Source organism: Sinohyriopsis cumingii, chromosome 4 (assembly GCF_028554795.1).
Source record: "Sinohyriopsis cumingii isolate HCF-2022 chromosome 4, ASM2855479v2, whole genome shotgun sequence".
Taxonomy (NCBI): Eukaryota; Metazoa; Mollusca; class Bivalvia; order Unionida; family Unionidae; genus Sinohyriopsis; species Sinohyriopsis cumingii.
In genome coordinates this window covers 89,276,373-89,398,872 of record NC_142964.1, presented here as the reverse complement: position 1 = coordinate 89,398,872, position 122,500 = coordinate 89,276,373, and the positions used below count along the sequence as shown (strand labels likewise).

The 122,500-nt window shown below is 36.4% G+C and overlaps 2 protein-coding genes across 2 annotated transcripts in view; one reads left to right on the top strand and one right to left on the bottom strand.

Moving 5' to 3' along the window:
* The window catches only part of LOC149801636 (solute carrier family 12 member 2-like), a 12,543-nt gene extending 707 nt beyond the window's left edge, over positions 1–11,836 (top strand). Inside the window, exons 2-4 of the mRNA XM_089955908.1 lie at positions 1–42; positions 474–541; positions 11,308–11,836. The exon at positions 1–42 is cut by the window's left edge and continues 70 nt beyond it. Of these exons, the coding sequence (XP_089812034.1) occupies positions 1–42; positions 474–541; positions 11,308–11,311 (114 nt within the window). The 3' untranslated portion in view covers positions 11,312–11,836. The remainder of the gene's footprint in view (positions 43–473; positions 542–11,307) is intronic.
* Positions 11,837–42,572: 30,736 nt separating this feature from the next.
* Positions 42,573–82,384, bottom strand: LOC149801635 (solute carrier family 12 member 1-like). The gene is made up of 23 exons (XM_089955905.1): positions 81,157–82,384; positions 76,334–76,474; positions 74,968–75,139; positions 73,472–73,611; positions 73,134–73,247; positions 71,952–72,063; positions 71,098–71,225; positions 70,451–70,699; positions 66,033–66,140; positions 65,252–65,375; positions 64,541–64,642; positions 63,531–63,686; positions 61,409–61,508; positions 53,083–53,198; positions 51,615–51,745; positions 50,317–50,423; positions 49,484–49,623; positions 48,260–48,589; positions 46,638–46,752; positions 46,194–46,280; positions 44,303–44,414; positions 43,858–43,925; positions 42,573–43,571 (listed from the first exon to the last, which is right to left on the bottom strand). The coding sequence occupies exons 1-23, from the start codon at positions 82,090–82,092 to the stop codon at positions 43,436–43,438; spliced, it is 3,924 nt and encodes a 1,307-aa protein (XP_089812031.1). The 5' UTR covers positions 82,093–82,384; the 3' UTR covers positions 42,573–43,435.
* Positions 82,385–122,500: the final 40,116 nt, after the last annotated feature.

The following is a 122,500-nucleotide window of genomic DNA, read 5'->3' as shown; positions in this document are numbered from 1 at the left end:
TGGAAGATAGCGGACGACGACCTTATATGCCATAAAGAGAGAGTACGTATTTTTTTAAAATTATTCAGTCGCATTGTGGGAGTGACGGTATTACATAACATTTCACCTGGAAGTGTTAAGCTTCTAAACGTATTGGTATGACGTATGATCCGCCATAAACCTAGGATATTTAACAAAATTAGAAGAAAGCCAATAGGAAACCCATTTCTAGGATTAATATTCGTTTTATTTTCTGCTTTGGAATTTTAATACTAACAAATTAGTATTATTAACTTAAATGTAAAACCAGATAGGTGGGTATGTTTCCAAATACCAGTATCGTATATATAACGTACGTGTCCCTCACACAACGCGTATTTTGTTCATTCATGTTTCCAAATACCAGTATCGTATGTATAACGTACGCGTCCCCTCACACAACGCGTATTTGGTTCATTCATGAATATTTCATCTGACCATTTACTTTTCTCTAGACCTACCGCAATTTGAGACTGAGAGAAGAGCTGAAAAGGTATTCTACAGAGGCATCGTTGATTGTTATGTAAGTATCAACACTCTGCCGTTAGAAAGTTTTCAATTTACGTTATGTATTGTATTAGGTAAAGAATATGTATTGTTCATTTCACTATCTTTTAATAGTATACTAAATTGTCGTCAAATACTTTGTATATAGTCAAATAAACAAATCAAAGGACTAAATAAATAACTGATATTCCTAAGATAATATTACGTTGTTGTGAAAGTTTGCTCTGTGTTTTAAACATCTTTGGTGAAACATTTTCAGTCCAATTTGAGTTTTATTGTCAAATGTTTTTATTAAGTCACTCCCAACCCCAAGAAAGGTGCAGTGTCCTGCTGGACTGTATATGGGATGGCTGGAAATGCTTACACGCGGAATGCCCCCAACACTCCTGCTTCGTGGAAACCAACAAAGTGTTTTGACTTACTACTCTTGACGATGTATGCATCCTATTTGTGTTGGAAATACCAATACCATTTTGATAAAACAGTTGCCAAGGAAATATAAAAACAAAGATTGTGAAATTTCGCTGAATTAATCATGATAAATTCAGACTTCGAAACGGAGCTGAGATCCATAAACTGTATTTAATGTTAATTTCTATAACTTTATAATCGTACATTTTCTTACTCGACCTAGCATGACGTCATACTTTAGGTGTCAGCCTCAAAGATCACATACACAATCGATGAATTCAATAACATATGCTTGGACAATCCTATTTTGTACTGCAAATGTAAAAACGTGATTATTCTTTGTATGCATTAGATCGTTACATAACTTAGCCAAGACATAATCGTAGCTTTATTTCCTTGTAAATTAAAATGGACACAAGTCATGCGAGTAAGTAATTAATTTATTATCCCATTGTGTAATTACCTTAATTAAGTCTATAAACTGTATGTATATAACAAGAATATTTCTGATATTAATTAAAGGGGCTTTAATTATTATTGCGACTCTATTGTCTTAAAATAAGTAATAGAAAAGAATGAAAAGCAACAAGCTTTGCAAAATTCAACAATAATTTATTTCTCTAGAATACAAAGTAAAAATTTTAAAACGGTACTTACGGCATCGTAAACTAAACCTCAAATAATCCTAGCATTACAGACACAAGTCATAAAGATTAAAGTTCTGAATAAAGTTTAGTAGAAATCTAAATTAAATACAACACTGAAGGTGTTGATGTGCCTGTGGTGGCCTCTGTAGTAGTTAAGTGCAAATAGTCATTTATTGGATCACAATAATACTATCCAAGAATGAAACGTTATTTGAAATTTTACTACGACTGCAAGTCCCTATTCCAAGATTGTTATATCTGAGCACTTTGCATTTCCAGAGAAGAGTCTCTTGAATTATTAAACTGAATTATTAAATTCCAGCCCAATTGAATTACTGCACACAGCAATAATACAGCTGATTATGCTAAGATCTTATCTTATAGCACGAATAATTAATTTCTAGGACCTCAGGTCACAATTAGAATTTTTTGTTTTAAGAAACTAATACCTAATGGAAAGTTTCCTCCAGGAAGATTTATAATGTTTACAACAAAATCTCAGTTATCATTGTAAGTCTATTACTAAAATTATAATCTAAAATGTAAACAACAGGTAGACCCGGCATTGACTGAGATAAACACGTTGCTTACAAAACTAATATCAAAGATTCAGGTATATATACGCAAACATTCGTATGTATGTCTCTATCTCTTACCTCCGAATGCAGGTATATTTCAGCCATCAACCTATTGGCCTATCCTTTATGGATCCAATCATTCAGTCATTAGTAAATAAAGACCCTCTCCCTCCTCTCTCTCTCTCTCTCTCTCTCTCTCTCTCTCTCCGTTAAGAACATATAATTGAAAGCCGTTTTGCCATGTTATGCTCTCAATCAAGCAATATCAATGAGTTCTTAAACAATGAATGAAATATTGGAAATTATAATGTGCCCTCTACGGTATTATTAACACTGCAGAAGGACGGGCATGCACAAGATTAAATAGCTATGAGGCCCCAAACAGTAAGGTCGACGGTCGAGGTGTATACAGTATAAAATAATAAGGTGAAAGGTATAGCAATTTAATAAATTATATCACGGTACTCAACAATTACAGGACAATTTGTCAACGCAAATTACACTGGACAACAAATTTTTACAAAAGTCATGTTACTGAAATAAAATTAGTCAATTCTTATCAATTTTTATGTGCTGAACACGAATATGACAGTCAAATTGCAAAATTGGCTCTAGTTTTTTTTGTAATCTGCAAGAAATTAATGTTTACATAACGAAATGCATTCCAATAGTAAAAGGTCAACTGTAATAGCCTACCTATAAAAAATCAAGTCATTGACTACATCTTAGATTTCTTCGCCTGTCTCTTGTACAGCTGTTCGGGAGCATCTCTGAGGAGTGTCCAGCAGTAGTCAGCCAGCATTGTAGTGGACCATTTTCCCTGGTATCTTTGTTCCATTGTTGCGATATCTTGATGAAAACGTTCGCCGTGTTCATCACTAACAATACCACAGTTGCTAGGAAAGAAATCCAAATGGGAATGAAGGAAGTGAATCTTTAGAGACATATTGCAGCCAAGTTTCTTGTACTTCATCAACATGTCTTCTACTAGTTCCTTATAGTTTTCTGCCCTAACATTTCCGAGGAAGTTTGTAGAAACTAGGCGAAAAGCATTCCATGCTTGTTTCGCGTCACCTTCCAGCAAGTTGTTGAACCGGTCATCTTTGAAAAGCTCTCGAATCTGAGGACCCACAAAAACTCCCTCTTTAATCTTTGCTTCGCTGAGTCGAGGGAATTTTTCATGCAGGTATCGGAATGCTGGCAAAGTCCGGTCAATGGCTTTCACGAAGTTCTTCATCAAACCTAGTTTGATGTGAAGGGGTGGTAGCAAGATTTTCTGAGCCTCAACCAGAGCTGGGTGTTGGATATTCTTCTCTCCAATGGCTACATTCTGCCTGTGAGTCCATTCCTTCCTCATGTAGTGCATTTCCCTTGCTCGGCTATCCCACTCGCATAAGAAACACATGTATTTTGTATATCCTTGCTGCAGTCCCATTAAAAGGGCAACTACCTTCAAATCACCACAGAGGTGCCAGCTGTACTTGTTATACTCAATGGAATTCAGTAGCTGCCTTAAGTTATCGTATGTCTCTTTCATGTGGACAGCATACGCTACTGGAATAGACGGAAGAATGTTTCCATTGTGCAAAAGCACAGCCTTGAGACTCAGTTTCGAAGAGTCCACAAATAGTCTCCATTCTTGTGGGTCATGAGTGATTTTTAAAGCATTCATGAGGCCCTCAATATCGGAACAGAATATCAGATTACTTTCCTTTCTGAAGAAAGGCTCCAATTGCTGGTGGCGCTTTCGATATGCAGTAATTGTGACATCTTCTTCTAGAAGATTCCATTGTTGGAGTCTTGATCCTAGCAATTCTGCCTTGTTCTTTGATAAGTCCAAATCACGAATCAGGTCATTTAGTTCTTCCTGTGTTATTCTGTGTGGGGTTGATGATGCACCACAGTGAAAATCTGGATCACTGCATGCTGATGGACCAGGAGAAGAACAGGTCAACTCACCTTTGTCTTCGTCAGATGAATCAAGAGAATATTCTGCTGGAGGTTCTGGAATAGGAAGTCCCTCACCATGTGGAACTGGTCTCAATGCAGACGGAATGTTTGGGTAGACTATTCTCGACTTCTTTCGCTTCGTTATTCCGCCGGAAAGAGGAGGAACCAAGCAGAAGTAACAGTCATTTAGGTGGTTGCTTGGCTCTCTCCACACCATTGGGACTGCAAACGGCATTGATGACCTTTTGCAATTCAACCACTGTGAAAGCTGTGTTGTACATGTAGCACAGCATATATGCGGAGCCCAAGGCTTGTCTTGGTCACCAACCTTGCATCCGAAGTAAAGATGATATGCCTTCTTCACTTGAGAATTGATACTTTTCTTCTGGTTGGCAAATGTCACTTCCCCACAAATATAGCAAAAATTGTCCGCGGTATTAACACACTTTCGAGGCATTACTGTTCTTTATTGTACGTAAATGGATACAATAATAAGTTTTATGTAACAGTAGCTTGAACTGTCTCGCACAACGTCTAAAATATTTTAAATGCTGAACCTATCTGATTGGGCTTTATATAGTACACTGCTTACGTCAGCTTCAGCAGCCGCCTGGCATTAGTATAATAGGCCTACACATGTATAGTACACTGCTGACGTCAACTTACTTCAGCAGCCGCATGGCATTAGTATTGCATTGCATCAGAAAATGATGCAATCAACTGTGGATGATGTGAGCATGATGGATTATGCAATGTTACATCATTATTCCGGATGTTGCTGCAGTCCTACTGGAGAAATTTACACAGTGAAACATAGAAAATGAGGTATATGAATATCTTCAAAACGAGAGCCAATACAAATTTTTCACGGTTATATTCGTGTTCGGCACACCAAAATACTACAGATTAGGGCCTTTTCAAGTCAGTAATGATTTCACTGTTGACCAGTGTTATTTCAATGACTACAAAGGCCTATTCGAATTGCCAGTTATTTCATCAAGTAAAATTAAAGGTGAGAATGTTTCCTTCCCGTGTCCCTTCTATGTTACTCTTGTATCCCGATTCGGTACTTCCGGTACCCTTGTTTCCTTTCTCCGGACATGCGCCTTCGAACTACTGCCTATTCTCCTGGCCCTGAGCCTTCTCACCACCCCGGCAAAGTTCTCTTTGAGTTAACCGCGACCATGGCTGTAACGCAATGGCTAAGTCACTGACAAGGTAGTTACTTTGTTTCAGAATCGGTCTAAAGTCGTAGTATTAAATTACACGTATTGATATTACCCAAAGTACTTTGATTTGCGAAGTCTATCAGAAGACGTTTGTAAACACGAGGCATGAATTGTTAGGAACTTTTCTCCCACAATCTGACAGAAATATATCTTCTTCAGCCACCATGAAATTTATCCGAGCATGTAGTTTTTGTTTACATGTGATTTAAAAGCGATCAAAGGTACATTTTCGGTCATACTATGATGATGTACTTTACTGTGTTGATTGTCTGGCCTGCTTAAATCAAATGTTAGGCCAAAATTCTTGAAAATATTTCGAAATTGTATTGACACGTTCGTTTCATCGTTAAGACGCTTAAACTGAAACAATGAAGAGCTGAGGAGTTTTGGAACTGATCCATTTTCAAGTTCTCAACATTTAGTAATTACCAACATACTCCTAAATATACACATAAATAGGGATTAATAGACTTTTAATATCATTAGTGGTATTATGTATATCTATTTCCAGAATAATTCTGTGGATTCCCATTTGTCGTGTGAAGTCATATGAATGTTGTTGTTGCTATGGGGTTTAACGCCATTTTTCAGCACACGACAGGCTATCATATGAATGTAGTTTGTTGATCGAAAATATATAGTGTATGTTTTCACATGGGGTCTATTGCGAACTACAGTCGCAATATACGATATATATAAGGAGAAAATTAAGCATTCAGTTTCATTCCGATTTCTGGAGTCATCCACACTTTTTGTGTTCCTGATTAAGTCTGCAGACCTATTTTATGTTGTACTTAGATATTTTTCGAGAGGATAAACATTTGTTTAGACTGTGCAGTGGTGATAGAAAATGTTTATTATTTGGACAATTTTTTTAATATCTGGAACTGTTACAAATTATTTTAAAAACTTCTGGACAACGCCATCTGAACAACATCACGGTTCTTGGAGGACTAATACATTTCCAGAATTTAAATTATATGGGACTTTTCATTCGTTTAGGACTTTCAAAGACTTTTATAAGGATAAATTTGGATTCACTTCATTATACTGTAAGTTCCTCTCACATTTTTCATTTATCATTTTAATGATTAAATTGTTTTTTAAGATGGTTTTGCTTCTTTTCTATTACTAAAATTTGTAACCATAGGGTCGTATCAGTGGTGTACTCAGTATGCAAACAACGCTTAAATTCCAAATGAACCGAAATTTTCATTTCTAGGTAAATTTTACGTACATAAAAATTATATATACGGTCTGCAATTTTTTGCATGTGAACAGAGTATATACCTGAATGCCAGTTGCATTTATGGTCTGACCTTCGTAATAATGGCTAAAGGACATAAATCCACATGCTGCGCCAAAAATTGACGTCACCGTAACATATACGTTATAAAAATGAAGCAAAAATTAACTTTGGAAAGAAACGTGAACTTTTGCGTTTTTAAAAAAAAAAAATAAAAAAAAAACATTCTTTATTCTTCTTAACGAAACATGTATGAGGGGTAAGGAAAGATCACATATAATTTATTCACAAGCAAATATAATGTTTCGTTAATGACATATTACGGCTGGATGGGTTGGACTTGTATATCATAAATAGTGCAGGGATTTAAAAGCGAATACTTGGAACCAAAGTTCTAAGAAAATAGTAAGCGGTTTCTTTAGGATCCTATAAAGGATTTTGGTGTAAATTTAAGTTAATTAACATGGCTAAATTATAAATACTGTATATTTGTGAAATTACTAAATTTTACTAAAATATACTATCTTCTGTCATTTTCCGAGGGATTGGCTTGACCGCCTGAATTACGCTGATGTGTTGTTAAACGTCATATATCTAAACTTAGGTTGTGTGCAGTGTAATGGCTTGTTTCAGTCATATGAGGTATATTTTTGTCATTTTGTACACACACAATCACAAACACATACACGCACAATATCAAAATATGGTAATTAATTAAAACTTGAAGGTAAACCGATTTTATGTTTCAAATAACTATGTACTGACTATATTTAAAACAAACATTAGAAATGATTCCCTTACAATTATATATAAAGTAAGACACTGATATTCAGACACTGGAAACACTTGTAAATGCTGTCACCGACTCAGGCCGAAGCGTAATAAATTGCCTTTCCTGCAGATATTTCAGCATACAGCATTTTCTACCACAACACTTGAAGTAAAAATAAGCTTTAGCACACCACATCATATGCAGTGAAAAGAAGACCTAGCCACCATATCATGTGCAGTGAAACTAAGCGTTAGCCCACCACATCATTTGCAGTGAAAATAAAAGCTAGCCACCATATCGTATGCAGTGAAACTAAGCGTTAGCCCACCACATCATTTGCAGTGAAAACAAGAGCTAGGCACCATATCATACGCAGTGAAACTAAACGTTAGCCCACCACATCATTTGCAATGAAAATAAGAGCTAGCCACCATGTCATATGCAGTGAAACTAAGCGTTAGCCCACCACATCATTTGCAGTGAAAATAAGAGCTAGCCACCATATCATATGCAGTGAAACTAAGCGTTAGCCCACCACATCATTTGCCTTGAAAATAAGCGCTAGCCTTAGATGAAGCTTATTAACTCACATTGTTTGCTCTGAAGGGACGCTATAGATATATAAAGATATGGCAAATATGCACAATTCAAAAGATTCCAAAAAAAATGTATCGAATAGTTATAATTGTAGTTACTTAGTTTATAACGTCATTTTCAGCACATTATAGGCTACATCGTACTCGGGAAATGGGAGCCAGTTGTCGTCTCAAAGGTCACGCCGAGGCATCCATAGCGGGCTGGAAATGGCACTCAGATTTTCAATTATCTAACTTTCTAGTGCTGGTTGGATATATTTATGCGTGCATTGCAATAGCTTAAACAAGGCTGTTAGTAGCTATTACCTTTTCACGGGTCTCACAACCTTAACTTCACCGTTATTTGACTCTGGGTAACAAATGACCACTTTTTCTGGCAATAGGTCTTCATAATCTCTTGGTCATTGTTATTGCTGTGAATGAAGTGGAAATATGTCCTGAACAATTATTAGAAAAGAGAGCAAATGTCGCATTAGATATATTGATATTTCCGTGTTACTATCCTTGCCTTATTCACTGTTAACCTCGCCGATTCTAATGCTCTCAGACGCTCCATCTTGTACGGCATCCACATATTCCACACGTTTGGATTAATATAGCAAATCTGTTGAAGATGCTTATGGACAAAATTAGACGTTCCATGTATTAGATATAGTGAATCTCTTTGAAGCACTTATTTTCCTTAATTAAACGGCTTTTGTCCATTATTAGTCACAGGTGAATAGCAATGCAGTGATAATTCGTGCCTTCATCAGTTTCGAAAATTTCTCTTAAAGCCTAATAATTCGCTAAGGGCAGTTTTTGAAGCAATACAATAGTTATCATATTCTGCAAAGGACACAACTCTCACCTGGCTCTCTTTCAAAGGACACAACTCTCACCTGGATCTCCTCCTCCGCTTTACATTAACTGTTATTGTTTGCACCTCTGGTGTCAAGTATTTAATCTGATTCATCCTTTATGATATCTTTCTCTACAGCATCTTCAAGCTAATCCCCAAAAACTTTACACTCCTCTCAATCATTCGCACCAGGGCCCTGTTTTGGCGGTATCTAGCGGTCACGCTGTATCCCAACGAGCAAGAAGTGTGACTAATGTTGTGCCCCTCTACGGTTAGTATTAATTGGCCCGCTCTGCAGCTTTCTGATCTTTAAGCTTTTGGGGCCTCTTACCGAGAATATATACATGAGAGTGAGAGCTATTATTTTATCGATATATTCTACGATTTATATAAATAATTTTGAAGATGGAAATCTAATTTCAATGGATATAATGACAACAATGCTATTGATTACAAAGTCGTCAGCGTGGAAACTGAATGCAGCGTTCACAGACTCACTGGTAAACAAATATCTTCTTTCGTTTAAATCAAACGAGAAATGGTAAGTACACATTGATTATATGCATCACTAAAAGGTAATTACACATTGATCATATGCATCACTAAAAGGTAATTACAAATTGATCATATGCATCACTGAAAGGTTATTACACATTGATCATATGCATGACTAAAAGGTAATTACACATTGATCATATGCATGACTAAAAGATAATTACACATTGATCATATGCATCACTGAAAGGTTATTACACATTGATCATATGCATCACTAAAAGGTAATTACACATTCATCATATGCATCACTGAAAGGTTATTACACATTGATCATATGCATCACTAAAAGGTAATTGCACATTGATCATATGCATCACTAAAAGGTAATTACACATTGATCATATGCATCACTAAACATATTAGCTCATATTAACAATCTAATATGTTTTAAAAACTAAACTTATGATAATTTTAGACAGGTTTTGTCCAAAATATGATCAATCCCTCTCATGCTGTTCATTGTAAACTGGACCAATCCCTCTCATATTGTTTATTGTAAACAGGACCAATTCCTCTCATACTGTTCATTGCAAACAGGACCATACCCTCTTATACTGTAAATTGTAAACAGGACCAATCCATCCCACATTGTTCATTGTAAATTAGACCAATCATTAACATACCGTTTATTATAAACAGGACGATCCCTCCCATACCTTTCATTGTAAACTGGACCACTCCCTCTCATACTGATCACTGTAAACAGGACCAATCACTCTCATATCTTTCATTGTAAACTGGACCACTCCCTCTCATACTGTTCACTGTAAAAAGGACCAATCCCTCTCATATTGTTTATTGTAAACAGGATCTTTTCCTCTCATAATGTTCATTGTAAACAGGACCAGTCCCTCTCATACTGTCAATTATAAACAGGACCAATCCCTTTCATATTGTTCATTGCAAACAGGACCAATTCCTCTCATATTGTGCGTTGTAAACAGGACCAATCCCTCTCATGCTGCTCATTGCAAACAGGACCAATTCCTCTTATATTATGCGTTGTAAACAGGACCAATCCCTCTCATGCTGTTCATTGTAAACTGGGCCAATCCCTCTCATATTGTTTATTGTAAACAGGACCAAGTCCTCTCATACTGTTTATTGTAAACAGGACCAATTCCTCTCATATTGTGCGTTGTAAACAGGACCAATCCCTCTCATGCTGTTCATTGTAACCTGGACCAATCCCTCTCATACTGTTTATTGTAAAACTATAGCTAGAGGAGTTGGTTCGCATCGGAAGCTGAAAGTCACTTCGATTACAGCGAACAGTTGAAACCTGTTTTTTTTTTTTTTAAGCTCAAGAATGCGCAATCCGTAACCATTCATGTGCTTATATTGCACCAAAAGACAACTCACTAAGGCATTGCACTCAAAGAGCATTCCTCACTAAGGCATTGCACTCAAAGAGCATTCCTCACTAAGGCATTGCACTCAAAGAGCATTCAGTTGCAACGTCAATAAATCCCTAAAGACGATTATGATAATCCTCAGGAAGATATTAGAAGAAATTCCGAAAATAGTGACGTATATATTTAGCAGTTTTATCTTTTAATTTCTTCTATTATTAGATTTTTAATAATTTTAGTTATATTATTTTGCAGTGGCTCCTTTTACAATTGTCGTAATCAAAGAAATTTTATTTCCTTATCAAACAACATGTTATCTATCCGTTAATCTACGCAGGCAACGTAGTTCATCTCTAAGGTTTAATTGTCGTAAAAAGAAAAGACAAGCTTTCCTTCCTGGAAACAGTAACTGATTTCTAAAACAACTGTATAAGCTATTTCGCAAAGGAATTATCGTCCATGAAACTCAATTGCATGTATTATTCATGCCAATAAATAAATGGGACTTGACATATATATATTTATCACATGAATCTTAAATTAAATGTCTTTTTTCTGAATTCATTAAAATTTTAAGATTTCATTTTATCCATATTTTTCAGATAAAGCTTTGTTCAAAGGTTTGGCCTTCGTCCTGCTTTTTTAAGGTCCGGTATCAACGAACCAGACACGTACTTTTGCACTCATGGGGACCGTGCATATTCATAGAGCATCCATGAGTTGCAGCTACATTAACAAAAAAATGATGAAATGAACTGTCGTGGTACAAATTTTCTGTAGTTCTCTTTCTGTTAGTGCGAAATACTTTGTACTCTGTTGTATCCATCTGTAAGACAACATAAATGTAGTAAGGTTCATTGTGTCATCTAAATGTTATTATAAAGAATTGGCAGTCTAGAATCTTCATTTCATTTACATCTAGTAGTTTCGATCTTCGCTAAACTAAACTATAGAAAATACTTGTATCGCTTATTTTTAATGATGTAGCAAAACTATTTATAACATTGTCTTGTTCTGTTTCATATCTATTCCACTGTTTTTCAAAATGAAAAGCAAGTTTATGACGACAAGAATTTTATCTGGAAAGTAATAGTTGTACAGTTGAATGATAATAAAAAACGCAGTTTGGAATTTACATGTAAATTTTTATTTTTAATTCATACGCAATGAAAAATCTGAGCTGTGTCTTTGTTACCACGAAATGTGCATAAACGATTGGCCTTAATCGAGATAATTACGAGATGTGCATAAACGATCGGCCTTAATCGAGATAATTACGAGATGTGCATAAACGATCGGCCTTAATCGAGATAATTACGAGATGTGCATAAACGATCGGCCTTAATCGAGATAATTACGAGATGTGCATAAAAGATGAGCCTCAAACGAGATGATTACGCGATGGGATAATACATTATTAAATTACTTGCATGACAAGTAAATGCATATCTTACAACCCAAAAATAGTTGAAGTACATTAATGTCTTGACTAAATTATGTACTGTCGTATACAAAATATAAAACACCTTCAGCAAGGTTTGTGAAGTATCTACATTTATAGCATTAACTGGGTTTTCTCTGCTACATGGGCATTCAAAGTAGTGAATTGAGGCTGTTTACGGACCATTGGAAAGTACATTACAGATCACCTTGAGTACCTTTACGGACAAGCCTTTACAGCACACCCTGGGCACGTTTACGGACGATATTTTTCAGACCCCTCCCCCCCCCCCCTCGGCACGTTTATGGACAATGGGAGTTTAACATTGGGAATATTGGGACTGTATACGGACAAGGGAAAATTAGGTTTAGTAGGAATGGAACAGGTAGATACATGTACATATATAACACATCAATCAATCACAACTGAACTATAAAATCGACGACAAAAATTTTAGGCAAGAGAAAACATTTTTGGAGGCAAACCTAAAATATAAAATACATTTAAAAATGTTTAGGCAAGAGAATAAATATCTTTTCGAGACAGTGGAGTGGCCCTGAAAAGGGCCTTTGGTGTTCGTTAACACCATTCCACTAACAAAAAGGGCATCGCATAGGTCTTTTTCTCTTCATCAAACTTCTTCTGACTTCTGGACCGTAGATGAGGACTTTCTTCAGATAGCCTTGTCTCTTCACATAGATTCTTATTTTACAAACGCTCGTATCGGTGATCAGGATGAATGTCCTTGATGATCTGAAATACATGGGTAAGTCCGTTCAGAACAGCATCGACTTTACGAGGGTAGAAGATTCAACGTTAGTCCACATCTTGTGACGAGAACAGGTGAAGGGAATGTAGTGAACTATTGTTATTTATCGTGGAAGATCGGATCGAAACGGATTGAGTTTGTTCACCAATTCCAATACGCGTTACAAAATTTAGGTCATAGTACGGAGTCTGTCTTCCAATCCGAAGAGAACTGCCTGTGACGTCACATTCCCTATATAGATGCGCTAGCGTCTGTGTGCAGTGAATCCGTGCAACAGAGTTTTCAAACACGACGGAAACGAAGAAGACGATGAATTGGGGATGCATCGGCCGTGGAGACGAGAAGCGATGGCATTGCAAGAATTTTTCCGGTACCAGCACCTTCGCCACCTTCTCCTTCTTTACCACACGTCGAGGATTTTAAATAGAGACAGAAACAAGAATTGGAGAACATTTTAAGCAGCAGAGAGAAGCAGAATACGCTTTTCTCCTTAAACAGCAACATACAGAAGAAGAAGCAAGAAGAGGCAAACGACAGGAAGAAGAAGAAGCAGCAGAGAAGAAACAAGGTCTAGGAAGGAGGACAGCGAAAACCAGACAGTGACGGTACTCTTAGACATTTTGTCAGAGTTAAGGAGTCTGAAAAAATTGTATCAGTCTTCTTTAATACGACCCCAGAGAAAAAGACGAACAGCCCAACCATGTTACTACACCTGAGATCACAGCCCTAGCCCTAGTGATTTCTACCAAATTATCATCGAGAGGAGTAAGTCCAAAAGTAGACCATGGCCGTGGCAAAGGCTTAAGGCAGGTAAAGCTGATTGCTTCCCGTTCCTGAGTTTGTTTCTCAATAGAACACACGCCCAACGGTCATTTTCAGGGCCACTCACCTCTCTGGAAAAGAAAAAGCATTATTTTGCCAAAATCAATTAGTACTCAAAATGCCGTTTTTGCCAATGATGTACGTGTGTGAGTCAGTGTGTGATTGTAGGTCCATATTCTAAAACATCAAAACCAAGAGACACTTAAGTTTTCTGTCTGGTCTATTGTGGTACAAATTTTATAATCTAATTCACAACACAAGACTTTAAAAACTGCATGGACTTATTCTGTGTCTTTGTTCACCTTCTCTGTTTTTTTTAAAAATATCTTCACTTTTACAGGTTTTTCCTCCTCTTCATCCTCACTTTCTCATCATCTTTTTTTCTTCTCTTTTTACCTTTCTGTACGTGTCTGGATTCTTCTTTCTGGGAGTGTACCTATTCTTCCTGTTCTAAACCCCTCTTCCTTTTCCTCCTGTTGTTTTTAGGGCAGACTGAAGACCAATGTCCTTTCTCTTGACAATGATAAAAGGTATCTTGACTTCTGTCTTGCTTTTTTGACGGTCTGGACACTCTGTAGCCCAATGCCCTTTCTTATTACAGATATAGCAAGTATCTTGACTTTTATCTCCAATTGAGAGGGAATAGTCCGTCGGCCTGTCTGAAGAAAACTTCCGTTTGACACATCGCAAAACTCTAATCAGAAGTTCGATCTGTGTGGGCTCTTCCATCTTTATGGTCGGTTTGAGAGTAAAATGAATACTGGGATTGAAGACATCGATCCTTTATATAGGAAAGACACTGGTTTGACATAGATATAGGGTCCCATGGCATTCAAAATGAAACGATCGCGTCATTTCGTGGAGAAAGGAGAAAAAAGTAATAGGCATAAACGTGATTTATCGACTCGCAGAGTAGTATGAAGTCTTGGCTCAAATTCATGGTAGCGAGTTTGAAGATGACATGATTGAGCCAGATTCTAGACCAGAGAGTCTACACCCAACCAAATTTCACCACCAGTAAACCCTGAAAAGTACTACCACATTCGAGAAACAGAAAAGTCGTTCTCTAGAAAATTTAGAACTACGGTTTACACGTACACGTTGAAGTTTAAAGATCACGTCCAACGTACCGTTGGTGAAAGCAGAAGGGATCATCACTGAGGTGTGGGATTCTTTATTAACCACACTGAAATGACAATGTGAAGCCAAAGAAGACGATCGCTTGAGACATTCCATTCTTCACGACAATTGAAGTACCCGTTTGGACCGAGTTTATCAAACCCGCAGAATTGACACCTTCCAAAGTCATTGACAAGATTCAATTTGCAACAATCCAACGACAAGTTTCACATCACTGAAGGAAAAGCGACACTGTTCTTGACCCACGTGTCTCTTCCTCATCGTTCCGGGCAAAAAAAAGGCGTTTTTGCTTCATGACCTTCGCAGCACCAAAAAGAGCCTTGTCCGAATTAACAACCTTCAAAACAAGATGTGTTTAGCTCGTATGCTGACAAGAACGACACGGTAAAATGGGAAAGAACTTGGCAAACGTTTCAAAACTCGAATCAAGTCAAACAACAAGAGAAGCATAACTCTTTTTACATTTAGCGGGGCCATCAAGAGACATTCCTGAAATGCAAATGTTTCAAGACGTCTTGCTCCACGCTACACCTTAAAAGTGCATCCTCAAGAAGTGCGTGGACCTCTATTGTTTCAAAGCAAAGATTTCAAAGACGGAAAATACATTCACGTCTACTACCACGATGAATATTTCGATGCCATTACCAGTATCGTTGCATTCCTGTGAAACAGTTATTACTGTGAGAAATGTGAATATGGCTATAAGAATCGAGAGCAACACAAGCATTGTGGATCGAAGAAAAAGAGTTTCAAACTCCACCAGATAAAAGTATGCAAGTTAACAACACCACCAGAGAAAGTATGCAAGTTAACAACACCACCTACATCCAGAATTGGATTGATTAAAAAGATGATGACCACCCCTTCTTCCGAGAAAATTTTCCACAAGTCGCGCCCGAGTGGAGGGCATCGATCACCAATGGCAAGCCGAATTCGCCGATGTCTCTCATTTGGTCACCTACAATTATGGCTGCAAATATTTGTCTTCTGTCATCGATGTTTTTTCCAAATTTGTCTGGGTTGTGCCATTCACTTCCAAATCGAGCAATGAGTTAGTGCGAGCCTTGAAGCTGTTGTTGAAACAAAGTGATCATCACCCTCTTCGATGACAAACCAACAAAAGCACCAAATGTCTGAACCAAGCGTTCCAAAAAGAGTTAAAGAAACGTGACATTCACGTTTTCACCACCGAGAATCCCGAAACCATAGCAGGATCGTGGAACGTTTTCAACGCACCTTGAAAGAACGGATGTGGAAATATTTTACGCATCAACACACTCTTAAATACATTGACGTCTTGCCGCACTTGGTCCAAGCGTACAGCCAATCTCACCATCGTTGCATTTGACGTGCCCCCAAAGAAGTGACTCCCGACAAGGAAGTGACCGTTTTTGACCACCTGTTTGTTATGTCCCCGACGGTGGCTGTAACCAAGAAAAGTTGAGTGTTGGTAGCAGGATACTGGGTACGCACTGGCAAAGCCAAACGCACTGTTTTCTTTCGTGTCACTGGATGAGTACGTGGCCATCATCCAGCCGTATATAAATTGGAAGGGATGAACGGGGAAGTGTTAAAAGAAACATTTTACTTGCCGCAGTTACAACGCGCGGACAAAAAAGAAGACGACGTGCAAGACATCGAAAGCATTCTAGGACGAAGAACCCCAAAAGTGGGGAAACGACGTGTCAAGAAGTCAATGAACGTTGGAAAGATTTTTGGATCGACGCTTCGCAAGTTATCGACTATAAAAAGATGTGGCCATCACGTCCTTCAACAAAACGAATGCTGCAACTACCACCGTGACCACTCAATCACTCAGTTCTTCAGTGTAAGATCTACAAAAGCAACCTTTGTGTGTGTGGTGGGGAAAACGTGTGCCTAAAACGCAAATCGTTTTTTTTTTCTGCCAGATCTTTGTGGTGCATTGTGTCATCGGTGCTGCCATTGGCAATTTGGGTTTGCAACAAGGAGACAAAAAATTGTGGACCATTTTACATAGCCGTTGCATCGGTTACCTTCTTCCCAATCCTTCCCTGAAATATTCATCTAAGGGAACAACGGGAGCCTTGTGTCCAACGTCAGTCAACCTCTCAGCAATCAACACACCAACCACAACAATCCCCTTTTAGTCAATCACCTCACTTCCAGTGACCTCTCGGACAACAGAACTCTTTAATTATGAATAGCAATGTCACGTTTGCTCAGCTCCGGCTCGTAAGTCATGTATAAACTAAGGTATTCTTACAAGCTATGGTTTGATATTATAACATTGCTGCAGGCTAGAGTTAATCTCTTACGCATGGTTACCGTGACCAGAGAGAAGATGCGAAATCTTGGATCGGCGCAGGCGTTCGACCGAGCGACTTCCCATCTATGTGTTACGGCTTTGTCCTAAGATCAAAGGAACACGCGAGGGAACAGGCCGTGTTCTAAATCCGTCCCCACGTGGACAGACAGCGAGAAGAACATTTTCAGCTACGTTTGATTGGATCAAATCAAAGCGACATCCAATCGGAATTGAGATAGAGGGTGTGGTAACAATTTCGATCCGAATTATAACTTCTAACTAGCAAGCAAAATATTTAGTCTCACCTAGGAAGATTGCTGAGCAATATAGCGTTACACCGAGAGCCACTCGTAATTTGGCGGTAAAACTGCTAAGGAAAGACAAAGCATCGTAAAAGTGAGTAAGGTATTTGCTTGATTTTTGCAAAATATTACGGCATTGTAATTGCAATTATGTGTAGTATGTATACTTAATTAATATGATCGTTTAGTACGTAGAATTACCTTGTAGTGTTTAATTTACATGCGTATTTGAGAAATGAGTTTGAATATTATGTAGAGATTTGTGTAGATTGTTAGCTTGTGGTCAGAATTAATTTTTTAATTCGCTATTAGGTTACTTCGTATAATCTATTGCATTCATTCATGTGATATGTTTCATTTAAACATATTTGAAGTGTAAATTTGGAAACTGGCTGAAGTGTGCAAGATTAAATATGGATGTATGGATATATCAGAGCATGGATATTTGAATATTTGTGTACTTTGTATGATTTGTAATGTAAAGCAATGCGTCTGATTGCTGTGATATTATTTAGTATAATGGGATTAGGAATATATACTGCTGTGATGCAATTTATTGATGTATGTATGAGAAGTAATTGATATCATACCTTTATTACGACTTTGTTTTACCACACAAGAACGTATGAGTATTTCGATGTGAATGAATGCGTGACCGGCGAAATTTAATAGCCATTATCTGACGATAGGCTGGGTGTAGTGTGAGATGAGAGGGCTGAGGGAAATATAGTACCGTACTTGTGTTTTGACAGGAAGCTTTTGGGGAGACAGAAATTTTGGTTCACTTAAGTCCGAGTCTCTTAGAGGGAGACGGAAATGAGACTAGCAGAGCAGTCTGAGTCGACAGGTTTCTTCGGGGGAGATTGTCGAGGAGGAGGAGGAGGAAAAGAAGTCGAGGAGGAGAAAGTGGAAAAGGATTACAGAGAAGTCTAGGAGGAGAAGGAATTTGGAGGAAATCGGGGGGAAGAGAAGGAATTGGAGGAATAGTAAAGAAAAATACACAGATGAGTCGAATACAATGACAGGTGAAAGCTATCTCACACTATTAATCAAATGATACAATAGGCTGTCACAGGGTCGAGCGGAAGGAGAGTACTTGGGAAATTTTAACTTTATCCAGTGACAGTTCCATGGAGGTGTTTCCCAAAACACATTGTGCTGTCTCACGTCCAAATTACCTCAGGCCATCCAATTAGATCATAAAGCCCATTGGGAAGTTGCTTTGGTGGAAATGATTTACCCTTCACAAATTCAAAACATTACTGAAACTCAAAACAATTTCCACGTCGAAATCCTGAAGGACCAAATGCAACAAGAAATTAATAAAATTGGGTTTTTAGGTGACACAAAATCAGCAAGCAATCCATTATTAAGTATATATACTGTGAAAATTTCGGCGACTATTATTTTAGCGGTGAACATTTGGGGGACACAATTGCTGACAGTTTTGAGGCAGCATTTGGCAATGCCCTGAATAGAGTCAAAACAAGTGTGAAGACTGAGTACCATAAAGTGGCTCGTCGCCTAATGATGAGATTTCAGGATAGCGAAACATTGTATATCAGGTTCAATTTTAGTTGGTTTGAAATTTTGTGTGGACATCCACACATGGTATCACAGAGTCTGAGCCCGAAGATCAACAGCAATGTGGATTTTTACAGGGCTTTTAGATCCCCTGTAGAACTGAACGAGGGACTCAATTTTATGTTTGTGTACTCCGATTCGGTGGAATATATGGTGGTGGGACACATCTCCGTTCAAAGTGGATTCTACCACGGACACTGCACTATTTGTCCGTCAGTAAGTCGTACTTCGACACTGTCAACATTGCTATAAATGAAGATCTGGGACAATATATTCCAATCGTTCAAGAGAAAGTTATGGTGAGAAAGAAAAAACATTTTCAAAAACGATTCTCTAACGAGTTGTAAGTCATGTATCCAGTGTACGGAGGAATCGCTCGACAGCGAAGACATGGTTTAGGAAGTATGTTGAAATCGGCCTTTCATTCATTGGTCCCCGTTTTGAAACCGATGGTGACATGAGGATGCACGCCTTGAAAGATGCCGCGTTGACGCACGGCTAAGGGTTTCTCTAAAATGTCATCGTCGACAAACAAAACCCTAAAAAGAAGCTTTCTTGAGAGCAGGCAAAAGTGTCCTGCTTCAAACTGGTAAAGAGATTTTGCGTCGGCGAGAAACTTCTATAAATACCCTGGACGCTGCTGAGTGACGCTTTCCTACTTCCCTGACGCCACAGCAAGGACAACGTAGAAAGGAACCACGAAGACACCCCTCCAGAGGACATTCCACTCATCAAGCTAGAAAGACTAAGAAAAGAAGAACTGCTCGACACATAGACGTTTCTGATTATAAAAAAATCAGAGGGAGAAAGAAAGAAAGAAAGAAAGAAAGAAAGAAAGAAAGAAAGAAAGAAAGAAAGAAAGAAAGAAAAAAGAAAGAAAGAAAGATAGATAGAAAGAAAGAAAGAAATGAAGGAAGGAAGAAAGAAAGAAAGAAAAAAGAAAGAAGCCCAAGTCCGAACTGGATCTGTTTACCATGCCGCCCGCCATGATGACGATTCAAGAATATCAGCGGGTCGAATTTCATAACATCTCCTCTTTGACGGCCTCAGCTCCTATCGAATTTGAAATCAAAGAACAGCCCGAAGATTAAATCGATCTGAACAGTAGTTACTCGTATTGAAAGTCGAATTCAACGATACGGATAGTAGCAATCTAGATGCCGATGACACAGTTGCTCCCGTCAACAATTTCATACATTCCATTTTCAGCGAATTGGATTTATACATCAATAACAAACTAGTCAGCAGCAGAATGGATACTTACCCTTAACAAACGTTCCTGGAGAATCTCTTGACGTACGGAAAAGAAGCCCAAAACACCTATCTGGATACCTGTGTCGTATGAAAGCCTGACACAGCGGGCAAGGTTGATGAGGTGGCAGATAAAGATTGCACCAATAAGGGATTCGACGCACGTGAAAAGAAAATTGCTTGAAGCCGCAGTTCAGAACTGACGGACCGCTTGCATTTGGACCTCTGGTTACAAGAAAAGTATTTGCTGAACGGCGTTAATGTTCGCCTGAGAACGAATCTCAGCAATACCGCTTTCAAATTGACGACTGGTCCTACACCGAGAAAGCCAGACTCTACGTCCGACGCGTGGAAGTGTTACTTGAATTGGGAAACAACATCAGTCAAACTTTGAACAGAACGACCTTTAAGTATCCGATACGATGCGTCGAAGTCAAAACCTTCACTATTGCTACTGGACTCCGATCCAAGATCGAAGTTCATCTGTTCCAAGGACAGTTACCAAAACGATTAATCGTTGGTATGATCAGCAATGCAGCCTTCAACGCAGCCCACAATCAAATTCATCCTGAGCTTCAGCACTGCGACGTGTCCAATATGGAATCAGTCGCGATGTAAGACTTTGTGTACCAGACCCATCGAACCTGCCAAGATGAGTTACTTGAGAAACGGAACCCAAAGACAAAGACGAAGATCATGTGGTGGTCATGTCCAGATGCCCAGAACAACAACAACAACAACAACATTTAGTTTCCTGTTTTGCCAATCAATTGGCAAAAACAAATTACGGAATTAATCAAGGAAAACTGCTATGGATGTCAAAAAGATCATTACAGTTAACTTCAACACGATAAATGTATGAAGCTGAGTCAAGAAGAAACATAGGACAAGTATCCCGACGCTTAGGGTCCCATCTCCAAAGAAGCATTGTTTCAGCAGTAGTATAAAGACATGCGTGATCATTCCTCTCCTCTGTTGATTGCTCTAGAGATCCATCACATCGAAGCTCTCTTGGTTCAGAGTGGGGACACGAAGCGAAGAAACGGTTACTTTTCTGAAAACATAAAATGGATACCAGTAAACTTTATTACCTTTTGAATAACAGTTCGACCACTGCTTCTTGGAATTTTGTGGTGTGTGCTAAAGATGAACTGCCTCATCGCAGACCTCAACACCATAAAGCTTATGTCATCAACACAGACGACGGTCATCTCCTAGGAACTGACTGGGTAGCCGTCTACTTCCTTAGATTAGGGTTGTGTGAAGTATTTTGATTCGTATGAATTACCACCTTTGAAAGACGACATCATCGGCTTTATGAGAAGAAATGCCCAGACGACACGATTCAATTATGCGAAATTACAAGGCACAGATTCCATGGTGTGTGGACAATATCCTGTGTGTTTTCTTCATCCATGCAGTCTTGGATATTCTTTAGAACATTTATTGACTTATTTTGATCGTAACTCTTCTATAAACGATGACAAAGTAGATCCATGGTTTTGAGACCTATATTTTGTCATTGGCTAGAAAACGTGGTGTACATCAATGGTCCGAAGACTTCAATCAGGGGTAATCTCACTTCACTTCACAACGTTGTCAAATTTGTCAAAAAAGTTTATTTGTTTGTTTTATTGTTAATTGTTGGTTGTTAGTTGTTTGAAGAAGAAGAAAAAATGTTGTACTTTGAAACATGTGTCTGTCGTTTGTTTTAAATTTTTATCATTATATATGCTCGTTGACTTCTCTCTATCACTCACCTTAAAATAAACTATCATAGCGTTCCAGCCAAACAACAATTGTATGGATGTTTTCTATCGCGTCTGCGCTTGAACCATATAAAGCGAGGCAGTCTCCAGTCTGACCATCCATTGTTGACTTGTCACCTATGCAGATGCCTTCTAATTTAGCTAAACTAAACGAAGCCTACGTGCATTTGTATCGTGTCAGGCAAAGTCTGAAGAGATAGAGAATATTAGAATACTGAAAGTGGCCAAAGACCTGATAAAAGAGATCTTCAGAGAGGAAATCAAGAAGTATAAAGAAGAATGGAGGGAGAAGTACAGACTCCAGAAGAAGAGAGTGCAGCAGCAACAGTAACAACAACAGCAAAAAACAGACAGACGTTTTGTCGACTACCGCGTGGACACGAAAGAGTTCTCCTTCTCTTTCCGAAGAAGCAGAGCCTATTCTGTGGGAAAGCCTGTCGCCAGACGGGGACGCAACCTTAGACGATAAAAGATTGCCAGAAAACCCGTCCACAAAAACAGCCTTTTTCAGGGCTACCCCAATACTATAAAAACAATGTTTTAGTTAAATTGCCAAAAATGATTGTATTTGTGTTTGTCTGTACTTTAACAAAATAGAAGTGTGTCTATAAGCCTTTCGTTTCTTTGTTTTATGTCCCCAAAAAAGAAGTGAGTTTATAAGCACTTTGTTTCCGTAGCTTGTCAAATAGTCTGTGTGTTTGTGTTTGTAGTTAATAATTGTATGTAAAACGTGAGTGCGTGATTCCTTTAGATTCGCAAGTTCCATTTTTGTATGATGGATAATGATATGAGTCTTGTACGTTTTGGCATCAGGAGAATGTTGTCCTTCACGTCTGCGCTCTACACATTTAAATCGAAAGCGTTTGTCAGTCTGCAGCTTCAGTGCACCTCGATAATGCCTGGCGCCTGTTACATGAGATGGCTATGGAGGCCAATACAGAAAATGCCAGGATAGAGGAGGAGGAAGGGGAGAAAATAAAAGAAAAGGAGAAGGAAAAGAAGAGAGGAATCCTGCCTCATGCGGAGACCTTTGTGTGATGTGAAGCCTGAGGGGATGACGCCTCCACAACTATTAGCAGCACCACCACAGCAACGTCAACCACAGCTACAGCCACAACCTCTTTTTTTACACCATTATATGCAATTATAATGTAAATGTATTTACTGGAATAGAGTTCAGTTCTGACTGATCTTTTTATTTTTCAAAGTAAACAACTAATAATAGAAGCTTTGTATCTAATGCTGACCTAGTTACTGACCTTGATTCAGAACCAGGAAGGGTTTTAGTAATCAACTTCTTTTGTTCTTTCTCAGAATAAGATTCATAAAAAGAAACCAAGGCCACTTCTGGAGTATGAAACAAATAGCATTTGTTTATTCTTAAAAACTTTTGGTTTGCCCAGAAAGAGGAACTCTTGACCTCCATCGGGGAATAAGGTTGCGTTGTAGTTAGATTTATTACTAGTGTTTTGATAAAGAGTTGTCATTAGTGCCTTAACACTTGAGACGTCCAGGTGTTCTACGTTATGTCCATTTGGGCTAATTATTGTTTTTTCTTCAAATTATTTTAAGGAAAATGTTTCCCTTCCCTGGAAATACTAGTGCTCAAAATTATTTCTTGGACATGGAAATTTATCAAAATTTATACAGAATTCAAACACTGAAATAATATTTACTGTGATTCAACAAGAGACTGTTGAAACTGCAGCACTTTACAGGTAACAACATACGTCATCGTCTTCCATTTTGCATTTCATCAGGATTCGAACTCATTTTCACTCAGGACTTTTTAATAATAAGACTTCTATTTTTTTTTAATTTTTTGGATTAATTTTAAATTTGATTTGTAAAACCGTAAGTTTTTGTTCTCATTTTTACCTTGGTTTTAGAGAAATAAATAAATTGTTAAATTTTACAAAGCTAGTTGTCTTCACTTGTTTCTTGTTACTTTCTATAAGATCCTTAACACGTAACAAGAAAATTGGGCGCTTGTCCTTGGGATATATGAATTTTGGCTAAAATTTGTCAAAATACTTGGTTTTTTGCAATTTAAATTCGCATAGGTTTTGAAATTTTTTTAAATCCCATGTATTATTTCACATTTTAGAAACCTTTAGTGCAATCAACATGCTTTTTATAATCTTTTTTTAAATCCTACCCAGGATCAGTTGGAATGTTTGAAAAAGTTGAATTGATTCAACTTGCCATAAAACATGATCTTTATGAGGTAGAAGCTTCTTTAACGAAGCAAGAAATACTAAAATATTTTTGTCCAGTATTTTGTGGAAACGAATGTTTTGGATAAAAGTGTTTTGGTTTCGACCAGTAAGTCTGTATCGGACTCCGACATAAAAGTAAAGGAATTAAAATTAAAATACAAGATGGAATTATAGTTAAGAAATCTGGAACTTCAGAAACATAAAGAAGAAAAACAAATGCAGTTGCAATTGGAGAAAGGGAAAGAACAAATGCTATTGGAGAAAGAGCAGAAACTGATGCAAATGCAGTTACAAAAAGAGCAAATGCATATGCACTTATATAAGGAAGAAAGAGATAGAAAGATAAATGCAGTTACAAAAATAACAAATGTATTCACAGAAAGAAGAGAAACAAATGCAGTTACAGAAAGAAGAGAAACAAATGCAATTACAATAGAAGGAAGAGAAGCGAGAGACAGATGCAAATGGAAAGAGAGAACGAAGAGAGGTAATATCAATTCAGAATAAAATAAACAGAGCTGGCAAGTGAAATACACGTTCCCACTTCACATACGAGTTCAGGTTTTGATGTCGCCAAGAATATTTGCTTAGTCTTCCATTTTAGAGGAAAAGAAGTAGACTAATATTTTCCTCAATTTGAACAAATTGCTGAACATCTGAAGTGGTCAAGGGAGCATTGGACTCTATTATTGCAATGTGTATTTACGGGTAAAACTAGTGATATTTACAATTCACTGTTAATACAGCAAATTGCTGACTATGATCTGGTTAAGGAATACTTCTTAAAAGCGTATGAATTGGTCCCTGGGGCTTATCGGCAAGCATTAAGGAACTATAAAAAAAATGGACAAACTCATGTCGAATTTGCAAGAGAAGAAGAGCAGTTATTTGATAAGTGGTACTTACCCAAGAAATGTGTTCAAGATAATGAAAATCTCAGACAACTTGTATCAATTGCAGAGTTCAAGAACTGTGTCTATAGTGACATTAAGACTTGTCTTGATGAGCATAAGATCGAAAATGCTGCTCGTACTGCTGACAACAATTTCTAGCTCATAAAGTTTCCTTCGTAAATAAGACTTCCTCTCAGCAGTCTTCTAGTAGAAAAGTGTTTCAGCATAATACAAGCCCTTAGAAATTTCAATCTAGCACAACTTTAAGAAATCAAGCCTCCGATAAGCTTGATCAATATTCCTTGTCTCTTCCTACGTGTACCTGTTCCAAGAATAAAGGACTTGGTATTTCTGATTGCTACAAATTGAAAAATAGGCATCAGATTCAAGAAAGACCTATTCCAAATGCTCTTCTTTCTAAGAGGTCAAGGTCACGGTCATGTATTGAAAGCAATACCTTCGTTGGGTCTAATATCCACAGTCTGATTGTATTATGGATAATAATGAACCATTCATGTTGAAGGGTTCTATATCACTCCTGGGTGATTCTGCCAACCATATCCCTATTAAACTTTTAAGAGACACAGGAGATAATGAGAGTGTTCTTATTCAGGGAGTAGAGTGCGGCTTTATTAATGTTTCTCTCCATTGTGTAAATTTGTTATCAGATTTAGTCTTATGATCCGAAACAGTCGGAATTGTGTTTGCTTTACCCATTGAGGGCATCATTTATTACTAGGCAACGACCTAGCTGGAGATAAGGTTCTGGTTGATCCACTTGTAACTGACAAGCTTTGTTTCGATCAGAAAGTCGACATATTGAAAAAGAATTCCCTCATGTATACCCAGCTGGTGCAGTTACTAGAGATATGGCAAAGAAATATCTTGAGAATGTTGTCGATCAGGAATATTTTCCATTAACCGACACACGTATTGATGAGGTCACTTTCACTCCTTGTTTGGATCAGTCAGAAGGTACTGATCTCAGTGATCCTTGTTTAACTACTCATTCTCTTTATTCTAATCAGGGTGATGAACAACAATCACTTGTCGTCGAACAGGATAAAGATCCTGAGATCTCCTAGTTGTTTCAAAGGTAGTCTCTCGAGTCGAGGAAGACAAGTTGTGTGATCTCATTCAACGGTGGACGCGCATGTGGCTCCTGAGTCCAAATTCCGATGCACACAGGCGGTTGCAGGTGGGGCATGGGACACCGGTGGTTGGTGGTATTTGTGATACAGTTCTGTGACGTCTCTCCCGAGTTGCAGCAAGACGCTGGCAGCGGTCATCCTCAAAGGTGGAACAGGCTTTTCTGGTCAGCGCTCGCCAATGGCTTCTGTCTAATGCAGCGAGCTCGAGCTGGAGGGGTTGGAGGTCTGTCCATTTTATGTTCATCTTGAGGTTGTCTTTGTACCTCTTATGAGGGCGGCCTTGGTTTCGGTTTCCCTGGGCTTGCTCGCCATAGAACAACTGCTTTGGGATTCTGCTTTGATCCATGCGGATGACATGTCCAGTCCAACGAAGCTGGGCCTGGGTTAGTTTGGCTTCGATGCTTGTTGTGTTGGCTCTGTCAAGGACTTCCTGGTTGGCGATTCGGTCCTGCCACTTGATCCGTATAATGGATCTCAGGGAGCGCTGGTGGAATTGTTCCAACTGACTGATATGTCTTCGGTAGAGTGTCCACGTTTCACAGCCATACAAGAGAGACGTGAGGACAACTGCATTGTACACTTTCATCTTTGTTGACAGGCGTATGTCCTTGTGCTGCAAAACCTTGGTTCGAAGTCGTCCGAGTGCTTGACTGGCTTTTTGGATCCTGGCAGTGATTTCTTTGTCCAGGGAGCCGTCACTAGATATTGTGCTGCCAAGGTATTTGAATCTGTCCACATTCTTCAGCTGCGTGTCGCCAATGGTGATACAGGGTTGTGAGGGGACAGTGGTTGGGGCGGGCTGGAAGAGGACGTCTGTCTTTCCTAGGCTGATTGTGAGTCCAAATAAGTTGGAGGTTTCAGAGAATCTGTCCATGATTGCCTGTAGGTGAGTCTCTTCATGGGCCATGAGGGCACAGTCATCAGCAAAGAGTGCTTCAATGATGAGTCTTTCTAGCGTCTTTGTTTTTGCAGCTAGGCGACGGAGATCAAACACTGATCCATCCAGACGATGCCTAATGTAGATGCCAATGTCAAGGTCACGGATGGCATGGAACAGTACCTGTGCGAAGAAGAGGTTGAAGAGTATCGGAGCAAGTACACAGCCCTGTTTGACACCATTTGATATAAGGGAATTTCTCAGAGGGTTCACCGTCTGAGGGAATCTCTCCAGTTATGTCAACGTGGAGGAGCCGAATGAGGTTGGTAAACTTCTGAGGACAACCAAGTTTCTTGAGTACTACCCACAGTGCATCTCTGTTGACTGTATAAAAGCCTTTGTCAGGTCCACGAAGACAGCATACAGATTCATGTTCTGCTCAAGGCACTTCTCTTGGACTTGTCTCACTGCGAAGATCATGTCAACGGTGCTGCGGTCTGGGCGAAAACCACACTGAGATTCGGGGAGGTTATCTTCTGACACTGCCGCAATAAGCCTGTTGAGGATGATGCGAGCAAGTATTTTGCCAGCTATGGACAGCAGGGACATGCCTCTGTAGTTACTGCAGTCTAAACGTGTGCCTTTATTTTTATAGACGGTCATGATTGATGCGTCCCTGAGGTCGTTTGGCATCTCTTCTTCCGTCCAGATGCTGATTAGCACATCGTGGAATGCCTCCAGAGTCTGTTCACTAAGAGCCTTGTACACCTCCGCTGGGATACCATCCTTTCCAGGTTCCCTGCCACAGTTAATTTGTTTAATGGCCCTCCTTAAGTCCTCTATCGTTGGTGGAATATCTAGTTGGTCGTGCGTTGGCTGCTGGGGTATTTGGTCAAGAACAGATTGGCTGACCGATGAGGGCATGTTTAGGAGCTGACTAAAGTGTTCTTTCCATCTTTTCTTAATGCCATTCTTGTCCTTTATTAGTGTAATGCCATCTGTAGCGAGCAAGGGCTCAGAGCTGGACTTTGCGTGGCTGAAGATTGACCTGATGGCGTTATAGAACTCTTTGGAGTTAGTGTCAGCATAGCTTTGCACTTCATCAGCTTTCTTTTCCCACCAATGGTCATGCATCTTGCGGATTTCCCTCTGGGCCTCAGCTTGATAGAATTTGAAGCGGTCTTTTCTGTTGATGGAGTTTGTGTCATTCTGCCAGTCCATGAATGCTTTGTTCTTTCTGGCAAGCAGATCTTCAATGGCGTCGTTGTTCTCGTCGAACCAGTCTTGATGGATTCGCTTCTTTGGGCCCAGGATCGTCATAGCTGTTTCTCTTATCGTGTCCCTGAGCTTGTTCTATTTTTCGGAGGCATTTCCACATATCGGTCCGTTTGTTGACAGCTTGTCATCTAGTCTTTTCTGGAAATTGAGCATGGTTGAAGGCTGCTGAAGTTTGACAATGTTGAAGGTTGTGCTCACAAGTTTAGGACGTCTTAGGTGATGAGGGGCAATGTGCAGCTGTAGGGTAGTTTGGACAAGTCTGTGGTCTGTCCAGCATTCTGCTCCTCGCATGGCCTTGGTGATGAGGAGATCCTTGGCATCACGCTGGCGGACTATTACATGGTCGATTAAGTGCCATTGGCGAGATCTGGGGTGCATCCAGGTGTTCTTGTGTTTGTTCGCCATTCTGAACATTGAGTTTGTGATTAGGAGGTTAAATTCTGCGCATTTGCTGAGTAGGAGCAGGCCGTTGTTGTTCATTCTGCTGACACCGTGTTTGCCAAGCACACCTTTCCATCGACCATACTCACAGCCAACACGGGCGTTGAAGTCCCCCAGTAGTATGATCTTGTCGTCAGTTGGAACTGAGCTAAGTACAGAGCTGAGGTCGGTATAGAACTGTTCGATGGCTTCTGCTGGACTCGATAGGTAGGGGCGGAGGCACTGATGATTGTTGCATGGCGTTTGTAGCTGATAGGTATTCGCAATTTCATTAGCCTCTCATCGATACCAACAGGCATTTCCGGAAGCTGCTTCAGAAGACATGATTTGATAGCCAGGCCGACTCCATGGATCCTGTCCTCATTTTGGGCTTTTCCTTTCCAGAGGAATGTGTAGCCGCTTGCTAGCTCAGTAAGAGAACCCTCCTCTGCGAACCTGGTTTCACTCAAGGCTGCAATGTCGATATTGTAGCGTGAAAGCTCCTTAGCAACTAGAGCTGTTCTCCTGTGTGGTCTTGCTACGTTCTCTTTGTCCATGAGAGTACGGATGTTCCATGCTCCAACAATAAGTTTTTTTCTTTGATTATTTCGACCGCGGATATGGATGATCTTGCCAGCCGCGGCATGCTGGCCATATATTTTAGGGCAAGCTTTTTTTAGGCCACCGTTTCTAGGCCTCTCCCTATTCAGGGTGAGCAACGCCGTCCTGAAAAGGTCTGCTTAGTCGCCCCTGGATGCTGCCGAACTGTTCTGCTGCCCTGGGTGCAGAGCAAAACGACCACTTGTCCAAGGACCGCCTACGTGCAGGTCTCTGACTACAACTCCCAGTGGCCATCTCCACCTGTTGCGTCGCCAGTCGCCCATCGCCGTAGAACTTTGGTAGGTGCAGGTAAGGAACAATGAGTGTGATGATGAGGATGAATGATGGGTGCACAACATAACCTGTGCGTGAAGGAGATTAAAGTGTTTCAAAGGACAATTAATAAAACACCTAAATCCACTGAAGTACCAGTCTGTAATTTCATTAAAAATGGAATTGTTATGAGAAAATGGAGACCTCCCGAGGTACCAGCTGGTGAAGAGTGGTCAGTGAACTATCAAACTGTAGTTCCAAAATCGTACAGACAGGAAATTCCTAGTCTGGTCCATGAAACTCCTTTGACTGGTCATTTAGGCATTAATAAGACTTATCAAAAGATCTTTATCACTTCTACTGGCCAAAAAATTAAAGGCGATGTTTGTAAATACTGCAGATCTTGTCATACTTGTCAAATGGTAGGAAAACCCAATCAGAAGATACCTAAGGCTCATCTGCAACCTATTCATGCATTTGACGTACCATTTAGCCGAATTATGGTAGACTGTGTTGGTCCCTTACATAAGACCAAGTCAGGTAACCAATACACGTTGACCACAATGTGTGCGTCGGCAAGATTTTCAGCGGCAATTCCTTTGAGGAATATTAAATCTTAAAAAATTGTAAAAGCTTTGATAAAGCTTTTAACAGAATTTGGCCTTCCCAAGGCATTCCAATCTAATCAGGGAACAAATTTTATGTCTGGAATTTTTCAGCAAGTTATGTATGAATTAGACACTGAACAATTCAAATCTTCAAATATATGATTCGGTCATATTGTGTTGATACAGGTAAAGATTGGAATGAAGGCTTTCATTTAGTTTTGCTTGCTTTTAGGAAATTAGTTTAAAAAATCTCTACGATTCAGTCCCTTTGAACTTTTTCTGGACACACTGTGCGTGGACTATTGTAGTTGTTATAAGAGAAACTTCTTTCTAATGAAGATAACGAAACCCTTCTTCTTGATTATGTTTCCAGTTTTAAGTATACGTTGTCAATGGTTTGTGAGGTTGCATGAACTAATATGCACTCTACTCAGTTAAATATGAAAGTAAGATATGATACAAATGTAAAGTAAAGGACTTTTTGTCCTGGCGATGCAGTTCTGGCTCTCTTGCCGATACCACAAAATCCTCTTCAGACCAAGTAGTATGGGTCCTACACAGTTGACAAGAAAGTAAATTGTCAAAATTATATCATAAATACCCCTGGGAGGCAAAAACAAAAACAACTTTGCCACATACATATGTATTTAGAGAGATACCCGGGATAAATATGCGATTAATTTAGTTTTACCAGTCTCACTCAGTGAAGATTTAAGCGAAGGGATGCAATCGGACTCTACTGATTTTGGTGTAACAAATCATCTGAATTCAGAAATTATGAATGATCTGGACCAGGAAAGTTCACGTTTGCAACAACAAGAAAGGAATGAACTTAAACAGTTATTACTTGAATATGGGCACTTATTTCCAGATGTTCCTACAAGAAAAAGCAAAATTTTCCATGACGGTGAAATCGTAAATTCCACACATGTGAAACAACACCCGTATATAATGAACCCTCTCAAACAGGAATACTTGAAAAAAGAAATTCAGTATTTACTGGAGAATGATTTCATAGAGCCCAGTAAAAGTGACTGGAGTTCACCATACATACTTGTTCCAAAACCAGATCAAACTTTCCTTATGTGCACTGATTATACAAAGGTGAACAGTGTGACTAAAACATTTCCATTACCAAGAAACGATCACTGCATTGATAAGATCGAAAATGGCAAGTATGTCACCAAATTTGACCTTCAGAAAGGATTTTGGCAAATTCCACTGACGGAAAGAACAAAGAAAATTTAGGCATTCGTGACTCCAGATGGACCTTATCAATATAAAGTGATGCCGTTTGAGATGAAAGGTTCGCCAAGTACTTTTCAACGTATAAAGAATATGATTACCTCTGGTCTAGATAATTGTGATGATGACATCATCTACAACTACACCTGGAAAGAACATTTAGCAACAATTCGGAAATTCTTTGGCAGACTCGCTGATGCAAGTTTGACAATTAATTTATCCAAAAAAAGTTCTTTCGTGCTTGTGTAAAATTTCTAGGCATTTGAAAACTCTTTCCAACGATTGATTTTTAAAATAACTTACGTGAACGACTTTGGTTTCTTCGACAGGTCAGATATAATAGTCTGTTGAGAATATTGTATTCTAAATTTAGCCAGTACGGTGGCCACTCTGAAATTATATACTATTAAACTAATACTGTACGTATCCTATAACATTTAACTGTGAGAAAATATGTAATACAGATTTTGTATACTTTATTTGGTGGGGCTACCTGGCTCATAATTCGACCGGAGTTTTATTACCAGCAAGTGTGATAGTACTGTATTATCCTTGCTTGCCTAATTGTATGAGTTACAACTTAAGATGCATGGTTCATTTTAAATATCATATCTCAAGCTGATATTACCGTGAGAAATCTGCTAATTCACTTTGTCGCAAACTTTAGGTAGCCAACGTATGTGAGCATAAAATATACTCATGAAAATACTGAGTTTTTCATCCACTCGATGAAATATATCCGTTATTTACTCGTTTCATTCAAATATCCTCTATATACATATGCCCGTGGCTTGAATAGTACACGGTGTTATATGTATTTTCAGCTGATCGAAGTCATCGTGGTACCAGCTGTAGAGTTGACTATATAAATTGACCATAGCTGTAAAGCTGAACCATAGCAACCGTAGTGCTGAGTGAACAGTGTTGTTGGTTGAGTAACAGGTGATCAACACATTTTATACTATTTGATTCTTAATTCTTTTCGTCGTGTGAAATTACTGTGAATGATTCACCTTTGTCCTAGTACTGTGCAAAGTCATTTATTTGCATTTATGTTTGTTGCATAATTAGGTTCGTGTGGACTGTGTTGATCTGTCCAATATTTGGATCTTCTACAACGCACGTATTAATCATAATTCTTTTCTCATTCAAGTAATTCATCAATAAACATTGTATTTGTATAACCGTCAAAAGTGTTCTGTAATAAATCCAAAAACCCACCCGGTTATCTTGTTACACACATCTCTATGGCATTTGATATTCTCCTGATGGTTGAGAACAAAACGTTCAGCCCTTAAATTACGCAGTAAGAACTCATAACTTTTTTATTCTAATAATTCATTTGCATAGGTTTTAAATATTCTTAATGTGCTTCAGTTCAATGAAGATCATCCATAGTTGTGACTTGGTGGATAATCTAAATGTTTGTATGAAATACCAATTAGAGAACGCTCAATGATACAAACTATATCCAGCCAAACTCGATCCCCGATACCTTCGCTGGTGTATATACCCCTGTCTCTCTGCTTCCTTTTCGTCAACTAACTCGTCCCCCAAAGGGGTTGAATGTGACACTGTTTGGACTGCTCGGTCAGGGAACTGAAAATAGGATCCGAACATTCGAGAAGATACTCAAACGACATTATTAATGGTACTATGGTGAATTATACTTGCCAATGCTTGATACATTCGTACGATGAATATTTACACTCGTTATTGATAATCACTGGATCTTCTTTATAAAGCAATCATTCGGATGTTTTCATTCCGAATTCTTTTGCAGTACGATTGCAGGGGCATGGGCATATGAAAAGGCAGCAAAGATGGAGCATATCTATTCCAGCATTTAGTAGACCGATGAGCTACAAACATTGCCTGGCATAAATCTATTCAAAGCTGTAAATCGGTTTTGTGAGATCAACAATTCGTGCAATGGACTTGGCATGGATTCGACGTAGATTGAGATAATACCATTCGTCCCTCTTTGCTGAGATATGTGCCTGCTGGACTGTCTCTCTATCGTAAACTTTCGGTTTAGAGAGATATCCCAACCTCGGCATGATGGCATTTTCTTTTCCAAAATAAAACTCTTCTCATGATCTGATCGAACATCCGTTATAAAAATGTTTGAGGCCAGCGGAAACGAATTTCGAAGATCATCATACAACCTGAATCATCCATTTATTTGTTCCAATAAGGTCGATCGCAAGCTGAAACAAGTGAACAAGTCAGGAACCTACAGGTACATTGTTCTCAAGACGGGATAGAAAGTGATTGCCTGATTTGTGTCCTGAACTCTCGGGCTTGTCTTACCGCCAAGAGTTCGACTGTTGACGAAAAGTTTGTTGCTGATAGCGGTTATACCTCTTTTCCATTTTCAACGATCTTCATTCTTTTGAGGCTAAGACGAACGTGAGTATAATCAAGAACCGGGGACAATGTGAACTTAAGATGCATTTCTTGACCAGGCTGCATGGATACTTCTTTAGTAAGACTGCCGAACAGCAATATTAAGCTGAAAGATAATGATCATAGACGTACAGAATGTGGAATGGCCCAAGTGAAGAGAACGCAAAAAAGACATCTCGTTTCACCAGATCAAAGTTACACGAAGAAGTGCTTTGGTCACGGTGTGGTGCCCTGCTCAAATGAGTACCCGTACATGATCATTTTTCATCAGACGCAAGATCAAGCAAAGATGGTGTTGCTGATAAATTTAGAATCAGCGTAGAAGACGTTTCAAAACACAACAGTCAGCGGGGTGACCATTCTCGCATTCTTCTCGAAACTCAGGATCTATCAATCTGACAGGAGTTCAAGTGAATACGATACCAGCGGGTAGTAAAGGAATCAGGGAATTTGGTTCTCTGAGATAAAGTGTTTCCGAAATAGATTTCTTGTATTGTTCTTGGAAGCTAAACTCTGTTCTCCACATATCAGGGTCTGATGAATGAATTGATTAAGGTTTACATCACACTCATTCGGCGGAGGGAATGACCTCTTCAGTAGACCTGTTAAATCTGTATTTAATATGTCAAGTGAAGGGGGACAGATGTATGATCGGCTATTGGTGTATTGCCCTACAGATAAATCACAAACATTGAACACATCAACTCGACTTGATTGTCAAACGGATGACCAGAAAAACGTTTGCGAGGCCGGGATTGGCGGCATAACAAGTGGCTTGACAGTCATGCTGTCTAGTCGAATGGACTGGTTCCCGCCGCATGCGGCATAGCAACTTTTTTGCAGTGTGATGCGACCGTGATGATCTTCCAACTTCAGTCTACGACCCTTTAAAGTGTATGGCTCACAGAAAGATTCTTACATTCAAATTGATTAATTTTACTTATTTTGTTACAGTGCATAGGTCTAGCAAGATGTTTTGAAATTGTTTCCAATATCATTATCTTTCCTCATTTGTTTCATGGCGCATATTTATATTTTTGGCTGGAGTTGTTTATTTCATGATAACTTTGGCAAGGTTTCTGCTTTTATCTATTTTGATATGTACGTTAACTCTCCACTGTATATCCATGATTGTGTTGAGGCGCCGTTATCCCAACATACATACATACATACATACATACATACATACATACATACATACATACATACATACATATTTGTATTTCTGTTTTGTAAAATTGCTTTTTGGCTAATTGCAAATAAAAATTTGCCTTGCAAACCTTTATACTGCACACTTACGATTAGTAAATGAAGAAAAAGGTAAGCGAACGAGAGAGAGTTAAAGATATCCTTATAATTCCTTTCTTGTCCTTTCCGCTTTTAAAAGCCCATATATTTGCAATGCCTTCCGTTTAAAAAAGAATATTCGTGTATATGTCCAGATGTGAAAATAAATATTGTATTCTTGTAATTACCCAGTCATGATTGAAATCACATTACTGGCATCGTCTTGATAGTAAACATTTTTAAACTACTACTTTCATGTTTGATGAGGAACCAGTTGTGGCGAGAAAGGAACTGGTGGAGTCTTAAGACTGTTTTTAAGGTGTTAAAAATTCTTGTTCTGTTTCCATTGTATTTCTAAAGTGTTGTTTAAATATTTAATTTTATTCTTAATTGTTTTGTCTCTTGTATGGCAGTCTTTACATTGTATGCATAGTACCGACTGTTGTGCGCGGTCTTCTATTTGGGTTTGTACGACTAATCATATGGGAAATGACTCTAATCAATTGTTAAAACTTGTGACCCCTAACTATCTTCAGGACAGGACAGGGACATGCAGTCACGTGCATACGGACAGTGACAGAGTATCAGGATAGCACATAAATACTGAACAATTATAATGTGCTAAAGTTATAAATGTATCACATGCTATAGGATTTATAACCCATTCTTACATATAACTGTTGGGTATTGCAATCAAATATTGCTAACGCATCTGACACTTAATTTGATTCGTGCTCCTTCTCTTTTTTTTTTTTTTTGGGGGGGGGGAGCACCAGACTGATGCCCCTTCCCCCATATTTTCAAAAAATAAATAAAAGGAGTTTTATGTGTGTATGTTGCCCCCGAAGGTATGTATGTCTGTCTTATTTTAACAAAAGAATTTCGATCAAAAATTTAGTTAACTACTAAAAATTTTGTCGGGGTATTATTTTTTTCCCTAGAGTTATCTAAAGGGTTGTTCGTCCGATTGTGGGCTTTTGTCCCGAGTGTCGGAGTTCCTTCCCTCTTTTTTGTGATCTGTGCCAACGATCTCCCGTGTGTGCTATATGTGTTTTGCTATATACTGTGTGTATGCTATATATTTAGATGTAGGGACGGCAGTCTCAGTCAAATTATATCCCAGCTGTTTTATCATTTTAAAAAATTTGACTTATAAATTGTCCAAAATTTTGGATGATTTACTATTTTTTTATTTAAATTTTTGAATTTTGTAGAGAAAACGGTTATTTCAAGGTTTATAAAAGAAAAAGAACCTGATGTTTCACATGCGTGATCATAGTGTATCGTTTTCTCTTTGTATCTTAATTGCTGAGAAGGCTAATCCCGAGTAAGGAGCCGCATTTTCTTTATTCGTTTATGTATCCCTTATCTGCGTGTCTTTAGTCGCCACATTTATCATTAAAGATATAAAAGTTCCAAATGGGTTTTATTCTTGGGTTAGTCCCTAAAAGTTAGTGAGGGTAACTGTTGGTTACTTTACCAAATTTATAGTTGTTCTGTTTGTCCATTTCCAAACATGTGGGATTTTCTGACGCTCTTCCGAACGCCTTTTCACGTCGCGTAGCGCCATGTGACATAGCCCTTAGGCGTCTGTGCGTCAAACTTCTCCCACATGGAGGTTCCCTGTATCCCTTATTTAGAAAAGAGTGCAAAGGACACAATACTGTATCGGTGCTTTATTAGTATTATTTTGTGCAAACAGTTACTTAGTATTGCTTTGTTGGTTAGATTTTATTGTTTTCTCTAAATAGTCTGCAATAGTTTGGTTTTGTATATTGGTACTGTGGGGTGAGAGATGAAGGCCGGGCTCCAGCCCGTATTTGACGCTACTCGCCCCTAGTTGGACGATATACCGAAGCCCCTCCCGCATCTCCCCTCTCCCTGGCCAAGACACACAACCTTGAAAAGTAGACTTATTGTTAAAGAGAGGATTCTTAATACGGAGTAGATAAAAGAACAAAAAAACACCGTTATTTAATTATTTTTACTACTTGACCACAAGATAACATAGTAGTTACAATGTAGTCAATTATTTTAAAACCACTTTATTTTCAAAATTTACATCTAGATATAAAATATTATTTCTGAAATACTTGTACTTTTTTTTACATATTTCCAGAATTAGCAATATCCTATTTTTTTTTAATTATTTTTTGTCGCATTAGGCGATCGTATGGAGTTTTGTGAAATTGTCAACTTTACATGAATGGCATTTCGGTATTGTTCTGATGACACGACGTCTGACAGCTTCTTCGCCTGTAAGCCAGGCGTTGTGCAGATGTTTAAAAATTATGCTTTGAATTTGGACAGGTCTTATTTTCTCCCAATTTGTCCAAGTTTTTTTCCCAGTTTACCCCTCAGTTATCTTGTTCTACTCTATATCTTATTCTTTTCGTTACATCCTCTCTTATGCCCCTTCTCTGACCTATGGCCTGGACCAGATCCTTACAAAAATCATTGCTCCTGTCTAACTAAAGACTATAAGATTCAAACAAACTACATGGAGCCTTTTGTTCACCAACTTTGACCTGCAGTAACTGAACAAGGTAAGTATGTTTAGGAAGGGCAGTGTCCTAACAGGACAATGAATGCGGCGAGCCCATGGCTTTGGCCTAATTCATTTTACCTGCCTACAGGTACAACAGCCGGAGGGAAGACTAGACATCTCTGCGTGCGTGTGTGTGTGTGTGTGTGTGTGTTTGTTTGTGTATATATATATATATATATATATATATATATATATATATATATATATATATATATATATATATATATATATATATATATATATATATATATATATATATATATATATATATATAAAGAACATTCAATCCATTCATTATTTTCTAGCAATAAATATGACTCTGGGATATCTTTTGTATTTTATTATTCTGTTTTTATGGCAATCCCATTAGTCATTTATATACAAATCACCATTGCTTTTTCTTTCATAAAGGACACAATTTCTCGGTCTGTAAGTCTAAAAACTGCGTGGCGGTAGGAAATAACGGTGGCCTTCAGCTTGGACAGTCTATTAAGTTGACTAACAACATTATAAATATCTTACAGGTAATTTCCTTTTTGTCTTGACACATCGTGCATCAATTACCACGTGAACCTTTATTATCTTTGGCTTATTGCAATAATAATACATACATCAAGTGTCATGTGTTATTTAGTGTCAAGAAAATTAAAAGCATGAATTGGTTTCTGAATATGGGGTTTGAACCTCTGCATTGGTATATCAGGACTATCACTCCCATGTACATTTTCTGAGCCTTGGGGTACATTCATGAGCGTTTTATTCACAAATTTAGTGTGCACCATTAGGTCATTATCTCTGATTCTCAGTACATGTATTGGTCCCGAAAGTAATCCGTTTGGGTTAAATTAATACTTACTGTGCAGCTCGAGAAAATGTGATCCTTTAGGTAAATCGTATCAACCTGAACTTAGAGGAAACTCGACGTAAAATGACCTGATTATCACTTCAGTTTCTTAATAAATAATGAAGGAAAAAAGAAATATTCTTATGCAATTTTATTAATCACAATAGCAGTAATGTGATCGAAATTTTAAAAAAAAAACATTTCGAACAGGATGTGGAACCATTCTACAAGCAGAGATTTACGACCTGCCGTAAATCGGCCTCGCACGTGTTTTGTGTGATTTCAGTAAATGTATCATGCTGAGAAATATTCACTTTATAACATACCCATTCAATGGACGTATAATCTTCAAATTGCACAAATTTGATGAAATTTTTAAATACCTATACAGTTAATATTTTATGCTCGCTTAATGAAGGGTTAATATTGCCCATACGTCCCTATGTAATGACCCTTGCATGGGGATATATCTTCATCTAAGAGCAGCGCAATAAAATCCACACCAAGTTATATACTGTATAATGCCTGAAACGACCTATATAACAAATTTGCCAAAGTGCGAAAAAAGGATGTACGGACGAATGGAAATTAATAACTGCCACAAACCAAACCAAACCATGCTCAAATAATTGATGCAGGCGATCGGTCAGCATCACGTGTCGTTGATGTTTTCCTTTGTATTCGAAGTAGGATTCTGATTAGAGTCTAAATAAGAATTTGAAATGTATTCATAGAGAACCTATGATATAATGCCTGAAAACACCTATACAAATTTTTTTAATCAAAGTTTGAAAACGGATATACGGACGAATGGACAAAATAAATGCCGTCGTAGGGCATGACAAGAAATACGGTTAAATATATAAAACGTGGCATTTGCATTTCTGCATGCATAATACTTGTCCATCCGAAAAATGTGGTAACTGTCAGTATACAGAACGAAATTTGTCTGATTATTTCACCTCGTGCATTCACACAAAAGCATATAACACTCGGTAGTACAATTATCATTCAATCAGCTTGTGCTGATACCTTAGTATAGATCCTACACAAATGAAACTTTGAAATGGCTAGTTCAACAATCAAGATTTGATTCAAGTATTCAAGACATGCATGAAGAACCAATATCACCATTAAACTTGACATAAATATTTAAAGCCTCGTTCGCGCCAACATTATATTCGTTCTGTGAGGCTCCTTTTTGCGTTCCTTGTTTTATTATTGTTGTTGTTATTATTATTATTATTATTATTATTATTATTATTATTATTATTATTATTATTATTATTTCTATTTATATTATTATTTTACCCTCAAGCAAATAGGTAAATTTGTATGATCCTTGTATTTTATCAATTGAAAACATGACAAAAAAACTCATAATCTGTTTTAATCATTATATCTTAAAATGTTCTTTTCATGAAATCACATTACAATTTTCGTTCATATAAAAATCAATTTATCATAAATGGCAGTCTTTTTATATATTGAGATGTGAAAGCAAACATACGTATCCACTTCCGTATCACATAATCTCTCCCTCTCCCTCCCCCCCCCCCCCCTCTCTCTCTCTCTCTCTCTCTCTCTTTGCGTGCGTTAAGAACAACAATTAGAAATAGCCCTGGTTCGGGACCCTCTTCATTTTATATCTTGTGCATACTATTACTAAATAGTTTTCTGTACTATTCATCGCAAGATCCAACAGCCAACAGATCATACCACGTAATGATCTCAGTGAAGATTAATCAATTTGGAAATGTAGTTTTTAAACAATGAACGAAACATTAGAAACATCTCGTTTTTCAGACAATATGAATTGTTTCTTTACGAAATTTAAAAAAAAAGACTTGTTAAAGCTTAGCGTTTTTCTTTCTTGTGATTGAAAAACATACAAAGGTACATTGTCGGTCATAAGATGATATTGTACATAATGGTGTTGATTGTTTGGCTTGTTTCATGAAAGGATAAACTAAGCTCTTGAAACTAATTCGAAAATTGATTTGCATATGCATTTCATCCTAAACTAGGTAAAGAGGAGAAAATGAAGGATTGGTGAATTTTGGAACTGATCCATTTGCAAGTTCTTCACAAAGACTTTTTACAAACATGGTAGTCATTACACACACTAATATGCAGTATGAAACTGTTAATAGGATTCGTGGTATACCCAGTATGCACACCCTGCTGAAATCCCACGTGAACCAAAATGTTCCTTTCTAAATAACTTTACGTACATCAAAGAAATATAAATACGGTATCTAATTTTTCGCCACGTGTATCAAGCTTAATTTTTTGTACTAGTTCTTAAATGTCTGACCTTCCTAATCGTCGCTATGTGACGTGAATCCCTGTGCTGAGCCAAACCTTGCGCAATAAAAAAGAAGGAAAATGTACCGCTGGAAAGAGATGTGCACTAATGCATTCTGAGAAAATGTTCTTCCTGTTATAATTTTCTATTGTAGGAAACGGCAAATAAATAATTCAATAAATAAAAACTAAAGAATGTCTGAACAACCTCTGGATTGATGCTTTCGTTTTATTTTCTGCTAATGTTTCATGCCAGGCATTGACTTAATGGATTTTCAAATCAAACTACGTCTGATTATTCTTTGGAGTGAATTACCAAAACTAATGTTTCACTCTGGTCGATAGACATGGATACAATTTTGACAATATAATTTGATCGGCCGTTCTGACGTATACTAAGTATTCTGGATAGTATGTCAACCTGTCACGTGGAAGAACCATGTTCAAATCCTAAAAGTTGCTGATTATCTTTCTTCAATTTGTTTTTCTATATGTCGAACTTTTTACTTTGAATTAAGGGGAATTATATTACTACTGATACTATCTGTGGGAATATGCGTAAAACAGAGCAGAACATAAACATTAAAGTTCTCATATATATATATATATATATATATATATATATATATATATATATATATATATATATATATATATATATATAAAATATATATATATATATATATATATATATATATATATATATATATATATATATATATATATATATATATATATATATATATATATATATATAATTAGGGACGTTCTTACGGCTAGATGGGTTATAAGTACATATCTTAAGGAAAGCAGGATTTAAAAGTAAATTCTTCGAACGAAATTTCTTACAAATTGGTATCCAGTTTCTTTGTGATCCTACAGATGATTCTGATGTAAATTTCAGTCAATTAATATGTGCGCACGGATATAGATCGTTCTTTAACCCTACGCTCAAGCAAGGCTTCTTCTCGATCTAAGATTTTTTACCGAGTTCCAAGTTAAAGTATTTCCAGGGCAAACGTTGTGGATTTGCCGAGATACTTCATACGAACTTGAAATTGGTCTTCAAATGTTCATTAAATGTCGCTTTCAATGTTCTTTCTGTTTCCCAAATATAGTGGTGGCACTGACTTTCTCCCTATCCTTCACAAAAAACCGACGCTGAACAGGGATGGTAGCCGTTACAACCATCCGCACATCTGGGACAATCTGTTAACATCGCTCACAAATTTCATCGACAGCCAGTGGAGATAAAATCAGTCTGCTGATGAAGTCCTTAGTGTGAGGACGAAAGCCTCAGGTTAGCTTTGTCTGTACTGTTTGTGTATGTGATTAAACAGTTATATTGTCAAATATGATTAATAATACTACACAGTTCAGTTATCACCAATTAATGATATCTCAAAATATGTATGACATTATCTTGCTCTGTTTCATATCTCTTCACCTGTTTTTCAAAATGCAAAAACAAGTTTTTGACGATAATTGTTTTATCTGGAAAGAGGTATTCGTATTGTTGAACGAGAAAAACAAAACAACAGCATTTTTGATTATACATATAAATGCATCTTTTTAATATAAAAGCCATCAAAACTCTAAGCTGTATCTTTGTTACGTAATGAACAAAACACACGAGCCTACATCGAGATTAATACAAGATGTACATAAATGACGAGCCTTCGTCGAGATTATCTCGAAATGTATTTTTTTAAAAATGAGCTTTCATTGAGATTATCTCAAAATGTACAAAACAAGACAAGCCTTCGTTGAGATTATTTCGAAATGTACAAAAAAAGACGAGCCTTCATCGAGATTATTACAAGGTGTATATAAATGACGAGCTTTCGTCGATATTATAACGAAATGTACAAGAAATACGAGCCCTCACTGAGATTATTAAAAGGTGAACATAAAAGACGGGACTTCGTCTAGATTATCTCGAAATGTATATAAAAGACCAGCCTTCGGCGAGATTATCACAATATGTACAAAGAATATAAGCCTTCATCGAGATTATTTAAAGATTTACATAAAAAACGAGCTTGATCGAAATAATTACACTACGGAGTGATAAATGATTATTTGCTTGTATCACAAGTACATTTCTGTCCTGACTAAATTATGTTCTGATCTTGTATATAAAACACCTTCAACAAAGATAATGCAAAATTTATATTTATAGCGTAAAATCGGTTTACTGTGCAACACGGGCATGCATTCATCCATTGTTTATAATTTTATACTAGTAAGAGTAAGCAATTAAAATTACTTTAAAACGATAGAAATTTAGATGAAATACAATTTGTAGATTTCAAATACGTTAGAAGCTAATTCATCTTGGTTAATCGAACAAATATTGCGTAATCTCTGTTTTGATAGTCAGGCACAAATAGGACGCATACATCGTCAAGAGTAGTAAGTCAAAACACTTTGTTGGTTTCCACGAAGCAGGAGTGTTGGTGGCATTCCGCGTGTAAGCATTTCCAGCCAGCCCATGTACAGCCCAGCAGGACACTGCACCTTTCTTGGGGTTGGGAGTGACCTAATAAAACATTTGACGATAAAACTCAAAGTTCAAAGTGGATTGAAAATGTTTCACCAAAACTGTTTAATACGTAGAGAACACATTTGCTATATGGTAACATAATCTTAGGAATTAACAATGTTATTTAATCCTTTAGATTAGGTCAGTTCAATATCCGAGGAGCATTTAATAACTATTAAGCACACTTTAAAAAGATGATGAAATAAATATACATTTTGAGTTACATATTATAATATAAGATGTAAACTGAAAAGCTTCTGAAGGGCAGAGTCTTGATACTTACATAACAATCAACGATGCCTCTGTAGAATACCTTTTCAGCTCTTCTCTCAGCCTCAAAGTGCGGTAGATCTAGAGAAAATAAAAGTTCAGATGCAAAATTAATGAACAAACAAGAAACCAAATGGTGTGTTTGACGCGTATATTATGTATTGAACTGGTATTTAGAGTTTAATGTTCGTATTTGCTTTTCCATTAAAATTTAATTATTATATACTGATCTGAAACCATATAGTAAAATATAATTCAAAACCAGACGTTAAAACAAATAGTCATCCTAGAAATAGTTTTCCGATTTACTTCATTGGATTTTTCGTTTAATATCCTGGGTTTAATAAGGCTCGAACGTTAAGCCAATTCCTTTTGAAGCTTAACGCTTCCAGATCAAATGGTAGGTAATATACCATTGCTCCGACAATGCAAGTGAATAATGTATAAAGAATACGTACTCTCTCCTTATGATAAAGAAGGTCAGCGTCCGATATCTTCCACATGAATTCGTCATGAAATTCTTCTTGCCGTAGTCGCCACTTGTGTATAAGACCTTCGAAATCCTTATACCTACCAATATGAGAACACTACAGTCTCAGAATATGGTATTATTATATGCCCATTTTTTGTCTCCGTTAACGTTACATTGACAGAAGTGTGCAGTATTTATAATACTGCATGGGTTCATACTGCACGACACGTTTTGCTAAAGATAGTACCTTCTATTATAAAATACTTTGTAGACGAAGAATGTACGCTCATGTAGCAGATAATTTAGCTTTTGATTTATTAGAGTTGGTTCTCGATGAACTAAACAAAATGTTTTGTCCATTTAAATTTAGAGATGATAAAGCCAATGATGTTGACGAGTTCACTGAATCATAAAACAACATTTCGAACAAGCAAATGAATGAACGTGATATTCATATATGAACGTGAGGGATGCAGAAAATGGAAATACCAATTCAATCATTTAAACAGTTATTTGGTAGAAATATTCATAACTTTTCGAACATAGAATGTCTCCGACTACGACCAGTGTTATCGCACATCTATCAGATATGAATCATTTTACTAGTCAGTCAAAACACTACTGGAGGTTTTGGTAGGAAACTAAGAGAATCAAAGACAATAAGCCATGACGACGAAGAAGTCTTATTTTGTTGGCAGGCTAAACGGCTAAACGGACTGCCACACACCAGATGCTTGCATTTCCCCGTTTAACTACTGTGATGCAATATTAGGCAAGCGAAAGAAGCCATACAGGTCATTGATGTGGCCCCTCCAACAATGAGCAAGCAAGTGACAGGGCATAAACGTACGTCTTCTTTAGCTGGTAATAAGAATGGTAATAAATATACTTAAATTTGTTTAACCTGAATTCCACAGAATGCACTAAAAAAAGAATTCGTAATTTATCCCTCATTATGATTCCAAAACAATCAATAACAGAACAGAAACACAGGTGCACTTGATTCAACTGTTCAAATCACATGTACATAATACGGAATTGACCAATTAGAACCAGTCCATCACAAACAGACAAGCAGAATTGAGTTGGAGAAACAGAAAAACAAAATTAATTTATTCCAGACCAACTCGAAAAGTTGTTACAATGCGCATTCATTCATAATATGACTCTTAATTTAATTTTTAAGTAGACTAAAACGAGAATATTTAAAACTAATTTCGAGTGCGCGACGAAGTTAAAAGGTCGCTGGGCGGTACTGTGTGGGAAATAATATAGTTGCTGTGTTTTGATGAATCTTCACATGTGAATCTATTTTGGAATACGGCATAAATTCGCTTACTTATAATGAATTTGTATAATGCAATACGAAATCGGATTTTTGGACCGATACTTCACGACCTTGGGAGAGTTACTCAGAAACATTCAGTTGTACGTTCCCATATAAATGCAGTAACCTATTGATTATTACTGTTATAATATAAATCATGCTACTGAAATATTGTAATATTACTTGAACGATATGCATTCAACTATTAAATTGATGGTGCCGAAGGTACTCATGTCCTTTTCTAAAAGAGTTTTAGCAATTCTTTCAAGCCATAATTTGTTTTAGATCAAAAACGTCATTAATATTGTCGAATTGCATGAAATTGGTTATACCTTCAGCTAGATTCATCTTCAAGTAAATTCCAGAAAAATCGTGAATCTCTTGCAATGATTTATTCAATGCGATTCTCCAAAATACATACCTTGGAGAAAGCAACCTGTCGCGAAATGAAAGCAATGTAGAATAAGCCTCACGACAATTTGAATTTCTAGGTAATAATAAAACAAATCTGAAAAATATTTCCAACTATTTGCAGATTATGATAACTTACGTGGACAACTGTGGTTTCTTGGACAGGTCAGATATAATAGTCAGTTGAGAATATTCTATTCTAAATTTACTCAGCAAGCTGGCCATTCTGAAATTATATACGATTAAGCTAGTATTGTACATAATATTTTGCTATGAGAAAATATGCAATACAGATTTTGTACACTTCATGTGGTGGGACTCTCGTATCTACCTGACTCATAAAGCTCTCAAATTTTTAGTCTTTTATTATTTTTGAAAGAGTTACACCAAAAGATTTACCGTTAATTTTAAATATCAAATCCAGCCATACATTAAAGCCATGTATACTTCCCATAATATTATATATTTACATTGAAAATGCAGGGATCGAAGATGAGTCCAGTATGTTTAACATCTTCACAAATCTTAAATATTAAATACATTGCTTGATTTAAAATAGCTAAACACCCTTTATCATCGTTACCTCGTTTCATCTTCTGAAACATTCTCTTTCTTGGTGCCGATACCAAATACTCTAAGTCTGCAATTTTTCCACCTCTTCCTCTGGGACAAGATATATGGAATCAAAAGGGTCAAACCTGAAAGAAAGACAAATAAATTAGCAAAGTATGTAAACGATAGGTTCTACAATACTTGCCTGCATCGCAATCATATTACCAAAGGCTGATCTCCAATATGTATGTAATTTACCTCGCTTTTGGTTGGGCCTGGGTTTAAATTTTCAGTGTGGCAAGATGCAAGATGACTGTTGGAAACTTCAATGCCATTGTGATTTTATGAAACTCGAGTCCACTTAGAGTTAGGAGATTAGAATATCCTATACCTTTCTAACATAATGATAGAATGAGGAAACTATTATATTTGAGGATTTATGGACACCACATCACCTACAGTATGAAAGTTTATAATTTCGCTTCATCGATTAGACCACTCCTTCGTCAATAAAGCAAACTAACTTAATAATAAATAACATTAAAGATAGGTTTCCTGTTGCAGAATTTGTACTTTTGGACTAAATCTCGTATCTTGCCCAGAAACATATGGAAGATTCTGATAATTCCTTAATTTCCCTATTCTACCTCAAAATAGTGATCACTAATTCATCTTACGTCTTGAAAAACACGAGAATTTACACAGTTCCTTGTCTCTGACTTCCAAACACGTCATATTGTTTTGCGTGACATTGACCTTTGATCAGCTCCTTCATTGGGTTTAATATATACTTTGTTGATTGATACTATATATATGAATATGCTTTACGCTGTTTTTCCTTGCTGCTGAAAAGATACAAACCTTGTATTAAAGTCTTCACATCAAACGTATCTGGCTATGACTGGGTTTTAGATGCACGAAACAAACAATATAATTGATGCCAATAGCGATCAAACAATATAATTGATGCCAATAGCGATCAAACAATATAATTGATGCCAATAGCGATCAAAATTGTCAAAAGAACAGCTGTCATTGTGGAAAAGGCATCGAGACTTAGGAAAATAATGATAAATTTATTTTAAACGTTACCTCGCTATGAATTCGGTCCCTGACTTCACACTGTGATGTTGTGCACACTTTGAGGTATGTTGTTTTTATTGATAACTATTCACCAAACATCGATTATGATTTAAAAGTTGTCTGGTGGGCGTACTGATGTTTCAAGATCATATTGTTCCTTACGATGCCAATAATCACTGATACGGGCATATGATTTGATAACGCAACATACCTACTAATAATGATGTATGAGTGGATAAAGTTTCATTAAGGCCAGTCGTGCAAATCAAGACAACAAACTGGTGTATCTGTATTTAAGCTAGTGTTTTGCAAGGCATAATTTTCTGGATTTTTGCATCGTGACAAACTACACGGTGGTTCTAAATAGGAATATGTATGTATTCTTCTTCCTTTCTCCTTTCTCCTTTCTTTTCTTCTTGTTGTTGAACATTGTATAGATCATAACGTGTTCAGGTTTAAAACTATTCATACCTGTGTACAAACCGATATAAGGTAATACCATCTTAAAGTTATATTTTTAAATATGTAAACTCCAATTTCATCCTCAATAATACAGTAATAAAACCTTACCTCCATCATCGTACAACCACCAAACATCAATGGTTCCATACTGCGTTTTTCTGAAGCGTCTGATGTTATCGTCCGAGATATCGATAGACGGTGTATCCGATCGTATGGTGAAAGATATCTTTGATTTATTTTTTCTGATAAAATTGGTCTCCTTTTCTCCATCTTCCACTTCAAATGCTTCATTTGTCACGCCTTCTTGAATAATTTTCAATTTCTGTGATTTAACATTGCCATTATGTGACGATGAATTGGAAGAAAAGGACTCTGTATTCGTCGACATTTCCTTTTCCATTGCGTTTATATCCTCTGGATCGTTATCCAGGGCGTCGACTGAAATTAGAATGGCAAGTTTTAGAGGAATAGACATTAGATGGCCCTGAAAGGTGTTGGATGCTAATCCTGCACAAATAATCATTATTGTGAGCGATAGTTGTTTCTTTGGTCTATATTTCTGTTTTCTTTTTGTTTGTTTGCTTTGTGTGTGGGGTTGTCTTTCTTTCTTTCTTTGTTTTGTTGGGGGTGTGCTTTTATATTGGTTTATATTTTCGTTTTCACTCTCAGCACAAGTCATCAACCAAACGCAAAGCAAATACTGGAGATTTCGTGGTAAACGATGGAATGATTTTGTCAACAGAATGGATAAAAATGGCTGTTAAAGACATATGCATGCTAAACAGACGTGACTTTCATGGTACATTTTATTGACTGTTTGATAAATATGCTTGATATTTAGAGACCATTTCATTATAGGCAATACAAACTGTGGAAAACGTTGCTGAACATTTAATTTTGTTTGCGGATTTTTTGTTGTTGCATGTTTCTGTTGAAAACATAGACGGTCATCCAGACATTTTTGCGTATTATTATTATTATTATTATTACTGGTAGTTGTACAAGCAAAGCCCACAAACATTTTCTATATTGGTAACAACATTTGTCATTGGGAGCAGAATCCTCCGCGTCTGATTTATACATTTTGTCCACCTGATTGTCTGGTATTTCTGTTTGCAACCACCAATAACACTGACTATGAATCACATTTCAGCAAAATCTAAGAATGAAAACATAGGGTCAAAATATCACTCCGGATACGAACTTCTCGGGAAATATACTAATTTTAAGATCGAAGGTTAGGTGCAAACAAAAATGGCTCAATATTGTTGATAACATGTTATCTGAGATAACAGATGATACATATTGCAGTTCAATATAAATGAAACGTACTGGTATTGTTTGAATGTCCTTCTTCGTCCGATTCATACATTTTATCCATCACATCTGAGAGGCCATCAGGGACTTCCTTACGGTCGCACCCGCCAGGGATACTCAAAATACCAACCCCAAAATTCAGGTCAAATGCATCTCTGCAAAACAATGTTTTGGACTCAAAAGTTGTATTATGATAGGTCAAATGAATAGGAAAGTTCTACGAAAAATGTAAAGTGTGATCGGTCACGCGCGGTATATTGTGAAATAAGAGTCGCAATATTAGGTGTGTATAAGTAGAGAGCTGGACAATCAGATTCATTGTGATTTTTTAAGTGATCCTCACTTCTAGTGTTCCTGTTGTACGTCTGCAGGTGTGTTTGATATTGTACTCAAATATTATTCGACAGGTTAAACATTTGTTTGGACTGCTCAGGGGAAATAGAAGTGTTCAATATTTGGACTATAATATTATTTTGGAACTGTTGTGAATTATTCGAACTAGTTCTGGACGACGCCATCTTAAAACCATCACGATTCGTGGCGGACCAGTGCATTTCCGGTTTTGATATGTATAATTAAAAAAACACAAAATGGAAAAACGTGAGCGAAAAACATCCGGATCAATATATAATTGTTTAAGTACAAATATTTATATCAATGCTCCTTCTGAGGTTTAATATGAAATATTCCAGGTTGTTTTCAGATAGGAGGAAAACCCGAGTTGTGAAAAATTAATGAATCGTCATGAAAGTAACCTCTATATGTCTTTTATTAGTAATAGTTCAGTAACGACAGATGATATTAATACTGCTTGTGCACTACTCTGGTATCATAATTATATAACTTACTGTATCACATGATAGTAGTCATAGACTTTCCTTGGGTCCGCCGTCTGCCAGTCGGATTTAAAGCCAAGTATAATCGTGTTGGGACGCAACTTGCCAAGACCGAATGCCTAAAATAGACGGGGACACTCATAATGAAATCGGACGCATCAAAAAGACATTAGTAATTCATTAATTGGAAAACGAATAAATACTAGCGATTACGTCACAATTTGATGACTACTGATGTAGCCTACACTAAGCGTTTCACTTTTAAACACCACATATGTATCAAACAGACAATTACTATAACCATGCCGCTACATTATGTTCCTCCTATTTGTGTTAACAACTTTTACTACGAAACATATTAAGTATGTGAGTTTTGTTTGTTTGCTTTTTTTCTTATTGAAAATATAAAGAAATCAAAGATGCCTTTATTGATACTAAAACAAGAGTCCGTGTATTTTATTATATTATTTTTTCTTTGTGAATATTTTAATTCTAATAAACGAACATAAATCACAATTTCATCTGACAATCAATCCTTTGAATACATTATTATCGTGTTGTAAAAGTCCAAAATTATTGAGCTGGCATCATTCAAAATACTCTTTAGACATATCCACAAAATGGGTTTAATTCATTTATACGTGTTCTTATCATCATCACAAACACACATAAAAACCCAAATCAATGCATTTGACCTTAAAATCAATGTCAGAGTGCAGACTATGAACCTATTTTTTAAACAAAAATACCATATCTTTTCGATATTCATTTGTATAACCCATTGTGTTCAAAAGCTCAATTAAGTAACAACTAACACAATCAATGTCCTTTTACTTGACACCAAGGTTAAACTTGTCTGGGTTTCTGACTTGTTCACCGTGGCACAGACGTTTTGGGTGTCAGATCTGCATCATGTTCATTCAGGACTAATTACATATGGCAAGGACTGTTGTAGTGGGAACCATAATACAATGCCTCCATTCCTTGAAGAGGTACAGTAAACAAGATTTTTCAGATGGCCACTACAGCTGCTGTGATGGAGGTCAGATCGGCGCAATTATCATTTAGGACCTGTTGTATACTGGTATGGAGTTTTAGTGAAAAAATATATGTCGATGCAAACATCGAACAGGACGATTAACTATAGGAAGATCTGTAAGATGGCCGTCAAGGTAATTAGGTGGGTATACAAACAATTAAACCCTCTTTACATGAGTTAAAATAAATTCAAGTTCAAAACAGAGTTGCCTTCTGTTTCATGACAAGTGGGTTGCATAAAAGACACTATTTATCGATAGCTCTGGCTTTACCTGAAGAAACACCTGAACACCGAGTCTGAATGTTGGAGCCGCCACACTATTATAGAAGGCCTTCACCTTGCAAGACTTAAACCAGCGGTATGCAGCTGTAGACCTGAGATGCTTCACGTGCTCGGACATATCTCCCTACAAATTAAACATGGTCATATTCAGCATCAAGGACACGTAATTTACAAATCGAAACATTTCATATTTATTCAGTATGCACTGAATAAATGCACTGAATAAATGTAGAATTTTGTAAATATTGCATTCCTTTCAAACGATGGCGTCTCACAAACACGATATACTTCAATGGTGGTTCCCTGATTTCTTATAAAAATGATATGGCGAATAACAATCCTTTCACGTGCACTAGATTTAGTAAAGAGTAGATTGTGTCGTGGCTTGATAACGACATATGCATCAAACTGACAACGAATGATACAAAATAGTTTTAGCTAGCCTAAGCGTTTGATACTCTCATTGGATCTTTGCTTTTAGAGACAACAACAAAAGGAGACAAGACAAACAATAAAATATAACAAATTGCTTGATTATATGCGTAATGGAAGTATTGTTTGAACAGGTTAGATAAGGTGTCTGATCGGTTTAAACTCCAATATATTTTACAATTGGAGCATGTTAAAGTTTACTTTGCCATATAGTGATGCGAAAATCTACAGTTCTCCTCAGAAAATGTCGATTTTTGAGAGACAATTGTAAAGATCATGATGGTAAATTCCGATATGACCAGTGTACAGATTCATAAGGCGAAATGTTTCATATACTCTGATGTCCTAAATGTGTAATACCCTAGAAGTGATATAAAAAAATAAACAATGGAAACAATAAAAATTACTAATTGCAATATCAGAACTTTTCTTTTTTCAAATAAAATAGTCAAATATTGATAAAAATGATTAACTTTGTCCAAAGTGATTTTTTCGTGTTCCATCTCACCCATATTGTTAATAAATAATGTTTCAGTACACCATCAAATGTGTATTAAGCCACCCTAATACTTACTTTGTACGGTGATGTAAAGTACGTACTTCAATTAACGTAAGTGTTGGCCTGCCAGTATAAACACTTTCTCAGGAAGTGCTGAGACTTGAATAATACAGGGAACGTTGTTTTTAACAAAGTTTGCATTACAACTCTTAAGTCACTATCTTGGGATACATGTTGGTTCATGGGGATGGCGTGGGAAAACACGAATCGAGATGAATGTGTTAAAATGGCTTAAATTCCACAGGTATTTACAATAGTAAGTCATAGTATCTGCTCTATTGTTTTGTACTTCATTTCCTTCATATAGAATTTAGCAAAGATTTTCAAGAATGTATTAAATTCCATGAATAACAAAATTACGCTAATAATATCAGTTTAACAAAACAAACATCACGTTATTCACAGTTGATGTAAATGACATAGATAATCCATAGAGACATGTTTACAACACGAGATTAATTTTCACTTGCCTCAAATATATGGCCGCATGCAAGCAGACTTTGGCGTTTGGTAATAGCTGAACAGAAGTCCACTAGGTCAACTCGAGTGCTGGGAAATCCCGTTAGAACCAGTATCTGAGGCCTAAAAGAATTTGTGCGCTATATTTAATTGATACAAGTGTTCGATATACACCGACGTTCGGGAAAAAGATACCAGAATAACAGACACTGAAGTACATTAAAGATAAAATAGGAAGGTATTCAAATACATATCCGTGTATTTTAATGAAATCATTTTCTAATTGACTGAGACATTAAAAAACAATTTCGGTTTGAGTTTATTGATTCTGAAGAGTCCACAGCTGCAAATATCTGGGAAAACAATAGATCCTAATACACAGAGTATGGAAAAGAGAATGGAAACGTGAAATCTAGCAGAAACGTCATCCTTGATTATAAATGTGCGGCTAAATTCATATACGAACAATGTGTATGATTATGTAATAATTTTAAAACAGATTGATAGGCAGACAACAATCTTAGAGATACATACATGCCTGATTGCAGACGAAGGCATCAATACGTAACTGTTTTAGTCAGGCCATCCATTTTGATGTCATTCCACGTACTATGAAACCATCCACGCACAAGTCACCGATAGGATTATAATATTCACTAGTTGATGATACAGAACCAAGCGTGACCGGTTATATGTATGAACATCGCTTTTAGATGCTAATTAGCCGTGAAAATGTGTGCATGGACATTAAAACACAAAAATAAAAATATACATGGATATCACAATGTAATAAATTTAAACATTAAGCAAGGTAAATAGCATAAACGGCGACAGACATAGCAGTGGCAAAGTGTCTCTTTTGCCTTTTTTAACCTATTTGGGTCCCTGATACACGTCACAGCTTCTTCCACCCCACCCCCGACATTTTCGGCAATCAATATAATATGTGCATTCCATTGATGATCAGCACTTACAACCCACACATGTGACCTGTTGTGGAGTCGTAGAGTATATGGCGTATATCAGTGGCAAACATGCCCCAAAATTACGAAATCGGGCAACTTACTACTACTTTGCTGTAATATTTGCAAGTTTGAGGCGTTTATTTAACGTTTTCTCCATATTTTCTATTTTTCTGTTTCATTGGATGTAACATCGTCACAAATATATCATAGCTCAGCATCGGTGTGGTTCTTGTTCGAGGGTCTTAAGGCTATTAATTATAAGATGTAAATCATTTTAATTGATATCATATTATTTTACCTCAAGGCAATATTTGAAAGAATTCCATAACTGATATAATTTGATTGAGCTTATTCCATGTCGTTCTTGGAATTCTCTTGCAGAAACGGAACCATGCAGGTGCTGTATTTCCTTAATTGTGTCCAGCAGAAGGTCAACATGTTTTTGTTTTTGTGGCATTTATAAAATCCTTTTTTATTTTTAAAAGCAGATTACTCGACTTGTCCTTTTTGTCAACCCGAGCCGTTTCTTATTTGTGCTCGTAACTGTCTGTGATTTTCCATTTCCGCCAGAACTGTTTTAAATTCAGCCGTATTGATTATTTATCATCGATTCAGGTTGAATACAATTTACCAATCGTATTGAGACTGCTCTGTACTGCTGCGAACAATTCTGAATAGACACGTAGTCGTGAATACATTCGCATATAAAACTTTTTAGCACCACCATAGACACAGGTTACTATAGATATTACCCCGACAATAATTCTGATTGGTGCAACAACATTGCTTGTTGTTACTATGATTTCAGTCACGCTAAGACCAAATTTCCTTTCCGCAGCTAGACCACAAATAGCATCTAAAGCCAAACGGGCGCGCTTGTATTTTACGATTAGCACGGTCCTCTTGGTAATTTCGCAGCTGATGTTCTGCTTCGTTCATTCTTTTCACGTTGGTAAGACTGAGGGTTCATTATAGTTATTATATTAATAATGCAATCGTGTATTTCAGTTTTACGAAAGACAGACCTTGTCCGGTCACATCATAACACGCAGGTCGATAAGCACACGCACGTCTAGCCAATTCGCCATTTTTGCTGGTACAATTTTCATAGAAAACCTCTGCCTCCAGAATACTTAAGTCTCCGACGATTGAGGGTTCTGGTGATTCGACACCCTTTTCATTGAAAACACACCGATTACGCCAGCACTCTTTTACATCTAACGATCGCCCTTGCCCGGTAAATGTTACCCGAGTGCGTCCTTGTTTAGTAACAGCTGATATCTTTCATTTCTCAGTTGAGTAAATGTTGGTTTAAAATATTCGCTGATAAACGTTATTGGGGAGGATACATCGGTGAATGCCACTACATTGTAGAACCAATCCCGGAGAGATATTGCATCTGGTGCTGCAGTCAACGCTTCGACGCTTTCACCTGCTTATATTATAACACCTATGAGACCTCTAGTTGGCATTGATACATCAGGGTGGTTCCAACTACCAATTTCTATCTGGTGCTTAACATGGTTATATTTTTAGCGTATACGAAGGTATAGTAACACCATTCTGACGCAGATATTCGTCAGCGAGTAGAATAAAAGAATCGTCAATTTAAGCATCCGCTGATAATAGGTCCAGCACTCCGTCGGTAAATTCCATAACCACAACACCGTGATCAGAGTCCATCACGTATATACAATGATAAAATCTAATCTTAAACACAATCGCTAAAGACGGTTAAATAACCGTATGGATAGATGTACATTGCTGCAAACGAATTTCATCTTCAGCTATCAACGATATAGCTGTCGAATATATATATAAAAGATTTTTGAAGACCGGTGTCGGATTTGTATTGAAATTATTACTCGTGGACGAGATCGTTTATTTACAATTGATGTTATCTTGCTCCATCCGCTATAATAACCAGATAACAAAAATACGATCCAGACCCAACTGCTGTAAACATGTTCAATTTAGATTTATTAAAACCATTTACAGTATCTAATACAATTTGACCAATTTTTATTTTACTACCATCAGTTATTTCCTCTTCTTTGCTGGTCAACAGTTTGAAGTTTGTTTCAAAGGAAGTTACCAGGAGCGGTGATGCGGGCACGCTGGCGATTTGATTAATATTATATTTTCTTGTTGCAATATTTCCTGTATTGACACAATCTTTGATAAGCGCAACCGACACACTCCTATCGCTGCTTCTACCGTTTTCAGCGACCTCAGCCAGGTTCTTTGTGACAGCGACTTTCAAATGACAATATGTTGAATGCCCACCTTAGACATTTCAAGTTTGCAGTATTATCTTAAAAAAGAACAAGCTCGCTTGGGTCAGCGTCTACAACACGACTACTAAACAAATCAGCTCAGATACACATCAGCAACATGTTGTTGAGTTCAGTAATGTTGGTAAGTGTTAATATACATTCTGTATAATATTATACGTACTTTAATATGAAATCACTAAGCGCGTGCGGGATTGTTGATTGCTCGAGTGTACACAGCGCTTCAAAAACAAGATGACCGCATATGAATCTATAAACCGAGTTTGTACTGGTATAGTCGTATAAAACAGCGGTAAACGACTCTGTCGTCCAGGTGCATCGTGTCTGATTAAACCATGAATAGCTTCAACTTGTGGGAAAAATCTATACGAGTCAAAATACACATGATGTTGAGGTGTTGCCACACAAGCAACTGTCCTGTAGGTAAATCTAGGTTGACCATAACGGTTTCATGTGTGCGTGCACCATCGATGCAAGTTTGTTTCTCATAAAGACACCACACAAATGTTTAATTGATTATGATATCACGGGTAGATCAAGATTGGTGATCGAAGACCTCTGCCCGATGGTATTCGACGACTTTTCCCTGCTAACTGAAGGTATTTTCTTTTTATATGAACATGAGAGGCTCTGCTAGACGCTATGCGTCCACCACTGCCTTTTAAGTACCATCACTGATGCAGTTCTGATAGTTCTTAGCGCCACATCTTTTGCTATCGCTGTGTCGTTGCTGCCAGCAACGCTGAAATCGTTGCAAGGAATGGAAATATTCCACCGGTCTTTTGGATTTGTCACATCTGACTTTGATAATATTCATGCCAATGAGGAATTATTTTGTTTCGCCGCGTTATGCTGAACGAGTTGTGTTTCTATCAACTAGACAAAGACATTGCCGGTTAATTTTACCAGAGAAGTTTTCGTGTAACCCCACAATTGTTTTTATTGCGTTTTTATTTTTCTCAACTATTTTTCATTAAAACCGACCTTCACTTCGTGATATGACGTTACTATTTTAATATTAACATGTTTAATTTAAGTATCAATATTCGCCGATATTTTGCACAGGTGAATTAGTCACCCTCATTCGGCAACAAGCACCCTCCAAGAATAGAGTCTTGTCAGAAATTACCACAGCATAGCATCGATTATTAACACCGCCATCGGTAACCGCACCTGCATGAAAATACATATTAACAACGGAGAGCCTGAACAACTCCAATGTTCCAATGAAAAGTAATAAATCGGATACAACGTACAAAAATCTTGCTGAGAAATTAGTAAACCAGTATCGATGTTTTTATGTCGATCCATATACGACAACATAATGTGATATGCACGTGCAATATGAGCAGTAGGTTCTGCTTAGACATGACGAATTTCTTCAGAAGTTTCCGTATGACCGTCTAAACCACAATAGCAGTTTAATGGGTGCCGTCTGTGTACAAACAACGGCAGTGGTGAAGTGGCTTCAGACTATACAAACGATAACAAGCGAAATGTTGTACTCAGTGAAGGGAATAACACGGCCATCTTCAAAGTCAGTGTTGACAACTCAACTTTACCAGCAGCACCTCCAATGCGCCAAATCTCAGTGTTGGAATTGTTACGAATTAAGATGACCGTGTGTTTAGCCCCAGATGTAACCATGCAAACATCTCTGCAAAGCCCAAATATATCATTGTTCAGAGTGGCCTTATTCCTGGGATCCGTATCCTCCTGGATATACGGTGCCATCCAAGCGTGCTGCCGAAATTCAAACACTTGATGGATTTTGGTTACACGCATACCCAATCACAGATACAGCTGAGGTTTCGCACGTGCAGTGCACATTACGTTTCGTCCTAACACTTGTTACTAGTTGGGTGCATTCAGTGTATTTGTGTCCAAATTCTTCACCGATCTGATACGGGGACAATATTGTACCCGGAACCCATAGCGTATCTAATACCAGTGAATAAACAATGTGTTCATCATGTAAATGTTCGACATATTCTACATCAGTTTCAAAGAAGTCTCCGTGGTCATTGTTGATGCAAACGTGTTTTTTCGGTCCACGTGCGCAGGATTGATCCACTGAACCCACTCATTAAGCTATTCTGATCTAGATACGTCATGTAATTATTAGAGGCAGCGGGGTCATACATTTCCACGTTTGGGTTGTTAGCACAAGCGTATATCTGACTTGACATTGATATTTTGCCGCGAAGTGAGCACTCTATGATGCTGGTCAATGTCAGTGAGCAATACCCACTCAATTTTGCTTTAGATAACAACGTATCCCAACCCATACCCGGTAACGACAAGTAATGCACCGAATCGAGCTTGTACACGTGCATGGCAGTGTCACGAAATTTCTCAAACACATCAGCGAACAATAAGACATCGGTGCGCAGATACAGATCGTTATAATCACCGAAGTTATTGCATTCAAATGCTACCCAAACTTTGCTTCCGTGATCGTAATCTTTTCCTGAAATGCCATGGCTAGACATCGCTGAATAAAACTTTTCCATCGGTAGCAACTAAGTTTCAGCAAGACCATGTCACTCATGTACTCGAATGTATACGCAAATTTTCTCGTTAACAGGTCTGTGTTGGTTGGACAATATCGACGAGTGATTGTGAAGTTTTCCGCCGTAATTTGCTCTCTATCTTGTCTACGGATGAATTCATAAACTGTAATGAAGCGATAAACTGCAGTTGACCAAACTTAAACGTCATATATTTCTCCATGTTCTTGGGGATCACACTTATGTGTGAATCTGATGTCGTGACTACTGTTTTCATTATTAGATTAACATCATAACTAAGCGCGTTCTGAAGTAACACGGCGATTTTTGTTTTGTTTGGGTAAATTCTCAACTGCAAATTGCATGATTTTTATGCGGCACTCCTGAACGCGCCCGTGATGTGACAGTGATCAATAACTTTGGTATCAGTGAAAGTAGAAACTTATTCACAGGTCCAGCATATATAATTATGACTGCTCGTGATAAGAGCTGTTGACGAATCCATTTTTGCAATTTTAAGAAACACCTAACTATTAATGCGCAAGCGCTATGGGCACGATAAAGGACTGGTTGCACTGTTTATCCATCACAACTAACTCGAAAATAACAGAACCAGCATGAGTTTTGTTCAGCGATTTGTACTGTTTGCTCTATATTGGAAGCAACTGTGTCTTTGAAAGAACAACTGGACGCATTCACGTCTGCCACTGAATGGTTCGAACATTCAAAATCAGCGTACATGATATAAAAGACTTTAATCTTTCGTGCACTGCAGTACATTTCACAATGTTTTTACAAGGTCCTGGCATTATTGTACGCTACGGTTTTTCACTAATACCACCAAAGTAAATGTAGGCGAGCTGGTGATGGATATTAAATCCATTTATGCAACGTCGTCTACATTGATATTCCTTACGAGTTTACTTGCTGTGTCGGTTAGGTATCCATACATAGTGCTATACCGATTCTGATTCCTTCATTTCACTCAACAAAGTGGGGATAATGCAAGAGGATAAAAGCCTTTGTGGTACGTAAACATAATTTTTTTTAAAATATGAGTGTATTAAGTGTTTCAAATTTGTTCAATGTGGCATTGTAAAATGCACGGGAAATTTTCGATATCACCAAAGGTAAGTCTACCTAGGTTTTGCTGCTATTTTCGAGACATGTCTTGATTATCACTAGCCTGATATAACGCCGATAAAATTGCTGATTCAAAACAACGATTGTCAAAATTCTTTACATGTATCACTGTCTTTGGCGACACCCACCATGGTGTTGCTATGTACGGGGATCAACAAATAGGTCTATAATTAAGAAGTCCGTCAGTGACTTGTTTTAGATTTTCTATTTTCCCAGGATCAAAACCTGCAATCGCTTCAGTCATATTTATTATTTCGTTCATTTCTTTTTTTCTGTTTTGTCTGTCTGTCTGTGCAGCCAAGGGTGATTTTGTTGTCGGTTTATTTTTACACGCCTGATAGTAATCACGAACTGATCAACAGGGCGGGCAAAGTTTATTATGTGACCTGACTCCGATAGCACTTTTAAGACATGGCCGTGCACCTGGAACATGACGTTACACCAGCGTATGTGTTTTACAGTATTCGTAATAACATGTTCTGAGACAGAGTTCGTATTTTCCAAGGCAGACAGCTTTGTACTTATTACGTCCCAATGTCATGTAGATTTATATGCATATACGCATGCGTTTCTGTAATTTTTGGAAATGCTGCTACAGTTCAGATGTATCTATATCTTCGATGACCCTTCTCTGTTTTTTTCATCTCTATCTCAGCACCAGGTAGCCCACTGATTTCAAGACTAAGCGGAGAGAGAGCCTTACAGAGTGCATTAAGAAACTTTATGGTAACTCAAACGTTTTGAATCAAGCTTTCTCAGATAAAATATTTCCTTATTTTCTTCACCACCAAGACCATTTGTAAAAGCGAATAAAATAAATTCTATTACCAAACTGAGCTCAAATTACCCATCACGACAAAATACTGCACCAACTCGAGATGGGCCAGACTCTGTCCGTTGAAATCCAAAAACATAAAATTTCTTTAATCGTTTCGGTTTCGTTGCTTTTATTAATAGTATCTATCAATTGCTGTCTTCTATTCTGTGCCTTTATAATGCGGTTCGTATATCCACTGAAGAGTAATGAATTCAGATGCCATACCTATATTAATGCCGAAAAGCATTTGTTTAATTCATTTCTTCTTGGATATTCTCATCCTCACAGTTAAAACAAGTCTCAATAAAATCATCTGAAATTTCAATCGCTTCAGACACAGTGGGCGATTAATCCTTCTTTCGCTACTCTACTTTTCCTGCAAACTTTTCTGCAAATTCTTTTTATTTTTATTATCTTCATAGGCCTGAATTAGTTTATTTCCTTCAATTTGTAAGGTCATATATATATATATATATATATATATATATATATATATATATATATATATATATATATATATATATATATATATATATATATATATATATATATATATATATATATATATATATGTAATAGCAAATCAAGAGAGAGGATTGTTTACCTGAAGTTTTTAACATGCTCCGCCACATTTACCAGTTTCAAAGTTGATTTGAGAGCTTCGTTGTATGCATGGGCTTGTGTAGACGATCCCCAGTTTACGTCTGCAATACAAACATCATACAGGGTATAAGATACAATTACATTCAGTCCAAGGAATTTATGAACAAATTCATTAGTTGACAAGTGGAATTTCATTCTACATTTGTTAGAAAAGATCATATATTTCATAATGTTTTATTATCCTCTTCATATTTTTATGGAAAGAGAAGTCGTTTTATTTAGGGGTTCTAATGTATATGGAATCATTGCATTTATTGCTCTTTTGGGGTGTCCATAATGAAAATTATGTACAATAAAATGGCATTAATTTCAAAATTTTATTGGATTATAAGAAATGTTGTTTAATGAAGTCTGCTGAATGTATATTAAATTGTACAGTAGATTCACGTCAAGGCAGTCAGTTGACGTTATTAGTATTGAGTGTAACTCAGAAGAGTATTGGATGTAAGCGGTTATTCGCCACTTTTTACGTTATCTTGAATTCAGTTATGCTCTGTTCTAAATATGGTTTTTATATGGTTCCGTTCATTGCAGTCAATATTCTTAATTTTGTTTCCTTTGACGACGCTACAGCTTACAGTTGCTTTACCCTTATTTTAGATACACATCTTGTTATATGAATCAACTCAGCAGTAACGGCTTGGCAAATGTACAGTAATAATCTGTTTTGCTTCCGAAGATGCTTTTCAAACTTTTAAAGACAACATCGGCAAAATCATAATACCAACGCGATGTCTGGTTTAAGTTATTAATTAATGAAACAAGATTGCCACCAGAATAAAATAGATTATCACCAGCATGAATCTTGAGGTAAATGAATCCAGCAGCAACCTCCATATTATGAATACGGTACAATTACTGTGTCAATCTTACAGCAACCTCTATATTATGAATACGGTACAATTACTGTGTCAGTCCCACAGCAAACTCTATATTATGAATGCAGTACAATTACTGTGTCAATCCCACAGCAACCTCTATATTATAAATATATTACAATTACTGTGTCAATCCCACAGCAACCTCTATATTATAAATACAGTACAATTACTGTGTCAATCCCACAGCAACCTCTATATCACGAATAAAGTACAATTACTGTGTCAGTCCCAAATCATCCACTTCTGCCATTATTAAATTCCCAATGACAACATAAACACGTAATCTATTTTTTAAATTGTATCTGATTCATATCGATAAGAGTGACATTTTAATGAAGTTCCATTTACATTTACTATCTTTCGTAGGTGTCCTAACAATTTTAATTGTTTTCTTTTAAATTGTTTTTAATTTAAATTTTAATTGTTATAGATACATATTTAAGCAGCACATAAATCTAGAGCGGAACCTAGAATCTGAAATTGTAGTAAATTGTAGCAAGTATCAAAATAAAGTGATACTATCTGAGTCAAATGAGATAATTTTATTACATGCAAAAAGTGTGTCAAATCAAACCCATTGCACTAAACAACTCTCTAGAGTAAATTAAATCTACCTTTTCGAGTAAGACTGGTAATTATGGAGTTCATCTGCATCCGTTTTACTGGAGCAGAGATGAAAGCATGCGGATAGTACAGTGTATGGTAAAGCAACATTTAGTAGTTCCCAAGAATAATTTATGAATGACTGTTCTCGTGACAAAGGGGTGTACATGGTCTTAATATCGAATTCATCAAGGCTTTATTCTCTTAATTCTTCCATAAATTGTGTTCCATTATTTGGAAATAGGTATAACGAACGATTATCATTAGTATAATTTTTAGGAGTGTAAACAAATAGAAGATAAATTATACATGTTTCAACAGATACAATATTCAACAGTTACCTTCTTGTAATTTTAATTTCCCAACCTTTTATCATAGCAAAGACGACAGATGACTACGATCATGAGTTGGAAAAGAAAATAGAATAAGCTTTCACAATTATCTAACATATGTAGTCCTGTTTCAAATGATGAGACACTCATACCAATTTTATCGCATTTATGGGGTTTTTTATGTTAGTTTAATGAAACCATATCTCATCATTTTACAGTGAACTTATATTTAAGGTTTGCATAGTACCTGGTTTCTTGTATTTGATATAAATATACAGGGCAGCGACGATGACAAATGTTACCAGAGCTGCCCACCAGTTGCACAGAAACATGAAGGCAAGACACAGGAGTGCTCCTAGAAGGCTTGTCCACTTGTTGTAATATCGGAAAGCGGGGCGAAAACCTGTGCGTTAGAGTACACAATATATGGCTGATTATCTGAAAGTACTGGAGAGAGAAAGTTGAGAGTGCGTGTGATCGGAGATACAACTTTTAATTCAAGAATGATATAAGGAAAACTATATTTAGATAGTACAGATTAACGGATTTCTGATACAGATATCCCGAATGTACATCACAGCGATTTTTTCTCGTGGAAAAATAAGGAAACGCAAACTTCACAGATCGCATACTTTGTTTATTTCTGACATATTTGGCCTCTATAAATGCAAAATAGATCCCAAAACAATGTACGATTTTTCGCACCCTTTCGTAAGCAATTCTATGTTGTTTTGTTTTTGGGTTTGGTTTTCTTTTTTTTTAAATTTTCAACATCTGTCTTATTTTGGTGAAAGGGAATGTTATAAAGACATGTTGATGTAAATATTTGGATCAAAGTCTGAATCAAAAAATATAAGCCTCACACCAACTTTCATGCTGGTTGCAAACAACGTACGGAATTAAGATGTTTAGATTTAACAGAATTGATTAAGCCCTATTCAACTTTGCGAAAACGAACCGGAAGCCCTCTTACCTTGGTTACTTGAAAGGTCCTACAATTGGTCTGCATGATTTAATTTCTCTCCGAGAAGCAACAGCAAGCCACGTGCGAGATGTGATGGTTTAGATAACTATGTCTAAATTGAGACACACGTCGTGTCCTTTGGTTGATAAATTTACAGGACACAAGTTAATTTAACCACTAATGAGATACCAGTACTGAGAAAAGGTAAAGAGAGTAGCAAAAATTTAGATGGCAAGTGTTCATTGCTCAACTGATATGTAGACATTAAAAATAAATTCAGCAAGACAACATACCTGGTGTATTCGCGATGGAGGCATTGAAGCATGAATAATTTACAAGTGCATAGGACATCAGGAAGAAATTGGAAATAATTGGTGCTATTGTATCCAATGAGCCTAGAAAGAAAGATATATATATACTTACATAAATGTATGAAAGGTCATTCTAAATTCAAGTTTACATGCCTACCATTTAAGAGAATCGATAATAAATTATATGTGCCATTGTTGTTTCAGTCCATTGCGAATTTATGTGTATAGTGTTTTAAGTGATACACGTGCTTTCTGTCTTTGAGGATAGTAATTGTAAATGTACAATACATGTACAAAACAATTAAATTTCTTTCGATAAAGACAGATTATTGGCTGACAATACGGGAAAGCAATTTATAGAACAAGTTAACATGATTATGAAAACTATGATGTTAATATATTAAACTTCAAACACTGCTCTTGTAGACCTTTCCAGCTGATCCTAAACGCACAAATTCAAAAGTGCATTCAAGAAAATTGTTGGTCTTTTTCTCTACGTACTAAATTCACTTCCAATTTAAAAAGTAGATACAATAATATTATTGAAGTCAAACGATATGAAGATTTACCGTTGAGACAGAGAACAACTGCAATATTAAAGTGAATTACCAATCTTGGATGGTAAACCGCCATTCTCTGTATAAGTCACATGGGAATAGAAATTGGACGCATAGATGTACGCGGAGTGCTTACCCATGCTTATGGCAGCTAGACTAATTCCGAATGCAAGAATATACCCTCTTCGTGGCTCCCCACCTGGACCGTATCCCTTCGCAAAGTATTTAATGCATGGGAAGAGTTCGTCCTTTCCTAAAGCCTGCACATATTTAGTATAAAATTTGAGTAAAAGTGTAGTTCAACATTTGCAAAAATGTAAAATAAGTTTTCTGACAGCTTTTTTTTATAAATTTTTTTTTACTTCTAAACGCATTCAAAGTATATTTGATTGTCGCTAAATTAACCTTTGCCATTAAGTTTCAATTGGATTTGGACTTCAGACCATTATATTAATCAAAAGATATCCCTTGCTGGCGGACTTAGGGTTCATTTTATACATTCATATTTATTTGATGTACATGAATATTACGTGTAAACGTAGTCAAACACACAAAAAATGAATATTTTTACATGCTTTAATTTATGATTAACGTACACAAGCGTACTTGGCTGTACAACTATTAAAATATAATTAATCATGTTGGGGTTGGCCCTAATTTATATAAATCAGCGAAATAAACTCTAGAATCCGGCGCTTACTAAAGAACGGAGGATTGCATAATCCATATTTCCAAATAATCTGATCGCTGGATACCACTCCTTCGATACCAAATTCACTCAAGAAAATCCCCAATAAAAGATGTGGATTTTCCTCTGAAAATTTGTATGCAATGTTGTTCTTAGGAAAATAGAGTCTCTTTGAAATATTAATATTATTAATGCATGGGATGAAATTTAGGGATAAATATTTAGTCACCTGAAACACTTTTGGGGCGCTCACCATACTTGCTAGTGCGGACGACAACGTGGCTGAGAAAATCCCGGCAAGAATGAGTGGCCTGAATGGTGATACAAGTCCAACAATCTGAAAGATGAACATTTTAGATTGTTTGAAATATTAAAAATGTTCTATAAAGACTTTTCCATTTCTAATCAATTTTATTTAGAATGTAAAAGATTTTAAACTTTTTAAACTCATCAGTTATTACAGTGTGGGGAAAACAATCCATGATGATACTATTCATTGTGATACCGTGATTAGCTGTGAACAATAAAATCTTATTTAGTCTGACAGCCCAAGTTTTGCATGTCAAAGATTGGACGGTGACCTTATTGACCATGTTCACGGGTATAAGATGGGTCGGTGAGCCTATTGAATATGTTCATTTGTGTAATATAGGACGGTGAGACTGTTGATTATGTTCATTTGTGTAAGATAGGACGGTGAGACTGTTGATTATGTTCATTTGTGTAAGATAGGACGGTGACCTTATTGATTATGTCCATGTGCGTAGGATAGGACAGTGATTAGGGGTGAAACAATTCATCGATATATAATGATACTTTTGCTGAAACGATACACATATCGATACAAGAGACGGAGAATCGATACAAAACGATACTTACCTTATACGTGCTATTTTAGTCTTCAGCAGTCATGAATAATTATTATTAGTTGCTTTGTTATTCTGTAAACTTATAATCCATCTGAAACAGCATTTGCAGTCACAGGCACTCATGTTTATTAGTAAAAACAAAAAAGATTATTTGAGAATACCCACTCGCCGTCTACAAAGTGACATGGTTCGAAATCTCCCCCCTCCCATTTCATGCTAATTATCATAACCCAGAAGTATGTTCAGCATATACTGTACGTTCCAGACATGTTTCACATGTATAATGACGTACCTTACTCATCATTTAATAACCACTTTCACGTGAAGTTTCTACTTTGAATTGTATCTTAACTCTTTTGGTCAATTTGAAAGCTACGCTACCGTGTGTTTTTGTGGTTAATGCTTGTTCCGTTCAATGTTAAGTAAAAACCAACAATCAGAAATCAGTGTAACTTATTCTCTGCGTGACAAACAGAAAGTATTGGAAGAGCAACATAGATTTCGCGAGAAAGACATTATATATGTCAAGTACTTAAGCGGAGATGTTGTCAGGGTGTGCCACTGCAACATTTGTACGAATTCGCGCACTAGGGGACCAATGAAAAGCGATAACATTCGTGAATTCGTTGAAAGTCCCACATATGCAAATGTGCTCGGCGAAATATACCAAAAAAAATTCTTCCTGTCGAGACATCTGTTTTTCGGGTAGCAACTGTTCCATATCTGGGTTCATCAAGCACGACAAGAATGATTGTGAAACTAAATTTGATTGGAACAACGTGCCCGTGAATAAAAATTATGGCGTAGTTGGAACCATTCATGAAGAAAGTTTTACAAATGCATGTTTAAAATACGGGCTACCTAGAGAATCCCAAAATGCCTGATTCCCTGCCTGAGTCATTACGATTTTGTTCGGCAAATACTTTCTGATGATAGTGATGATGACAATAAGTTTTAAAGTTATGAAGTATATCGGATTTGTTGGAGCTGGGAAAATGTTAATGGAGACACTAGTGAGTGATTTTTAGTCCGAAATGGTATTAAATACGAGTCAGATGTACATGCTGGATGGATAAAAAAAATAGATGCTATGACCCTTTCAGTGGTGTTTCGAAACTAAATATACAAAGGGCAGAGTACTGACCATAATTAAAATACAGACAATTTAAAAGTACAATGCAATTTTCATTTTTTTAAATTAATAACATTCGCCCTGCGGATCATATGCTACAAAACCATATACATGTATCTATATCAGGGTGAAGATAAATTGGATAAAATAAGGGTTAAAAAATTAAATCAAGAAGTAATGGTATTTATTTTAATTCCTCTGTCTGCACAAACATTGATGGATTAAATACCGTTATACAGCATTATGGAAAAGATAAGAAATTTGGCATAGTAGTCAGTAAACTACTGATTTAACAAATAAAGTTTGTGTTAGTGAAAAACCCTATTTTGAAGCAGATTTATCGAAAGATAACGATCTCTGGAAAATTGTACATAACAGTCACAAAGATCAGTTATCCAACATATTCAAGCTGAACAAGCTAGCTATGTAGGTACTACAGCTATAAGAAAGTGGAGCAGGAAGAGAGACAGATATTGAAGTTTAGATAAATATTAACCTATGAACATTTTCCCTGCCATTCTTTACACCGCTCCGGTTGCCTAGTGGTTAGAGCGTCCGCCTCGGATGATGAGGTCGTGGGTTCGATCCCCGGCCTAGTCATACCAAAGATTTATAAAAATGGTATTAACAGCTGCCTCGCTTGGCGCTACGTCTGCGGCATGATGCCCCAGTGCTAGACATCACTACAAACTGCCACACTGAAGACATCGTAGCGATATGACGGAAAAATTGTTAAAGCTACTTTAAAAATCCAAATCACACACACATCTTCCCTCCTTTTTTCTTGGATAAAGAGGGAGGTTTCCTTTAAGATAAAATCCATGTCATTAACTCTCCTCAAACTGTACATGAGAAACAAATTTAGAATCTGTCTCTTTCATGCAGAGATATTTAACCAGTGACTAGTTTTCCTTCTTCACTAACAAATACAAATACCTATGGCTGCAGTAGTCTTTTGCATCATTTTGTTGTATTCAACATTATTCCCGTTCCCGGATTTGTTCTAGATGAGATTTTCTTTGCACGAGGAAATTCTATTATTTCTTCTGTTTTTGAAGATAATACCGTAATGTTTTCCAAGTGTAACTGATACACTAAACTGGTAGTGTTTTCAAATCATTCATGTTGTACAAAGGGAGTTAAATGGAACCACCATCAAATGGCCTAAAACGGTGGATAAAACTCACTGCAACCAACAGGTAGTCTGTTTGAAAGTATTGATATCTTCTCATCAGTGAGAATTTCATATAAATATATAAGTATATGTCTATCTGTAGTCTGCATACTGGAAATAGGACCAGAATATCAACATGCATGAATGGGCACCAACTACCTTCCAAAGATAGAAAGACCATTAAGTTCCTATGTGTATCGACATATACAGTATCGCAGGCTGCGCATCGTGAATCGTATCGATACGTGGCACAGGTGTATCGTTTCACCTCTAACGGTGACCCTATTGATTATGTGCACGTGTGTAAGATGAGACCGTGACCATATTGATGATGTTCATGTGTGTCAGTATTTATGATTTTAAACGTCAACTTTAATTCTATTTTACAATTTTTGTTTTGTACTCTTCACGGACACTTATGCATGAAATATATGGCGTTTGTGTGTGTTTATATGTGTGTTGTTTGTATGTGTGTGATTATATGTTTGTTGTTTGTATGTGTGCATTTATATGTGTGTTGTTTGTATGTGTGTGTGTGTGTGTGTGTGTGTGTGTGTTTATGTGTTGATTGTACGTGTTTTTATGTGTTGTTTGTATATTTGTGTTTAGATGTGTGTTGTTTATACGTGTGTTTATATGTGTGTTGTTTGTACGTGTGTGATTGTGTTGTTTGTACGTGTGTGTTTATATGTGCGTTGTTTGTAAGTGTGTGTTTATATGAGTGTTGTTTGTACGTGTTTGTTTTTATATGTGTTGTTTGTATGTGTGTGGTTTGTACGTATGTGTTTATATGAATGTTGTTTGTACATGTGTGTTTTTGTGTTGTTTGTATGTGTGCGTGTTAATATGTGTTTTTATACATGTGTGTTTATATGTGTATTGTTTGTATGTGTGTGTTTATATGTGTGTTGTTTTTATTTTCTTGACTTCTTTATTCTTTTTGTTTACTACTTTGTTCTTCGTTCTTTTTTTGGTTTGGTTTGTTTTGCTTGTTTAGGGTGGGATCTTTAGGATTGGGGGTAAGGTTGATGAATTTATATACTGATGATTGTCAGTGGAATGAGATTTTTTAATTTCAATACGATTTGTTTATTTACACTATGTCCGTTCGATTCATGAGCAGTGTGACGGGATTTTTTATAGTTATATATTCCTGTGCCCGAGTAGACTAAAACTGTTTTACAAAACTGGAGAGTAGCAATCCGCAATAAAATCGTAATCAGGACGCGAGAGAGAGAGAGAGAGAGAGAGAGAAGAAGAAGAAGAAGAAGAAGAAGAAGAAGAAGAAAAATGAAATCGTTTCGTTAAAGTAACCAAAATTAAAACATTAAGTGTAGCTTATAAAACTAAAAATCTCCAAAAAATAACAATTGTTCAGAATAATGTTAAATGCATATTGTTATGTTATAAACACCTGTATCTGTTTGGTAGCCGTCATAATCATTATTGTCATTTCAAATGAAGACACTCACCCCGTTGTCATGCAGAGTACCGTATTTGCAAGTTCCATTCAAATGAGTGCAGTTTGTGACAATGGCAATATCTGGATTCAGCTGCACTGTCGTCAAGTTTCCAGCCACCAATTCAGTCACGGTTGCTGCTGCTGGTCCTATCGCCTCCCTGAGCAAGCACCCTCCGGAAGTCCAAATGATAGCCAGGTAAACCAATGACGTTATGAGAATGGCCAGAAATGTGCCTTTTGGAATTGCTTTCTGTGGATCCTGTGGGGAAAAGGGTTGGGTAAAGGATAATGTACAGATAAACAATAACTACGCATTTCCCATCGACAGAGTTATTGCGGTCTTTGAAGATATGGTACAAAACATTTTATAAACTAATAAAGTATATAATGAACTTTAAAGTTTTGCCATTAATTTCTAAATTTATAATGAAAAGAAAATCATCTAAAATCTCTGATAATATGTATTCGTTCTATTCTGACCTTCGAAGATATATTATCGTGGAGATCCTTCTGGAAATGGCTATCTGTAATCATTGTGCATTTTAGATTATTCCTAGTTAAAGTCAAATCTTTCTGGGGTCTTCGAAGTTTTAATGCTATTTATAAGGTATAAAGTGGAAAAAGAAAATAAGTGTCGGCAAAACTAATCTACTTCACCTTCAGATCTCCAGATATGTTTGCACCGGCCAGGATGCCAGTTGCCGATGGAAAGTAGATTGCAAATACCGAGAAAAAACTATTTCCTTCCGTAAATTCTGGGCTAAAGTTAGTCGTAAATGTTTGTCCTATAAAAAGAAAAAAAAAATGTGTTACTCCCCAACAAAAGTATTTAGACTGAAAAAATGCAAGTATGCTCCCATTCCTGATGTTACATATCATATTGATAAATGTATGCTTTGAGCATGTATATGATCCGTAGTTCTTCATTCAATTCGTCAAACAATTTGCTTCATTGCCACACAAAAAAAGAATTCACCAAAACTGACTGCAATGGAACGTGCAATCTGTATTAAATAAACATCAAACTGAACGTTTTCAAACTGAGGCTTTTCTGACTTGAATAAATGAATACCAGAAGGAAGCATTGTAGCTGGATATTCCTACGAGAATAACGTTATCCACTTTAATGTATTGCTCGTGAAACTTAACGTCTTCTGGTAACTTTGAAATCACGGCTTATGAGGTACACCATTCCAACACCAAATATAAGATTGTATTCATTTTTAAAGCTATGTAGACAGACAAACGATCAAATGTCCTTCATCATCTTAATGTAACCTACCAAGAACAGCTCCAGAATTTTACTTTCTTTCCACGGTTCGATTCTAGTTTAGTGCTTTGGATTTAATATACATCACCAGTATAATAGCTCTGAAAATATCTGATGTTATTAATGAAAAGAGTTAGGTCTAGGAACCCACTGACCTTCTCAAAAAACTTATTTGTATCAACTATAGCTCAGTTGAGAACGTTTATAACAATAAGGGGGAAAAAACGTATAGTATTCTCACCGTTGTACCCCACCACACCCTTCCATTTTTTCTCACTTGATGGCGGTAGGAATGTGCCGACAAAGTAGTTGACAAGTGCTGCCGTCAGTATTACCAGCAACATAAGTTGAGCCTAGAATAAAGATGTATGTAGTACAACAAGACAGGTACATAGATGCATGGGAACAAACAGACAGACATATTGGCAGACAGACAAAAAGTTGAAGTTCATTCGTCCATTTTATGTATTCGGCTTGCTTAAAGATTACATGTCTTTCATTGGTCGCATTAATACAAACTACTCGCTCATTTGTATTCACGTAACTATCACCAGCATGGTGTACAAGGTAGAACAAATTATATATTTGATACTATGGCATTGTACAACCTAGATTTATCTCAACCTGCCAAATAGATTGCCCCATACTACTTTTGATCTCGACATCCTATTGGAGAAGAAGAAAAAAAAAATTATTTACTTGTTCGTTTAGTACTGTAAAACTCTCTACGTTGAGGCGATGAAAATTCATTGCGAGACTGATGTGGTAATCTTCTCTCGACCTCTGACAGAACGGGTCCCACTTTTAAAAAGCACATTAAGTTGCAGATTTCTGGTCATATGACATGCCGGTTAACTCACTTTAACTTTGAGGATTAAATGCGAGAAACGATTCGTCCCGAAAGGGGACTTCAGCATCAGATGATTCAGTGTTGTTTAAGTGAGGATACATTTTAAGACAACAAGATGTGTCCTAGTGGTTAGAGCGTCCACCTCGGATGCAGGAGGTTGTGGGTTCGATCCCCGGCCGAGTCATACCAAAGACTTACAAAAATAGTACTAACAGCTGCCTCGCTTGGCGCTCAGCATTAAGAGGTTAGTGTTAGGACTGGTCGGCCTGGTGTCAGGATAATGTGACTGTGTGGGACATCATGCTACATGTCTGTGGCATGATGCCCCAGTGCCATACATCACTATAAACTGCTACACTGCAGACATCGTAACGATATGACTGAAAAATTGTTAAAGCTACGTTAAAAATCCAAATCACACACACACACACACATGTTTTGAATACAGATTTTAAACAAATATTTATTACATATGTAATATATTGTGAAATAATAATAAGAAGAAGAAGAAGAAGAAGGAATCCTAATTAATAAGGGCTACAGGTTGTAAAATTGTAACAGAAAAACAATTACCTTGGCCTCCCAGTCCAGTCCAATCATAACAATTGCAAGCAACAGGACACACGTCATGGCTCCAATAATCCTCACTTCGTGTAGCAAGTCTCCTGTCACGAACGTATCGTGCTCCTAAAGTGACGGTAAAATTGAATAAGCAGAATTTGAAACATGGGGTGAGGGCATTTTCAAATGGGAATAAGTTTTTGTGAATGTTTTAATTGCAATCGTAACCCAAACGCAGTATCAATATTGCATTAGGTAGCTTCATTAGCAAGAGACAATTATGAAATCATATGAAAATATCGAATCCAGCGTATAATATAGCCTTAGATGTTGATAAAATGTGATCGTACCCACATAAGGTCTCTAACAGTCTCCGCGAAACCAACAATGTGCATGGCTGCACCGAGGGCACTCGCCAAGGAGAAGACGACTCCTATCGCAGCGCCGAACTCCGGACCAAGACTTCGGGATATCATGTAATAAACCCCTCCTGTAATAAAAAATCACACTATGCACAAAAGGCATTGGAACTTCTTTTAATTACAAAGTGTCCTAAAATGATAACGGAAGAAGAAGAGAAAATTTTATAGAAAGCAAATTGATTAACTTGTAATTCGGCAATAATTGTTTTTCCGGAACTGTTTGCTTCCTAGCCATCACATCATCCACCAAAATGTCTCCCTCATGTTTTCATTTGTTATTTTTCATGCATTTTATTCATCTTTTGAAATATGAAATGTTACAAAAGTAAGATCGCAATCGGCCAACTGCGGGATTTAATCAACAAGCCTAAATATCCCCTTTAGCTACACAGATATGCAAATGGGCTGGAAACTGATACTAATATCATGAAATGTTATAAACATTTCTTTTAAATATTAGCATTAAAATGCGGCTTTGCGATATGGTTTATTTAAATTCTACCATAGCAAAACGACCATTCCGATTCAGATGACCTGAAAAGACAAATAGATTTTCATTGTAACGTAAGCATCGTGCCAGTTTGTGAAGGAAAAGCAATACCTCGTAAATGGAGAGTAAGTCTTTGACTAATTGCTATCAGCACTCAGAGCATATCCCTATTCCTTATACTTATACATGGGCAGATATTAATGGAAACATTCCTCTGTCAGTACAGGTGTTTTATTGTGGGATTATCTCTGACAAAATTATTGATTTTAGCTATCCGAAATGAGATCGAACGTTTTTATTTCTTTCTAATTATCTAATGCTTGTGCAACCATTTTGACATGCGTGTCAGGTTTTGAAGATCAGCGAATTAAAATGACTGTAAGTGTTATAAAAGATGCAAACAAATGATTGCATGGCATGGTAAAGTAGAACAAGTAAGTATGGTGACCTTACAATATGTCAGTCAGAGATTAGGAACTTTTATCAAGTCTATCTTAAAAAAGGTGCATAAATGAATCAAAGTTTAAGTGTTATAGGCATTATTTTAAAGCTTTTAATAAATGAAGGTAGGCACCTCAGTATTTACATTCAATACCCCCAAGCTCCTCACATTACTTTGAATACATTTTCCTTATAAAACTAATAACTTAGGAAATTCGAAGTACAATGTTTATCCGATAAAAGACAACTCTATTGTCACAAAACAAACTTAGCTATTATGCATGTATTTATATTTGTTTTTAATTTCAGTTTTATTTTTTAAAAATTTCTATATTTTCATAAAAGTCTGACATTCTTGAATAAACAATATCGCCTCGCTGCGTGTTATGTCCTTGTAAAGGGCACTCATCTCTGTTTTTCTAACACGATATAACCATCAAAACGTTCATGTGCCGTGAAGTACCAAGCACAGATTCAATCTTTCCTAACTGACCTCCTTTCACCTCCCCGTTGGTGCAGATGGCAGACATGGACATGGTGGTGATGGTTGTGACGAGAGATGACATGAGGACGATCACAGTGGCCAACCCCACACCCGCCTGTCCGGCAATCCATGTCAGTCTCAGAAACAACATCACACCAAATATGTTCAGCAGACATCGTATCTGCAGATTTTAAACGAGAATAAAGCATAAGTAGTCTTTGAAATTGTGTTTTTCAACTCTAGTTATATTATGCAACTCTGAATCATACATCCTAAACTCGACATCTGGACGGGAAATGTGTGTGTGTGTGTGTGTGTGTGTGTGTGTGTGTGTGTGTGTGTGTGCGTGCGTGCGTGCGTGCGTGTGTGTGTGTGTGTGTGTGTGTGCGTGCGTGCGTGCGTGCGTGTGTGTGTGTGTGCGTGCGTGCGTGCGCGCGTGTGTGTGTGTGTGTGTGTGTGTGTGTGTGTGTGTGTGCGTGTGTGTGACAATTTTTCAGTGATATCGCTACGGTGTCTGCAGTGTGACAGTTTATAGTGATGTCTAGCACTGGGGCATCATACTGCAGACATGTAGCATGATGTGCCACACAGTCACATTATCCTGACACCAGGCCGACCAGTCCTAACACTAACCTCTTAATGCTGAGCGCCATGCGAGGCAGCTGTTAGTACCATTTTTGTAAGTCTTTGATATGACTCGGCCGGGGATCGAACCCACGAACTCCCGCATCCGAGGCGGAGCGGTCTCTTGTTGTGATAAAGAAGGACATTTCCAGTTGTTTGGTCAAGGGCGACCTTTCGGCTGGGTAGTAACAACGTTAAAAGAATGGAACCGTTTCATCAGCTGCGACATTTCATCCGCATCTGTTAACTTAGCTTAGTATACAGTTCAATTCAGGGAATATTATTCAAGGTGGTGAAAATTTCGGGTAAGAACATATTCTTTATCTACCCTGGATTTCCTCGCCTGATTCTAAAATGGCTCGTACTTTAAAAAAAAAGCAATTTTATTTTAATATCAAACTCTGCTTAGTATATATGGAGTATTTGACAGCAAAAAGAGTATTTATTATATTACGATTGTTAATTTTGAAATATCCTCGTTATAACGTTTACTCTAACATGTTCCAATTATGCCATGTAGATGTATCCTTCACATTACATTACGTGTAGCTCAGGGATCAGATCATGTTCTCCTGATGTCTGGCAACACGTTTCTCAGCCCTATAAATTACATCGGATGAACATATGACATTTATTTGTGTAACGTGTTTTAGTTCTATCAACATCGTCCATAATATCTACACAGGTGTATTCTTATGACGTAGTGGATAATTTAAATGTTTATATGAACATCAAGTTAGACAATACTCACTAATACACCCTGTATCCAGCCAAACTTGACCGCTGATACCGTCGCTGGTTTATGTACCGCTGCCTCTGCTTCCTTTTCGTCAACTAACTCATCCACAATGACGTTGAATGTGACACTAGTTTGACTGCTTGGTTCAGGGAACTGAAAACATGATCAGAGTCTTCTAAAAGTTAAACGTCGATTGAACCATCGTGCATGCTCCTTGCGAATGCTTGAAAAATTCGTACGATAAATATTTACCCGTTATGTGATTTTTATTCGAATATTTTTATACCGAGTTGCTTTGCAATAAGATGGCTAGGGGATATGGAAAGGCGAAAACTATGGAACAGATTCACTTCAGCATTGAGTAGACCGAGGAGCTGCAAACATTCCCTGCATTAATGAACTTCCAGTTAGAAATTGACTGTTTTTCTTCACAATTCATACAATGGACTTAGGATGGAGTCGACGTAGATTCAGATAGGTCGAATCGTCAATACCCAAATGAATGAAATGCTCGGATGAAGAAAGATTTCACTTCTCCCTGCTCACTCACTCGAAAGCCTAGCTGGGACCGAAAGGAGAAAAATTCGCTATATTCCGACTAGAATGACGCTTACCATATATTTATGGATGATATCGATAAAACAACCTCAATCATCCATTTATTTACACAAATAAGATCCATCGCACCCTAACGCAAATGAACTAGTCAGACTCATACAAGCACATTGTCAGCAAGATCAAGAAGCGAAGACGATGTTACTAATAAATTCAGCATCAGTGTAGAAATCGTTGGAAAACAAAACGAGAGAGAGAGAGAGATTTGGATTTTTAACGTAACTTTAAAAAATTTCCGTCATATCGCTACGATGTCTGCAGTGTGACAGTTTATAGTGATGTCTAGCAGACATGTAGCATGATGTCCCACACAGTCACATTATCCTGACACCAGGCCGACCAGTCCTAACACTAACCTCTTAATGCTGAGCGCCAAGCGAGGCAGCTGTTAGTACCATTTTTGTAAGTCATGACTCGGCCGGGGCTCAAACCCACGACCTTCCGCATCCGAAGCGAATATGAATAGGTGAGACAAAAAATATTTATTTGTCTATATAAATAGCAAGCCTTGTCCTGTCATTTATTGTAGTTTTGCCATACTGACATCTTGTAAACTTATCTCTTACAACGTAATGATTTTATAACACCTGCACAATGTTATGATAACTATAAACTAAGATAAGACTCGCCACACTAATAGTAATGGATGAAGAAAAGACTCGTCACACTAATCGTAATGAATGAAGAAAAGACTCGTCACACTAATCGTAATGAATGGAAATAAGACTAGTCGCACTAATCAAAATGAATAAAGATAAGACTCGTCACACTAATCGCAATGAATGAAGATAACAATCGTCACACTTATCGTAATGAATAAAAATAAGACTCGTCACACTAATCAATATGAATGAAGAAAAGGGTCGTCACACTAATCGATATGAATTAAGACGCGTCACACTAATCATAATGAATAAAGGTCAGACTAGTCGCACTAATCGAAATGAATGAAGATAAGACTCGTCACACTAATCGCAATGAAGATAACACTATTCACACTTATCGTACTGAGTAAAGATAAGACTTGTCGCACTAAAAATCGTGATGAATGAAGATAAGACTCGTCACAGAATCGAAATGAATGAAGATAAGACTCGTCACACTAATCGCAATGAATGAAGATAACAATCGTCACACTTATCGTAATGAATGAAGATAAGACTTGTCGCACTATTCGAAATGAATGAAGATAAGACTCGTCACACTAATCGAAATGAACGAAGATAAGACTCGTCACACTAATCGAAATGAATGAAGATAAGACTCGTCACACTTATCGTAATGAATAAAGATATGACTCGTCACACTTATCGTAATGAATAAAGATAAGACTAGTCACACTAATCGAAATGAATGAAGATAAGACTCGTCACACTAATCGCAATGAAGATAACACTATTCACACTTATCGTAATGAATAACAATAAGACTTGTCGCACTAATCGTGATGAATGAAGATAAGACTCGTCACAGAATCGAAATGAATAAAGATAAGACTCGTCACACTAATCGCAATGAATGAAGTTAAGACTCTTCACACTAATCGCAATGAATGAAGATAACAATCGTCACACTTATCGTAATGAATGAAGATAAGACTCGTCACACTAATCGTAATGAATGAAGATAAGACTCATCACACTAATCAAAATGAATGAAGATAAGACTCGTCACACTTATCGTAATGAATAAAGATAAGACTCGTCACACTAATCGTAATGAATGAAGATAACAATCGTCACACTTATCGTAATGAATGAAGATAAGACTCGTCACACTAATCGTAATGAATGAAGATAAGACTCATCACACTAATTAGCAAATAAAGCAAAAGCGCATGCCAATATACCCCCTGTCAACGTGTCTGTAATTGTTTATTTTGATGTGCCTTAGTCATTCCTTTAGTTTCAAATATATTATGATAAATGATCGTTTTCATGTGCCTAATATAATTTAAATTTACCGGTTTATCAATGATACCTATATAGAATGATTTTGTCCGTCCTATGGAGGATACGAGTTAATGTGGTGTAAAGATCGTAAAACTACATTCATTCACTCGGGTAGCTTTGTATAAATTGTTTATTTAATTCACTCGGGTAGCTTTGTATAAATTGTTTATTTAATTTGTTTTCCTCTTCTGTCGAATTGTCTACTTGCCGTTTATACCGCCAGCAACTTCCTCGAACTTTCGCCTGATTTGTATATCGAAAATCCTAATTTTGTGAATATATCCTTGTATGTAGTAGTTCATGTCTTCCATTAACACACGATATGAAAGATTCCTGGTATCGGATCGGAAAGTTTCAGAAATATTATCAGGAATAATTTCCAGTGAATCTGTTATTAATGCTGATGAATTCGCCATTTTGGTGATAACTTGCGAGTCAGAGGAAAGGTAACTAAGTGTGCGGAACTTAACGTGGAGATCAGAACCGTTCATTATTGTGCGAAATTTGTAAATGGAAAATGTTATAGACACACATGAAAATTATCGCATCCTACTTTTATATATATTTCTCATTCATAGTTGTTAAGTATTACAATCAAATATTACGACCGAAACGAACAAAGGACATGAAGTCAATGCCCACCCCCCACCCCTTCTCTGTTCCACGGTCTGGATCAGATCTTAATAAAACCATTTGCTCTTTCGTAACTAAAAACAAAAAAATAGCTGACACAAACAACATGCAGCGTTTTGTAGACCCAGACTGATGGGCTGTAGCTGATCAAATTAACTGGTGTTCAGACAGAGTAGAGTCTTCTAAGACGATGAACGCAGCGCGTTATTGGCTTTCTTCCAATAATATGGATGATCAATTTCCGCTGTCTAACCGCGTGACAGGATACTGACGTAACAGAATGGAATGGAAAAATTTTATTTAGTTCATTTGAGTTATTATTGTTTGTTTTTTCATTATTATTATTGCTACGGACCATACGAATGCTTATATCCTTCATCTCTCTCTTTTATTTCCTTTGGTCGGGATGTCTGTAAATGTTATCATCATTCATAGGCTCATGAGACACACGCTATCATCCTCTACGCTAGTTTATTTTCGAATTTTAGTTAGTATCTTGCTACGGTGGTACAAAGAGAGAGAGAGAGAGAGAGAGAAAGAGAGAGAGAGATGGAGGGAGAGAGGGGGAGGGAGGAAGAGAATGTTAAAACTGATATGTTGACAGACCAACCAAAAGAGAGACTTACAATCAGGTTTTTTGTTATTTATCATCCATTCCTATGTTTTTATTTTGGTCGATTAGTCTGCTGCCTAACAAACACAGTAAGAGACAAAGAGGTGGGAGCGACTTTTGGATATTTGAGTATTTAAAACATATCATTTTTAGAACCTTATTATAGCCTTGGAGAAAAAAAAAACAACCCACAAATAAATGTATTTAACAGATTACAGCATGTGTGAGCCTACTAAAACAGGCCATGACAACTACGTATTATTGATACTATGAACACTGTAGATAAATTACATGTAACGTATACAAATACCGTTACGACCTAAGTTCTTGTAGGCTACCTAGTTTAAGTTCAGCCTCTACGGTTTCATTAAGTCAAGTCTCCCCCTCTCTCTCTCTCTCTCTCTCTCTCTCTCTCTCTCTGCACGGATTTGCACGTATTTTGTCCGTTGCACATGAGAGAGAAGGCTTGGATGAAATTTTTTTCTCGGTATTTTCTTTTGTCGTTAATGATTAACCAAAGAAAATGCATCAATGATCTAGACTAGAAGCGACAGCCTACTGTTGAAGCAACGTTATTATATGTGCGTATTAATTCGCCATGGGAAGATCATAATTAGATATACGAACAGTATTCGTATATTAAATTGCTTTATAACAACATTTTAAAAGCTATGCTTTTTTTAATGTGTGTGCATATATGAGAGAGAATGACAAGAATACAGTCGGACAGGTTAGAGAGTTGTAAATCGTTCCAAGCAGAAGTCTAACCTGTACCAGCACACTTACTCGACCATTCGACTATCGTCAGTGGCAGTACTCTTCGTATTTCCCCAACACACTATGCTTGAATATCTAATTTAACGATAGGTCAAAAGGACAGATAATTCTTGTCGGGTTTATTGGTTTTCCTTGGAATAACTGTAATATAGTAGAAAATGATTATTATCATGAAACAGAGAGGGAGACTGATTGATTGATTGATTGATTGATTGATTGATTGATTGATTGATTGATATACTCACAATCTCCTTCTCCCGAAGTTGGTAGAGTGTTGGTCGCTGCCTGATATCCTCCACAAAATTACCAGCAAGGTCTCTATAATGATCAGCATGCGGCAGCGCTTCATGCATATCATTGAACGTCATGTCTGACTCGGGGATGCTGCCTTCACTTGTCAAGGAGAATACCGAAATCTTGTGACCCCTAGACGATGGAGCCAGATACATTGCATCAAGGGATGACTTTCGGCTACCCGGATTGAAATAGTACCCATACGATCCGGTGGAGATTTTTCTTGGTGCGGAGCAGTCCTGAATAATGAAATAAGGCTGCACCAGTATTGGTTGATCAGGATGGGATTCGTTCATGAAGGGTACCTTTTTACTTCGATATTCAATCGGTCGGTTTTCCTGCTCCGCGTTTGATTTCTCGATAATACTACAATTCTGGTCCAATATTTTAGAAACTTCTCTTTGCTTGGAATAATCTATGCTGCTCGGAAAACCAAAATTTGTTTCTCGGGATATTTCGGCTTCCTGTTTAATACTGTCAATACAAAACAATTCTACTGACACATTGTTTATATCGGGCTTTATCTCTGATTTGACCTTTTCATTGTTGTTATCCTTTTCTGTCTCGGTCACATGAATGGATGATAATCCTGTTGGGGAGATTTCAGGCAACTGTTGATCTGTTACACCAACCCTTCTCTGCATTGCACGCTTATCAATCGCTGAGATACATATTTTTCTGTCTGAAACAGGCGAAGCATCAGTGCTTAAACTGGATGGATGAGACCCGTCAGATTCTGGGCTGTTTTCTTCAATGCCCACCCCTGAATCTCCCTCAGAGCTTTCTGGCTGATTAATGATTACTGGTGGTTCCATTTTGTTTTCGAAATCTTTGTACAATAGCTCACGGCTGCTCGTTCCGTTAGTTGATCGACTCTTGGCATCCATACTTTTGATATTCTAGGAGCTGAATTTTATAACGTGCATTTAATTATATACGTTGTTTTCTACTATTTTCATCTGGAAACGCACGTCAGTTTCATGTTACTTATCCCGTTGCTAAAGAAGCGCCGTCAAGGTCCCTCGAGCAAAATAATAACAAAAATACTGGTGGATATGAAAACTTATATGTATTTATAAAAGTAAATTGGCGTCATTAACCTACATTAGGTGTTCCTCATTTTATGAATTTACAAACTCCAATAAAAGAACAGAAAAGACTTTAGTCTGGCAGACACAAACTAAGAAATGTGAACAACCTGAAGATAATAAGCTTGTTGTTGGGCGAGAGGGGGAGGAGCCACATTAGGCACGTGCCGTTTAATTTGCTGGTATTTATGTTACCTTTGATTTATTCAGTTCTTGGATGATCAGGTCCACTCTGTGTTCACGGTCGCCTGACGTTTTGATTGACAATGTTTACAGTAGTCTTTTGGAAGAAATGGTAACATCTGTAATTTGGTTATAGTGACTTGACAGATGAGCATCCCAAAGAATAAATTAACCGTAGTATCTTGAGTCATACTGTTTCCGGAGATAAGTAATTTATTCAGACAGATGACGTACTGTCTTTTATTCTCTATTAATATACAATAAAGTCATTGTGCCCAAAATACAATTTGTCGTTAGAATTGTCAAACTGCGCTAAATAAGCCCGCATATACTTTTTGCTCAAGGATTGACACTTTATTGTCAAGTTACATTCTGACCAGTACGTATTTTGACGTATATATCAATTAAGAAATAAAAAATGACTGCGGCCAATATTTTAAAAAGTCGTAACTTTCCGTTGTAGGTTAATGCACTTTAAATGTTCAATCAAATGTGTCAAGTATATTTTTTCGTTGCTAGGTTATCCGTGATCGAGCACTAGGGCAGAACTCGCGGCTGCAAAATAGAGATACCGTAGTACGTTAATGAATGAGATGGTATAAGACAACATCGCCGAGTGGTCTAAAGTGATTTTCTTTACAGAGCACTAGTGTATCTCACTTCTGTCCACGTGAATTCGAGTCGCTACTCGATCAACGTGTTGTCTACATTATTAGCACTGGTTGGATATATTTATGTTTATATTTCACTAGTTTAAAGAAAGTTTACAATTGCCGGGACAATATTTCACATTCTTCACGACAGTGACTTCACCCTTCCTTGTCTCTTGGTAGCTAATAGCTAGTATTTTCCATCCATCTGCCCTCATAGAATCAACCCCCTATTCGTGCAATATGAACTCAGGCAGTCTTAATACTACTGGAAATAAAGTGAAAACAAAATGGAGACAAAATATGGAAGTCTCATCAAGGAAACGTTTACCCGATTGCGAATCATATGAAGCTGTTTAGTGCTACCCTAATATTAACTCTTTCATGAAGTACGTAACATAGTCACGTGACCGGTCCTGTTGAATCTTGCGAGAATTGTAATGTTGACTCCGTACGAAAAGAAAAGGCAAAGTGATCAAAACCAATCAATTTCCTGCTCTCCAACAGATTAAAATAATAATAATTTTATTTCACATTAAGATAACAGAAATGTGTCACTCAGCTCATCTCGCGGACCTTGACGTTAAATTTGTCACCACCTTTCATAACTTCCACATATTTTGCCACCCATCACAGTTGTGCTGTAACTTTATCCATGTCAATCATCAACGCCCTAATTGATCAGTACTCAATGGGAATTTTTTCGTCTTATTAGTTGCAGTAGCTTGCGTATAGTTGGATAAAACGTACTTGTCCATTGGACTCTTCATTGGGATAGATATTAGGGCCTAGTCCACTCTCAAATGGACATTAATGTGGCGTGTATGCATCTAGCTTGAAAGGTCGCAAGGAATTATCCCAAGATCCGCCACACCGTTCCGGCGGCCTAATAGTTAGAGCGTCCACCTTGGGTTCGAACCCTGGACGAGTCATACCAAAGACTTATAAAAAAGATGGTACTAACAGCTGCCTCTCTATGAGCTCAGCATTAAGAGGTCTTATGTTACGTGGTTAGGCTCTAATAAACATTATATAAAAAAAAGAGTGAAAACAACAAGCTTTGAAAAATTTAAAAAATAATTTTGTTCCATGGAACAACTATAAAAAATGGAAAAAATAAGAATTTATGGATTTTAGAATCAAATCTAAAACTAATCCACAAATAATCAACGAATTAAATTTTAGAAGTAACGAAATGTTCTAATGAATTCAAGTTCTAGTCTCGACGAAAAATCAAAAATGGAAGGCGATGACGTGTACTGTAATCAGTATAGAGCTTATGTTCAGTCCTTTGTGAACTACAGAAAACAATATTCCGGCGTTTGAATTCCGAATAAAATTTAAATAAATGTCTTTGTCCAAGAATTCTGTATGAGCACTCAAATATTTCCAGGAAAAAGAGTTAATTTTCTAGAATCCAAATAATTCGAATAAAAATGTATAATGTAAATCCCAAACTGGTCACAAACACACACTTTCCAGTGTAAGGAAAAAGCACCGACTAAGACATATCTCTATAAACAAAGGTTATACAGTAATCTGAAACGCAAAACAGATTCCCAGTTGAGGGTCAACTCTCCAGAATTTTCGAGAAGTATTTACATCTAAAAGCACGTAGTCCCAGTATAACCTTGACAAAAACGATTCATTTTACTCTAAGAATAAGATAAAAATAAAAAGTTATTTACTTGTCTCAGTGATTTCTCAATTAAGGCCGGGAACTAGGTCAGCATAACATACAAATTCGGTGTTTACGACTAACTCTATGGTCAAACTAGTTTCTGGAAAATATCAAATTCCTAGTAAACAAAATTACATTATTTTGACATAAAATGAAATTAAAAGTATTTTTGTTTTTAAAACTTACAAACAATTAAATTAAATAAAATATAAATTAAATCAATATACGTAACAGAGGTTAGTGTTAGGACTGGTCGACCTTGTGTCAGGATAATGTGACTGGGTGGGACATCGTGCAACATGTCACACACCCAAGATCAGCCAGCATTGACAATCTAGTGCATACCTCTGTGCCACTGTTCCCTCGTCAAACTATTCTTCATTATCTATAATAATGTAAGGACAAAAAGACAGTTGATTCTTGTCGATTTCAGTAGTTTTCTTAGTAGTAACAGCAATAGAGAAGAAAAATGTTTATTATCATGAAGACAAACATAGAGGAAGATTGATTGAATGAATGGTACACTCACAATCTCCTTCTCCCGAAGTTGGTAGAGTGTTGGTCTATGCCTGATATCCTCGTCAAAAATACCAGCTAGGTCTCTGTAATTATTGGCACGTAACAAGGCTTCTACCGTATCACTGAACGTTCTATCTGACTCAGTGATGCTACTCTTCACTTGTCAAGGAGAATACCGAAATCTTGTGACCCCAAGACGGTGGATACGTTGCATCAAGGGATGATTTCCGGCTACCCAGATTGAAATAGTTCCCGTAAGATCCTGTAAAGATTTTTGTTGGTGCGCAACAGTCCTGAAAAATGAAATAAGGCTGCACCAGTATTGGTTGATCAGGGTAGGATTCGTTCAGGAAGGGTACCCTTTTACTTCGATATTCAATCGGTCGATTATCCTGCTCTACTTCTAATCCCTCGATCATGCAACTATTCTGACTCAATATTTTAGAAACTTCTCTTTCTCCAGTATTATCTATATTTGCTCTGTAACCAAACTTCCTTCTCTGATCATTTAAGTTTCTTTTTGAATACAACCAATAAAGAAACAATTCTACTAACACATTTTTTATGCCAGGCTTTATTCCTGCTTTATTCTTTTCCAGGTTGTTATCCGTGTTAATCACGGCCATCTGAGTAGATGGTAATTCCCTTGGTAATATTTCAACCCAACCCTTCTATCAATTACATGATTTTCAATGGCTGAGATAAATACCTGGAATCTACCTTAGAGACTTTTGAATGAATAATGATTACTGGGGGTCCCCTTTGATTTTGCAATTCTTTTTTGCAAATCACGGCTGGTCGCTCCATTAGTTTATTGTATATTCGCATCCATAGTTCTGATATTATTGCAGCTGAATTATCGAAAGTACAGCTAATTTCATATGTTTTTCTACTATTTTTATCGTTGACATACATATGCAAACCATAGGCGACACTCGCACCAGTTTTATGTTTCTTACGCCATTGTTAAAGAAGTGTGCTCAATGTCCCTTGATCAACATAATAATAGATTTACTTATTGATTTGAAAACGTTTTCAATATTTATGGGAGTAAATTGACGTCAATTGCCTACGCTATTTGCTTTTTGTTTTTTTTTATGAATCTGCGACCACGAATATAAAACAGAAAAGTCTTTAATCTGGTAAACAAGAACTAAAATATGCCAACGATAATAAACTCACTGTTATGCAGGAGAGTGAAGAGTCATATAATGTTCTTCTCGTATATTTTGCTAGTATTTATGCTTTCCTTGTGGACTTCAGTCATTGGATGCACATATAAAATCAGTGTTCACGGTCGTTTGGAGTGTGGCTGACATCGTTTACAGTAATCCTTAGCAAGAACTGGTAAAACTGGCAAATTTGTTATATTAATCTGACAGGTGTGCATCCGAAACAATAAATCAACCTTACCTTTGGAATATTAATGGATAGGTTTTCCAGACGTAAATAATTATTTCAAGCGGATGACGTAATCTTTGTTTATTTTGTTTTTAAATGTATAATAAAGTTAATGTTTTCAAGATATGCTTTCTTGATACTTAGCACATGGAACTAAATAAGCCCGCATTATCTGCACACACAAAACTGATTTTGTGGGGTTTTTTTAAACTCAAGGACTGATGTTAAATTTGAACAGTACATATTTGACGACTATTATCTATTAAGAAATCAATCACCAGTGCTGCTAACATTTTAATCAGTGGTAAATTTGTACGTTAATGCATGGCTTAGGCCCTTCAAATGATCTATTATTTGTGTCCAATATATTTGTTTTAATAAGGAATCCGTTATCGACCACGAGGGCAGAATAGGTGTCTGCACAACACCGAAAAGGGATAGTATCTTAATGAATGAAGTGGTATTTCGAGAGCATCACCTGGTGGTCTTAGGTGATCGCCTTTACAATGCATCTCACCTCTGTCCAAGTGAATTCGAGTCTCGGCTTGTCCTACTTCCTACTGTGATAACGTTTCCCAGTAGCTTTCCGTGGGTCAACGTTTCTTTCCGGGGTTTTCCTTGGTTCTTCCTCCAGCAAATATACTGCCGCCATATATAAGCTTATCATGTGCTATTTAATGGAATTAAACACCACAAAATAAACCAAACAAATCTCGAATAATTGATCAGCGTCATCTAGAATCAAAGTTTTCATTTTTTATTCATAGTGGATACTAGATATATGTATTCGTGGTTAATTGAACTGTAAATGAAATGACGTAAACGAACTATTTAACCACAGTGTTTAAAAGGGTGCACTGCGCAACGAACACGAATGACTGATGTCGTGGTCGTCAGATATAACAAGCAATATGGTTAAAGATATTAAAAGCAGCACCTGCATTTTCGTACGCATCATCCTAATTGTCCGGTAGCACCTGCATTTTCGTACACATCATCCTAATTGTCCGGTAGCACCTGAATGTTTGAACGCATCATCCTAATTGTCCGGTAGCACCTGCATTTTCGTATGCATCGTCCTAATTGTCCGGTAGCACCTGCAATTTTTAACGCATCATCCTATTTGTCCGGTAGCACCTGAATGTTCGAACGCATCATCCTAATTGTCCGGTAGCAGCTGCGTTTTCGTATGCATCATCCTAATTTTCCGGTAGCACCTGCATTTTGTATGCATCATCCTAATTGTCCGGTAGAACCTGAATGTTCGAACGCATCATCCTAATTGTCCGGTAGCAGATGCGATTTCGTATGCATCATCCTAATTGTCCGGTAGCACCTGCATTTTCGTATGCATCATCCTAATTGTCCGGTAGCACCTGCATTTTCGTACGCATCATCCTAATTGTCCGATAGAGTATGTAAGAGTCAGTCTTCAGATCGAATGGAGACTTCAGCGTATTTGATATCGTCCTGGATCGAGAATCGACAAATCGTTCCCCTTTTCTCATCTCTGGCAGACAGTTTTCTCAAAATATTTTTCACTATTCTTCGTCGCGAAATCCAACATATCATTGTATGCCACGATCTCAGTCAAGCATTATCAGTAAGGACATGAAAGTTTTAAACAATTAAAGAAATATTGGAAAGATCTCTTTTTTCAGCCACCATGAAATTTTTTCAAGTATTAATTGTTTTCTTTCGAAATTAAAATAAAGAGCTGTGTAATGCATATTTAATTTGCATTGTTTATTAATGTTTTCTCCACCATTGTGTATTTAATTGTATTTTTGATTTTACCTTGTCCAAAAGTAAGTTAACTTTGAACCTGGTACACAAATAATTTACAGCTAATATTTTCTCTGTGAGAGTGGGTTTAATGTTAGTATCATTACCAACAGAAGTAACATATTTATTAGGGTCTCAGTCATGGTTATTGGAATTCTCTCATAAAAATACTCAGCCTACATCATGTTTATCACATTCTGTATTATAATTTTAGTAACACAACCTTTCTAGAATTGAAGTTTCCATTAAATGAAAGTTTTGCTTTAGAAAATTATATTAGTGACCTAGGTCAAGTAGAGGGTTTTATAATCATGTTTATATAGAAATTACTCGTTCATGCTGTAATATCATGAAAAAGAGTTATTTCTGGTGTTCGTCATTTTGATTTGGGCTGGAATTATTTATTCAAAATATTATTCTCTGGAATTACATAGTGCTCAATCATATTCTTGGACAGAAATATTAAGTTGGAATTATAGTGAATTCAGTCAAGGGTATATTGGATTATATTACTGTGATTAATTGGAAGACTGTTAGCACATCATCACAGTTCGGGTCATTAGTAAATTGGTACATTCGAGACTACATGCCACTACAGGAACGACAACAACTTCAGCGCAGGATTTTATTTGAAATACCACTAAAGTTTATACAGAACTATATTTATTAGGGCTTGTGTTAGAAATTGTATGACTATTCTGGATTTAATTCGCGCTACCACAAGTTCATTTTATTTTATTTTTTCACTTTGTATCCTAGGGAAATACATTATTTGTTGAATTTTGCCAAACTTGTTGGTTTTCTCTCTTTTCTATTACTTTGTTTAAGACCACAGAATCATAGTAAAGCTTTTTCATTCCTGTGATGGAAAACATACAAATCCCTCAAATGTGTGTGAAAATGGGCTTTGGGTCTAAATTGCAAAATCCGTGAAAGCCACGGTAGAATCAAGCGCTTAATGAATAATGGAATGGTCGGATTCGTCAAATCAATATCATTGTTGCTTTTCACTAGCAAGATACAAAACAAATTCAGAAAATCCACACTAAAAGTTGTGAGGTTTCTATAAAATCTGTATTGTTTATAATTGTATTTAATGCTGATTTTATAAAAAGAAAGTCATTTTGAATTTTTTTTAAGTTTGAAGATGACATTCACAACTAAATGTTCAGTCACCTGAAACACGTTTCGTGCACCCACAATACTTACAACTGCGGACGAAAACGTGGTGAGAAAATCATGGCAATAATGAGCGGCTCAAAGATCGATGAAGTGCAACAATCTGGAACATTTACATTCTATCTTGTTTACAAAATCCTAAATTTTTCAGAAATCGTTTCCGTCTTCAAGAATTTTATTATAACATACCAAATATTAAAGAGAATTGTTCAACTCATCAGTCACTAGAGTGTGGGGAATCAACCCATGATAAAAGAAACTTTTGAGATGCCTGCATTGGACAAGAGCGGTTATCCGTTTCTGTCTTGCCCTGTGTTTTGCGCATATGTGAAAGGACTGTAACCCTAGTATATTTGTATCTGTCAGTATTTATGCTTATGGGGTAAAAATGCAAGTCGATTCAACGATTTTTTTGTAAACTTTGCAAACACTTATGCACAAAATAGGACCTGCATCACGACGTACGTGGTCGGTGTCACTATTTTACTTAGAGACCCGTGTGTCCGATAGTACATTTTATTACTGTTTCATTGTTTTTCTTCTTCAGGTTGTTTAACATATATACCGGATATAGTACGTGAAATGATATATCTTCTATTTATTTTTATGGGTTTAACACGAATTTTCAGCACATGATAAACTAGACATGACGTTCAGTATATCTGGTGAGGAAGAACATGGGAAATCCAAGAGAAGAACCAACGACCCCGGCCCCCGGGATCTACTCGCAAGTGTTCAGACATACCCAGATAGCCAAGACTCGAACAAACGTGAATAGTGGTGAGTTGTCCGATCTAAAAAGACCATTCGGCCAACCGTGGCCCCGTCTTCTAATCTGAACACAATATTTACATTTCTCAGCTGCAGTAACATTGTTACTTCTTTGCCGATGAATACTAAACAGTAAATTACATTCATAAGCCGTGCAAGAGGACTAATGAACGCTAAACTATACATTACATTCATGAGTAGTACGACAGTACTAATGAATGTTAAACTGTAAATTACACTCATAAGCAGTACGACATGACTGATGAATGCTAAACTGTAAATTACACTCATAAGCAATACGACAGGATTAATGAAAATTAACTGTAAATTACCTTCACGAACTGTACGACATGACAGATGAATGCTAAGCTGTGTATTGCATTCATAGGCAATACGACAAGACTAATGATGCTAAACTGTGAATTACATTCATGAGCAGGACGATATGACTGTTGAATGCTAAGCTGTAAATTAAATTCATAAGCAATACTACATGAGTAATGAATGCTAAACTATAAATTACACTCATAAGCAATACGGCAGGACTAATAAATACTAACTGTAAATTACATTCATGAGCAGTACGACATAACTGATGAATACTAAACTTTAAATTACATTCATAAGCAGTACGACATGATTGATGAATGCTAAACTGTAAATTACATTCATAACCAATACAATATGACTAATGAATTCAAACTGTAAATTACATTCATAAACAGTACGATATGACTAATGAATGCAAACTGTAAATTACATTCATAAACAGTACGATATGACTGATGAATGCTAAATGTAAATTACATCCATAAGCAGTACGTGATGACTGATCAATTATTACTGTAAATTACATTCATAAGCAGTACGATATGACTGATGAATGCTGACTGTAAATTACATTCATAAGCAATACGACAGGACTAATGAATGCTAACTGTAAATTAAATTCATGAACAGTAGCACATGACTAATGAATGCTAACTGTAAATTACATTCATAAGCAGTACGACATGACTGATCAATTATTACTGTAAATTACATTCATAACCAATACAATATGACTAATGAATTCAAACTGTAAATTACATTCATAACCAATACAATATGACTAATGAATTCAAACTGTAAATTACATTCATAAGCAATACGACATGACTGATGAATGCTAAACTGTAAATTACATTCATAAACAGTACGATATGACTGATGAATGCTAAATGTAAATTACATCCATAAGCAGTACGTGATGACTGATCAATTATTACTGTAAATTACATTCATAAGCAGTACGATATGACTGATGAATGCTAACTGTAAATTACATTCATAAGCAATACGACAGGACTAATGAATGCTAACTGTAAATTAAATTCATGAACAGTAGCACATGACTAATGAATGCTAACTGTAAATTACATTCATAAGCAGTACGACATGACTGATCAATTATTACTGTAAATTACATTCATAAGCAATACGACAGGACTAATGAATTCTAAACTGTAAATTACCTTCACGAACTGTGCGACATGACAGATGAATGCTTAACTGTGCATTACATTCATAGGCAATACGACAAGACTAATGATGCTAAATTGTAAATTACATTCATGAGCAGTACGACATGATTGATCAATTATTAATGTAAATTACATTCATTAGCAATACGATATGACTGATCAATTATTACTGTAAATTACATTCATAAACAATACGACAGGACTAATGAATTCTAAACTGTAAATTACATTTCTAAGCAGTACGACAAGACTGATGAATCCTAACTGTAAATTAAATTAATGGGCAGTCCGACATGACTGAGGAATGATAAACTGTAAATTACATTAATGAACATTTCGACAGGACTAATCAATTCTAACTGTAAATTATATTCATGAACAGTACGGCAGGACTAATAAGTGCTAAACTACATTCATGAACAGTAGAACAGGACTTGTACAGTCCTAAATTCTAGTATATAAACACGGGGGCGGGGGGGGGACAAATTAAAGAGTAGGTATCAACAAACGTGCATCTTACATACACATTAGTGAAAACAAATAACGAAAGCCTATCAACAAAACAATCAAGTTTGAAGCTGTCAATAGCGTTTATACAACTCCGACAACCAAAACCTTCGGTGTCTTAACCTCTTGTCATGGTAATGTTTGCCGGAAGTTGTATTTGCTATTTCTTAGACGTTATACTCACTGCAATTGAAGACGTTCGCCCCGTTGGCATGCAGAATACCGTATTCGCAAGCTCCATTCAAATTTGTGGGGTTAGCTGCACTTTCGTCAAGTTTCAACTCACAAAATCTTTCACAGTTGCTGCTGGTAATATCCACCCTCTCTAGCACGCACCCTCAAATGTCCAAATTAAACCAACGTAAACCGATGGTGAGAATTCCAGAAATGTGCCTTTTGAATTTGCTTTTTGTTGAAAATAGAGCAAACGATAGCAACGGATGAAGAGCAGGTAATCGATAACTATGTGTTTCCCAGTAAAAAAAAATAGTTAGTGTAGATAAGGCGCAAAACAGTAGACTTTTCACATTTTACAATAAAGTATTAAATAAAAAACTGTTGTCATAAATAGGTCAATTTATCAACAAAATTATCTTTAGTTATCTTATCACTTGCAAACGTATGAACTGAACCTTCAAAACTGACAATCACCGAGAAACTGCCAGAGCTGGCTACCTATGAAATAAATCATTTTAATTCTAGAAATTTATTCCTGATTGAAGTCACATCTTTCGAGGATTCGCAAGTTTTCGTTATTGCTAATTATAATGAAGCAATGAAAAGAATTAGTATTGACAATAACTTCGTACTTTATCTTCAGATCTCCTGATATGTTAACGCCGGCATAAATGCCTCTTGGCGCCAGAAAGAAAATAGCAAACAACAATTCTCCTTTATGAATTTGGGCCAAACTTATCCGTAAATATATTTTCTATTACGACTCTATGGTTTTAAAATAATTAATGGAAAAGAGTGAGAAGCAACAAGCTTTGTACAAATCAACAAATAATTTATTTCTCTAGAAGATAAAGTGAAAATGTAAACAAAAGAATCACGGTAATCGGATTAAATCCCAAAAAATCACAGAACTAAAGAAACAAATCCTAATGATTAAAGTTTTGAATAAAATTTTGTGGAAATCTAAATTAAATCCAGTGCTCAATGTGTTGACGTGCTTATAGTGGCCCGCGTAGTGGTGATATGTCAGCAGCCTTTTGTTGAATCACACTAATACAATCCAAGAATATATCATTATTTGAAACTTAATTTTAAATGCAGGTGTCTTTTTTCCAAGAATATTATTTTTATGAGCACGTTGTATCACCAGTGAATAAATTATTTAAATATATAAAATTCCAACCCAAATGAACAACTGGACAAAACAATAATACAATTGATTCTGCTAAGTTCTTAAAGCACGAAGGAACAATTTATACAAAGAGATTGTAAAGAAAATGAGTCAGCTAAAGGAATAATTTCGTAATCAACATCATTCTCAAGAGTTCTTATGCCATAGATTTACTAATTGCACAAGCAGGGTATAAATGAGGGACTTCAGTTTCAACAGCATCGGCCTTCAGATCCAAACAAGGCTTGTCAGATATAATTAGATTAACCACAACCTTACCTCCAGCTACGTCATTGACTAGTAATAAACGAATGGGTAAAGAAGTCACTGTTCCGACTCTCACGGATCCTGAGACAAAGTCCGATGACAAATTTACACAATGGAAAGGAATGTTAACAAAGTTGCACTCTACTCCCTGAATAATAACAATTTCACTAGAAGAAGGCTTCTCAGAAAAAGGCAATATAGCTGATAATAAAAGACTCAGAGAAGTTCTTTGTGTCCCTTAATACTTTATTAGGGAAAGGCCTGGCAGAATAACCAACAAATGATATTTTAAAAAAATTTGGTCATGAACGGTTCATAGTTCTCTATAATAAGAACGTAATGGGATGCTGCACGAGCAGTACGATCTAATGTTTCGACTTTTTGCTAATCAAGGTAGGTCTTGATGTTGTATCAATGCGATTCTTGAACACTTCAACCAAAATGAGCTCTGAGATTATCGCAATCTTGGTCATCCTTCTTGTCAAAGCAACACCTATTAAATAGTCGTTCTTTTTTTCTTGCAAATTTTACATGGGTGTGTACAGTTTATTTTCTACACTTCCTGAACCTGTGTAGATATGCTTCTGCAACCAGATCATAACCCTTCAAGATACATTTTTTAACTACATCATAGTTAGCACTTTGTTGTAACGAAAGTGATGTGTAGACTACACGAGCTTTGCAAAAGTACACTTTTCAATAATAAACCCCAGTGCTCTATTGGCCATTTCAAATTTTCAGCACTTTTCTCAAAATGAACAATATATTGATTTACTATTGTTTTTAAAGAGGGTCCTAACCTAATATGTCTGGAGCTATCAAAATCTGAATTTGTGTGTAAAGGGTGGGTGTACTTTCAGCTTGCCACTACCTGTTTTAAATTACATATCCATTTCTTCTTTCTAAATTTGCATTTCTCTTTTTTACGAATAAAGGGCTTAAACTACCTTACAAACTAAAAACCAACACGTTTCGCACAATTCAAAATATTCGTTCAGTTTCCTAAACTACAAAGTGAAAGAATTAAAAATAGCTTACAGTATGCTATGAATACCTATTTCCTAAATAGTTATATCAATTCCAACAAATCCGATGAAATTCGAATAAATTCCAAAGGTATTCAGAATGTACTGACGTTTTAAAAGTACAGAAAAAGTCACTGTTTTAAATCCAAATACACTGGTAAGTCTAGATATCATAATAGTCCTTAAATGAATTCAAGGTAAATCCAAAATAATCCAAACAGTGTTTGAATACTACTATGTCAATATCCAATGTCCTTTGAATAAATTAACAATAATCCAGTATAGATTTCATGTAGGCATCCAAATGTCCGTTAAAATTAATGTTCTAAACACATTTATTCATACGAACAATTGTAAATGAACAAATCTCCTCAGCTCCTTACAAATCCAATCAAACTTTAGGAATGTGATTTTCGCACCTATTGTCATTTATATTGTTACGACCCTATGGTCTTATGATAGCAGAAAAGAGAGAAAACCATGTTTTGTTAATTTCAAAAAATAAAAGTATAATTCCCAGAAATACAAAGTGAAAATTTTAAAAATTACTTTCAGTATTGCGAAATAAATCACAAATAGACCTAAGATTATACCACAAATGCAAATATATGAAGTTCCAATTGAATTCCAGTGGTGTTCCAAATAGATTTCAATACTGAATGTCTGTGTGCCTATAGTCTCGAATGTGTTAATGTACCAATGGCCTGAAATGAGGCGATTTGTTAACTGTCACATTAATATAATATAAATTGTCCTTGACTGAATTCACTATAATTCCAAATTAATGTTTTAGTCCAAGAATAGTATTGAGCACTTTGCAATAAAAATGAATAAATCAACCCAAATGAAAAACTGAGCAAAACAATAAGACTGATTCTGCTTTAGATGCTAAGGCAAGTATAAGTACTTTTTCGAGTAAAACAATTGAAATAAAATATAAGAAACAATAATAAATCCAGGATGTAGGTCAGTCTCCTCTCTAAAATATTTAAGATAAGAATTCCCAAGTGAAAAGCTAATATTCTACATTCAGATAGAATTAAACATGTTTCCTTCCATTGATAATGATCTGTATATTAAATCTATAATCATAGAGAAACATTAGCTCTGTATGACTGTTTACAAAATAAATTTCACTAGTCAGGTACACTACCTGCGTGACTTTAGACAAAGGTTATATACAAAATACAGATATAAATAATATCCAATCATTAAGAAATGCCAACAAACAATATAAATTTAATGTACATAATAATATATAGAAAGATAAATGGAAGCATGCAATGAATTATGATGTATTTCAAAATGTCAATAAATCAGTTGTTTCAAACCAGATAATCATTAAGTCAGTTAAGAACGTTTTTCAGAAACACGCGTGACCTACATTCGCGTTACTCAAGGCCTATTTGGACCAAGGAAATTTTTTTCCTATTGTTCAGTACCTTCATCTTAGAATTATGAATGAAATAATGCACATTATACTTGACTCGTTTTAAGAGTGCAAAACCCATTCATAGGATCTTGGAAATAAAATTGTCACTAACTAAATGACTCTTACAAAAACTGATGTTAAAAACTATTACGCATAATATAGATATACATAACACTTTCTGCTTTTCTATTTGTCTTTGCCCTGTATTTCCATCTATTCTTTTCTGCATTTGCATTTACCTCTCTCTCCTTTTCTTCTTTCTGCAATTGCTTTTCTCGTTCCCCTTTCTGATTTTGGATTTCCATCTTTTCTTGTTTAAGCTGAAAGTTTCTGAACTATATTTTCATATGTGCTTTTTTAAGTTTCGGTTCTAGTACCTTCATTGCACATCCAGATAGAGACGTACGAATCAAACGATAAGCAATTTCATCCAAAAATAACCTACATCTATAAATATCAGACAGAATTATTGTATTTCTTGCTTCTTCAAACAAGTCTTTTCTTCAGAAAGATCACATTGTCTGGCAAGCTGAATAATTTGTCTTTTTGCAAAGACTCTAGAGCTTCCTGTGTCGGATTTAAAATATAACGTTATCCACTTTAAATGACATTCATAAAGCTTGTTGGTTTTTAAAAAAAAGGTCTCACATTTCTAAAATTAAAAATACCAGGGTTTAAAACGATTCCGAAACAAAGCGAATTTAAGTTTAAATTTAAATTTAAATCTCAAAAACAAATTGAAATTTTCTGAAATCTTTGAAATAAAGTCGTATCCCTGACTAGCGCCAATTTTCTGTTATAAATATATGGTCCTAAAATAAGTAATAAAAAAAGCGGAAAACGAATTTAAAATTTAAAAAGAACTTACAGTATTGTGAATTGAATCTCAAACAGTCCGAAAAGTAAAAAAAAAATAAATAATGTATTCCGAATGGATTCCAGTGCTCTTTCGAATGTATTCCAATCTGGAATGTGATGATGTATCAGTAGTCTATAATCCAAAACGTAACTAAATAAATTCACAATAATCCCAAATTAGTGATGTTGTCCTAAAGTATTAATACGTACTTTAGAATTCATATGAATAATTTAAATAAATAAATCCTCTCAAATATTAACTGAAACACAATTTAAAAATTATCCCGCTTCAGCTGTTAATTTAAAAATAAACCATTCTGATTTAAACAACCCTAATATAAACAAGTAAGACACAATAAGAGGACCAGAATGAAGCTCAAACGTTAATTTCCTGAACAATCTAAATTGTAAACATGATCAGGTTTTTCACTTATATTTTAATAAACAACATAGCAAATATCAGGTAAGGAATCCAACGTCCTGAATTCAAATCCAAGTTAAAATGTTTACATACAAATAATAATTATCATAATTTATAATCTACAGTCATAGACAAATTTTAGCCATGTAATGAGTTGTTTACAGACCAATTCATACCTTCAGTTACGGACAAAGATAAATCACACATTTAAAAAATAAATATGCATAAAAATACATATCAATCATATCCTAATCCTAAAAATCATATCAACACATTACTATTGTTTTATTTAATTGTCTTTATTTTGATCAGTCAGATTTGTAGATGTTCGAAAGATCTGTCACTTCCTTTTCTTCGATGAACATAATCTAGGAGAGCTAATAAAAAATGTTTAGGTTTGACATTATCAGTAGTTTAAATCTTGAATAAAATGCCCAGCAAGGAACACTTACTAACACACCCTGAATCAAGCCAAACATAGACCCTAATTATGTGACCAGCGTCTGTACCTCTGTCTCGCCGTCTTTGTCTTTAATGTACTCTTCCTCAAAAAGGTTTTCCTGTGACGTTAGCTGTGCTCTTTGGCTCGAGGAACTGAACGTAGGACCAAAGTCTTAAAAAGTTAAATGACATCAACTGAGTAATGATACATTCTTCATACCAACAGTGAACATTTACACTCGTTATATAATGATTATTCAGTTTTCTTTATGAAGTAAACATGCTATCTCTGTTGAACAGCACCGGACTGTAAGAGAACTTTATACAACAGCGCCACAATTAAATATCAAGATTTTTTTGGGAACCAAACTGGTCGTAATTGCACACGTGTGTGTGTGTGTCTGTGTCTGTGTGTGTGTGTGTGTGTGTGAGAGAGAGAGAGAGAGAGAGAGAGAGAGAGAGAGAAATTGATTTGGATTTTTAACGTAGCTTTAACAATTGTCGAGTCAATCGCAACGATATCCGTAAAGTGGCAGTTTTTATGGTGATTTCTACCACTGCGACATCATGCCGCAGACATGTAGCATTATGCTCTACCCAGTTCCATTATCCTGACACCAAACCGACCAGTCCTAACACTAACCTCGTGTTGCTGAGCGAGGCAGCAGCTAGTACCATTTTTAGAAGCCTTCGTTATGACTCGGCCGAGGAGCGAAACCGCAACCTCCCGCACCCGAGGCAGACGGACGTTCTGACCACTTAGGATACCGAAGCGGTCTGAAATTACACGCATAGCCAAGAATGCACAAAACCTCCGAGGAATCGTAGTCACTATCGCCGCGGAAACTGTTGCGTATGTTCACCAACAAATCGTTCCAGAATTTTATAAAAGTGATCTAGTGATCTTCAAAATCACCGTGCGTTTATTGCATAGGGATATAAATTAAACAAAGACGCTGTAAAACATGGATCAAATATGCGTCCTGGAGTTATATATAACTTTTCAGCACGTGACTAAAACAGAGGTACCATCAGGATTAAATGTTGACATTGTTCTCAGTGCCTGGCCATGTAACCAACGATGGCTTTACACCATCCATGGCATCACAGTCATGGTTTCATTGTGTAATCTTGAACCATACAGACATGGAGGCAACTAATAATGACAATCGAAAGGTTGACAAATACCCCAGACAAAGATACATTAAGGATGCTTTCCAGATGTTTGGAAGTTCACCTTCATATTTCGCAGTATCGACCTTTTCGGTGATCGAGTTACATACCAACACTAGAATATATTCCACCAGTCAGTAATCAGTGTGAAATATGATGACAATCGGTGTTTTGAATGCGAGCTCTTGTCCGCTCTGCATCCTGCGAGCAATAATAAAGACCAATATAGAAAATACAAACTATACCTGGTCAAACGTATGTTTTGTAACATTGAATTCCCCGTACAAGTTACTGACCTCCGTAAGATTGAACGACTTAACCCTGACATCGCTGTATAAATGTTTTTATTTTGGAACAAATAACGATGTAAAGCGCGCGGCACAATATTGATTTGTTACTGTTGCATGATCTAGAGGAGTTGTATCATTATGTGTGGATAAAGATTATTCGTGTGGTATACCGATGCAGCAAACACAAGGGTAACAGGTTTCCATGCAGACGTTGCATGCATGTAATGAGCACGCGGACAATGAATTTTACTGTTACGGAATCGCTGAAAACCAAAAGCGGACAATAATGCCAGATCACGACACATTCTGGAATTCACCGCAGTGCAACTAGAAGTGAATGTAACGTCTATCATCGCTTTAAATGTTTGAATATTCACGTGTGAAGCTCTGCTTCGCCTGTCGAAGCTCGATCGAGTCGGACACACGTATGTGAAAAAGTCCCATGCAGGGTTTATTTCTTTGTCGTCAGATGTGATGGAACAACCGAGCAGCCAATGTCGCGTCTTGGTCTCGACTCGATTAAGGTGCTTATTGAAACACTTGAGTTTAGGACTGATGCCAAAGTTCACGTCACTGCAACACCACTGTTTCGTACAGGAGGAGCCTCACACAGGCCATTTAATCTACATTTATTCATTTACCCAACTGGAAAATCAATTTTGTGCTCCATAATCTGTATGGATTTGAATGTGTCCTCATTTTGCAAGGAGTCGCAACAGCATCGAATGCACCAATAAGCGCAGTCCCCAACAATATGGAACAAATACATGAGGTTTCGGCTGACAATTACAGTTCATTGACTCTCTGCAATTTATAAATTTAAGCCTAGACAACCTTGTGAGCAATCTTGCAGCAAATGGTGGCGATCTTTTTTTTATAATCACTAATCATTACAGTGAGTGTAAACCTGAAGCGTTTAATTTACTCGCTTGTAAATGAATTTACTCTGACGAGTATATTAGCAACAGGGACAGGTTTATTGAAACTCAGTTGCCACTCATTGAGGCCTTTTATTCGCCTCTGTCTCAAGAAGGCATTTCAAGCAACGACTACGCACATGCAAATAATGCCCAGTCTGTGTTTGATTGTCAAAATCTCAGCAACCATCACAGCCAATATTTGCTCAAGGACGTGTTTCTGCTCGCCGACGTCTCTGACACGTTTTGTATACTTCAATGCATTAGGACAAGCTCGATCCCACGAACTTCATTTCATCACCGGGAATAATCTGTGACATATTTTTAAATAAAAACCTCGTCGAACTGGAACTGTTCGCTGATAGTGACCAACATCTATTTGTGAGAGGTGAAATCCGCGGTGGGATTTCTATATTGAATCAACAATACGCTATAGCACGAAAAACAACTGCTTGTGGATGAATACGTCCCCGTGGTTCCATCATTAGCTTACTCTAACAATTTATACGATCGGTTAATAATGCAGCCAATGCTCGTTGGTGAGTGTCAGTGGAATAGTCTTGCAGATGTAAACATTAACAAACACGTATACGAGTACGACAGCAAACGTGACCATGTATACCTCTTTGAAGTTGATCTAGAGTATCCTGACAAGGTTCGCAACACACGTTGGAGGACGTATAGAGTCTCAAAACCAAATGAATGGTCTTGGACTACCCGAAACGACTCACATAATACCCTCAAGCTGATGTCTTTGACTACCCGTTGCGTCTAACAAAAAGTCTCGCCATTAACCAGATATGGTTTTCTCGCTATGGCAAGTCTGTCAAGCATATCCAAGATTTTTCTGCAGAATTTACTCAGACGCATTATCACATGTACGTGGGTAACGCGAGCTTGCTGATTTAACTTTGTCACTTAGAAAGAACGCTTAATAGTATACGAAATGCCTATTATTAACATTTACGAATGTTACTCATCCCGACGTAGAGCTGATGTGAATCTGAGGACGCTTGCCACCAGCACAAATTTGACTGCGTTTACCAGCTTGATTGTTGATCCTGTCGAGCAAGGCAAGTTTGTGATCTCCTAACATCAACATGGAAAACTTAAAACGTCTAACGTGGACATGCTATGTTGTTTTCAAGTAAGCTGCATTGCGCCGTCACTAAGAACCCGACAAAAATCAGAAACTCTGGAATGCCGACTGCGTTTATCAACAAGTACATTAATGTAGCTGAGAGTGTGGTGAAATAATACATAGATGCAAAGTTTGCATTTGTTGCCCTCAGTACCACGTGTTGTACATCATGGACACAGATCAATGAAATATTAGCCACCGTGGGAATACTTCACTGCTTCACTCAAAGGGAGTGGACAAAGAGGATGGTTGACTTAAATTAGTGATATTGTACATATTTTTGATAGACCTAATGCTCACATCTTAAAGGTGTGCAAGTCGAGGGGGGGGGGGGCACAGTAAACCCACTGATGAAAAATATTCCGCTTTTAGATAGTTTATATGATTGTGTGGCAATTTTAACAGTAAAATAAAGAATAACTGATGCGAAGTGCACGTGCATGTTGCACCTGAAGACAGTAAGTATACCAGATGATCACATTATTATTAGAAGAACTAGGACAGACCCTCAAAGTTACCGACCTGAGAAAATAACTGAAACAGAATAATAACGGCAAGATGAAATCACAAAAAAAGAACACCGCTATTAGTAAAATAGAAACGCACGTATGACGTTTTTGATGTTATCTGCGGAATTACTGCCGCGACTACTTTTAGCATTTAAGTCAATCCTGACCAGAGCAAGCTATCATAGTTACACGAATCAGTTATCAATCGGTGGCATGTGCGGTGCTTAAAAAATAATATCTCTACAGTTGCATTCACAGAACTTGCGGAGGTACAAAGCAGTCTCAATACAAATAGTAAACTCTACCATATCGAAGATAAAACAATTACCATGGCGGTGTTCGAGACTATATTGGCGGAAATAGATGATCACCGTTGACTTCGAGCACAGATACGGAACCAATATATACGCGACCCAAAACGGGCAGTTTATTTAAAGGCAATGACGTTGCCAGTTTATATTGATGTGCCCAGTAGTGTTTTGGCCTAAATGTGGCATCTAGTGTAGCAACTTCACTGTGGACGCCACGAGGGGAGGCTGACATAAATCATGCACTCGCATGTAATTCGAGGGTAAATCGGAGGGTACAGAAGGCTTTGGCCTATATCAATAACATAAATAAAAAGCCCCATAATGATACTGCGTAAACACCAATTAAAATTAAATACCGCATTAATTCGTTTCCATTTTCGTCCATCAAAATCAGGGTTCAAAAATTGCTTTTCTTCAGAAGCCAAGAAGCTAATTGTTTGCATTTGAGCTATTTCCCTTTTCAGCCATTTAAAAAATAAAAGAACATTTGTTTGTACTGTTCACTGTGAAACATTAAAAGTAATATTGATTACATATGTCTTGGGATACACCCACACCAACACACACATAGCTCATTATCTTATTCGTAAACAACAGCACCCTACCCCTAGCGCAAAAAACAACAACAATTCAAGAATGTTTTAAAAAGTTAAAAAGAATAATAGGCAACATTACATCCGGCAACGCTTTGTTTCCTTTCCGAAACAGGCTTCTACATTACCATACCAACATTTGTTTTGAATAAATCCAAATCCATCATACTCCCCACTACATTATTTGTTAATGCTAAGCATCACCAGACCGTTTCTTTTAAACCATAAGCAACGCCAACCACTATATTTTTTCTTTCCGTAAAAAATTATAGGCCATCAGTACAACATTTAATTATTTTACAATCTGTTCTAGAATTTATTGTTGTCAAAAATCAAAAATATATATGTATTAATTAGGGGACATTAGGTCCATCGATCGAGTACAATATCATACATGCATCCTGGTACTTACATTAAAAAATATAGCACGTCATCACAACTATTTTTTTTAATTGTTCCTTTATCTTTGTTCAGATACTATGGATGATGAATGTTGACTGCTTGCACGTGGGATAGCCAAAGGGTATTTAAGAAAGATACGTCGATATGATGCACATGGTTATGCATACAGCAAGTTTCTCCAAACAAAAGAAACTACTTCAGAAAAAAAACCTGAATACAGCTTTTCAACCACGATACTTACGCATTTGAATGAAAAACAAAAGACAGATTAAAAATAGCTCCATTAGTTCAATCATGAATAGATATAAAAACTAAGACCTTCTAAACATATTTGAAGTTTTAGATAAACAAAATAAAACAACTTTTCAAAGTGACAACAAGAAATAATTTGAAGGAAGAATTAAAGTAATTACCTAATTTATATACTATTCCACAGCTAGCTAAGCATTATTTATATGTATAATATATAGACATACAGACAGACAGACAGACACACACACACACACACACACACACACACACACACACACACACATATATATATATATATATATATATATATATATATATATATATATATATATATATATATATATATATATATATATATATATATATATGTATGTGTGTCTGTCTGTCTGTGTGTCTATGTGTGTGTCTGTGTGATAAAAGACTAAGTTCAAAATTACGATGAAGTAGCGTGTGTTGGCCTTGGGCTTCCACGATCAATCAAGTTGACGAACAATATTATAATAAATGTCTTACAAGAATATACTTGATGTCTACACACATCGGTCATTATTTATTACGCGCTCTTTCATTCCTTTTAACTCATGACAATTGTCGTCATCAAAACCTATAATGGATGCATCAAGTGAAACTTGTTATATAAGTCTTGAAAAATAAATCCTGAATAGACTTCGGATACCTCTTGCCCCTTTGTGTACTTTGTCTGAGCCATGCGGTATATAGGTGTCTTGTCAATAAGTTTCATGTACACGATAGTGTCTTTATCTCAGGATATCAGTACACGTTTAAGTTTGCAAACCCCTCTCCACTCTCCACCTATGTTACCCTCATAGTATGTTGTAGTGCGTGTATTAAAATAAATCCCAAAAATTTGAAACAATTTCATTTGTTTTTGGAATAATGGTTCTTTCTTCTAACCTAACCCCAGCTCCACTCAACCCCACCCCTACCCCGTTTTATTTTTCTTCAAGAAAAGCTCATTCGTGCTCGTTCGGCTGGTTTTCTTGCCTTGGTTCTTTATCTAGTAACACTTGCATGGGATAATTGTTAAGTCCAGTGTGAACTACATTTTGGGGCTATAGAGTTAACTGATGCTATTATCATATTTTGTATGTTTATACAGGCTTATAGATCCAAATTTTGCTTAGAGTTGCATTATAGTTTTGTTTCCGAAACTTAACACGAGAAATAAAAATAGCTAGCTAGAGTTACCTGGGATTGACATATAGCAGTGACATATGACATTAATACTGTCCCCTAATGGGCACGACCTACTATCTCTTTCCTCTTCATTCCCATGCCTCTGATCCCTATCTAAATATAGTATTATACAGAAAAAGAAGGAAAAGAAAAAGTATAATAAATACCAAGAAAGGAACAAAAATAAAGTTGTATCATGTTGTTTGAATGCGTATTATGCGCGTAATAATACTGCACTCTCTCTCTCTCTCTCTCTCTCTCTCTCTCTCTCTCTCTCTCTCTCTCTCTCATGTTACGTTACACACATTAGCGACCTGTATTTATTTAATCAGGTTCAGTGGAGTGTACCACCAAGTTTCAATCTCGACTGGTGTTTTATCTAAAAATTGTTTGTAGTTTAGTTCTACATATATTATTCCTAACGCTTTCACGTTGTTCTTTACTGGGATAAGGGGGTGGGGGGGACTATAGTGATTTCCCCTCCAGTTGGCTCTTAAAAGTATCTCGGTTTTGGCATAGCTGATAGCAGACCTTGAGGCTTTACCAATGCCAGGAAATTCCCTCAATAAGTGTTGGTAAGTAAGAACGGCAGTCTCTGAAGACGTTTGTACAGTCGTCTGCATGTAAAAGTGGTTTAAGCTGAGGAATCATATTTGGCATTTTTATCCCGTGTTTCTGTTGTTGCATAACACTTCGACTGAAATGACATAGAGTAGCATGGACAGGGGGATGTCCTTTTGTACTGATCTATCCTGAAGCACTTCGTTTGCGCCCCATTAACGATTATTTTGGATGTTATATATTTATATATTGCTTTAATCCATGAAAGAAAAAATTCACCAAAACCGTATTATTTAAAAAAAATTCTATGAAATTATTCGATCAAAAATGTTACCTGATCAAACAGTAGCAGGGTCCCGTCCTCTCCCCTCCCCCCCCCCCCACACACACTATTGATTAAATAAAGTATGTTACTGATAATTAAAATATTATAATATATATTTTTGCCCCCCCCCCACACACACAACTTTTACTGATATTTTACTAACGATGTCATGCGTTAATTAAGTCTGTTTCTTTTAACTTTAATTAGGATTTTAAAATCTGTATTTAAAAGGAAAATGGTAATATATTAAAAATATGCCAGCTATTAATAAATGTATAAATCTTCTTGACATAGCCTGTGTAACTTTAACTTCCTCCCACGTAAATATTCGGTCGCCATTCTTATAAAGGCGGCTACTCCAGATTCAATAGCTATCTATGAATGATTATTTAAGACTAAAGTGTCTAATCTATCTTCCTGCCTTTGTATGGTTAGCTTACTCATGTTATGTATTTCTTGTCATAAGATTGCCTAGTTATCTTTACATAGTTTAACTAAATCATCTATTCTCCCTTGAATACCATTTGTATTTAACGTGGCGATTGTGAGGTTTATTCCCTCTATCTTGGCCTTGAAATGGTATTAGGGATAGCTCTAAGTTCTTGCTGTTATATTGTAAGTTTTGGTTATTTATTTTTGTTGCTGTTGTTATTGCTTTTATTATGATTTTTATTTTAGTTTTTGTTTTTAAGCTGAGTGTTGTCTGGCTTTTTTAATTTGTTTCTCTACTCTTCCAGGGAGATACTGACCGTAGTTTTCATCGCCCTTGTCAAGGAATATGTCCTTGTTCTGTCAGGTGCTCTGTGTTTACGTATGTATTCTAATAAAATAAGTTCAGAGAATTCCTTCTCTTTCTTTTCTTGTCTTGGTTATGTTGCTGATGTTTGAGGCTGGTTTAAATGAGAGGTTTCCTCTCTAAGGCTCTCTTCATCCATATCCATTTCCATGATTTAATTCACCCCCATTCGTGTCTTTTTCTTCCACTGGCTCTAAGATGTTTTGTAGTTCTTTACTAATCGCTTCATCCATTTTATTTATTTTAGAAGTATAAGTGTTTGTTGGTAGTGGTCTCGAGCAATCCCGTGGAGCTTGTCTGTTTGCCCACATCTCGTGCATATACTATGATATATGCAGCCGCGATACCACAACCTGACAATAAACCCATAATATACACATATGCGGACACCTTTTTGCATTTTCTTCGTCCATCCCCATTATCTTTACATCCGTGGTAATTTTGGGAAATCCCCAAAAAGTTGCCGTTTCTTCCCGTGTTATCTTGATCCTGCGTTTCGTTTTTAGCTTCAGCTGAAGCTCTTTCTTAGGTACCTCTAGGGGCATCTTGAGAAGTTTCGCTTCTATGGCCCTTGGGGGGGGGGTGCTGCTACACCAATTTTTTCCCCTCATATTTCAATATGTGTCCCATTTTTTAAGAGGGAAATAAATCTCCTTACTTATACAAAAAATATCTCTCCCATCCTGCATTTCGGAGTCACTGAATATCACTAATTTCGGCTCCTTTGGACATAATTGACTTGAGTACTTCAGCCGGTCTGGTACGTTCATGTTGAAAGATTCTTGAACAATCAAGTACCTGACAACCCCTTTTTCTGTATGCCAGAATCATTCTACCCCATTCGGTCGCCTCTACATTTGTATTAAAATTTATTTGTAGAGTACGCCTCTTCTCATTTTCTTCCATTTTACGTCAGTCAAAAGGAAAAACTAGTGTTTTATGAGATATGTAACTGTCAAAAGTTTAGGATTATGTTAAGCTTACTGACTATGAGTTAAGATGCAGTTTAACTATATGCAGGTAGGTTATGCATCAAACTGGATGCCAAAAAATATGCTAAATTAGTTAAATAACTACAGAAAAAAATGTAGTTACATGAAAGTTATGTGTAAAATGTGTAATTCTTGGATTACATCAAACTAGATGCAAACTACAATTTTAAAAAATGTGCAAAAAGCGAAAGAAATAATTTCAAATAAAAAAAATGCAAATAAAAACAATGGAATATTTAATTAATATACCTATCGCATAGGAAAACTTTGCTGAAAAGTCCAAAACTATTTAAAATTACACATAATGATGGAGACAAAAGAGTAAGCAATACTTACCCACAACGCTTTCTCTATCTCCGACGAGCTGTGTACTTCCGAGTACAATAATGAGTACTTACGCGAACGCGTCTCTAAAGGTCCTTAAGGTTGTAAGCTTCTGTAAAATCACGGCTTATTGCGAAGCTTGAAATGAAGAAATATTAACATTATGACATCGTTGATATCAGGACACCTTTAGGTGTAATCTAACGATATGACCTTTGAAAGAGATTGTACCTAAAATAACATGATCGTGACTTCTGTCTCGTATTACATAACAAAAAGAAAAATTCATATACAACTTGAATAATAACGGTAACAGCCTTGCGAATAAAAAAAATAAAATCAATAAAAAGTATACAAACCTTTGGAATTATTAAACATTGTATGACCTGCCGTAAACCGACGCGTATGTTTTTAGTTGCGGAAAAGCTGTTTTGTTTCAACAATTCTGACACACACAGACATAGCTACAAACCAACATACCCTTTTTCTTTGTGTATTTGATAAGTGGGGAGTATAATCGTAAACCTGTACAAATTTTATTACATTTTATATATTCATTTAACTCTCATTTTAAAAACAATTAGTGAAAGGGCAATATTGCCAATACGTTCCTGTGTAATGACCCTTACATGGGGACGGATCGGCAGCTAAGAGCAGGGTAAGAAAATGCATACCAACCTACATATTATTTAGTGATTTGTATGTTTGGACTTTTTCCTATGTAAAGTATATATTTTGCTAAATGTTAAATAATCCAAAATTTCACACACCATCATTCGTAATTTCAGACTCCAAAGTGGGTGTCTGACTCCAATAAACCATTGGGACAAGAGTAGACTTTTGCGCAGCGGCTTTGAAAGGAACCTGTTTCAATAATGATCAGAGAGGTCAGAGAGGTAACATCGTGAAAAAGAAGGAAAATTGTAAAACAAAAAAATGCAACAAGAAAATGAGCATGGTGAAATAGAGGGAATATGGCGAAAGAGAGGGAGCATGTTGAAAGAGAGGGTTCATGGTGAAGGATCAGTTTTACATAAATACGTATGCGCACTTAAATTGACGGAAGTATATCACTGGCTCCTTTCTTAGACCCATATCACCATGAAATATACACCGACTCCCACCCGATCACCATCCCCGGGGTGAATAAACATGGAATAACTATGTGCAAAGTATGTCATTTGAATGGACAAGGCCTAACTCAGTGGGCATTTGTCCTTACTTCAAACTAACTTATAGAAGACATAAATCTTTGAGATAGTTTGCATTAATTACGCACAAATTTTCGAAATAGGCATTAGGAGTAAAATTGTATCTACAATTTGAACTAAGAGTAAAGCATAGAGTAAGACATTCGGGACAAATATTATTCGTTTGATACAGCGAAATGTGAAGAAGTTTGATGCACGTATATTTTACTGAGACGGGGATTTAAAATGGCATTCTAAATGATGATTCTTTCTAGCCACTCTGAACCAGCAGCAGAGGAGGTGAACAGACTTTTTGCTGAAAAGTCATTTTTGAAAAATAAAGCTTCTTACGAAAACTACTAAAGCCTCTAACTTACCGAGAGTTTTTCTAATTGGGTTAGTTTTTTGTTACTTTATCTCTGTCGTTCGTGTGGTTTTTTTTTTTAAATTTGTATGTGCGTTCTTGTACCTGCCAGACGTTTCATTGAGGTCGCATCTCCTCTACTGCTATAAATGTGTGAGTAATTAAATCATTATTATATCAGTCTCTCAGCAAAATATTTTATCAAGACCTATACGATATCGCGATCGAGGATCGTGTAAATTTATTGTTATAAATCCGTGTGAAGTAGATTGTGCTTTTGAAAAGAAGTTTTTAAACCTAATCATGTCCATGTCCCCACTATGCCAAGTCTGATGAAGAGTTCTCAGAGTATGTGTATCGACTCCATTAAACACAACTAAAATATTGCAGTTATCTCTGATCACTTTAGGTATTTCTGTATATCGCTGAGTAACATAAATCACGTCTGTTCTTTTGTGTCTGCCTCAAGAAAATATTATAACTGGGATTGATTGTTTATCCAGCATTACATTATCGTATACCACGATATTTTTTATAAATCCATCGAGGTCATCCACAGATGGGGCTTCATCAATATCGGTGATAAAATCAACAATATCATTACCATCCTCGTCCAACAATTTTGCATTTTCATTAAAATCTTTAAGCACATCGTAGCATCTCTGATCATCTGCGGATGGTGCCACTAAATATAATTTATCCCACTTGAGCCATGTCATTATCAAATTAAGTAGTAATTGTGTTTTACCCAATCCGGATGGACCTATTATTATCATTCTGATGGAATTCGGTTGCGCTGGATGATGTTTTACCGGTTCTTGCTTTCGTGTCCTTGAGAAATCAATGACATCCATGTTATACAAATATAATAAATAATATGGATCTATAATGTGTTCGATGCAGAGCATCCACCCCCACAAGTGGATTAACAACAATAATAACAAAAAATAAAAAGCGTGCACTTACAGGTAAATGTGTTAAATGTGGTACAAATAAACATAAATTTATTTCTAATAATAAAATTGGTGGTGATATCGCTACTTCATTAGGAAACTTACCAGGAGCTCCATGGGCTAAATACCCAGCAGAAAAACATCTTCCTGGATGTAATTTTTGTAGTCCTGGAACTCGATTTGATATCTGACTTGACGAGCGAGATCAACCAAGACCTGGAGAGTATCCAATAAACGCTATTGATCAAGTATGTCACGTTCATGATGTAGCTTATAAAAATCCAGATCTGCAACATCGACATATTGCAGACGTGAAGTTGATTCACTCGTTAAATTCCATAAAAAAATAAATCCTTCAGAAAGTCATTATCTAACTGGTTGATATGACCTGTGATGATAGCTAAGTTAGTGTTAGGGGCTGGTAAAAAATTATCCGATTATTAAAATAATGGAATCGATTTATTATAGCCCAAGAGGATACTGGAGGGGTAGAGCAGCTATTAGTAAACTCGCTGAGGCAGCAAATGTTACACGTTCTGTTGCTGCAAATTGATTACACGACAGGCAATATGGCAAATTTATCAACCACCACCCAAAACAATTCCGCATGCACATTTTGATGTTAGCACTCCTTATGAAGTTCATAAAGCAGATATTTTATTTTTATCAAATGATAGTATTAAAATTGGTAGACGTCAATCACGTACATACCAATACGCGTTAACTGTCGTTGACGTTGCAAGTAGATACAAAGAGGCAGAGCTGTTATTAACTAAAAAAGCATCTGAAGTTGTATCTGCTTTTCAACTAATATCAGAGAGGACCCTTGCGATGGCCACAGTTGCTACATGTTGATCCTGGCAAAGAAGTTCTTGGTGCATGATGATCTCTGATGAAATGAATAACGTCAAAATTAGATGAGGACATACTGCAATTCATCGAGATCAGACAATTGTTGAACGATTTAATCGAACACTTGCTGAGCGGTTATATGGATATCAATATGCGAAGGAAATAATTCAGAAAGATAAGAGATTTCGCGAATGGGTTGCAAGATTTCTAAGTGTGATAGCTGCGTTAAATAATGAAATTACTCTTGCAGCTTCTATAAACCCATTAATGCGATTGCAAAATAACATATACCAATACAACGACATGACTTTTCAAAACAACCAGTATTAGGTAATGTTACCGTCAGGTATTTATATGAACCCTGTGAAACTGAAGGCGGTAAAAAAAAGCGCGACTGATCCTATTTGGAGTAAATTTTCAGCATGGTAAGATCTACGGGTAGACCTGCAATTTACAAATTAGATTCAACTGCTCCTCAACGTGGATTTGTACGTGAACAATTACAAATAATTCCTGAAGACACACGATTACCACCGCATTCACTTTTGTAAACTAGCACATCGATCTCGATTACATTCAAGACATGTCAGCATCACATTTTCGCGTGTATGACCAAGACTACTATTAATTCTGTCTATGGTAAATTGTCTTGGATTATATTTTGAATATTGCCACAACATTAATGTATTACAGCTCGCACAGTGATTATTCTGTTGTTGTTTTGATGTCATGACCAAATCAACATCGAGATCAAAGTCGCGCTTTTTGTTTTTTGTCACACTGTTTATAACTAAAACATTTCTTGCTATATCATCGCCATTGCCAGCAATGGTTTCCTGAATCTGATCGTTATTTTCTGTAAAGTCTATTAAAAAAAACTCCGCAACTGAGATATTCTTCTGACTCGAGACACTGCGAGATAAACTAAGTTTGAACATTCGATACGATGATCGACGATCCAAGCATTTGTCCCAGAGATGGTTAATCCTTGTGATAAATGAATTGTCATTGCATATCCTAGCGTCCATGGAGTTTTGTCCATGGTTAACGCGCTCTCAACAACACTGACAGGAACAAAAACAATATAATTTAATACAAGATTTTGTTTTTCTGACGATCCTGGTATATCAACGTCGATATTTTGTAGTCGCGTATCTGCTGGTCGATAACACAATGGTGCATGTAGCTTTTTTTTTTTTAAAAGAAATCGTTATGTAACATAAATAATTGTTGTTGAAGTGTATCACAAACTATCTTTGAACTTGCAACTTCAAATCATTTGATCTAAATAAATTCCAAAATTGTACATAGAAGTTTCTGGAATTATTTCACGCATTATTTCACATTGAATTTTATTCAGGTGTAGTTTGAATAATTGTTTAAACTCTCCTAATTCTGGATCAAGCGCTCCATGATTATCAGTTATTTCTTCATAATAATCTACAAAATTCTTCAGCCATTTATGTGGAGACTATCCAACAAAAGGCGGTGGTTGACCATGATCGCCACACATTATTACAGCAGTATTTTTGTCAATAACTAATCAAGAAGTAGTTTTAACGTTTCTAATGAAACGGTGCATATTTCATCCCAAACAATAATCCTTGGAATATAGTTCTCTCCCATTCATTCAGGGGTCCATTTATCTCCCTTCCATCGAAAGAATTTGTGATAAGTGCATGATTTAATATTTCTTTCTCTCATTTGTCTTGAGAGTCTGTGTGTCGGTGATAATACAACCAACCTTATACACAGAGCTTGAAGAACTCTGACGAAGTAATTCAATCACATGAGTTGTTTTATCATAACCGCCAGGCCCATTGAGAGAAACTGTATTAGGTCTAGCTACATGACCATATACCGATGGTGCTGATGACAATTTTGATATTTGACTTTTTTTGGTAATAAATGTCCTTAATTTCAACGTCGGCGGATTCAGAATAATTAAGTATATGTTCTTGTTTTATTCTCTATTCACCCCATAATGCATAAGTGCCGATATGTAGTTGTTCTAGCAAACCTGTATTTTTTTATTGATATAAAATGAATCCGTAGCGACTCTGATAACAAACACAGAAACTCTATTTATCATCGATAATAGATTTATCGAAACGTATGCGAACAATGAAATCTTAAATGAGTAAACTGCGGCGACTCACCATCAATATAACTCACAATTGTACCTAATTTAGTTTCCTCTTGTAAATTAACATTTCTTCGACGTATAAATGTGTTTCTATTCGTTGCATCAGCAATTAAAATATCTATAATTAATATTGTACAATGTCGTTTATGATCATATGATCCTCTTTGGGTGAATTTACCAATTAGTTTCTGCCAAGAGCTTTTGTTATTTTATTTTCAAAATCGGTTACATCTGGATTTTCATCATCATAATATTCATTTTGCTATTGTAACCAAATTTATTTCTGCGGACGATATGATATAACTGCTTCACTTACTGTTAACAATAACAGTATTTCTACACCAAGCATATATCGTAATAATAATGTAGGTGCCTACATTTGTTCTGAACAGTGTTTGCCAAACCATACATAACAAATCGGATGAAGATTTTCTGCAAACTTAAATGACTCGATACAAGCGAATCCAGTCAAATCTAAAATCTGGTAATGGTCCGTTGATCGATACTCTGGTCATCTCATGTGTTGGATGTTCAAATCGCTCAGAATACTTTGAACACTCTCCCATACCAAGAAAACTTCCCGGATGACATGCAACCATATCAGCCGAAATAACGTCCCTATAATCGTATTTCGTATTCCACAATCCACCGTGTCCGTATTCAAGACAACTGCTTTGCATTTTCACGAACTTTTCTCTCTATACAAAATGAGCAGCATCAGATGCAATGATAAAATAATTACTAAGTAATTGTTCAGCATTGTCATGGGTAAATGTCAACGCAAGATTTTTCATTTCTTCATGGAGAGATTCTGTACGATAAATATCTCCATTAGGTCCTACAAACTGACCATAGTTTCCATTATCTGAACTTTGAAACAGCCACACGGATACAGGATCATTCTTACTTATTTCGTTAATAAAATCAAATATATCTCCTTGGCAAAATTTAACAATTCGATTTCGTGGAAATATTGTTGCTGCATTAGTCCACGCATGCGCATTATGATCAATAATTTCAATCGAAGCTCCTTTCGATTTATACTTTGATTCGTGTAAAATCTCTCCGGTTATCGTTCTTACTTTTTTGGCAATTTTAATTTCTTTCCTAATTCAGCAACATCGTTTATTGTAGTTCCTTTTTCCTTGACAGATTCAGCTCATTTGCTTAATTTTTCAATCGTTGAATCGTTAGTTTATTTCCACGAATCGCGTTTGTAAAATATTCTGTTACTCGTTCGACTACATAATTTAGCCTTGACAAAGTCAACAACGAAAATTTCATCGGTATTATGAGTTTATCATTTATCGCATAAATTCCATCAATAACCGCGGTTACAGGATAGGATAATGATTCAAACAAAGAATAAATGCAAATGGCTTATGACAGGTTCTACAACTCCCTGTAACAAAGCTTGTGCAAATGAATTCTGATGATGTCATTTAAAAAGGGTATGGAAAGGAAGCTTAGGACCTAAACCGTGTTTGAAATGTGGTGTTGGGGTTAAAGTAAACACGCAGTTGTGTGTGCAAGGTGGTGGTAACAAATACAGAGAACTGAAAAGATACTATGATAAAAAACAACACTGATAATAATTTAACCATCTGTGTGATAATTAGTATCAGTGAAGTAATATAATTGTGCAATAGTTTAATTCAATGCAAGGATATCTACATCTAAATTTCATCTCCCTTAACAAAGACAAGGTAGTAAAACAACAAGTAACGCGTGCTTGTAATAAAGTTGAGTTATTTTAGATCTCTAGGTAAGCAGTATACAGACCTACGTGTATCTTGACCTTGCCAGAATCAAAGGCAGAAATATACGCGCCGATTATTTTAATACAGTGTGTTCTGGAAAATGAAAATAAATTCACGCTGTAGTTTTACTCAGTATAATATTTTATTCTCATTCAGATTTACTTCTGATAATAATCGTCTGTAGGAAATCCAGCATAGTTAACTTTATAATAATTTCTGAAACATATATATGTAAGGTTGGAACATAGCGCATTGATAGCGCAGCTAATTCTCATACTCGAGGGTTTGCGTGCGAAACCAGTGACTGGACATACTGTCGACGTTAGCGATAATCGCGATTTTTCATTAAAAACTGTGGGGGTCCACCCCAAAGCTCGAACTTCAACAGAATAAAATACACCCTCCCTCAATGTCACCACGTGGTGGGTGATCTTTTTCACTCTCCCGGGGTGATTATTGGGGTGTGCGTGCAGAAATTCGTTGAACGTAGAGAATGCTCCCGTATATGGATTGTGCCGTCCTTAGAATTAAGCTACTTTTGTGCCGTCCTTAGAATTAAAATTGCAAATATTTCATGCCCTCTGAACCTGTTAGACTGTCGTTTGGCAATCTGGGGATTCACATATAATGAATTACGAAAATATTATTGATATTATTTCTGCAATAGAAAACTAAAAAAGACAGCATAAACATTTAGCTTGATCCAGAAAAAATTATTAGTGATTTTGAATTATTACAGGCACCTAAATATGAAGATATATGTGCACTACCAGCGAAATATAAATTTATAAAGCATATCCAACAATGTATGTTCCAGTCTTTGGCTACCGTGAAAGATACAGAGGTTAAAAGATTCGTATCTCTCTGAAGCGTGATTGAGAAAATTAGATCAGATTTTTTTTCTTTGACTGTTATTGATTTGGTTCTGCACTGAAATTCATCATTGATTTGTTAACTAATATAAAACGAAAATATTATTAAAACGCGCGTGAGGCAGTTGAAAAAGTTTAAGTCATATAACAATGACAAAGTTATTAATGAAAATAGTAATGGGGATTATGAAAGTGAAATTGAAAATGTTACTGATGAAATTGGACGTTATGGCAACAGGGGTCCCTGTCGTGGCTAGTGATTGTGAAAGTGAAATTTAATATTAATACAGATTTATTTTTTTATTCTACTTTAATACTATTATTATGTATTTTTTTATTTTTTTCTGTTTTTGATGAGATTTTTATTATTTTAGTACTATTTATCCCATCAAAATTATAAAATCTAACTGATTTTCATTAACGAAAATCAGTTTTAAAAATAAATTCTGTTACAAATATATATTTGTTTATGAAATTATTATTATAAATTTTTTCCATGTGATTATTTTGATTTATCTAATCTTATTGAAATTGTTTGATAATTTGAATACTCATGAAATCGTTAAGATTTTACGTAGGGATTAATATTCAGGTTTTCATTTCTTAAATCGACTAAGTGTCCAGACTGGTCAGTAAGTTTGAAATTTATTCTTGATAATAACGGATTTTGACATCGCAAATACACCGGATTAATGGGTTCTTGTACAATCAAATATCCAGGAGGTAACTGAGGTGTAAATGTGTATAAAATATATCCTTGCTTGGCCTGACTATATTTTTCAAGATCTATTTGATAGCTTCCATCAATTGCATCACATACAAGATTGACTGCTATTGTTGATGTGATATTTGCAATTCCTGGTGAAATGTGTCAGGCGCCACCGTATGGATCATTGTTATCTTTGAGAATGTTATCGTAGGGTTATTTTTCTCCATGACTCAACGATTTGTGGAAAAGTATCATTGATAATATCGTTGACCCGTATTAAATCCTGGTAATATAAAATTTAGTAAATCTGCTTCAGCTATTTTATAATAATTAGCAAATAGTTGCTTATCATATATTATTTTTCCCACATTTCATAATAGAATACTACCAACATTTATTTTTTCAATAATAATTCGGTTAGCGTACTCAAAATCTGATATAATTTGATTTAAATGTTGTATTGTTTCAATGATTTTCCTTTTTAGATCACTATTAGAACACTCCAAAATATAATTTTTAAATAAATTTACTAATGTCGTGGACATAACTATATGATCATCTTTAATTTTATTAGCAATTGATCTAAATTTTTCTTCATCAACAACAAATTTGTCAAATGTTATTGGATCAAGTTTGTGTAGACGAGGATGTAAATGGGGATTAGGATTCCATGGATATCCTTTTTGATATTCTAGAGGATTTAAATTTTTAAAAAATTCTTAGAGAAATCATCTCGTCGATCCTTGATATTCAGGTGGAATTTCAGGCCACCCTAAGATACTTCTGATCGATGATTGATAAATATCTACAACATAATCTTGTGAATTTATTTATAACGCAGCTGATAAAGTTGGTTCGGGATGATAGCTATTTTTTTATTATTTTCGGTTATATATTTGTTTCTGCGCTGGAATTCATCATTGATTTGTTCAATCTGAAAATTACCTGTTGGAATGCCGACAACTTGTCAATCGGGAGTTCAATTATCTTTACTTTTATTAGTAAATACAAGCAAATTATTTGCTGGTAATCCACAAATGATTTTGATCTCAAATTTGGCCAGCAGTAATATACTCGTAAAATGTGCAAGCGCTATTTCTTTCGCTGGAACTGCTGTTGGAAAGTTAACACTAAGTTTTGCATTAGCTGAGCTCGCTGATATCATCGTAATTTTTGACGGAATTGTATTAACGACAATCTGCTGCAGTAGCTCGTTCAGAATTGACATTATTATTTAAATCCTGACATTCTAAATCAGGCGTGGATTCTAACAAAGTCATTACTTCCTTGTAAATTTTAATCATCTCCGTGAACTTAAAATCTGATATTTTTCCATCACTAAGGCTTGTTGACAATAACGAGGATAATTTGGAGTATGCTAACGTCGCTGTATGTTATTTTATTATATAATCATGCAATTTTGTATTTGTGTATGTGCATATATTTTTGCGATGATATTAAGAATGCCAACGAAACGTAATAGATTGGATATAATGTTGTGAAATCCCCCTGAGATATCTGCAAACCAGTGATCACACCCCATAAATGGCATCAACCGATGATAAGCACTTGCAACATGATTTTGATCAAAATTTAACAAAACTTCTTCAGAAGGTTCTTGATGTCCGTTTATCCTCAAAGCAACTTCAGAAACTCTAAATACCATTGGATTTCGTCCCTGTGAATCTATTCTAGCATTTTCCTGAAAAGCACTAAATATATGTCTTGGTGCATAAACTCGTTGATGTGTTGCTATTTGCCATGTAATTAACCCAGTCACATTACTTTGAACGCTATCTGTAGTCATTGTCAAACATGATAACAGTGATTTACCACCTGAATTCACAAAAGCAAGTAGCTTTTCTTCTTCAGCAAGTGATGGAGTCATTACCGGCATCCACAGTGACAGTTCTGGTAGTATTACTTTACCAGTATCAACTGCGTTGGGTCGCCAGGTTGCATCGTTGTCAGTGGCTTTTCTTACAAGTACCACAGTGTATTTAGCTCCAAATATAACTTTTCTAACATTTCTACAAAATCCAAAGATATGTGATAATGGATTCACACATGACAATTTTTTCTTCGCCATTTAACATTTGCCTGCGTGCGGCAAATCCAAAGTTGTAATTTTCGTTTATTGATGCAACTTCGTCCCCAGCTGCATTTAGTCTCACGTTGCTACTCTCGGGGTGATCGGTGGTATCCTTTGCAAACATCATTCACGGACCAGCTGACCTTGTATAATCATCTGAATATCTTGCAAGACCAAGTATTGTTGTGGCAACATCAACATTTTCGAGACACGATTCAATATTTCTTCCGTCAATCATGTATATAGCACTGTTAAATAATGCCATAATATCATTGTCAACAAAACCAGACCAATCTAAAAGTCCGTATGCTGTATCATCTGCTTTTAAAAGTCTACCTTCTACTTCAATAAATGCATCAGCAGGTAAAAAATATCTGCTTGTATCATGAACTTGTAATTCGATTCGACTACGCTGATTTGGTACACGTGCGTCAGAAGAAGAATACTGATAATAGCATATAGATTCATCTTTAAGAACCGGTGCGTATATATCAAACGCTGGATCGGATACATGTCTGAACATTTTTAATTATAATTATTATCGTTTAACACGAAGACCACTTCCTGCTATTAAACTTGCCGTTATATTTTTTCTTTTTCTTTTGGTATAGCTACAGGAATAATTGTATTAGTCAATTCTGCAGGAAAGCCTTTATTAACAGCCAACTCTGCTAGTTTTTTATTTGCAGCTTGATTTATTATTTTACTGATATTTACAGGCACAACTTCAGTACTAGGAAGAATAATTAGCTGTGGTTTTTTGAGGTTTTTGTACTAATCGAGCTAATCTTTCTTTGATAAACGAAACTGTTTTACCAGCAAGATTGCAAACAGAACATAATGCTTTATTTCCAACAAACTCAATAGCTTTCATCCCTAATTGTTTTGCAATTGGCACGGCTTTTGGAGCCATCCTTCTGAATAAACCAGTAACAATATCACCAAGTCCGTCTCCGTAAGTCACTTGGTATGTTGATAATCGTGAATGTACTACCCTAACTATTGCATGTCCACGTTGAGCATTGTGTATAATCATTTTTAAAATTACAAGTTGATTAATTAATTGTTTTCAGTCGCTGTAATAATCCAACAATTTCATTAATGAAAGAATGATAAACATTACGATCCATAACAAAGCATGTAAACAGTCTTCTGCTAATGTCAGATATTTGATTAATAATGTCTGGAGAATTATTTCCTGCACGTTTTTCTCCGATCAGAATTTTTAGTCGGTCAACATCGCCAAGAACACTGTCAGGACAAGTAATAAGGCCGCTTCCTGTTTTTGGACCAAAATATTTATCATTATCTTCATCAGTTACTTCTTCTGCTGTAGGTTCTTGTTCTTCCTCACTTGTTATTTGGACTGGTTGCTTTGATTGTTGGTTTTGTTTTTGTTGTTGTTGTCGTTTTGTAGTCGTTGTAAGCTTTCAAGATGTTTATTTATCCCAACAATAAATTCAATATATTTTGGATCATCATTTTTGACATTATCAGTTTCATAGTATACTTTATAAATCCACTTGTACCAGGTTTTACGACTTACATATTTATTAGCGTACTTAGGTTTCAGCAATATTTTTCTATTATCGTAACAGTACACGGCAAGTGCAGGTAATCTTACCGCTTCATTTTTTTTTATGAAGGAAATATTTATCTCGGAAAATTTATCATTTTATTTAGTTCTGATTCCTGCTTGTTTTGGTTCTGGTTCTTTTACAACAGCACCTTCAGGTTCTTCTTCACCTTCAAGTTCTTCTTCAAGTTAAGAAGCAGGTGGAGGTTGAGCAGCAACTATTTCCAATGGAAGATCTCTTAAAATTTTTTTGTCTGTTTGGTTCTTCTTGCTATCTTTTCAGTTTGTTCAGCAGTTTGTCTTCTTGCTAGAAGAAGACCTTCAGTAGCTTCTGCTACTCTCTCAATAACCTTTGTAACAGGTTTTTAAAACATTTTTTATTTTCTGCATATTCAACTTGTGCTTCGTGTCGTTCTTGCAGATTTTGTTGGAGTGTCATGAACAGGCAGATATCTTCTAATTGCTTCTAATCTTTCTCGAGCTAATCTACTAGTATTAGAATCCATTATTGATATAATAATGATTTAATTACTCATACATTTATAGCAGCAGAAGAGGTGCGACCTCAGTGAAACGTACGGCGGGTAAACGAACGCACATACAAATTTAGAAAAAACACGAACGGCAAAGTAACAAAAAAACTAACCCAATTAGAAAAATCTCGGTAAGTTAGAGGCTTCGGTTTGACGTTATTGACCTTATTTATTTTTTTTTTCGTTTTCGTAAGAAGCTTCATTTTTCGAAAATGACGTTTCAGCAAAGGGTCTGTCCACCTCCTCTGCTGCTGAACCGCTTAGAAAGGAATGAGCTATACTTCGAGTGAAAAGTTAATTAAGTATTTAAAAAATTCTAAAAAAGTAAACTTCCGGCAATTCAATTCAAATGATCGATTTTGACCTTTCTGCCCCTGAATGTACATAATAAAAGTAAACATTACCGGGAAGATATTCAGAGCCCAATCCAGCAATCGAGATTTTTTTTCAATGGTTGATTTTCATGAAATGTTTTGCCTTCCCAATGATGCAAATTTTAAGTTTTGTTTGGTCTAGTAATTTTCATCAGCTTATCAATCAAACAAACTAATTTTACAAATTATTATGATACCCTGACTGATATTATATTGGTTTCAGACTAAGATTTTTTTCACTTTGCCGTTGTTCTGGGTCCGTTTCACGATGAAGGTGTTCGGTATCAGTCTGATATTGCTGATATTGTTCTGGGTCCGCTTCACGATGAAGGTGTTAGGTATCAGTCTGATATTGTTCTGTGTCCGTTTCACGGAGAATGTGTTAGGAATCTCTTTGCTATATGTGATACTTTTACAAGTGTGTGTGTGTGTGTGTGTGTGTGTGTGTGTGTGTGTGTGTGTGTGATTTGGATTTTTAACATAGCTTTAACAATTTTTCAGTCATATCGCTACGATATATGAAGTGTGTCAGTACACAGTAATGTGTAGCATTGGTGCATCATGCAGCAGACATTTAGCTCATGCCCCACCCAGTCACATTATCCTGACACCAGGCCGATCAGTCCTAACACTAACCCCTTAATGCTGAACGCCTAGCGAGACAGCTGTTAGTACCATTTTTATAAGTCTTTGGTATGACTCGACCGGGGTTCTAACACACGACCTTCCGCATCCGAAACAGACGCTCTAACCACTAAGACACCGGAGCTGTCTTACATTTTAGTTACCCAGATAAGCATGTATAAGAGAGATCTGGTTACGCGACGAAAATAATTAAATTGTTGAACTCAGTACACGTGTCTGTCTGTAGAACATTGTAATTAGCGAAAACAACGACAATGTCAGTGTTGAGAATTTATGGAAATAATGCAGGATGCAGTAAGGAAATCTGTACTACACAAAAGTGGCACGATAAGCATCAATGATCCATCTTGTATGTATGAGATCAGAA

Bases quoted from the DNA above. Each gene is read 5' to 3' on its own strand.
- LOC149801635 (XM_089955905.1), bottom strand. From the start codon at position 82,092: ATGGATGCCAAGAGTCGATCAACTAACGGAACGAGCAGCCGTGAGCTA. The intron at 71,226-71,951 runs GTGAGAATACTA...TTCTTTTTATAG, and splicing joins GGGTGTGGTGGGGTACAACG to GACAAACATTTACGACTAAC. The intron at 66,141-70,450 runs GTGAGTGTCTTC...TTCATCTTTCAG, and splicing joins GTACTCTGCATGACAACGGG to ATTGTTGGACTTGTATCACC.